This window comes from Triticum urartu, chromosome 2A (genome assembly GCF_056163025.1).
Source record: "Triticum urartu cultivar PI428250 chromosome 2A, HENAU_Tu73, whole genome shotgun sequence".
Lineage (NCBI taxonomy): Eukaryota > Viridiplantae > Streptophyta > Magnoliopsida > Poales > Poaceae > Triticum > Triticum urartu.
Window position 1 is genome coordinate 268495534 of NC_141874.1, and position 144179 is coordinate 268639712.

The window sequence follows — 144179 nt, forward strand, 5'->3', positions numbered from 1 at the left end:
TGTTCGGAGTCCCGGATGAGATCCCGGACGTCACGAGGAGTTCCGGAATGGTCCGGAGGTAAAGAATTATATATAGGAAGTGCTATTTCGGGCATCGGGACAAGTTTCGGGGTCACCGGTATTGTACCGGGACCACCGGAAGGGTCCCGGGGGTCTACCGGGTGGGGCCACCTGCCCCGGGGGGCCACATGGGCTGTAGGGGGTGCGCCTTGGCCTATATGGGCCAAGGGCACCAGCCCCAAGAGGCCCATGCACCTAGGGTTCAAGGAAGGGAAGAGTCCCAAAGGGGGAAGGCACCTCCTAGGTGCCTTGGGGAGGAGGGATTCCTCCCTTGGCCGCACCCCCCTAGGAGATTGGATCTCCTAGGGCCAGCGCCCCCCCTTGGACTCCCTATATATAGTGGGGAAGGAGGGCCTCTCATAACACATCTTTGGTGCCTCCCTCTCCCTCTCCAACACATCCTCCTCCTCCATAGTGCTTAGCGAAGCCCTGTCGGAGTACTGCAGCTCCATCATCACCACGCCGTCGTGCTGCTGCTGGAGCCATCTTCCTCAACCTTGCCTCCCCCCTTGCTGGATCAAGAAGGAGGATACGTTACGCTGACCGTACGTGTGTTGAACGCGGAGGTGCCGTCCGTTCGGCGCTAGGATCTTCGGTGATTTGGATCACGTCGAGTACGCCTTCCTCATCCCCGTTCTTTGAACGCTTCCGCGCGTGATCTACAAAGGTATGCAGATGCAATCCGATCACTCGTTGCTAGATGAACTCCTAGATGGATCTTGGTGAAACCGTAGGAAATTTTTTGTTTTCTGCAACGTTCCCCAACATCCGTTACCAACTCCGAAGTGGAGGGTGTGATGAGCCATCGGCGCCAGAGGGCGGCTATGCACGACCCAACTTTCACCGAAGAGGCATTCACTGTGTTCAGCTCAACGGATGCATATATCCGAGCTGCTCGGGATGGGCTCGCTGGAGCCACTCACAAGCTTTCAAAGGATATGCGGGTAAGATCATGTGTAAGTAGCCCCCAAGACTTAAAGCAGTTGAAGCAACTGATTTAAGGATCGTTGCATAATCAGGTACTCACGAAGAAGAACAACATGCTGTCTCAGGAGATGGAAAAATGTCAAACCCAGCTAACTGCTGACTGGCGAAGTCCAAGGAGGCACCAACTGGTAATGTCCGCTACTGTCCGGAAAATATAATCATGTGCATCCATGTTTTTCGAAATAAACACTAATGTATTAACGATGGCAGGATCTCCGGATCAGCTGGAAGAGAGACTGTGTGACGCCCCAAGACCGACGCCCCAGATGCCTTCCATGGATTCCAAGATTCGTCGTGTGATTTGTTTGGTTCGTTGCATTCATCTTTGCGTCATGTATCCTTGCCATGCATCATACTTGGTTGAGCATCATGTCATGTTTATGTGCTTCTGTGTTTACCATGTTGTTTGCTTCTTTCCAGTTATGCTCCTTCTCGATAGTTCCTGTTTCGTTGCGATTGTGAGGATTTGTTCAACCACGTGGCTTCATCTTCCTCATGGACACGTTCTTCTTCCTAGCGGGATTTCAGGAAAGATGACTGTCACCTTGGATCTCACTACTATCTTTGCTATGCTAATTGGCTCTATGCTATCGCTATGTCGCGCTACCTACCACTTGTTTATCAAGCCTGCCAAATTACCATGATAGCCTCTAACCTTTTCACCCCTCCTAGCAAACCGTTATTTGGCTATGTTACCACTTTGCTCGGCCCCTCTTATAGCGTTGCTAGTTGCAGGTTGCTCCATGTTGGGACATGGATAGCATGGATTTCATGGGATATCACAATATCTCTTATTTAATTAATACATCTATATATCTGGTAAACGGTGGAAGGCTTAGCCTTTTGCCTGGTGTTTTGTTCCACTCTTGCCGCCCTAGTTTCCGTCATACCGGTGTTATGTTCCTTAATTTTGCGTCCATATCACGGTGAGGGTTTATGGGCCCCTCTTGACAGTTCGCTTTTAATAAAACGCTTCCAACAAGGCCCAACATTGGTTTTAACATTTGCCATAATAAAACTTGAACCTAATAATTAATTGGCATAGGGCATCATGAACCGAGGATTTTCTACATAGCAGGGGGGCTAGTGTTGATGGTGTTGGTCCAAAACTAGAGCACCGTGCGGGACCGCCTCTTGGCAACTTGGGGTATCTAGATCATGTACGCTTCGCTTATACATCGTGGCCTGAGACTAGATATGCGCGGATACTATCAGGGTGTCGGCACACCGGGATGTCTTGCTGGACTTGTTTTACCATAGTCGAAATGTTTAGTGCACCGGGATTCCGTGTCTGATTGGAGGGTCCCGCGATGGAGTATTGTCTCCGCAGAATGTGAGCTTGTCATGCACTAAGTTGGGACACCCCTATAGGGTTTAAACTTTCAAGAGCCGTGCCCGCGGTTATGTGGCAGATGGGAATTGGTTAATATCTGGATGTAGTGAACTTGAAGTAAACTCAATTAAGATACACCAACTGCATGCGTAACCGTGACTGTCTCTTTTCAAGTGAGTCGAGAAGAGAACACGATTCGGTTATGTTTGAACGTAAGTAGTTCTGGATCACTTCTTGATCATAACTATTTTGCGACCGTTGCATAGCTTCTCATCTTATTCTTGTACTCGTAAGTTAGCCACCATACATTGCTTAGCCGCTTGCTGCAACCTCAGCACACTTATCCATTCCACACCCATTAAGCTTTGCTAGTCTTGATACCCATGGTAATGGGATTGCCGAGTCCTCATGGCTCACAGTTTACTACAACAACAGTTGCAGGTACAAGTAATGCGATTATCTGACACGAGTGCGATGCTTACTTCTTTTGGAGTTGCTCTACTGCTTCTTCTTCGATCAAGGGATTTAGGTTCCGGGTCGGGGAGCCTGGGTTTAGCAGGGTGGATGTCGTTCTTCTTTTTCGTTTGATTTCATCTGTAGTCGGATCCTGCTCTTCTGTATGATGATTGCTATGTATTGATGCATGATACGTCCATTTTGCATCATGCTTTTACATCGATATTTATTGCATTATGGGTTGTTATTACACATTATGTCACAATATTTATGCCTATTCTCTCTTATTTTACAAGGTTTACATGAAGAGGGAGAATGCCGACAGCTGGGATTCTGGGCTGGAAAAGGAGCAAATATTAGAGACCTATTCTGCATAGCTCCAAAAGTCCTGAAACTTCACGGAAGTTATTTCTAGAATATATAAAAAATATTGGGCGAAAGAAGTTCCAGAGGGGCCCAAACCCTAGCCACGAGGGTGGGGGGCGCCCCCTGCCTCGTGGGCTCCTTGGTGGCCCTCCGATGCCCATCTTCTGCTATATGAGGTGTTTCATCCGACAAAAAATAATAATCAAGCTTTGGGGAAGAAACTCTGCTGCCACGAGGCGGAACCTTGGCGGAACCAATCTAGGGCTCCGACAGAGCTATTCTGCCGGGGAAACTTCCCTCCGGGAGGGGGAAATCATCACCATCGTCATCACGAACGATCCTCTCATCGGGAGGGGGTCAATCTCAATCAACATCTTCATCAGCACCATCTCATCTCAAACCCTAGTTCATCTCTTGTATCCAATCTTTGTATCCAAACCTCAGATTGGTACCTGTGGGTTGCTAGTAGTGTTGATTACTCCTTGTAGTTGATGCTAGTTGGTTTACTTGGTGGAAGATCATATGTTCTCATCCATTATGCATATTAATAACCCTCTGATTATGAACATGAATATGCTTTTTGAGTAGTTAAGTTTGTTCCTGAGAACATGGGAGAAGTCTTGCTATAAGTAGTCATGTGAATTTGGTATTCGTTTGATATTTTGATGAGATGTATGTTGTCATCCCTCTAGTGGTGTCATGTGAACGTCGACTACATGACACTTCACCGTTGTTTGGGCCTAGAGGGAGGCATTGGGAAGTAATAAGTAGATGATGGGTTGCTAGAGTGACAGAAGCTTAAACCCTAGTTTATGCGTTGCTTCGTACGGGGCTGATTTGGGTCCATATGATTCATGCTATGGTTAGGTTTACCTTAATAATTCTGTTGTAGTTGCGGATGCTTGCAATAGGGGTTAATCATAAGTGGGGTGCTTTTCCAAGTAAGGACAGCGCCCAAGCACCGGTCCACCCACATATCAGATTACCAAAGTACTGAACGCGAATCATATGAACGTGATGAAAACTAGCTTGACAATAATTCCCATGTGTCCTCGGGAGCACTTTACTTCATATAAGAGTTTGTCCGGGCTTGTCCTTTGCTACAAAAAGTATTGGGCCATCTTGCTGCACCTTATTTACTTTTATTACTTGCTACTCGTTACAAATTACCTTATCACAAAACTATCTGTTACCGATAATTTCAGTGTTTGCAGAGAATACCTTACTGAAAACTCCTTATCATTTCCTTCCGCTCCTCGTTGGGTTTGACACTCTAACTCATCGAAAAGCTACGATAGATCACCTACACTTGTGGGTCATCAAGACTCTTTTTTGGCGCCGTTGCTGGGGAGTGAAGCGCCTTTGGTAGGTGGAATTTGGTAAGGAAAAATTTATATAGCATGCTGAAATTTACTGTCACTTCTTACTCTGGAACATAATCCATTGAGGGGCTTGTTCGGGGTATCTTCACCCCGACCAATAGAGCAAGGAGTTGCTCCTCAATCTACTGAACCTACTGGAAATGTTTACTTTGAAATTCCTTCGGGTATGATAGAGAAACTGCTTGTAACGCCCCGGATATAACTTTCCCAATTTGTACTCCAACTCTTGCCGTTTCCGGCGTTAAGTTATATTTATTTCTCGGGTTCGGGTCTTTGTCTCCGTGTGTTATTTTCGTTGTCATGCATCTCATATCATGTCATCATGCGCATTGCATTTGCATACGTGTTCATCTCATGCATCCGAGCATTTTTCCCCGTTGTCCGTTTTACATTCTGGCGCTTCGTTCTCCTCCGGTGGTCATTTCTAGCTTTCTTTCGTGTGTGGGGATTAAACATTTCCGGATTGGACCGAGACTTGCCAAGCGTCCTTCGTTTACTACCGGTAGACCGCCTGTCAAGTTTCGTATCATTTGGACTTCGTTTGATACTCCAACGGTTAACGGAGGGACCGAAAAGGCCTCGTGTGTGTTGCAGCCCAACACCCCTTCAATTTGTCCCAAAACCCACCAAACTCTGCTCCATCATCTAGACCGTTCGATCACGATCGCGTGGCCTAAAAGCGCACCTCATTTGGACTCTCCTAGCTCCCCCTATGCCTATATATACACCCCTCCATTTTCGGATCTTCTTCCTCCCCGAAACCCTAAAAACTGCAGCTCCGCGCGCCGGACATTGTCCGTCCGGGCCGGACACACCGCCGCCGCCACTCCCACGCCGCCACGTGGCACAGCCGCCGCGGCCCGCCCAGGCCCGAGGCGGGCCCTCTCCCGCGGCTCACCGGGCCGCCCCGCGCGCCGCCGCCTTCGCCTCGCCCGCCGCGCGCGCCGGCCGCTACCGCCCCGCCCGCCGTCCACCGCCGCGTCGCTCGCTGTCCGCCGCCGCCGCCTCGGCCGCGGATCCCCGCCACCGCCGCCGCCGGGCAGCGCGCCGCCCCGAGCCGGCGAGCTCCTCCGCCTCCTCCCGACCTCGCCCTCGCCGGATCCGGCGCCCCCAACCCCGGCCGCCGCCGTCCTCGGCTACTCCGGCGACTCCTCTGGCCGGCGAACCTTGGGCTCAGTGCGCCCAGATCTTGATCGGGGTTGCTACAGTAAACCCTAATTCGGGGTAGTTTTTTTTTTTGCCAAGTCCCAGAATTTTTAGTTCATATGCCTATGTTCGCGGCTCCGTAACTTTGCATCCGTAGCTCCGATTGCATCATTTTCATTCCATTCCATTGCATCATTTTCATTTTAGCTCATATTGATGCCCGAAATTCTGTTAGAAGAGGGCTTCATGAGTTAATTGTCAGATCTGCTAGTTCATCTTAGACTTTTGTCATTTTTTCCATGATTGTTGTGTGCATGATATGCCTATGAGTCCTTCATATGTTTTGGTAAGGATTTTGTCTTCTTTGCAGAGGTGCAACCCATGCATTCTTGTGATGTGTGTGGTGACTTGTGCAAGCTTGCAAAGTGAGGCACCCGGTAAATCTGTTTTCAGGGACTTAGTAGTTTTCACTAAGTCTGGGATTATTTAGTTCATGATGCCATATGTTCATGCTCTTTCCTAGTGATCCGTGCCTATTTTGAGGATTATCGGTAAAGGAGTTTTGTTAATCTTGTTATGCTCTATCCATACATGTCTTTGTTTGCAATTATGGAGCAACCTAGCTTGAGTCAATCGAGCTCTACTTTTGCTTCGTTGTGAATCTGGGCAGATCGTCAACCTGTTTGCGATTTTGCCGATGTTATTGTAGTTGATCCGTGCATGCTATGCCATTTTTCTTGCCATGTCTAGCTTTTATTTTGTGCCTTCTTAAGGGATGTATGCTTGTCTTGCCATGAGTTGCAACGTGGTGAGTGCATCGAGCTCGTAAACATGCCTTCGTGAGTTATTTTTTCAGCATGTCCCAGTTTTCACTAAGTCTGAAAACTGATTATGTTTTTGCTATGTTCGTGTGCTTGTTAGTATATTTTGTGATCCCTTTTGGCTCAAGGTCACTAAGGGACTTTTGTTAAGATTGTTGAGTAGCTCCATGCCATGTCTTTATTTGTCATGTTCAGGTCCTATAGCATGTTGTTTTGTTGCTCCGAAGAGGGCTCTATGATCTGAAATTCCAGACAAGTGTTAATTTCACTGTCTGAGATCTGTTTTACCATTTGCGTTTTTGCCATGCTTGTTTGAACCTCCTAATGAATGATTTGGCTGTAGCTCAGTGCTAGACTTTTGTTAAGAATCTTGTGTGCATCCCTGCCATGTATTTTGTTGTCGTGTTTGGGTCCTGTAGCATGTTCATCTCGTTGCATTTAGATGCCTACTTGCTGTAAATCGCAGACCGGTGTCATTTTTGAATCGCTTGCCATTTCCAAACCGTAACTCCGATTCTGGCGTTCTTTATATCGTTTTCAAGCGATTTCATCTAATCTTTCCAGTGGCACCCTTGGAATTCTAAGTTGAGGCCAGCTTCATGCATTTCCTGTCATATCTTGCATTTTGCATCCCGCATCGCATCCCGCATAGCATATCACTGTTGCATCGTCTTGTTTGATCCTTGCACGTGGTTGATTGTATACTTGTTGCTTGTTTGTCTTGTTTGGGTAGAGCCGGAAGACGAGTTCGCTAACGAGGAGCCCGTTGAGTTTGCTTTTGAGGATCCAGTCAACTCTGACAACTGTGCAGGCAAGATGATCATACCCTCGAAATCACTACTATCTTTGCTATGCTAGTTTGCTCGCTCTTTTGCTATGCCATTGCTACGATGCCTACCACTTGCTTGCAAGCCTCCCAATTTGCCATGTCAAACCTCTAACCCACCATTGTCCTAGCAAACCGTTGATTGGCTATGTTACCGCTTTGCTCAGCCCCTCTTATAGCGTTGCTAGTTGCAGGTGAAGTTTGGAGGCTGTTCCTTGCTGGAACATTTATTTACTTATTGGGATATCATTATATCGCTATGTTATCTTAATGCATCTATATACTTGGTAAAGGGTGGAAGGCTCGGCCTCTCGCCTAGTGTTTTGTTCCACTCTTGCCGCCCTAGTTTCCGTCATATCGGTGTTATGTTGCCGGATTGTTGCGTTCCTTACGCGGTTGGGTTATAATGGGAACCCCTTGATATTTCGCCTTGATTAAAGCTTTTCCAGCAATGCCCAACATTGGTCTTACCATTCACCACCTAGCCTTTTCTTTCCCTTGGGTTCTGCAGACTCAAGGGTCATCTTATTTTACCCCCCCCCCCCGGGCCAGTGCTCCTCTGAGTGTTGGTCCAACCGAGCGATGTCCGGGGCTACCAGGGGCAACTCTGGGCTGGCCTACCCGACGTCTTGCTCATCTGAGTGTGCCCTGAGAAAGAGATATGTGCAGCTCCTATCGGGATTTGTCGGCACATTCGGGCGGTGTTGCTTGTCTTGTTTTAACCTGTCGAAGTGTCTTGAGTTACCGAGATACCGAGTCTGATCGGAACGTCTTGGGAGGAGGTCTATTGCTTCGTTGACCATGAGAGCTTGTCATGGGCTAAGTTGGGACTCCCCTGCAGGGATTTGAACTTTCGAAAGCCGTGCCCGTGGTTATGGGCAGATGGGAATTTGTTAATGTCCGGTTGTAGATAACTTGAACCTTAATAAATTAAAATGAATCAACTGAGTGTGTTACCGTGATGGCCTCTTCTCGGCGGAGTCCGGGAAGTGGACACGATGTTGGAGTAATGTTTGTGCAGGTTGCTCTCTAGTTTCTCGCTCGTGCTTTGCCTCCTCTTCCTGCTCTCCTTTGCGAATAAGTTACCACCATACTTGCTAGTCACTTGCTGCAGCTCCACTCACATTTTACCTTGCCTTACCTATAAGCTTGAATAGTCTTGATCGCGAGGGTGCGAGATTGCTGAGTCCCCGTGGCTCACAGATTACTATTACACCAGATGCAGGGCCCGATGATTCCGCTCCAGGAGACGCGTATGAGCTCAAGTGGGAGTTCGACGAAGACTCTCAATGATACTATGTTTCCTTTCCCGATGATCACTAGTGGTGCCCAGTTGGGGGTGATTGGGACCGTTGTCGCATGTTGGGTTCTCTTTATTTTGGCGCCGTAGTCGGGCCATGAGTGTTTTGGATGATGTAATGTTAATTTATGCACTTGATTGACGTGGCGAGTGTAAGCCAACTATGTTATCTCCCTTTTTATTATCTTATTACATGGGATGTTGTGAAGATTGCCTAACTTGCGACATATGCCTTCAATGCGATTATGTCTCTAAGTCGTGCCTCGACACGTGGGAGCTATAGTCGCATCGAGGGTGTTACACTACTAGCTAGTCCTTTTGCAGGAGATGGAACATTGCATCCCGACTTACACTTAATCTATGTGGATGAAGTTTGTGGATTATTTAAGCTTGCAGGTATGCCCGATGATGTTATCAAGAAGAAGGTATTCCCTTTATATTTGAAGGGAGATGCATTGACATGGTATAGGCTATGTGATGATATGGGATCATGGGACTACAAGCGATTGAAATTGGAATTTCATCAGAAGTTTTATCCTATGCATCTCATTCATCGTGATCGTAATTATATATACAATTTTTGGCCTCACAATGGGGAAATCATTGATCAAGCTTGGTGGAGGCTTAAGTCAATGTTATATTCATGCCCAATCATGAGCTCTCAAGAGAAATGATTATTCAAAAAATTTATGCTCTGCTTTCTCTCAGTAATCTCTCTATGCTTGATACTTCTTGTACTGGATCTTTTCTGATGAAGACTATTGAATTTAAATGGGATTTATTGGAAAGAATGAAAATGCAACTCTGAAGAATGGGACCTCGACGAAGGTAAGGAGTCTGGTATAACACCTAAGTTTGATTGTGTTAGATCTTTTATAGATACTGATGCTTTCCGTGAATTTAGCACTAATTATGGACTTGACTCTGAGATAGTAGCTTCTTTCTGTGAATCCTTTGCTACTCATGTTGATCTCCCTAAGGAGAAGTGGTTTAAATATAATCCTCCCATTGAAGTAAAAGTAGTTGCACCTATTAAAGTTGAAGAAAGACTATCACTTATGATGATCCTGTTGTTCCTGCTGCTTATATTGAGAAACCACCTTTCCATGTTAGAATAAAGAATCATGCTAAAGCTTCAACTATGGTTAACAAAAGTAATATTAAGACACCTAAACCCCCTGAGCAAATTAAAGTTGAACCTAAGATTGCTATGGTTAAAGATCTCTTGGCTGATAATATTGATGGGCATGTTATTTACTTCTGTAATGAAGCTGCTAGAATTGCTAGACCTGATGCTAAAAATAAACATAGACCTATTGTAGGCATGCCTGTTATTTCTGTTAAAATAGGAGATCATTGTTATCATGGCTTATGTGATAAGGGTGCTAGTGCAAGTGCAATACCTCATTCCTTATACGAAGAAATTAGGCATGATATTGCACATGCTGAGATAGAAGATATCGATGTTACCATTAAACTTGCCAATAGAGATACTGTTTCACCGATTAGGATTGTTAGAGATGTTGAAGTCTTGTCTGGGAAAGTTAAATACACTGCTGATTTTCTTGTTCTCGGTTCCCCACAAGATGACTTTTGTCCCATTATATTTGGTAGACCCTTCTTGAATACTATTAATCCTAAGATAGACTGCAATAAGGATACTGTTTCTATTAGTTTAGGGGATATGTCTCATGAGTTTAATTTTGCTAAATTTCATAGACAACCTCATGATAAAGAATTTCCTAGTAAATATGAAATTATTGGTCTTGCTTCTATTGTCGTGCCTCCTACTGATCCTTTAGAACAATATTTGCTAGACCATGAAAATGATATGTTTATGCATGAAAGAAGGAAAATAGATGAAGTATTGTTTAAACAGGGACCTATTCTGAAACACAACTTGCCTGTTGAAATCCTAGGGGATCCTCCTCCACCCAAGGGTGATCCCGTGTTTGAGCTTAAACCTTTACCTGATACTCTTAAATATGCTTATCCTGATGAAAAGAAGATATACCATGTTATTATTAGTGCTAACCTTTCAGAGCATTAAGATGAGAGATTATTGAAAACTCTGAAGCAACACCGTGCTGCTATTGGATATACTCTTGATGATCTTAAGGGCATTGGTCCCACTCTATGTCAACACAAAATAAATTTGGAGAAAGACGCCAAACCAGTTATTGATCACCAACCACAGTTAAATCCTAAGATGAAAAAAGTGGTAAGAAAGGAAATATTAAAGCTCCTTAAAGCAGGTATAATTTATCCGGTTGCTGATAGTCAGTGGGTAAGTCCTGTCCATTGTGTCCCTAAGAAAGGAGGTATTACTATCGTTCCTAATGATAAAAATGAATTGATTCCGCAAAGAATTATTACAAGTCATAGGATGGTAATTGATTTCTGCAAATTAAATAAAGCTACTAAAAAGGATCATTACCCTTTGCCTTTCATTGATCAAATGCTAGAAAGATTATCCAAACATACACATTTTTGCTTTCTAGATGGTTACTTTGCCTTCTCTCAAATACCCGTGTCAGCTGACGATTAAGAAAAGACTACTTTTACTTGCCCTTTCGGCACATTTGCTTATAGACGTATGCCTTTTGGTTTATGTAATGCACCTGCTACCTTTCAAAGATGCATGATGGCTATATTCTCTGAATTTTGTGAAAAGATCTTTGAAGTTTTCATGGATGATTTCTCTATTTATGGATTCTCTATTGATGATTGCTTGAGCAACCTTGATCGAGTTTTGCAGAGATGTGAAGAAACTAACCTTGTCTTGAATTGGGAGAAGTGCCACTTTATGGTTAATGAAGGTATTGTCTTGGGGCATAAAATTTCTGAAAGAGGTATTGAAGTTGACAAAGCTAAGGTTGATGCTATTGAAAAGATGTCGTGTCCCAAGGACATCAAAGGTATAAGAAGTTTCCTTGGTCATACTGGTTTTTATAGGAGATTCATTAAGGACTTCTCAAAAATTTCTCGGCCTCTGACTAACCTATTACAAAAAGATATTCCCTTTATATTTCATGATGATTGTGTAGAAGCATTTGAAATACTTAAGAAAGCCTTGATTTCTGCACCTATTGTCCAGCCACGTGATTGGAATTTACCAGTTGAAATTATTTGTGATGCTAGTGATTATGCTGTAGGGGTTGTTCTTGGACAAAGAGTTGATAAGAAATTAAATGTTATTCAATATGCTAGTAAAACTCTGGACAATGCCTAGAGAAATTATGCTACTACTGAAAAAGAATTCTTAGCAGTTGTATTTGCTTGTGATAAGTTCAGACCTTATATTGTTGATTCTAAAGTAACTATTCACACGGATCATGCTGCTATTAAATATCTTATTGAAAAGAAAGATGCTAAACCTAGACTTATTAGATGGGTTCTCCTGCTACAAGAATTTGATTTGCATATTATTGATAGAAACGGAGCTGAGAACCCCATTGCAGACAACTTGTCTAGGTTAGAGAATGTTCTTGATGACCCACTACCCATTGATGATAGCTTTCCTGATGAACAATTACCTGTCATAAATGCTTCTCGTACTGCTCCATGGTATGCTGATTATGCTAATTATATTGTTGCTAAGTTTATATCACCTACTTTCACATACCAGCAAAAGAAAAGGTTCTTCTATGATTTAAGACATTACTTCTGGGATGACCCACATCTTTATAAAGAAGGAGTAGATGGTGTTATTAGATGTTGTGTACCTGAGCAGGAACATGAATAGATCCTACATAGGTGTCACTCCGAAGCTTATGGAGGACACCATGCTAGAGATAGAACTGCACATAAGGTATTGCAATCTGGTTTTTATTGCCCTACTCTCTTCAAGGATGCCCGTAAGTTTGTCTTATCTTGTGATGATTGTCAAAGAATTGGTAATATTAGTAGACGTCAAGAAATGCCTATGAATTATTCACTTGTTATTGAACCATTTAATGTTTGGGGCTTTGATTATATGGGACCTTTTCCTTCCTCTAATGGATATACACATATTTTAGTTGTTGTTGACTACGTTACTAAGTGGGTAGAAGTTGTTCCAACTAGTAGTGTTGATCATAACACCTCTATTAATATTCTTAAGGAAGTTATTTTTCCGAGGTTTGGATTCCCTAGATACTTAATGATTGATGGTTGTTCACGTTTTATTTATGGTGCCTTTTGTAAAATGCTTGCTAAGTATGATGTTAATCATAGAATTGCATCTCCATAACACCCGCAGTCTAGTGGTCAAGTAGAACTTAGCAATAGAGAGCTTAAATTAATTTTTCAAAAGACTGTTAATAGATCTAGAAAGAATTGGTCCAAGAAACTTGATGATGCATTATGGGCTTATAGAGCTGCATATAAAAATCCTATGGGTATGTTTCCATATAAAATGGTTTATGGTAAAGCATGTCACTTACCTCTTGAATTAGAACATAAGGCATATTGGGCTATTAAAGAGCTCAACTATGACTTCAAACTTGCCGGTGAGAAGAGGCTTTTTGACATTAGCTTACTTGATGAATGGAGAACCCAGGCTTATGAAAATGCCAAGCTGTTTAAAGAAAAAAGTTAAAAGATGGCATGATAAAAGGATACAAAAACATGAGTTTAATGTAGGTGATTATGTATTGCTTTACAACTCTCGTTTCAGATTTTTTGCAGGCAAACTTCTCTTTAAATGGGATGGTCCTTATGTTGTCGAGGAGGTCTATCGTTCAGGTGCCATAAAAATCAACAACTTCGAAGGCACAAATCTGAAGGTGGTGAACGGTCAAAGAATCAAACATTATATCTGAGGTAATCCTATAAATGTTGAAACTAATGTTATTGAAACTGTAAACCCGGAGGAATACATAAGGGACACTTTCCGAAACATTTCAGACTCCGAAATGGAATAGGTACATGGCACGGTAAGTAAACCGACTCAAAACAGTTGTAATGGCAATATTTGTCCGTTTTGGAATATATAAAAAATAGGAAAATAAGAAGCAGACCGGAAAGGACACGAGGCTTCCACGAGGGTAGAGGGCGCGCCCCCCTGCCTCGTGGGCACTCCGTGTGCCCTCCGAACTCTGTTTTCTTGCACGATACTTCTTTCGGTCGGTAAAAATTCATTATATAATCTGCCGAAGGTTTTGACCACCGTATCACGCAAATATAGCTTGTCTTTGTTTCGAGCTGTTTTTTTTTGACAGATCTAGGTCGCCATGTCGTCTTCAAGTGCCCCCAAGGACATGTTCTTCGAGAAGGTCATCAACCCCTACCTCGCGGAGGTGCTACAACACCCTCAAACCATTGAGATGCGTGAGGGGTTGTTGCACATCCGCGATGTGGAGGGGCCAAGGTGGACCGGAAGCGTGGAGACAAGGCTTGATACAATGGAGCAACAAGTTTTCAAGTGTCAGCAGATGGTGGAGCGTGGACTCGACTCCAATCACATAATGATCACGGAGTTCACCAACAACCACAAGCTGGACGTCAAGGACATTGGGGAGACCATCTTCAAGCTTCATGAGAAAATCGAGCACCTCCAAGCCCAGATCTATGACCTGCAAAATCAAAACTATGAGTAAGAATATAAATTTAAGAGGATGAGTTTGGCTGCAGATTTGAGGATTCCGGAGACTCGATCATCCATCTATGATGGTGAGCCTATGCCTTGGAAGAGGGACGACAAGCCTACATCATCAACAACTCCATCTCCTTCACCGGCAAAACAAATATAATCACACCGGGTATGGGCACTCCCCTTGGCAACTGCCAAGCTTGGGCGAGTTCCCCGGTATCGTACCATCATCACTTTTATCTTTACCATTTTTCTTAGTTTGATCCCTTTGATAATATCTTGATATAGTAGAATACAGTTTTAGTATGATCTAGTTGTGAGTTTTGCTTTATGATCTTCCTATGTAATCGAGTACGTGAGCTATATATAATAAAGATTAGTGTTGAGTCAAGGGCTTGATTATTTTGCTATGATCTTGAGGGAATAAAATAAAAGAGAAGAAATAAAAAGAAATAAAGAGATCATATGGATCTTATTGAGAGTAATGAGCTCACATATAAAGAGTATGATGAATAAAAGTTGTTGAGAGTTGACAAACATAGTTTTGGTCATTTTTGCAATTAATAGGAAGTAATGAAGAAAGAGAGGTTTTCACATATAAATATACTATCTTCGACATCTTTTATAATTGTAAACACTCATTAAAATATGACATGCTAAAGAGTTGACGTTGGACAAGGAAGACAACGTAATGGATTATGTTTTCCTACATCTAAGATAATTATATTGTCATCGATCATCCAACATGTTCAGCTTTCCTTTCTCTCTCTTGGTAGCCAATTTCTTTGCACCAAGTAGAGATACTACTTGTGCTTCGAAATATCCCTAAACCCGTTTTTGCCATGAGAGTCCACCATATCTACCTATGGATTGAGTGAGATCCATCAAGTAAGTTGTCATCGGTGCAAGCAATAAAAATTCCTCTCTAAATATGTATGACTTATTAATGTGGAGAAAATAAGCTTTATACGATCTTGTGATATGGAAGAAATAAAAGCGACGGACTACATAATAAAGGTCCATATCGCAAGTGGCAATATAAAGTGACATTCTTTTGCATTAAGATTTCGTGCATCCAACTATAAAAGTGCATCACAACCTTTGCTTCCCTCTGTGAAGGGCCTATCTTTTATTCTTGTCTTACACTTCATGCAAAGAGTCATGGTGATATTCACCTTTCCTTTTCACATTTTATCCTTTGGCAAGCACAATGTGTTGGAAAGATCCAGATATATATAGCTAATTGGATGTGAGTTTTCATGAACTATTATTGTTGACATTACCCTTTAGGTAAAACGTTGGGAGGCAAAACTATAAGCCCCTATCTTTCTCTCTATCCGATTAAAACGTCATACCCATAAATATTGCGTGAGTGTTAGCAATTGTGAAAGACTAAATGATAGTTGAGTATGTGGACTTGCTGAAAAGCTCTTATATTGACTCTTTCCTATGTTATGATAAATTGCAACTGCCTCAATGACTGAGATTAGAGTTTGTTCGTTCTCAATGAAGTTTAAGATTCATACTTGAAATTGTGATTGGATTGTTACTTTAGCATAAGGGATCATATGACAATATATATATGTTGTTGTTCTAAGAATGATCATGATGCCCTCATGTCCGTATTTTATTTTTTATCGACACCTCTATCTCCAAACATGTGTACATATTTTTTGATTTCGGCTTTCGCTTGAGGACAAGTGAGGTCTAAGCTTGGGGGAGTTGATACGTCAATTTGGCATCATGCTTTTATATCGATATTTATTGCATTATGGGCTATTATTACACATTATGTCACAATACTTATGCCTATTCTCTCTTATTTTACAAGGTTTACATGAAGAGGGAGAATGCCGGCAGCTGGGATTCTCGACTGGAAAAGGAGAAAATATTAGAGACCTATTCTGCACAGCTCCAAAAGTCCTGAAAAATCATCGAAGTTATTTCCAGAATATATAAAAAATATTGGACGAAAGAAGTTCCAGAGGGGGCCCACACCGTGGCCACGAGGGTGGGGGCACGCCCTACCCCCCTGGGCGCGCCCCTGCCTCGTGGGCTCCCTGGTGGCCTTCCGATGCCCATCTTCTGCTATATGAGGTCTTTCGTCCGAGAAAAAAATAAAAAGCAAGCTTTGGGGAAGAAACTCCGCCACCACGAGGCGGAACCTTGGCAGAACCAATCTAGGGCTCCGGCAGAGCTATTCTGCCGGGGAAACTTCCCTCCGGGAGGGGGAAATCACCACCATCGTCATCACCAACGATCCTCTCATCGGGAGGGGTTAAATCTCCATCAAAATCTTCATCAGCACCATCTCATCTCAAACCCTAGTTCATCTCTTGCATCCAATCTTTGTATCCAAACCTCAGATTGGTACATGTGGGTTGCTAGTAGTTTTGATTACTCCATGTAGTTGATGCTAGTTGGTTTACTTGGTGGAAGATCATATGCTCAGATCCATTATGCATATTAATACCCCTCTGATTATGAACATGAATATGTTGTGTGAGTATTTATGTTTGTTCCTGAGGAGACTGGAGAAGTTTTGCTATAAGTACTCATGTGAATTTGGTATTCGTTCAATATTTTGATGAGATGTATGTTGTCATCCCTCTAGTGGTGTCATGTGAACGTCGACTATATGACACTTCACCACTTTTTGGGCCTAGAGGGAGGCATTGGGAAGTAATAAGTAGATGATGGGTTGCTAGAGTGACAGAAACTTATACCCTAGTTTATGCGTTTCTTCGTAAGGGGCTGATTTGGATCCATATGTTTTGTGCTATGGTTAGGTTTACCTTAATACTTCTGTTGTAGTTGCGGATGGCTGTAATAGGGGTTAATCATAAGTGGGATGCTTGTCCAAGTAAGGATAGAACCCAAGCACCGGTCCACCCACATATCAGATTATCAAAGTACCGAACGCGAATCATATGAACATGATGAAAACTAGCTTGACGATAATTCCCATGTGTCCTCGGGAGCGCTTTACTTCATATAAGAGTTTGTCCAGGCTTGTCCTTTGCTACAAAAAGGATTGGGCCATCTTGCTGCACTATATTTACTTTTATTACTCTCTACTTGTTACAAATTACCTTATCACAAAACTACCTGTTACCGATAATTTCAGTGCTTACAGAGAATACCTTACTGGAAACTGCTTATCATTTCCTTCCGCTCCTCGTTGGGTTCGCCACTCTTACTTATCAAAAAGCTATGATAGATCCCCTACACTTGTGGGTCATCAATGCATTCATGTATTCATGTTGTAGCTTGTGGTGAGTGTAACCCTTTATCTTATATTCTCATCCATTCAGTACATGGTATATTGTAATGATATCCACCTTGCTAGGCGCTCTAAATGCGGTTGTGCCCCAATCATGAATTCATCATGTGATTGGGATAGAATCGCATCTTGGGCGCTACAAGTTGTGCCCCATGTCTTTTGTATAATTATTAAAGTTGCTATGCTTGTTGTTATGTGCCTCCAAAGTCAGCATCATAATGTCATTGTTTTACATTCCCAGATTTCCTCTAAATCTTGTCCGTTCTCCCAAAGGTTCATCGTACTAGCTTCACGCTATCCTCTCAAATTATTCCTTTTGTCAGCAATTCTTTTTCTTACCCATCTAGAGTATTTCAGGAGTGGGTTTTCCGTTTCGATTATTCGAAGGTCTCCATTTCAGAAGATTTCTTCGTTCCAAGTTTTCAGCTTTGTTCATTCTGAGAGTCGTACTGGTGCTTCGTTCAAACCTTCTTTAATCAGCTTGTGATCTCTTCGTTCTTTTGTCCCTAAATTCCCTCAACTACCTTCGTGCTTTCCTAATTATTCCCGGCAAGGAATTCTCTTTTTTTATTCATTTTCAAATTCTCACGGTGGTTCGTCCAAGATTTTGTCAGCGTTCTGGGAACGTGGGTACCCAGACTTGCCTGCCCACGGCTCGCGGCGTGGCTAAGCCAGCACGCCGTACGGCCCATCTTCATCAACAAGACATCCAAGACCCTCGCGAGGGGCCAAGCCCCGCGAGGCGGACGACACAAGACCTCCTCTAGAGTGGCCTAGTCGGACAGGCTCACGAGGGGCGGAGATAACAAGGTGAGGCAAACCTCACGAGGCTCTCATGACGTGAGCCATGACGATCGACACTAGGCGGGCGCCAGTGCACGGAGCGTGCTTGTATCCTCTTTGGTGCTAAGGAGGTCAGCGCAGGCGAGGAGTACTGAGGCATCAGGCAAAGGTTTCCATATCGGTGCAATAAGACCAAGACCAGATGGACGGCAAGACAGAGGTCATTGTGGAGCCCAAGACGGCGTCACCACCAGAGCCTTTCGCAGGCGGAGACACCTTTGTCAGGATAGCTTGTACTAGCTGCCCCCCTTCAAAATTGCCCGTCGTTGTTGGCTCCCTTCCCGCTCAATATTTGGGAAGAGGACCAGGGCATCTTTAAATAGGACTAGCCACCACCATAGGCAAAAAGAGCCTGAAGATCATCCCCACACACATAAGTTAGCCAAGCACGAGAACACCTCACCCTCACGGGGCTGTTCTTCCCCTTGTATTGTTCATCATCAGCCCAGGAGGCAATCCACCACCACCACACTAGAGTAGAGTATTACACCGCAACGGTGGCCCGAACCAGTATAAATCTTGTGACTTTCTGTGCTCCGAGTTCGTCGAGTTCGTCCGCGGGATCTTAGCGAGCAAGGGCGTAGATCGGTGGGAGGAAAAGACTTTGCGCGCACCCCGTTGTTCGAACCTCAAGGGTTTGCCGGAACCCCACATCTGACATTTGGCACGCCAGGTAGGGGTTCACCGTAGCTTCCCTTCCATCAGTTCGTCGCTCCATCGTCTCCATGGAGGACGCTCACCGTGCTCGAGCTGAGCGTCGGGCTGCCCTGACCGCCCGCGTTGCTCAGACGGCCCCCATCGGCGGGCCACCTCGTCGTTCTCCATCTCCTTCTTCTAACACTACCACCGGCCCGGTGGGGAACGAGCAGCAAGCGTCTTTGCTGCATCCTTCGGTACAGCAGGACGGTCGCATCGCCACTCCATCGCTGACCCTAGCCAGTTCTTCGTCCCATGCACACCACGCTCCCATGGAGGCGCGGGCCGCACTCCTCGCCGCAAACGAACTCCTGCGCTACCGCCTAGTCGACGACCTCTATGAGGAGTGGCTCAACCGTGTCGCCGACCTCATCCGAGCCGCAGGGGGCTCCTCAGTGCTATTCGTCTCTCTACCTCACTGTCGGTGTCAAAACCGGCGGATCTCGTGTAGGGGGTCCCGAACTGTGCATCTAGGCCAGATGGTAACAGGAGACAGGGGACACTTTGTTTTACCCAGGTTCGGGCCCTCTCGATGGAGGTAATACCCTACTCCTACTTGATTAATATTGATGATATGGGTAGTACAAGAGTAGATCTACCACGAGATCAAGGAGGCTAAACCCTAGAAGCTAGCCTATGGTATGATTGTTGTGTATGGAGTTGATTGCCTATGGACTACAACCCTCCGGTTTATATAGACACCGGATAGGGTTAGGGTTACACAGAGTCGGTTACAATGGTAGGAGATCTTGAATATCCGCATCGCCAAGCTTGCCTTCCACGCCAAGGAAAGTCCCATCCGGACACGGGACGAAGTCTTCAATCTTGTATCTTCATAGTCCAAGAGTCCGGCTGAAGGTATAGTCCGGCTACCCGAACACCCCCTAATCCAGGACTCCCTCAGTAGCCCCTGAACCAGGCTTCAATGACGACGAGTCCGGCGCACAAATTGTCTTCGGCATTGCAAGGCGGGTTCCTCCTCCAAGTCCTTCATAGAAGATTTGTAAACACCAAGAGTAGTGTCCGGTTCTGCAAAATAAGTTTCCACATATTGCCATAGAGAGAATAATAATATTAACACAAATCAAATCTGCTGATGTATTCCGCAGTGCACTATCACACTACGGCCAAGTCCTTTACTTGAATCATTTTTACTTTTCCACCTCAGCATGTTTTGCGAGGCGGTTTCCTTGTCACGTCTTGTCAAAGCAGAGATCGCGTGCCCTTTTTACGGGATTCTCATCAATACGGACGTGGGTAACCCAATCGTGCCCGTTAGCATGTTTTCTCGATTAAAGGCGAGTCCCAAACGGTTACGGGGAGGGCTCTTGGTATTCAACCTCTTATAAAGAGACCAAGGCCTTACTCCTTTTTCCAATCTCAAACGAGTTCGCCCGTCGCCTCGAGTTCCAACACCCTAGGCTTCAGATTCCAGGCGCTTCAGACCTTCGACAATGTCCGGTTCCGACCTTCAAGGCCAATGGATGCCCTCCTCCATCACGGAGGAGGACATGCTAAAGTTGAGAGAGGCCAAGTTCTTGACCGCCGAAATTCCGCATAGGTTGCCTGCTCAAGTGCAGGCTATTCCCAATCCCCAGCCTGGTGAGAGCGTAGTGTTCATGTCTCACTTCCTTCGGGGGTTAGGCTTCCCGATGGATCCCTTCGTGAGGGGGCTGCTGTTTTATTACGGGCTGGAATTTCATGACTTAGCCCCGGAGTCCATCCTCCACATTTCCTCATTCATCATTGTGTGCGAAGCGTTCCTCCGCGTTACTCCTCACTTCGGATTATGGCTCAAGACTTTTGGAGTGGAGCCGAAGATGATCGAGGGATGACACGCAGAGTGCGGAGGTGCCGTCATAAGTAAGAACGCTGATGCTCCATGGCCCGATGGCTTCTTTCAAGAGGAGCTCGGCTTGTGGCAATGAGAATGGTTCTATATCACCGCTCCCAGCAGCGCCAAGTGGGTGGCGCCTCCTGCCTTTCGCTCGGGTCCCCCATCACGGCTAGCGTCATGGGTCAACAAAGGATTGGATTGGGGTTTGCCCAAAGACGTGCCCCTATTACAGGGCCGAATTAAGGATCTCTTGGAAGGAGACCTCAGTTTGGTCAAGGTGACGTAGGTCATGCTGATTCACCGAATATTGCCAGGCAAACGTCGCCCCCTTCGCTTGTGGGAGTTTAATCCAGAGGGACCGCGAGCTCTCCAGAATTTTATGGGCGCAACGCCCGCAGAGATGTATAGAGTGTTCTTCGGATCACAAGGGATGTGTCCGGATTTGACCGAGGACGCATGCCTAAGCTGCTATCGCTTGGATACTCAAGTAAGCAACCCTATGCCCGGACCTTCTATCCGTATAATTGTCATAAACTTGCCCCTAAAAGAGCCGTCCTTTTAAACAGGAGTGGATAGCGAAGGCGAAGCTGATCAGGTGTCCGGCTCCCCTTCCTGAAACCAGGCCGGATCCTGTTCTAGTCAGGATGCTGCAGATAATGCCTTTGGAGGGGGAGGACAAGGAAGCTATGGCCTCCTCGAAGCAGGCTGCTCCGAAGGGAGGAACCGACAATTCCTCTCCTAAGGGGAAGAAAAGAGCCGCCTCTGACGACCCAGAAACCATGGCCTCGAAACGGGGGAGAAAATCCTCGTCAGAGGGTCCGGCGCTGGGGAGTTCCTCAGCCGGACTATGCCCTCAAGGGGATCAGCCCTCTAGCGAGCCGTAAGCAGAGAAAAGATTTTCCTTTTGAGGGATGAGAGAAATCCTTGATTTATATCTGAGAAGATTAACCGAAATTTTACCTTGTAGCTCGGACCTCAGCCCTTCTCAGCAGAGCTCGTCTTCGGGGGATCTTCTTCCGAAGATGATGGAGAGCGGGACGCCTCCCCCTGCCGTACCACCTAGCGAGGCGGGCGACTGTGAGGTGTTGTCACGGAGGGTTTCTCCGAATCTGGCAGGGGCAGAAGATAGCTATGTGGCCCCCAAGGTTCTCCATGTCCGGCCTTCGAAAGAGGCCGTAGGACAAGTCCGGCACCGTCTGGTGCTCGGCCGGAGGAGCTGAAGGTTCTGCTGGGGCGTGCTTCTATCTCAGAGGAGCACCGTGCATTGATGGGCATGGTGATTGAAAGGATTTCATCCGTAGAAAGCGGATTGCATGAGGCCGTAAAAAGTTTACTGACGGGTTTTGAGGTACGTTAGATGATGTACCCTTTTGTCAGTTGCGCATAAGTAAGATGCACCCTGTGTAGATAGTAGCCCCTGAGACTCTGCGCGTTGTCAAGAAATGACGGCACGCAGAGGATCATAATCCCAGGTCTAAGATGTCGCCTTTGAATGTAGGTGGCGAGGTGTCCGGAATCAAGCCGAACTGATGATGTGGCCGAACTAAAGTGGCAACTAGACGTGGCAGATGCCGACATCGCGCTTGTCAATAAGCGGCTTGATGAGGCTCAAGGTATGTAATTCTTCGGGCGGCATCAGGTAAGAGGAGCTTCATGCCAGTGTCTTACAATGTGTGTGCTTTACGTAGATAGTACGGCCGCCATGGAGAATCTTAGGGCAGAACTTGCCCGAGCTAAGGAGCAAGCCAGAAAAAGCGATGTGGATGCCAAGAAGGCCCTTGAAGAGCTGAGAGCCGAATAGGCTGCTCACTGCTGAAGCAAAGAAGAGATGGCCGAGAAGTTAAAGAGCGCTGTAGACCGTTGCAAACTTCTTGAGAAAGAAGACCAGGCGAGACAGACGGACTTAGAGAAGGCCGTTGCCGATGCCAAGGACGCTCGCTCTGCGATGAGAGCTGCGAAAGAGGAGCTGCGTTAGGCCGAACAGATTGCGGCTGGAAAAGCCCTTTATGTTGCGGAGGAAGTTTCGTGATCCGAAGTTTGCTCCGTTGGACCAGATGTGGAGTGTGGAAGACATCTATCTGGACTTGGCAACGAGTGCCGCTGATGCGACTGAACACTTTCGAGTTCAGAAAGATTGCAAAGTGGAAAAGCTTTTCTGGTCGTAGTTTCATAATCCAGAGCGTCCACTGTCAGTGGATGATTGTTTGGCTCAATGGGCCAAACTAAATAGGTTGTCCGGACTCGCCATGAAGTACATCATGGATCATCTGTGGCCGGGGAGATCGGAGCCGAAGAGTTATTTCAGCTTGGTGCAACAATTCCTTGACGCGGTGCCGCGTATTAATGCAATGAAGAGGTCAGCATGCATAGAGGGCGCAAGGATGGCTCTTGCCCGTGTCAAGACATACTGGGCAAAGATGGAGACCACCGTTGTTGCGTCCCGAGATCCGGACAAAAGCCGAGTGTCTTCCGAGCACTATTTTCAGGAAGTCCTTGAAGGCGCTCGTGTAATAGAGACGCAGTGCTCGAAAGATGCTATGTTATGATAGCATGTGTAATTGAAAAGTAGTATTTTGATAAATTGTAGTGGCCTTTTTTATACTTGTGCCTCCAAGTATTGTTAACACCTTCTATGTGGCCGTTTTAAGATATATATATATATAGAATCTGAAAGATGGCAGTCGTTGGCTTCAGCCCCCACGCACATAGTGCGGGGGTGCTCGCAGAAGACGCATTTTCACACTTAACCCAACGTCTTGGTCTTACAAAGGAGGTGATAGCGCAGCGGGCCAGGCAACCGGACTATAATGCTTTAACACTTTCACTTAGCCATAGGAGTTTGAAAATGAGACTCTTTATGTAGCTCTTTGGTGGCAACTGCGCTCGTCCGAATTCGGGGCGCGTATGTACCTGACCGGGAAGCGGCCCTTCATTAAAGCGGAGGAATCCGATAGATTCCGATCGGTCATCGAGTGGCTGACCAGTCTCACGCTACATCATGACAGTCATTTTTCGGCTTTCTCTACTGAGGTGCTCGCCCTGGCCGAACCGGGGGCACAATCGCAGTAGTTCTCCTGGTGCTACCTTAGCCGATATAGCAGAACGTAAGGTAGCCGAACTCAGGAGCTGGGCAACCCAACATTTGACCAAAGACATGATTCGGAGCTGATGCATATAATGCCAAAACTCGCGACGCCGAACACTCCCTAAGGTGTTCGGTATTTATGAGTGCGGGCCAAACAACACTCTTTATTAAAAAAGCCCCTAGTGTCCAGGTACGTGCAAAAATTCTGACGTGGCCATATGCCAAGACGCCAGCCTCCTCCTTGGTTATGTTAGAAAGGAAAAACCAGGGGATGTGTAGCAACAAGAGACAGTAAAAAAGGTTTACGCAGGGTCTTAATCTAAAAAGAATCCTTTAGGACGGGTCCCTACTGCACGTCTGCGCCTGTGTCTCCATTGTGCCATATCCTAGACGGGCGCCGCACGACGTTCATCTGTAAAAGAGAGGAACTAAGTTGAAAACGGGTCGTGCCGAAAAAGTTTAAAATAAGCAAAGTATAAAGTAAGATATATGAGTTTGAGCTTTATTGTCTCTTATTGTATATGCATGAAGCCCCTAGTGCGGGGTTATATGGCTTCTAGGCCTGCATCAATGATGATTTTGCACCGAACTTGTCTATCCGCGTTCTTGGTCTTAAATGACCTATTTTGAAGTTTTTTGGCCGGTGAGGCCATTTTGCTGTGGGGCTGTCAAAGCGGCCGCACAGTCCTCCGCTTGGGGAGGCGCACTTTAGTGCTTCCCCTTGAAAGAGATGATGCCTCGTGGACCGGGCATCTTAAGCGTAAGAGATGCATAATGCGGTATTGTGTTAAAGCGAGCGAAAGCTTCGCGTCCCAGTAGTGCTTGATAGCGACTTGAGAATGGGACGATGTGGAAGGTCAGCTTTTCGCGGCGGAGGTTATCGGCGGAGCCGAACGTGACTGTGAGCCGGAGAAAACCCATACAATGGGTGTCCGGACCAGGTATTACCCCTTGAAAGGAGGTTTTGCTGCGGCGAATTCTTGCTGGGTTTATCCCCATGTGCTGGATTGTATCCTGATATATCAGGTTTAGTCCACTACCGCCGTCCATAAGGACATTTGAAAACATGAGTTCGCCAATTATTGGATCGAGTATCAAGGTAGTCCAGCCTACATTCTTGATATTCCTAGAATAATCTAGCTGATCGAAGATGATCGGTTTTGACAACCAGTGGCAGGAGCCTTTAGGCCGTGTGGTGCGTACCTTTACGGGCGCCGCACGTTTTGTTATGTGAAGTGAGTTCACTGTTTTTACTTTTTGTGGGAAGTTCTTTTGTTTCCTGGTACTCTGCTTTTGGGGTTCGTCCTTGTCTTCGCTTGGTGTGTCGAGCCCCTTGTGTTCGGCATTGAGTCTGCCGGATTGTTTGAAAACCCAACAGTCTCTGTGGGTATGGTTAGCAGGCTTCCCGGGAGTACTGTGTATCTGACATATCCTATCCAAGATTTTATTTAGGTTGGATGGATCGTCCCTGTTATCCTGGGGGGGCGATTTTTCCTTATTTTGCCGTGAGCCTTTGAATTCGGCATTGACTGCCGTGCTCTTCGGACTATTGTTTTTAGTCCAGCGATGGTCCTTGTTGCGTCGCGGTTTTCCGTTTCCATCCCTAGTTTCGGATGTACTTGGGTCGCTGGGGCCGCACCTTGCCAACTAGCTGTCCTCCCCTGCACAAAAGCGGGTCATGAGGCTTGTTAGTGCGGCCATTGTTCTTGGCTTTTCTTGGACGAGGTGTCTGGCGAGCCATTCGTCTCGGACATTATGCCTGAAAGCTGCTAAGGCTTTGGCATCCGGACAGTCGACTATCTGATTCTTTTTAGTGAGGAATCTATTCTAGAACTGCCGAGCTAATTCTCCGGGTTGTTGAGTTATGTGACTAAGATCGTCTGAATCCGGAGGGCGGACATAGGTCCCTTGAAAGTTTGCTCGGAAAGCATCCTCGTGCTCTTCCCAGCTTCCAATTGTGTTTTTGGGAAGGCTTTTAAGCCAATGCCGGGCTGGCCCTTTAAGCTTGAGGGGTAGATATTTTATGGCGTGGAGATCATCTCCTGTAGCCATGTGTATGTGGAGGATATAGTCCTCGATCCAGACTCCAGGGTCTGTTGTTCCATCATATGCCTCTATGTTTACGGGTTTGAATCCCTCTGGGAATTCATGGTCCAGGAGCTCATCGGTAAAACATAGGGGGTGTGCGGCGCCCCTGTATTTGGGTATGCCGGATTCTGATGATGGCTTCATAGCGCTGCTTACGAGAGCTTGCTTTCTTGGCCCATAAGTGGACCTGACTGGGCCATGATGCGAATCCTTAAATGGGTCGCGTGCCGATCTAGGTGCGGCGCCGCTTGCCGCTTTATGGGGTCGTCTATCCGACCGTGTGCCTTTTTCATTTTTGGAATGCGAGGGCTCTAGGGCCTCTTCATCGAATTCAGGCAGTAGCTTTCTTTTCGGATAGCTTTTAGTGCGGCGACTGTCGCCGTACTTATCTATGGTATTGATTACTTTGTTCCATCTAATCTGGAGTGCGTCTTCCGCTGTTTTAGCTTCCGCTTCTGCTCCTTTAGGCTGCGTGCAGTTGCAACGAGCCTCTCGTGGAGATTCTTCTGCTCCATAGGTTTATTCGGCGTGAGGTCGTCCGGGGTGCCATTTTCGCCAAGGGAGGGATGTTCAGTTTCTCTATCCATGTTGCCCTGTTCAGATGGTTGCTCTAAGGCCTGCTCGTCCTGCTCTATGGCTGGGTTTTTGTCGAGACGGGGCTTGGGTCGGTGTTTACGCCGACGCTTTGATTGCTTTTCGGGGGGTCGAACTCCTGTCCCATCCCCTTTTTCCTCGTTATTGCTTCCTTTAGGGGTATCCACCATGTACACATCATGAGATGAGGTGGCTGTCCAATGCCCTATGGGCGTTGGTTCGTCTGTATCTCCTGCATTGTCATCCATGCTGTCGATGTCTCCGGAGTCGAAGTTGAGCACGCCGTTTAAATTGTCGACAGTGGCTACCAAGTGGGTGGTGGGTGGGCTTTGAATTTCTTTATCGTTCATGTCCCATCCTTGCTGACCGTAGTCCGGCCAGGGCTCTCCTGATAAAGAGAGAGACTTTAGAGATTTCAGGATGTCGCCGAAGGGCGAGTGCCGAGAGATGTCCGCGGTAGTGAACTCCATGATCGGCGCCCGATCGGATTCGATCGGCAGGGGCGCGGGGGGCTCGGAGCTCAGAGAAGAATCTGGCTCCTCGGAGTCACGGGCCATGCGGAGTGCGGGGCTGGAGTTCGGCTCAATCGCCTCTGAGATCACAGCCCCTGAGGCAGCGTCCAACCGCCAATCCTCGATCAGTGTAGTGGGCTCCGAATCAATGGTCAGAACCGATGCGTGCGCGGCCTCCGAGGCGCTGTTCGGTGGCAGAGCTATATCATGCCCATCGAGACAGTGCGGCACGCTTGGCTGTGGCTCGAATCCATCGAAGATCAAGTCCCCGCGGATGTCAGCCGTGTAGTTTAGGCTTCCGAGCCTGACCTGATGGCCAGGGGCATAGCTTTCGATCTGCTCAATGTGGCCAAGCGAATTGGCCCGCAGTGCGAAGCCGCTGAAGACGAAGATCTGTCCGGGGAGAAAAGTCTCACCCTGGACTGCATCGTTGTTGATGATCGAAGGAACCATCGGGCCTAAAAGCGACGACACAGAGGAACTCTCAATGAAAGCACCAATGTCGGTGTCAAAACCAGCGGATCTCGGGTAGGGGGTCCCGAACTGTGCGTCTAGGCCGGATGGTAATAGGAGATAGGGGACACTTTGTTTTACCCAGGTTCGGGCCCTCTCGATGGAGGTAATACCCTACTCCTGCTTGATTAATATTGATGATATGGGTGGTACAAGAGTAGATCTACCATGAGATCAAGGAGGCTAAACCCTAGAAGCTAGCCTATGGTATGATAGTTGTGTATGGAGTTGATTGCCTACGGACTACAACCCTCCGGTTTATATAGACACCGGATAGGGTTAGGGTTACACAGAGTCGGTTACAATGGTAGGAGATCTTGAATATCCGCATCGCCAATCTTGCCTTCCACGCCAAGGAAAGTCCCATCCGGACACGGGACGAAGTCTTCAATCTTGTATCTTCATAGTCCAGGAGTCTGACTGAAGGTATAGTCCGGCTACCCGAATACCCCCTAATCCAGGACTCCCTCACTCACCCTCAGCCGGCCACGGGCGACGAGGCCCGGAGCGCGCCTCCACCACCCCAGCCCAAAGACAGTGCCTTGGCACCAAGGCGCGCGGCCCGCAGTGTGATCCGCCACGTCCGGTGCCCGCGCGCAAAGAGAGAAGCTGCTAAGAAATCCCTCGGCCACGAGGAGCTGCACCCGCGCTTCCCGCGCCGCCTCGTCAAGACCGTGTGCCGCCCGCGGCGGCGCCGCGCGGACCTCGTCAAGACCAACCTCCAGCTCCGAAGCGGGCCCCAATAACTACGGCCAGCTGCCGCGCCTTCACACCCGAGCTGCGCAGCGTCGCCTGGCCAGGCAAGTTCAAGCCAGATCTGCCTCCTCGCTACGACGGCACCGCCGGCCCCGTGGAGTTCTTGTAGCTCTACGAGCTGAGCATCGAAGCAGCCAACGGCGACGAGAAAGTCATGGCAAACTAGTTTCCCATGGCTCTCAAGGACGGGATCCGCTCCTGGCTCCTGAACCTGCAGCACGACTCGATCTCCTCCTGGGACGAGATGCGCGACCACTTCGTTGCCAACTTCCAGGGCACTCGCGACTGCCCGCCGGCCATAGGCGACCTGTGCTGCATCAAGCAACAGCCAGGGGAGACCCTCCAGAAGTACATTCAGCGCTTCAACAAAACCCGCCTCAAGATCCCCAAGGTCACGGATGAGTCCACCATCTCTGTGTTCTCCGACGGCATCCGTGACGTCAAGATGAAGGAAGAGCTTGCTATCCACGAGGAACTCTGCACATCTCAGGAGCTGTTCAACCTGGCGACCAAGTGCGCAAGAGCTGAGGAGGGGCCCCTCTCTCCTCTTGAGCTGCCAGCCGCGGGCACAGAAGAGAAGAAAGCCAAGGCCAAGGACTTGAAGCGCAAGGAAGCAGTGGTGCTAGCAGCGGAGCCCGACACCAAACGGGGCAGAGATCAGCCCGAGTCATCCAAGAACAGCCAACCGTTCTGCGCCTTCCACAACCTGAAAACCCACAACACCCAGTAACTGCCTAGAGCTCAGAGCCATACGAGAAGGACCCTATGGTCGACGTCCCGAGCGCAGAGATTGGTGCTACGACTTTGGAGGAGGACGTGGAGGCGGATGCTGGGACGACCGTGGCCCGCGCCAGGAATGGCGCGACATGCCTCGTGAGGACCGCTGGAAAGACCATCCCCGCGAGGGGGGCTAGAGGGGCCAGCCTCGTGAGGATCGCCCCCAAAGCAACACCGGTCTTCCCCTGCTACCGCCACCAAGAAGGAAGGAAGATCATCATCGGGACGAGGGGGCTATGGGCTTCCAGTAGCCGCGTGCAATCGCTTGCATCTTGGGTAGCGCCCAGGCCCCAGCCTCTCAGCGCATCTTCAAACGGTTCACTCACGAGGTGAACGCGGTGCTCCCCAAGCTTGAGGCCGCGCGCCCGCTCAAGTGGTCCCAGCGCGCCATCACTTTCGACTCGGCAGATCAGCTCAAGTGCGCGGCCACCGCCGGTCTCCTCCTGATGTTGTGTTCCCCAGTCATCAGCAATGTGCAGGTTACCAAGACCCTCATCGACGATGGTGCAAGTCTCAACGTCATGTCCGTCGACACATTCGACAACCTCCAAGTGCCATATGAGTAGCTCCAGCCAACCAAACCTTTCTCAGGAGTGACGACGGCTCCACCACACCGCTCGGGCAGGTCCGCCTGCCTGTCACCTTCGGCATGCACGACAACTATCGCACCGATCTCATCGACTTCGACGTTGCCCACATCCGCCTGCCGTACAACGCCATCCTTGGGTCTCCGGCCCTGGCCAAGTTCATGGCGGTCACCCACCATGGCTATAACGTCCTCAAGATGCCTGGAAGCGGCGGGGTCATCACGGTCCCATGTGAGGAAAGGGATGCGGTGTGCTCCCTTGAGCGCGCCTTCCAAGCTGCAGCAATCGACGACCTCGATAGCAAAAGTGAGGGCCCTCCAGAGGCCATCCCTAAGAAGAAGCAGCTGCGCCACGCAGGACCTCAGGAGGATGGCGTCGTGGCAGATGCCTCATCAGGATCATCGTGTAGGAAGGCACGCCCAGTGCCCTCCTCCGGCAGGGCTCAGGGGCTCTCTTCTAGAGGGCATCAGGCCTTGCCAACCTCACGAGGGAGATGCTCGGCCACCACTTGGAGGCGTGCTGCATGGCACGTTTTCCTTAGGAGAACACAGGGCAAGGGGTGCCCACCACTCAGGAGTTCATCGCCAAGACCACAGAGGAACTGCAAGACGCAAGAGCCATGTTCGGTGACAGCCGCTCACAGGGCGCATCTCACCACCCAGGCGAGGGTGCTGAGCTGCGCGTCTGCATCGATGTCCCAGGGCTCAACAGGGCCGCGTCTCAGGAGTGCTTCTGGCCTTCGCATGTGGGCTGTTGCGAGGGCCTACCACACAGCTACGTTCGCATGCCCCTCAGCTTGCCGAGCGTGGCGTCGGCCTATCAGCGCAAAATGCGGCGTGACCTGGCGGCTCGAGAGGCTAGGTGCCGCGCCGTCCTGGAGGAAACGGAGACGGTCTTCAGGGAGCCTCCTGAGCCCCCAGAGCTTCCCGGGGCTCAGGCCTCCGGTGACTCATGAGGAGTCATTTCTTCGACGCACGCCTTCAGCTGCGCCAACTCTGGTTCATCTACAGAAGCAGGTGACATATTCCAAGCTCGTTCAAGCTGGGAGAGCCCCTTGGGCTGCATTATTCCCAGGCCACGTGGGTCCGTCCCTGCGGCATGTATCCCTTTTGGCTCATGTCTTTTAGCTTGCCTTGCTGGGGGCGCCCCTCGGGATGCATCATCCCCAAGCACCTCGGGCCGGACCCAGTGGCATGTATCTTCCTGCATTTACCCAAGCTGATTTGCCTTCCCTGCTTAACCTGCCTACGGTTATCACATGCTCGATCATCGCCTCCCACGAGGCCTCCTCACAGGCACGGCGCTGGTGCATGGGTCTGTCCCTGCCACATTGACAAATCTGAGCAGTCGAGCTCTGGCTCGCGGCACGCCCCGCGCATGTCACCTCACCAGGCCCTTAGTGCCTTCACTTCATCCAGACCAACCAGCAGTAGGCAGGTGGCAGTAACGGCAAACCATGTCTTCTTGTGCATGTTCACAGGGATCCCGCGGGGAGGATAGCAGGCGGCGCCGCATGTCTCCTTTTCTCTCGTGCACTTCGCTTGCGCGTTAAAAGGGGGGCTCCTGAGCATCGCGACTCAGGAGCTCTTACTGGCTCTCCAGCCGTCACCCCCTGGCCTTGACCACGGCATCACGACCTGACATACCAGTGGTGGCTGAGCTCGCTCGAGGGCTGGGACCTAAGGACGCAGAGCACTAAGGAGAGCATGGAAAGAGGGAAACCTGTGTGGGCCAGCCTAGCTATGCTGCCCAAGTTGGCGCGCGGCCCTAGCGCAACGTCAGTAATCGCCACGAAGTTCACAAGATAAGTCTTGCCCTCGGATCGGCTAAATGTATGTGCCTTATGGTCACCCATGCCTTGCCGCAACCCCGTTGCGGCCACATCAACTCCCTTGCTTCCCTTGCCGTGGCTGCTTGAGCGCTAAGGGGGACCTCCTGAGCATCGTGCCTCAAGGGCTCTTACCGGACGTCGGGCTGCACACCTCTTGGCCTTGACCACGGCACGCGACCTGGTATACCAGTGACGGCTGTAGCTTGCCTACGGACCGGGACATTTCGGCGTAGAGCAACAAGCCATCGCGAGGAAAGAAAGGGGAGACCGAGCCTTAATGGGACGCGCATTGACCAAATCTTCATAACAGGGAAAATGAGCACAAAAGACATTACAGACCCTTATATGCCCCCACGGGGCGCTTCATGATTCTTCGCAGGGAATGAAAGCTAAGACTAAGAAGGACCCTGTCTACACCCGCCTGTGGCAGACGTCATCATCAACAGTGGGCCACGGGAGGCCGGCGCCAACCCCATCCAGATCAGCAGCGGTGACGGCCGGACGCGGCGGCACTGCTCCGAGAGCGACGAGAGCTCGAGGGCATGTAACTATCGTCGCTCGTCTCCGGAGTCTCGTAGAGCTCAGGAGAGCTGCTGGACTCCTAAGGGCTGCTGCTGCTGGAGTGGCCGCGAGCGGAACGCTTGTCAGCCCCGTGCTCCTCTCCGGAGCAGCATTACAGGAGGCGGCCTTCAGCGTCGAAGACCTTGAAGAAGAGTGTGGAGACGCCATCGTACTCAAGGTGGATCGCAAGGGTGCCCCTCGCATGGCAGACCCGCGCGATCTCGCCCTAGCCACGAGTCATGAAGATCCTGCTAGAGGGGACCGCTTCGATCTCTGCTCCAGTCGGCATGCTGCAACCAGAGCTCGAGAGGCCCCCACGGCGGCATCACATCGGAGAAGAACCGTGGGAAGCGTATCCAAGAGCTTTGGGGCATCGGCGCCCACAGCACCAGCTCGCGCGAGGAGTCCGCGACATGGATTCCGGTGGCGACGGCGTGCGTCGCCGTGGCACGGCGACCCCTAGAGCGGCGCGGGCGGTGCTGCTCGTCGCTCCGCCTTCCTGAGCCCTCGGCTTGGACATACAGGGGTAGCGGATACCCTGGGGGAGGCCGCTCGCACCAAGGCCTCGTCACCCCTTGCATCGCCGCTTCGACACAGCGGTGGATCGCCCTTTTCTTCGGCGGAAGTGGCTCCGGGTTATCTCGGGGGGCCTTCCCCTTTTCTTCGGAGGAGAACCTTCTGATAGGCACCATTGATGTTAGCAGTGGAGCAAGGAGGAAGAAGCAAGAAAGAGAGGAAGAGATGGGCAACGAGGGCTCAGCCCCCCTCCCCATTTATAGCAAGAGAAGGCCAACCAGCACCTCTCACGATCGTAGGTAATGATGGTTTTCCATGCATGTCGCAGGGACTTGTCAAGTCATGCAGTTCCCGAGGCAGCGTGGGGAAGAGGAGACGCCCACGTCAAATCAACCGCCACGCGTCAACCAAGGCCGCGGGATTTTGGGGGCCTGCGGTGCTCCGTACTTGACCCTTGGATTCGCCGTGAAGCCAAGCCCGAGCGCACCTTGGGCTTGGGGGCTACTGTCGGCGTTCTGGGAATGGGGGTCCCCAGTCTTGCCTGCCTGCGGCCCACGGCGTGACTAAGCCAGCCGGTCGTACGGCCCATCTTCATCAACAAGGCATCCAAGACCCTCGCGAGGGGCCAAGCCTCGCGAGGACGACGACACAAGACCTCCTCTGGAGTGGCCTAGTCGGGCAGGCTCATGAGGGATGGAGATAACAAGGCGAGGAAAACCTCATGAGGCTCTCATGACGTGAGCCATGACGATCGACACCAGGTGGGCACCAGGCGGGCGCCAGCGCATGCAGCGTCCTTGTGTTCCTCTTTCGTGCTAAGGAGGCCAGCGCAGGCGAGGAGTACCGAGGCATCAAGCAAAGGTTTCCATATCGGTGCAACAAGACCAAGACTAGAAGGACGGCAAGAGGGAGGTCATTGTGGAGCCCAAGACAGCGTCACCACCAGAGCCTTTCGCAGGCGGAGACCACCATTGTCAGGATAGCTTGTACTAGCTGTCCCCCTTCAAAATTGCCCGCGGTTGTTGGCTCCCTTCCCGCTCAATATTTGGGAAGAGGACCAAGGCCTCTATAAATAGGACTAGCCACCACCATAGGCAAAAAGAGCTTGAAGATCATCCCGACACACACAAGTTAGCCAAACACGAGAACACCTCACCCTCAGGGGGCTGTTCTTCCCCTTGTATTGTTGATCATCAGCCCAAGAGGCAATCCACCACCACCACACTGGAGTAGGGTATTACACCGCAATGGTGGCCCAAACCAGTATAAATCTTGTGTCTTTCTGTGTTGCGAGTTCGTCGAGTTCGTCCGCAAGATCTTAGCGAGATAGGGCGTAGATCGGTGGGAGGAAAAGACTTCGCACGCACCCGGTGTTCCAACCTCAAGGGTTTGCCGAAACCCCACATCTGACAAATTCCTGTTTCTATGTTCTCGTATCAATTAGTTCGTTCTTTCCAAATCATACCGGTGGTTCGTTGAAGACCTTCAAGTTGATCTATATCCCTCCTTAATCCTTTTTCAATGAGAATAAGTACTATGCCAAACCCATTGGTTGTCATTAATTTAATTTGATGAAGGACATGCATAACATAATTTTTATTCTTGTACCATCCAACTGTCTGATCCCTTCCTTCGGAGTTTGTTTGTGAGGAATAACTTCTTGGTTTCAAGTTGTTCATCCTTCTTTTCCGGAGTTCCAAGTTATCTCAGTTAACCCACGTGAAGCTCCATCTAAATCATTCCAAGGATTCACCTTGTGTTTTCAACTTCTCTTTCTTTCTATCACCATTTTACTTCCGGAGTTCTTTCAGCTTTCCTTTCGTTTGATCATTCTTTTATTACCAGAGTTCTCACGAAGGCTCAACATGGTGGTTCGTCAAGGATTCCTTTCATTATTCAATTATTCTTCAAGATTTCTCTCGAAGCTAAGATCCGCCAAGCTTTATTGTAAAATAAACATGGTTCCCAACACATGTTTTGTTTGAGGAGTTCAAGCATTCTTCATCCTGCCTTCCGAAGTGCAATTCACTCTACCGTATCATTTGAGGTGCTGTTATGGCATTCTTGTCAATTGCCCTTCGTGTTTCAAGGTTCACATGTTGTCAAGTATGAGGTATTTTAAATCCATCAATCTCTTCGTTGGAGTTATCTTGGTAAAGATTTGACCTAAAGCCTTCCCTAAGGAATGTTGCTATTGTGGTACTTATCAATGATCCAATTTTCTCATTCTCATCTCGGTGAAGAAGTTTTCACCTCTTCGTTGCTCTCAAGAAATCAATAGTTTTTCGTTAGTGGCAGAATTTCACCTCAAGTTTTGAGATGTTTACCATAAGCCCACAACAAGCTTATTCTTTTGTTATCGATTTTTCAACATCTCCGTTCAAGCCTTTCTCCTAAGGATGCTCTTTCTAATTCATTTGAGGTAGAATATGTTGTTTTCTTCTCGGTTTTTTCTTCCAACCATCTAGCTTCTATTCTTTCTTCTGGAGGCATTTTGTTGTTGCTCTCGTCAAGTATCATTCCATCTTGTCAAGTTCATGCTCTATTTCTTGCCTCTCTTTTTGATCGGAGTGTTGTCCAAATTTGTTCTTCCTTATTCCTTGTTTGTCTCGTTTCAACCAGAGTGGTTTCAATTTCTTCTTGACCATTGTGCTCGTCATTCATAGCTTTGCAACCTCCAAGGTTCACATGGTGTTCCTTGTTTCTCTTGTCTACCGGAGTGCTCTCAATTCTGTTCAACTCTGTTGTGTTCTTTCTTTCAACTTTTCAACCTCTCAAGGTTCATTGGTTTCACTCGTTTGTCAAAGAAGCAACTTTGTTTTACCTTTTCCTCTTTCGTTTCTCCCCGGTGCCATCCTTAGATCTCGGGTCGAGATCTCTTGTAAGTGGAGGAGAGTTGTGACGCCCCAAGACCGGCGCTCCAGATGCCTTCCATGGATTCCGCGATTCGTCGTGTGATTTGTTTCGTTCGTTGCATTCATCTTTGCATCACGTAGCATTGTCATGCATCATACTTGGTTGAGGATCATGTTAGGTTTATGTGCTTGTGTGTTTACCATGTTTTTTGCTTCTTTTCAGTTGTGCTCCATATCGATAGTTCCTGTTTCGTTTCGATTGTGAGGATTCATTCGACTACGTGGATTCATCTTCTTCGTGGACTCATTCTTCTTCCTAGCGGGATTTCAAGCAAGATGACCATCACCTTGTATCTCACTACTATCTTTGATATGCTAGTTGTCTCGATGCTATCGCTATGTCGCACTACCTACCACTTGTTTGTCAAGCCTCCCAAATTGCCATGATAGCCTCTAACCTTTTCACCCCTCCTAGCAGACCGTTGTTTGGCTATGTTGCTGCTTTGCTCAGCCCCTTTTATAGCGTTGCTAGTTGCAGGTTGTTCCATGTTGGGACATGGATTTCATGGGATATCACAATATCTCTTATTTAATTAATGCATCTATATATCTGGTAAAGGGTGGAATGCTCGGCCTTTTTCCTGGTATTTTCTTCCACTCTTTCCACCCTAGTTTCCGTCATACCGGTGTTATGTTCCTTGATTTTGCGTCCGTAACACGGTGAGGGTTTATGGACCCTCTTGACAATTCGTTTTGAATAAAACTCTTCCAGCAAGGCCCAACATTGGTTTTAACATTTGCCATAATAATACTTGAACCTAATAATTAATTTGCATAGGGCGTCATGAACCCGATGATTTTCTACATAGCAGGGGGCCAGTACTGATGGTGTTGGTCCCAAACTAGAGCACCGTGCGGGACCGCCTCTGGGCAACTTGTGGTATCTGGATCCTGTATGCTTCCCTCATTCATCGTGGCCTGAGACTAGATATGAGCGGCTACAATCAGGGTGTCTATCGGATTGTGTGTTCCGGCAAACCCTTGAGGTTCGAACACTGGGGTGCACACGAATATCTCTTTCTCCCTAGCTCACTCTCGCAACGATCTCTAGGCCTAGCTCGCCGAACCCAAGGAACAAGTGACACGCGAGTTTATACTGGTTCGGGCCATTGTTGTGGTGTAATACCCTACTCCAGTGTGGTGTGGTGGATTGCCTCGCGGGCTGAGGATGAACTAGTACGGTGCACGAACAGCCTCCTGAGAAGAGGTGTTCTTGAGCTCGATGAGCTGGTGTGCTTCAGGATGATCTGAATGATCTGTCCCAACCTAAGCCAATCCCTGACTACAGTGGTGGCTAGCCCTATTTATAGAGGCCCTGGTCCTCTTCCCAAATGTTTAGGAAGGAAGGGATCCCACAACGGCAAATTTTAAGGGAGAAAACTAGTACAAGTTATCCTGGCAAAAGGTGGTCTTCGCCTGCCAAAGCCTCTAGTGGTGATGCCGCCGTGGGCTCCGTGGTGACCTCTGTCCTGCCGTCCTGCTGGTCTTGGTCTTGTTGCACTGATATGGTAACCTTTGCCTGAATGCTCAGGACTCCTCGCCTGCGCCTGCGCCTGATTCCTTAGCACCAAAGAGGAAACTGGCACCCTGCGCCCGCTAGCGCCCGCCTGGCCTTGGTCGCCATGGCTCACATCACGCAGACCTCACGAGGTGCCCCTTGCATAGATATCTCCGCTCCTCAGTAGCCAGCCTAGCGAGGCTGTCCCGGAGGAGGTCTTGGTGTCGTCCGCCTTGCGAGGCTCAGCTCCTCGCGAGGGTCTTCAGTGGTTGCTGGTGAAGATGGGCCGTACCAGGCCGTTGGTGGTGCCACGCCCTGTGCCGCAGGCAGGAAAGTGTGGGTACCCTCGTTCCCAAGACGCTGATAGTAGCCCAAGGCGCTCTCGGACTTGGCTTCGAGGTGAAGCCAAAGGGCAAGTGCGGAGCGCCGCGGGCCCCAATCACCAGTGGCCTTGATTGATGCGTGGCGATTGATAGGTCGTGGACGTCTCCACTTCCCCACGCTGCCTTCATATACGCCTGGCTAGGCGGCCACCACTGCCTACACAACCCCACCTTCATTGCTGGCGGTGCACTCCCCAACTCCTCTGTCTTCTCGAAAGCAGCGGTTTCCTCCTCCAACCAGGTAGGATCCAACCTTCTCCATCGCCATGGCACCGAGCCAGAAGAAGAAGGGAAAGAAGAAGCCCCAGGATTCAGTCAAAGCACCGCTGGCCTCCGAGCCCTCTGTTGAGTGGTCGGTGGTGCTCAACCAGGAGGCGATGGAAAAGGTCCGCCCAGCAATCGCTACCAATTTCAATGAATGGGGGAAGACGATGGCTTGGCCCGCATCCCGTGCCGCGGTCGATAAGACAGCCACCGAGTCCCCCGTTCACCTTCACGCCCTCTGGGCTAGCCTGATTCCCCCTTTATCCGCCTTCTTCAACGCCGTGCCCTCCCACTACCAAATCAATATGCTGCATCTGGATCCTAAAAGTGCTAGTTATCGACTAGAGGGGGTGAATAGGCGATTTTTATGGAAGTATTCAAGACACGGGGGCTTTGAAGACAAACAGTAGAAATGAACCTATTAATATGGAGCGGAAGGTAGACTACACTAGACAAGCCATAGTCAAGTAAGCAATGGAGTGAAAGCACGATAGTATGAAGGATAGTATGAAGGATAGTATGAAGCCAATCAACAACAGTCTTCACACAGTGAAGTGAATCAGATCATGCAAGCAGGCAATGACTTCATGAAGACAAACTGTAAGTAAAGAGAGAGGTAGGGGTAGAACCATTTGCTTGGTGAGGATAGGTATTTGTTGGACCAGTTCGAGTTGCTGTGACAACTGTACGTCTGGTTAGGGAGGCTGAGATGCAACTTAGAATACCGCGTCTTCATCTTATTGCCCGTGAGCTAAGGACACACAGTCCTCGCCCAATCACTCTGGTAAGTCTTCAAGGTAGACTTCCAAACCTTCACAGACTTCGTTCATCGGCGATCCACAATGACTCTTGGATGCTGAGAACATGACGCCTAACTGGCTAGAGGATTCACAGTCCTCAAGTGTAACAAGTCTTAAGGTCACGCAGACAGAAAGACTTCAGTGATGCCTAACAGTCTTTGGCTCTGGGTGTTTAGGGCTTTGTCCTCGCAAGGATTTCTCTCTCAAAGGCTTCGGAGGTGGGTTGCTCTCAAATGACAAAAGCTGTGCACTAACTCTGAGCAGCCACCGATTTATGGTGTAGTGGGTAGGCTACTTATAGCCAGGAGGCAACCCGGCCTGAGTTGTCTGAAGTGACCCCGGCTCACTAAGGAACTGACATGTGTCCAACGGTCAGATTTCAAACACACGCGACAGCTTGACTTGGGCTACAAGTAAAGCTGACTTATCCAGCTCCGGATAAGATTTGCTCTCATTGTCTTCGCTCGAAGACATGGGATTTGGTTGAGCATCACTTCAGTCACTCTAACTTTGTTCACTTGGACCCCACTTAACAGTACGGTGGTTCCTATGACTCAACAAAGAAGAAAAGGAAACTATGAAACAACTATGTCTTCGAAATCCATAGTCTTCATACGATGTATTTTCATGCCATAGTCTTCAATGTGAAACTCTTCATGGACCACCATTGTCTTCAATGTCTTCACACATTTTTATGGGTCATCTCTGGTAGGTAAACCGAACCAATGAGGGACTACTACCTGTGTTATCCTGCAATTCTCACAAACACATTAGTCCCTCAACCAAGTTTGTTGTCAATACACCATAACCAACTAGGGGTGGCACTAGATGCACTTACAATCTCCCCCTTTTTCGTGATTGATGACAAACTGGTTGAAGTTTTCAACGGGGATAAAAGAATGTGAAATTGTAAGGATAAGGTATTGTCTTCATAAGTAGCAAAAGGCTCCCCCTGAAGATATGCATATAAATAGTTTGCGTTTGAATGCAAATGCACATGGCAGGTTTTACTTGTGGAGATCCTCTTAAACTTATGAAGACAATTTATCATGCATGAAAGAATACAATGAAGATAATGACATGCATAATGAAAAATGGATGTCTGCGGAATGACTTCGTGTGGAATTTATCATCGCACATGCGGAATTTATCGTCGCATCACATAGTTAACAGAAAAGGTAGCAGACGACCATGAAGTTTAAGTGTTACAACTGAAAGAACCGAAAGTATCAAAAGCGAGAGTTGTAAACACTTGGCAAAAAGTATAGCAACCACCCATAAGGACCCGCTTGAAGACTATCAACTCATATGTTTGTCCCCCTTTTGTCAGTAAGGACCAAAAAGGTTTGAAGACATAGAGCTCTACTCGTTCCCATGAGTAGGTGAAGGTGCAGGGTCGACATTGGAGTCCGGTGGTGCAGAAGAGCTTGGTGCAGTGTCGATTCATGGCGAAGTTGTAGTTGGTGAAGTAGAATCATCTTCGTCATCGACGACTCTGGCATCGGCAGTTGCCACCGAGGAGGAGTACTCAGAGTCTTCGAGTGAGGGAGTCCGACGCAAGAGAGCGTTCTTGGGAGGAGTGGAATCAAATTTGAATCGCTCTGTGAAGCCATCCTGTTGAAGATCATCTTCAGAGCTTAGCAATGTCAGACTCTTCCACGACCGCCGACAGGTTTCATGGGTGACAAAGGCATTCTTGGAGGCAAGATTTCGAATGCGATTAACGTCCACCAAGAGGCTCTGCATCTCACGCTTGAGCCAGTCATGATGCTTATCATGTTTTTGATGTAATGCCACGAGAAGCTCTCGGTCATTGAGAGCGTGAGATCGCTTCTGAGGCCTTTGAGCCATGGTGCTTTCAGTAGCTTCAGTGGTTGCACGACGAGGTGCATGAGTGTTACCAGCCAAAGGATAAACATGAGTTGCAGCAAGAACTCCTTCAATGGGTTGAGTGAAGCTTTGGTGATCTGCATTGTGAATATATATTGGCTCATAGGAAGGTTCAGGGTAGATGGCTTCGACAGACATATCAACCTCTGGCAAGAACATTAGATGATTGTGCACAGAGGGCTGATAGTTGACAGAAGAGTGAAGCTTCATGAGGCGCATTACCCATGGAGCATAAAATTTCAGACCGAATAGATCAGAGCTAGACGCAGCAAGTTGCCTGATGAAGAAATCTTGAGCATTGAAGCTGATGCCATTGAGGATATAGAAAACCAATGTCTTCATTGCTCCTTCAAGCTTTGCTGCAGGAGAATGTCCTTTGACAGGCCATAGAGTTCTCCTGATGATATAATAAATGGTGCGGGCAGATACTCTAGGTCATTAACAAAGAATTTCGTTGGATATTCAACATCGCTTGGTAGTGGCTTCATCACGCTGAGCATTTGACTCATGTTCGGCTCATGCTTCTGAAATATGCTCTCCAAAACATTACGGTGAAGCTAACAACCAGGTTCATAGTGTTCACCTGGAGTGGGCAGGGCAGTAAGCTCACTTATATCTTGGGCTTTGGCTTCATTGTGTACATCGCCTGTCATCCACTCAAGGACCCAAGTCTTCGGATCCCTGTTGTAGCCGCGAATGTGAAGAGTTGCATAGAATTATAGTAGAAGCTTCTCATTCCAATTTTTTTGTCAGTCACAAACTGCAAAAGGCCAACATCTTTGAAGCAGTCTAGGGAATCTTCCAAGCAGGGAAGGCCAGAAATGGCTTCGCAATCTAGACACACATGGGGAAAAATGCACCCTTGATTGTATAAGACACAAGAATAGTAACTGCGTTGCTGATAGCTCCAGAACCGATCTGATGAAATTCTTGGCTGCGAGTATGGGTTCTTGGCACTATCAAAGCAGGTGTTGTGTGCTTTGAACCCATTCACATTGAACGATCCTAGTGAAGTCGCAGTGCCTGGAAATCTTGGTAGCCTAGGCTTTGGCTTCTGGACCTAAGGCCTGTGCTCCACATGATAGTCAAACTGCGGTCCGGGAGCAGGCGGAGGAACCAGAATGGGCCATCAAACGGTGACAAGTTGTCCATGATCGTATGCTTGCTCAATGGTGTGAGGTCTTGGAGGTGGTACAGGAGCAGAGGCATTGACTTGGTCTTCAAGCTGCACATTGGCTTCAGGTGCAACATTGACTTCTGGCACCATATTCATTGCAGGCACCACATTAGCTTCAGCCATGACAATGTCATTGGCTTCAGTAGTATTGTTGGTGGCCGCCTCAGTGTTTTCAACCTCCACTTGAGTAGCTGGAGGGACGTGCATTGACTTGTTCTCCTCGAGAACATCTTCTTGGTTGGTAGGGGGTGTGGCAACTCGCTCTTCTTCTTGACAGGGTTCTTGTTGGTCATCGGATGATGTAGCCGGAATGTCTTCATCAGCTTTTGCTTGGGACTCAGAGACGTTCGCAGTTGGAGTGGTGTCAGGAAACACTTCTCGTGCCACTGAGTTGTTTCCACTTCTCCTTTTGGAACGCTCGGCATGGTGACCTATGACCTAGGGCCTTTGCGAAGCCTGCAGATGCGGGCGACGCCTTTGGAGATAGGGTGGTCTTTACCATGGAATTGTCGTCATCAAGTACTAGAGTGGTAACTTGAGGAGGGGGAGTACTGGGTGTGTCTTGGGGGTGATCAACCCACGATGCATCCTGAGCAATTGGCATCAAGGGACGACCAATGCTGATGAGTTCGCTGTTCGTGAGAACAGGTGATGATACCGGTTGGTTCTCGATCTGAGGAAGGACTTCATCATCATTTACATTGTTGTGATGACCAATGTCTTCAGCTATGAAGGGGTCAGCAGCTGGAATGTCTTCAGCTTCAGGAGCCTCTTTGGAAGCAGGCTCATGAAGTACTAGCTGACGTTCTTGGTTGGTGGATGCGGGGCGAGCAACTGAGATGGGCTCGACAACGAGGGGCTCTGAGGGAGCAGCCCGATCTTTCTTCGAAGACTTTGTCTTCTTCTTCTTGGTCTGTGGGGCATCATCAGTGGCATTCTTGTTCTTGCACTTTCTAGCTTCGGCCTCAGCTGCCCTTGTCTTCTTCAGTTCTGAAGCAGCTGTGGGGACCTTAGGCTTCGAGCCTGTCATGCTGGCAGGGAAGACAATGCTAGGTGCTTCCTGCCCTACTTCTTCAGTGCGTCCCGCATCAGACTTCTTCTTTTTGGCAACCATTCCGGGGTCGATACCACCGCACCCAAGTGCCTTGCGCTTCTCAGCCTAATTGTGCGCTTGCACACTTTTCTCAGCGAAGTATTTCATTCTCTCTCTTGAACCTTTAGCTTCCTCACGTTTCTGGTGAAACTACTACTTGAGCTCATGCAGCATCTACTTGAAGCTTTGAACATCAGCCACACTAAGATTGGCCATGTTCCTCTTGAACTGAGCTTTCTCATGATCAATCTTGTTCTTTAGTTCAACGATCTTCTGAGCCAGAGCTAGCTCAGTAGCAATGGCATTGTGGAAAGAGACACTGGTGCCAATTGGAAGCTCAAGGTCATTGATGTTGATGCTGGGGTTTTCAAACCATTCATCAATGAAGTTGTTCAAAATATCCACATCCAAGAAGGGAAGATCGTTGAAGATCTCCGCCTCCTCCTTGCTCTTTATGAGCATCTCAAGAGCATCATCACCAAAATCATCATCGCTGGACAGATCAATGGAGGCTTCTTCATTCCGCAAAATATTAGCTGGGGTCAGTTCTTGCCCATTGCGCTGGATGGGCTTCTGACGCTTTGAAGACTTCTCGGTCTTCTTGGAGTTGCGAGAAAGATCTTCAGACCGCAGACTAGCTTCTAGAGGTGCTATAGAGGGCTTTGAAGCCTTTGATTTCTTCTGCTTATGCTTCGGTGGGGCTGGCGCTTCTTCAAAATCAGCATCGCCAGCTGAGTGATCCATCGCAGCCCCTTGGACAGCAACGTGAGTGATGAGACCTTCAAGGTTGTAGAAGGGACCTATCTCATTGGGTTGAAGTCGAGGCCAAACTGGTTCTTGTTCTTCTTGGCAGACTCCTTCGCAAACTGAAAGTTGCGCTTAAACAGATTGTCGTCGCAACACCATAGCAAACTGGATGGGTCGACATCCTCAAGATGAGGTCCTCGGACCATGCAAGGGTAGAAGCCTTGAGCAATAGCTTCGGGCTTGGACTTGGGTTGCAGACCTTTGTATATTATATCTCCCCATGGTCTCTTGATGGCATTCTTCTCCGCATACTCTGCAGTCACGAATCTGTACTGAAACCATTGTTTAGCCTAGTATCTGCGAATCCATTGGATTGGAGTCTTGCGTTGGCCATAGGTTTCTTCAGGATCTGAATTGTATAGTTCAAAGATATTTGGTGGCACGTCCTTGGCCGTATCCCCGCGGTGCTGTCTACCGCCCTTTCTTGCTGACTTTTCTGTCGCCATGAAGTTCAAACTGAATTGTAACACCCACGATGCGGCTATATCTCCCACGTGTCGGAGCACGACTTAGAGGCATAACCGCATAGTAGGCATGTCGCAAGAGGGGTAATCTTTACACATCCCATGTAATAAATAAGAATGAGATAAAGAGTTGGCTTACAATCGGCACTTCACATAATACATAAACATAGCATTACATCATCCAGATACAATCAAAGTCCGACTACGGAACCAAATAAAGAAAAACAACCCCTAAAGCTAGATCCCCGATCGCCCCAACTGGGCTCCACTACTGATGAACTAGAAACGAAACAATACAACGAACACGATCTTCATCGAGATCCCAGTTGAGCTCAGTTACATCATCTGCACTGGTATCATCGGCACTTGCAAACTGTTTGAAGTAATCTGTGAGTCACGGGGACTCAGCAATCTCACACCCGCGAGATCAAGACTATTTAAGCTTATGGGTAGGAAAAGATAGTGAGGTGGAGCTGCAGCAAGCACTAGAATATATGGTGGCTAACTTGTGCAAAAGAGAGCGAGAAGAGAAGCAATGCACTGTCGTGAACTAGAAGTGATCAAGAAGTGATCCTGAAACTACTTACGTTCAAGCATAACATAAGAACCGTGTTCCCTTCCCGGACTCCGCCGGAAAGAGACCATCACGGCTACACACACGGTTGATGCATTTTAATTAAGTTAAGTGTCAAGTTCTCTACAACCGGACATTAACAAATTCCCATCTGCCCGTAATCGCGGGCACAGCTTTCGATAGTTCAAAACCCTGCAGGGGTGTACCAACTTAGCCCATCACAAGTTCTCACGGTCACAGAAGGATATTCCTTGTCCCAGGAAGACCCGATCAGACTCGGAATCCCGGTTACAAGACATTTCGACAATGGTAAAACAAGACCAGCAAAGCCGCCCGAATGTGCCGACAAATCCCGACCCTTGAGTCTGCAGAACCCAAGGGAAAAAGGCTTAGGTGGCAAATGGTAAAACCAAGGTTGGGCATTGCTGGAGGAGTTTTATTCAAAGCACACTATCAAGGGGTTCCCATTATAACCCAACCGTGTAAGGAACGCAAAATCAAGGAACATAACACCGGTATGACGGAAACTAGGGCGGCAAGAGTGGAACAAAACACCAGGCATAAGGTCGAGCCATCCACCCTTTACCAAGTATATAGATGCATTAATAAAATAAGAGATATTGTGATATCCCAACAATAATCCATGTTCCAACATAGAACAAACTCCATCTTCACCTGCAACTAGCAACGCTATAAGAGGGGCTGAGCAAAGCGGTAACATAGCCAAACAACGGTTTGCTAGGAAAGGTGGGTTAGAGGCTTGTCATGACAATAGGGGAGGCATGTTATAGCAAGTGGTAGGTATCGCGATAGAGCAATAGAGTGAGCAACTAGCAAGCAAAGATAGAAGTCATTTCGAGGGTATGGTCATCTTGCCTGAGATCCCACAAGGAAGAAGAACAAGCCCATGAAGAAGACAAACGGACATAGTCGAACGGATCCTCACAACTCCGGAAAGAAACCGAAGCTAACGTGAGAAGCAACCCGGAAAGAAGCAAACAACATAATAAACAACCAACATATAATCATGGCATGATGCACAACCAAGTATGATGCATGTCTGGTGTAATGAAGCATGGCATGGCAAAGTGCACAAGCAATTCTACAAATTAAGTGGAGCTCAATATGCAACGAGTTGCATATTGATGAAACACCACAACACGTTATTTAGTTCGATCTCGTTTATGTACTCAACAATATTAAATGTTGTTTAGCATGGCAAGAGGTGAAACATGAGTAAAATACATAGTTAGGCATTTTAAATGAGGCCAGAAGCATCAAACAACAATTCCGGTAAATCCTCATGTTCATTAGTAATTTAATGCAACAACAAATTTTAAACATTCTTGATGTTGTTGTCATGATGCGGATGACATATGCAAGTTTATGCAATTTTTATGAAAATGTTGACATGAGCATATTATGAAGCATTTGTCATCATGGCGGAAATAAAAAGGGGTGCCATGACGATGAATCCGAAAATGATGCCACGACACCATAGCGGTTCCGGTAGCTCACGGAGATACTGGTGCAAAGGAAGCACGGGTGCGGATGTTCAGAACAAGCTAGAGATGGTGGGGTGATCCCGGATTCCGGGTGTCCCACGAGTTGGCGACAAGGAAACGAGTGACAATTTGGACACGGTGCAAACACGAGCATCTCAAACATTGCAAGCATTCGTTCACAGACGTCGTCTCGAAGTTATTCCTTCGAAGCGTGCAAACGAGACGGTTCGGGTTCGATGGGACATAGTGGTACTTTCGGTCCTCGGCGATGGAAGAGGTACTGACGTTGTCAAGGCACTTGTCGGTCCGGACTTGGTGTAGTTGTACATGGCAAACGTAGTGGTACTCGCGGACATCGGCGGCAGTAGTCGTTCGGGGTCTTGGCGGTTCGTCGTGTAGCCGTACATGTTCGACGTGGTACACGATTCGAAGTCGTGCATGTCCCGTAGATGTTCAGGGTCACCATGAGGAACTTGTCGAATCCAGGGTCTCAGTCGTTGGTAGTGGTACACGTTTCGAAGGTAAACTTGACGAACTCGAATCCCTTCGGGGTTGTCGTGGTACTTGGGGTCTTCGGACCCGCCGGTCTCGTTCTTGCAACAATAGTTGAACTTGAAGTTATTGGTTCATGGGTCTCGGCGATGGTAGTCGTTCGAGGCATCGGGCACCGAGGTACTTGGCATCAACCAGGGTTTTTGACGATCTGGCGAGACGACATGGTCCGGGGCAGTCTTAATATTGACGGTCTCGATCTCCAAAGTGGCATAAGGAGAGATGCACGGTCGTGGTCATCTTCGGCCCTAGGGCTCCTTGATGGCGCCATGGTGGTCTTGTAGCAGCAGCCAGGGCGTCAGGGAGGAGATGGTCATGGTGAGGCGATCAGGGGCGTGAGGACGTGGTCCTGGTCGCGACAAAAGAGGCAGCGGGCACGAGGCCCTTGTCGGACGGAGCTGGAGCAAGAGAAGAGGTCAACGCCCGGCGACGAGGTGCTCCTTCTCGACACAAAGGAGAGCAGCGGTGATGGCTGTCAGCGCCGGGGCAACAATAGGCGCCAGAAGCTGACAAGCGGGGCCAAGCGAAGATCTGGCAGGGTGTGAGGGCGCGGAGGACCGATGACTTGGCGTCCATGGGGCCCTGCTGTCCAATAGAGAGAGCAAGAACTCAGGGAAGGGGACGGGATGGAGAAGAAAGGAAAGGGGCAGAGGAAGCGGCCTGGTGCACAGGGGCCCGTCTTACTGGTGGTACTCCAGCGAAGACGGCCTGAGCTGCAGTGGACGACGGGCGCGACGCGGCTGGAGGGCGCCACGGCGCGCGTGGGAACGGGGTAGCCGAGGACGGGGTTCGGTGTTGACCGGAGCAGGGGAAGAAAAGGGAGGTGCGGTGTTGCTCTCTCTTCCTCTCTAGCGGCACATCGAGGGAGGAGGGAATCGAGCACGGGGCATGCACTGGAGGGAGATCGAGAGGGAGGTCGGGGAGAGGGCTGCGCCTGCGTGCGTGTGTCATGTGTGTGGCGGTGCGCAGGGAAACGAGGAAGAGGGTGCACGTGGGGATCGGGCTAGGGTTAGGATTAGGTGGGCTTTGGTGTCAATGGGCCTGCGGGGCTGGATGGCCTTAGGGGGTCGGCTGGGCCTAAAGGGCCTGGCTGCGGATGGTCTATAGGCCGGCTGTCCGCTGGCTTAAGAGGCCGGCTGGGCTGGCTCCTCTCTCCTCTCTATCTACTCTCTCTTATTCTCCTTAGAAGAAAAAGAGAAGGAAAAAATAGAGAGAAGAAATAGAAAGAGAGGGTTAGGGAAAGAATTTGCGCACGAGGGTAATTTCCCCGGACTCACAAAAATGTGCTCAATCCGCGAAAATATATAAGGCCAAGATTGAAAGATTAAATTCAAACTCATTTGATTTAAATTCAAATGATTTGAATAGGAAGTGAGGTTTGGGAAGGTCCAAAAATGTTCGGTTTTTAGAGGAGCCTCGATAAAAGAGATAAAGAATTGTGGACAAGATTTGAAGGTCAAACTCAAAGAGGAATTGGCATGGGAATTATTTTGCACGTGTGTTATGGTTATTTCCAAAAGAATGGAATATTTAGTTTACCCCCCTATACATATTGGGAGATATGTTATATAGAGAAATCACCATGTGAGTTCCCTCAATTTAAATAGATCAAAGATCTATGCATTTTTTTGGTAGATTTAAAAAAAAAAGAAATGGCATGATGGCATGATGACATGATGACATGATGCAATGCAAAAATAAAAGGAGCAAGCAAAAGAAACACACGGCGGCAATGAAATTACTGGAAGGCATCTGGAGCGCCGGTCTCGGGGCGTCACAACACTCCACCACTACAAGAGGATCTCGTCCCGAGATTTAGGATGGCACCGGAGGGAAAAAGGAAGATGAAGATAAGAGGTAAAACTAAGTTGCTTCTTTGACCAATGAGTGAAACCAGAGAACCTTGAGAGGTTGAACAAATGGAAAGAAAGAATACAATGGAGCTGAATAAAGTTGAAAGCACTCCGTTAGAAAAGAGGAACAAGGAACATTACTAGAACCTTGTAGGTTGAAGACATAAGAAAAAGGGTTGCAATGGACAAGAAGTACATGCAAGCACTCCGGTAGAAATGAGATGTACAAGGAACGATAAGGATCAATTACGACAACACTTCGGTCGGAAATGGAAGGCAAAGAATATGAACTTGAAAAGATTAGAGGATACTTGATGAGATCAACAACACACTGCCTCCAGAACTATTGAAAGAATGGCACAAGGGGTAAGAACGATTTCAGACAGCACTCCAGTTGAGAAGGGAGGGAAAACTTCACAGAATGGGAAGAACTTGAGAAGAGGGCACGACACTCTGGTAAAATGGATAAGCAATGGAAAGAACATGGTCCTGACAAAAACAAGATGATTTGAGAAGATAGCAACAACACAATGCCTCCGGAACAAAAGAATAGAAACTAGATTGTTTGGATAAAAGAATGGAGTTGCAAATGCCAACTTCTGCCACAAAAGAGCTTGGAAGGCACCCTTACAAGAAGGTTATAAAGGAGTTGTTGGAAAACCAACAATGAAAAGAGTAAGCTTGTTGTGGGCTTATGGGAAAACATCTCAAAATCTTGAGGTGAAATTCTGCCACATACGAAAAACGATAGGTTGGATTGATATGAACAAGGAGACGAGATACTTATTTCGCCGGGAGGATAAATGAAGAACTTGGTTCATTTATGAGCACCATAAATATCAACAATCCTTAGGGAAAGCTTTAGGTGAAATATAACCCAAGATAACTCCAATGAAGAGATTTATGGGTTGCAAGGGATCTCATGAACGAATTGAAAAAAGATGGGTTTAAAATATGTCATTTCAGCCAACTTGTGAATCATGAAACATGAAGGAAGCTGTCAAAATGACATAACACTACCTGAAAAAGACAAGATAGAAAGAATTGCACTTTGGAATGCAAGATGAAGAATACTTGAAGTATAGCTTGGCGGATCATGGCTTCGAGAGATATCTTGACGAACAATTGAAGAATGAAAGGAATCCTTGATGAACCACCATGTAGAGCCTCCATGAAGAACTCCGGTAACAAAATGATGATAAAAAACTTAAAGAGAAGTTGAAAACACAAGGTGATGCCTTGTAATGATTTAGATGGATCTTACACTCCGGAAGAATGAATCCATCACTTGGATGAAGTAAGAATAAGAATTATGTTATGCGTATCCTTCACCAATTTAAATTGATGACAAGCAGCGGATTTGGCATACTACTTAATCTCATGGAAATGATTAAGATAGATATAATACAAACTTGAGAAAATACTTCAACGAACCACCGTTAGGATTTAACCAACGAGTAAATTGATATGATAACAAGGTAAGAGAAATCTTGAACGAACCACCATAAGAATTAAAAATGAAAGTGGAAAAGGCACAAATCACCAGAAAGAATTGGAAAACGAATGATGATACTTGAGGGGATTTAGATTCAAGTAAACGAAGAGGTCCCGAGCTGATTAGAGGATACTTGAATGATGCACCGGTATGATTTGGAGAAAGTGAGCTGAAAGCTGGAAATGAATAATTCTGAGATGATGGGCTCCGGAGAATCAAAATGAAAAGACTCCTGAATTGCTCCGGATGGTTGAAAAGAATTCTCACAATCGAAAACAATTATGAGAGGATGGCATAAAGCTAGAACCCTGAATCTTCAAGAAAAACAGATATGATTGAAGAGAAACTCTTCTTCGGTCTTCAAAATTCGAGAATGACGACGAGAGACACCACCATGAATTTTTTAGGTACTCCGGGATGACGAATTTGAAGGTTGAGCCAACGGTGATAAGAATATGAAAGATCTTGGAGAAAGACATATGACTGATGATAATTCATTCTTACGTCAAACTTCAAAAAGAAATTTGAGAATAACTCCAGAAAAATTAGAAGAGTCAGGTAAGATCCTGGGAAAAGACCTGTGGGTTAGGGCCCACTCAAACGAAACATCGTTGAAAATAATTGCTTAGGAAGATATAATGCACCGGTTGAATTAAATGACTTGAACAAGATAACAACCTCGAGATATCATGAATGAATTAGCAATGGAAAACGCGAATCTTCTGAGATGTCTTCAGCACTCTGGAAGAATTGAATAGCAAGCGGGGAATGATTATGAGATGCATCGGCATGAGAAAGCATTGGACAAATGAAAGGACTATGCTCAATACCAAAGATTGAATTGAATCCACTGGAAAATAAAATAAAGAAGAATGATGGACTAGTAGAGCATCTTCATGAGAAACATCAGGTAAGAACATTGAAAGAAAATAATGGAAAGACTCCCCATCAACAAGATGTATACTTGATTAAGAAATCCGAATCCTTGAAGCAAAAGGGTGGGAGGGCGGGAAAACAAAGACAATTTTGGACGGATGAAACAAACACCGTTGAGAAAACTTAGATTTGATCTTGTGGATGTTGAAAATGATCGGATCCACTTGAAGAGAAGCACGTCGGTTGAAAAGGATTGACATGACAATCTCGATTATCATGAAGGATTAGTACTCCCATGGAAATATGAGAGCACCACTTAGGAAAGGTATGGAATCAACACTTGACATTGAAGCAACTCGAATAAGCACAACAAAAAAACAAAAACAAAGGATTGGCTTGCAAAATAATCCGGAACAAACATATGATAGAGATTTCGTCCGAAGTTTTCATGGTCGGGCCCACACGGGCTCGATCGTACAGCACCATCATGTACAAGGCAGTGCACATGACATACGAAGCGTCCCCGAGTCAGCATAGCCAAGGACTCTTTAAGACACAATGAGACCACTGTAAAACCAACCGTGGATACCACTAGACGTCGAACCCCAATCTCATATCATGCATCTGTCATAAAGATATCCTAAGAGCTACTTGAATTCCCACTTATAAACTCCCGAAACTTTCTGGTTATGCAATCAGGTGTTGGGGATACAGGGGAAGCATAATATCTCACCCAAAACTAGCAAATCCTACATCCAACTGTATCCATCCTTCAACACATAACCAAGAAACCTTCAGAAATCATTTACCTCAACCTTCGAAAAGCGTTCGTTACGAGTTATGGCAATACTCACGAAATCCCGCCCCAGTACTGGGTGGCGTTGAGGTTATCTCACCAACAACTGCATAAAAGAGATTTTCGATGTCGGTGAACTCAGGTATTCCAGAACTACAACGATAAAATTGTGATGACAACACCTCGAAGCTCAACTCCCCGGGACACTGCCACAACCCCTAAATGTCAGGAGGCACCAAGAACAATGTTCTCGTCACAAAACAATCGGAACGATTCCAAGATACCCGCGTGATCCTAAATTTCTTTTGTGAAATTTGAGGAGAGAAGAGTCAAAACTCTACGTTAGGAGGCCTCACCAGAGCGACGAAGGGACTTAGGAGTAAAAAGAATCCTACTCTGCGATATATATATATATATAATCCTATAAGACTCAAAACATTTTTCTAGACTCAACAACGCCAGCGATTCGATCAAGCAGGGGGCTCCTAAGTCGGGGAAGGCTCTGATTACCAACTTGCAACACCCACGATGCGGCTATATCTCCCACGTGTCGGAGCACGACTTAGAGGCATAACCGCATAGTAGGCATGTCGCAAGAGGGGTAATCTTTACACATCCCATGTACTGAATAAGAATGGGATAAAGAGTTGGCTTACACTCGCCACTTCACACAATACATAAACATAGCATTACATCATCCAGATACAATCAAAGTCCGACTACGGAACCAAATAAAGAAAGACAACCCCTAAAGCTAGATCCTTGATCGCCCCGACTGAGCTCCACTACTGATCAACTAGAAACGAAACAATACAACGAACACGATCTTCATCGAGATCCCACTTGAGCTCAGTTACATCATCTGCACTGGTATCATCGGCACCTGCAAACTGTTTGAAGTAATCTGTGAGTCACGGGGACTTAGCAATCTCACACCCGCGAGATCAAGACTATTTAAGCTTATGGGTAGGAAACGATAGTGAGGTGGAGCTGCAGCAAGCACTAGCATATATGGTGGCTAACTTACGCAAAAGAGAGCGAGAAGAGAAGCAATGCGTGGTCGTGAACTAGAAGTGATCAAGAAGTGATCCTGAAACTACTTACGTTCAAGCATAACAAAAGAACCGTGTTCACTTCCCGGACTCCGCTGGAAAGAGACCATCACGGCTACACACACGGTTGATGCATTTTAATTAAGTGTCAAGTTCTCTACATCCAGACATTAACAAATTCCCATCTACCCATAACCGCGGGCACGGCTTTCGAAAGTTCAAAACCCTGCAGGGGTGTCCCAACTTAGCCCATCACAAGCTCTCATGGTCAACGAAGGATATTCCTTCTCCCAGGAAGACCCAATCAGACTTGGAATCCCGGTTAAAGGACATTTTCACAATGGTAAAACAAGACCAGCAAAGCCACCCGAATGTGCCGACAAATCCCGATAGGAGCTGCACATATCTCGTTCTCAGGGCACACCTGATTGTCCAAGATTCCGGTAGGCCAACCCAGAGTTGCCCCTGGTGGCCACCGGCTGCTAACAGGTTGGACCAACACTCAGAGGAGCACTGGCCCGGGGGGTTTAAAATAAAGATAACCCTTGAGTCTGCAGAACCCAAGGGAAAAAGGCTTAGGTGGAAAATGGTAAAACCAAGGTTGGGCCTTGCTGGAGGAGTTTTATTCAAAGCGAACTGCCAAGGGGTTCCCATTATAACCCAACCGTGTAAGGAACGCAAAATCAAGGAACATAACACCGGTATGACGGAAACTAGGGCGGCAAGAGTGGAACAAAACACCAGGCATAAGGCCAAGCCTTCCACCCTTTACCAAGTATATAGATGCATTAATAAAATAAGAGATATTGTGATATCCCAACAATAATCCATGTTCGAACATGGAACAAACTCCATCTTCACCTGCAACTAGCAACGCTATAAGAGGGCCTGAGAAAAGCGGTAACATAGCCAAACAACGGTTTGCTAGGAAAGGTGGGTTAGAGGCTTGTCATGACAATATGGGAGGCATGTTATAGCAAGTGGTAGGTATCGCGATAGAGCAATAGAGCGAGCAACTAGCAAGCAAAGATAGAAGTGATTTCGAGGGTATGGTCATCTTGCTTGAGATCCCGCAAGGAAGAAGAACAAGCCCATGAAGAAGACAAACGGACATAGTCGAACGGATCCTCACAACTCCGGAACGAAACCGAAGCTAACGTGAGAAGCAACCCGGAAAGAAGCAAACAACAAAATAAACAACCAGCACATAATCATGGCATGATGCACAACCTAGTATGATGCATGTCCGGTTTAATGAGGCATGGCATGGCAAAGTGCACAAGCAATTCTACAAATTAAGTGGAGCTCAATATGCAAAGAGTTGCATATTGATGAAACACCACAACAAGTTATTTAGTTCGATCTCGTTTATGTACTCAACAATATTAAATGTTGTTTAGCATGACAAGAGGTGAAACATGAGTAAAATACACAGTTTGGCATTTTAAATGAGGTCGGAAGCATCAAACAACAATTCTGGTAAACCCTCATATTCATTAGTAATTTAATGCAACAACAAATTTTAAACATTCTTGATGTTGTTATCATGATGTGGATGACATATGCAAGTTTATGCAATTTTTATGAAAATGTTGACATGAGCATATTATGAAGCATTTTTCATCGTGGCGGAAACAAAAAGGGGTGCCATGGCGATGAATCCGAAAATGATGCCACGGACCATATCGGTTCCGGTAGCTCACGAAGATACCGGTGCAAAGGAAGCAAGGGTGCGGATGTTCGGAACAAGCTAGAGATGGTGGGGTGATCTCGGATTCCGGGTGTCCCACGAGTTGGCGACAAGGAAACGAGTGACAATTTCGACACGGTGCAAACACGAGCATCTCAAACATCGCAAGCATTCGTTCACGGACGTCGTCTCGGAGTTATACCTTCGAAGTGTGCAAACGAGACGGTTCGGGTTCGACGGGACGTAGTGGTACTTTTGGTCCTCGGCGACGGAAGAGGTACAGACGTTCTTAAGGCACTTGTCGGTCCGGACTTGGTGTAGTTGTACATGGCAAATGTAGTGGTACTCGCGGACTTCGGCGGCGGTAGTCGTTCGTGGTCTTAGCGGTTCGTCGTGTAGCTGTACATGTTCGACGTGGTACACGGTTCGAAGTCGTGCATGTCCCGTAGATGTTCAGGGTCACAGTGAGGAACTTGTCGAATCCTGGGTCTCAGTCGTCGGTAGTGTACACGTTTCGAAGGTGAACTTGACGAACTTGAATCCCTTCGGGGTTGTCGTGGTACTTGGGGTCTTCGGACCCGCTAGTCTCGTTCTTGCGACAATAGTTGAATTTGAAGTTATTGGTTCATGGGTCTATGACGACGGTAGTCGTTCCAGGCATTGGGCGTCGAGGTACTTGGCAACAACCGGGGTTTTTGATGATCCGGCGAGATGACATGGTCTGGGGCAGTCTTGATCTTGATGGTCTCGATCTGCAAAGTGGCACAAGGAGAGATGCACGGTCGGCTCCATGATGACACCGTGATGGTGTTGTAGCAGCAGCCAGGGCGTCAGGGAGGAGATGGTCGTGGTGAGGCGATCAGGGGCGTGAGAAAGTGGTCCTGGTCGCGACAAGAGAGGCAGCGGGCGCGAGGCCCTTTTCGGACGGAGCTGGAGCAAGAGAAGAGGTCAACGCCCGGCGACAAGGTGCTCCTTCTCGTCCCGAAGCAGAGCAGCGGTGATGGATGTCAGCGCCGGGGCAACAACAGGCGCTGGTAGCGGACAAGCGGGGCCAGGCGAAGGTCCAGCAGGGTGTGAGGGCGTGGAGGACCGGCGGCTTGGCGTCCATGGGGCCCTGCTGTCCAAGAGAGAGAGAGCAAGAACTCAGGGAAGGGGACGGGATGGAGAAGAAAGGAACGGGGCCGAGGAAGCGGCCTGGTGCACAGGGGCCCATCTTCTTGGTGGTACTCCGGCGAAGACGGCCGAGCGGCGGTGGACGACGGGCACGACGTGGCTGGAGGGCGCCACTGCGCGCGCGGGAACGGGGTAGCCGAGGACAGGGTTCGGTGTTGACTGGAGCAGGGGAAGAAAAGGGAGGTGCAGCGCTGCTCTCTCTTCCTCTCTAGCGGCGCATCGAGGGAGGATGGAATCAAGCACAGGGCATGCGCTGGAGGAAGATCGAGTGGGAGGTCGGGGAGAGGGCTGTGCCTGCGTGCGTGTGTCATGTGTGTGGCGGCGCGCGCAGGGAAACAAGGGAGAGGGTGCACGTGGGGATCGGGCTAAGGTTAGGATTAGGTGGGCTTTGGTGTCAATGGGCCTGCGGGGCTGGATGGCCTTAGGGGGGTCGGCTGGGCTTAAAGGGCCAGGCTGCGGATGGCCTATAGGCCAGCTGTCTGCTGGCTTAAGAGGCCGGCTGGGTTGGCTCCTCTCTCCTCTCTATCTACTCTCTCTTATTCTCCTTAGAAGAAAAAGAGAGAGAAAAAAATAGAGAGAAGAAATAGAAAGAGAGGGTTAGGGAAAGAATTTGCGCGCGAGGGTAATTTCCCCGGACTCACAAAAATATGCTCAATCCGCGAAAATAGAAAATGCCAAGATTGAAAGATTAAATTCAAACTCATTTGATTTAAATTCAAATGATTTGAATAGGAAGTGAGGTTTGGAAAGGTCCAAAAATGTTCGGTTTTTAGAGGAGCCTCGATAAAAGAGATAAAGAATTGTGGACAAGATTTGAAGGTCAAACTCAAAGAGGAATAGGCATGGGAATTATTTTGCACGTGTGTTATGGTTAATTCCAAAAGAATGGAATATTTATTTTACCTCCCTATACATATTGGGAGATATGTTATATAGGGAAATCACCATGTGAGTTCCCTCAATTTAAATAGATCAAAGATCTATGCATTTTATTTAGTAGATTTAAAAAATGGCATGATGGCATGATGACATGATGCAATGCAAAAATAAAAGGAGCAAGCAAAAGAAACACACGGCGGCAACGAAATTACTGGAAGGCATCTGGAGCGCCGGTCTCGGGGCGTAACATGAATGGCTTCAGAACTTGGAAAGGCTTCCGTCTGCTGGTCAGACATGAACTGGCTTCAAGAGAATTAATGTGACGCTGTAAGAACTCTGCAAATGAATGCAGACTATGAGAACCAAGGAATTCTCCCACGGACATGTACCTGTGACAACATTAGAGATGCGAGGGAAGGGGAAGAGGTCGTATGCATTCTCAGAAGATTTTGAAGATAAATCAGTTTGAAGACATTGACCTCATGACGCGAAGACATTCACTTATTTGTTAAGAGTTGTTTCCAGATTTGTACGAATCCAAGAATTGGTACAAGTGAGGAATCTAACTAGTAGTGAAGCATAAGTGAATATAGTAGGCAAGATATGAGATGCAGAACAGGATAGATCCAATTTTGTAGGTGCAGAAACCACTTTTGGTGGAGAGGGATCGATCTATCGGATCAAAAAGGCAGTAAAAAGGTAAGGTTTAATTACAACACGAAGAACTGCTAGATGGAGTGGAGTTGGAGGCCGAGCAGTTCAATCTGCCGTGCCCTAACATGGCGACGGAAGACACCTACGGCTGCGGCGGAGGAGACAAGGTCCGCGGCTGCCGTGAGGATGGCGTCGGTGAGGTCGCGGTAGCTAAGCACTTTGTCACCGGCGTCGTCGAGAGCTAGCGGTGGCGCTAGGGTTTGCGCGAGGTGGAGAGGTGGGAGAAGGATTTTTGACTGCGATGTGATGTCTATTTATAATGAAAGGGACAACACAGTGCAATTATGCAGGTGCCCCTGGCGGTTCACATCTGAGGGACACGTGGCAAGCATGCAACACATTGGAAGTCGTTCCATGTTCCCATGCACGCCTGGATTGTTGGGTGGTCGTTTCGGCTTCTCCGGGGTTCAGGCAATAAGGATATATTATTTAAAACATATTCAATGTTTGTCTCTGTATCTTCTGCTGACAAGGACACAGAGAAAACATTTGACTGTTTCAATAGAATGCATATGATTAGGATACATAGAATTTGGGGTAGAAGCATAGAAGAGGTTAGGGTCCAATCACATTCACTTAGGTCAAAAGATTCAAACATGAAGACATGGCTATAAGTGAATGTTGTAGAGGACATAACACCAATATATGTATATATCAATATGATACCAAATCAACATTGTGAAGATAAACATGAAGTTGAATCAATGTTGAAGACAAAACCAAATGTGAAGATTATGCAAGTGTAACGCCAATTGAAAACACTTCAAACAAGTGTTTGGTGGTGGAATTACCCACCGTATAGGAAGTATTAGACCTAGACACGGCGCACAATTATTGTGGCACTCTGAAGTAAATTTCCGCATTAATGTATTCACACTTAGAATGTATGTCTTCATTATTTGAAGATATACGTTACTTCTGGTGTTGCACATCTAAGTCATCTCATGCATAAGCGTTAGGATGTGTGTCCAACAATAGGACGTTCGAGGATTCTAAGTTATTTAGCTCACACCACAACTTGCAAAACCTTTTCTCATCCAAGGGCTTTGTGAAGATATCTGCCAATTGCTCTTCAGTGTTGACGTGAATGATATCAATATCTTCCTTCATGACATGATCTCTGAGAAAGTGATGAAAGATCTGAATGTGCTTTGTCTTCGAATGCTGGACTGGGTTGTTGGCAATCTTGATAGCGCTTTCATTATCACAGTAGAGTGGTACATGCTTTAGATGGACGCCATAGTCCTTGAGAGTTTGCTTCATCCACAGAAGTTGAGTGCAGCAAGATCCAGCAGCAATGTATTCAGATTCAGCAGTGGAGAGAGACACAGAGTTCTGCTTCTTTGAAGACCAACAAACAAGATATCATCCAAGAAAGTGACATGTGCCTGATGTAGACTTGCGATCAACCTTGTCACCAGCATAATTAGCATCTGAGAATCCAACTGGATCAAACTCTGAGCCCTTTGGATACCATAAACCTAGTGTTGGGGTGTAAGCCAGATATCGAAGAATTTGCTTCATAGCTAAGTGATGCGACTCCTTTGGTGCCGCTTGGAATCGGGCACACATGCAAAGGCTAAGCATGATATCTGGCCTAGATGCACAAAAATAAAGTAAAGGACCAATCATGGAGCGGTATACCTTTTGATCGAACTCTTTACCATTGTTGTAGGGGCCCAGAGGATTTTTGGTTGGCATTGGCGTCTTGTATCCCTTGCAGTCTTGCATTCCAAACTTCTTCAGGCAATCTTTGAGGTATTTCTCTTGAGATATGAAGATGCTATTGCTTTGCTGATGGATTTGAAGACCAAGGAAGAACTTCAGCTCACCCATCATGGACATCTGATATTTCTCTTTGCATCATGTGTCCAAAGTCATCACTGTATCTTTTGTCAGTGCAGCCGAAGATAATGTCATCCACATAGATTTGGCACACAAACAGTTCACCATCATATTCATTCATGAAGAGTGTAGGATGTAGGGAACCAGGTTTGAAGCCTTTGCTCTTCAGGAAGTCTTTGAGTGTGTCATACCAATCACGAGGGGCTTGTTTGAGGCCATACAGTGCCTTGTTGAGCTTGTAAACCATATTTGGATGTTTTGGATCTTCAAAGCCAGGTGGTTGTGCAACATACACTTCTTCTTCAATCTTGCCATTGAGAAAGGCACTCTTAAAATCCATTTGATATAGGGAGGATGTTGTGATGGTTGGCATAGTCTAGCAGAATGTGAATGGCTTCAAGCCTAGCCACCGGAGTGAATGTTTCATCGAAGTCAATTCCTTCAACTTGAGTTTATCCTTGAGCAACGAGATGAGCCTTGTTTTTGACAACTTGACCATGCTCATCTTGTTTGTTGCAATAGATCCATTTTGTGCCTATGATATTGTGCTTGCGAGGTTCAGGGCGCTTGACCAGTTCCCATACATTGTTCATCTCGAACTGTTGAAGCTCTTCTTGCATAGCTTCAATCCATTCAGGTTCCATGAAGGCTTCAGCAACTTTCTTGGGTTCCGATATGGACACAAATGCGAAGTTCCCACAGAAATTTGCTAGCTGAGTTTCTCTTGAATGAGTAAGGGGACCAGGTGCATTGATGCTATCAATTATCTTCTCAATCTGTACTTCATTTGCAACATGAGGATGAACTGGATGAAGATTTTGCTCTTGCTGATTATTCTCTTCATCTTCAGTATTGGCTTCAGGCTGAGCAGAGTCTTCACGTTGATTTGGTGCAGAAATGATAAGTTCCTCTTCAGCCTGTGCCTCTGAAGGTATGATTTCTCCAGTACCCATAAGCTTGATTGATTCACTAGGAGGGAATTCATCTAGCACATTTGGCAGGTGCTCTCTTTGCGAGCCATTAGTTTCATTGAACCACACATCCACAGTTTCAACCACTTTATAGTGAAAGAGGTTGAAGACTCTGTAGGAGTGTGAATCCTTTCCATAACCAAGCATAAAACTTTCATGTGTTTTCGGTGCAAATTTTGAAGTGTGATGTGGATCCTTGATCCAGCACCTGGCACCAAATACTCTGAAGTAGCTTACATTTGGCTTCTTACCAATCAGTAGTTCATATGATGTCTTCTTTAGAAGCTTGTGAAGATAAACACGGTTGATGACATGGCATGCAGTATTAATGGCTTGAGGCCAGAACTTCCTTGGAGTCTTGTACTCATCAAGCATCGTCCGAGCCATATCAATGAGTGTTCTGTTCTTGCGCTCCATGATGCCATTCTGCTGAGGTGTGTATGGGGCTGAGAATTCATGAGTGATGCCCAATATATCAAGATAAGTGTCGAGGCCGGTGTTTTGAACTCTATGCTGTTGTTGCCTCTTATGTGCCTGATCTTGATGCCATAGTTTGTCATGGCACGGTTTGCAAATCGTCTGAAGACATCCTGCACTTCAGTCTTGTAGAGAATTATATGCACCCAGGTATATCTAAAGTAATCATAAACAATAACGAAGCCATAGAGACAAGAAGTGGTAGTAAGAGTAGAGTAATGAGTAGGGCCGAATAGGTCCATGTGAAGCAGCTCGAAGGGACGTGAGGTCGTCACGGTTGTCTTCGAAGGATGCTTGGCCCTAGTCATCTTCCCGACTTTGCAGGCACCACATAGATGATCCTTCTTGAATTTGAAGCCCTCGATGCCTACGACGTGGTTCTTCTTAGCGAGGGTGTACAAGTTCCTCATGCCAGCATGCCCTAGCCTCCGATGCCAGAGCCAGCACTCTGATGCTTTTGCTAGAAGACATACGGCCAATTGTGGTCCTGCTGAGAAATCTACCATGTACAGATCACCTTTTCGGTACCCTTCAAAGACTAGAGACTTGTCAGATTCCATTAAAACAAGGCAACGATATTTCCCAAATATCACAATCATGTTCAAGTCACAAAGCATTGAGACAGATATTAAGTTGAAACCAAGGGATTCAACAAGCATCACTTTATCCATGTGCTGATCCTTTGAGATTGCAACACTACCTAGACCCAATACCTTGCTTTTACCAGGGTCAGCAAATGTGACATGACTCTTGTCAAATGGACGTAAGGTTGAGTCCATGAGAAGACATCGATCTCCAGTCATGTGGTTAGTGCATCCACTATCAATAATCCATTCTGAACCACTTGATGTCATACCCTAAAGTGCAGTTAGGGGGATAGGCTTCACGTAGAGTATTGTGAAGCATAAACATTTGATGAGCAAGTGGATTGTGAAAGCTCATATCCAGGTTAGGACTGATAGGATGATTGGCAAGCGATTCAGGAATGAAATACATAATAAGACCATTTGGGCATTTTATCTTGCGCCCCACAAGATGTTTTAGGTCCCCAGCAATAGCATCTGACGCCCTTGCAAGACATTTCCCTACAAAAGAGAGTTAAGGTTTCTTAACCACCCAGATCTTGAGGGGTGGCTTCAAAGCAATGAGTCTAAGTGGAGCATCTGAGAACTTTGGCTTTGGAGCCCTAGCAAATAGTCTTGCATGAGGTGAATAGTACTCATAAGAATAAGCAGAATAGATCTTGGTGTTATGGACATGGCAGTTTGATGAAACACAGACATACTCATAGGCCTGAGTATGTTTTCCCTGCAAAACATTTGTGTTAGGGTGACTCTGGTGAGTCCTTTGTCTGTATGAAGCCTTTGGACCATGTGAAGCCTTTGGTCTGGGGTTTGCCTTCATCCTAAGTGGTGTCATGAGGACACTCACCTAAAGATTTTCAAGACAACTTTTGAGCACCCATATCTTCTTCAAAGGTGGTCCATTCCTGCAGTTTGTACCAATATACTTGGCAAACACTTCACCATTCTGATTCTTAAACAGTTTATAATTTGCATCAAAGGATTCATCAATGATAATCGGGTTAGCACAAGTGAAGCCATATAAGTTAGATGGATCCACTGAAGATCCCTTTGCAGCAACCCATGTGGTTTTGGGGTACTACTCAGGCTTCCAGTAAGAACCATCAACATTCGTTTTCCTCTCGAATCCAACACCCTCTTTCCTAGGGTTTCGGTTCAGAATCTGTTTCTTTAGGACATCACATAGTGTCTGATGCTCTTTGAGACTTTTGTACATTCCTATCTCAAGAAATGTCTTCAACCTGGCAATCTCTTCAGCAATAGTAGTGGTATCCTCAGCAGAGGGGTTAGTTACCACATCAGCAGTTGAATATATTGCAATAGTAGTAGTTGTAGAACATCCAGCAACAGAAGTAGCGTTATCACGCTCAAGGCATTTTAGACATGGTGGTTCAAATCCTTCCTGAGCAGAACTGATCTGTTGAGTGCGAAGTGACTCATTCTCTTTTTGAAGATCTTCATGAGCCGCTCTCAAGTTCTCAAGTTGTTGCTTCCTTTGAAGATAATCGTAGGAAAGATTTTCATGAGTAGTTGAGAGCGTTTCATGACGACTTTCAAGTTCTTCATACTTAACATGAAGATTTTTAATGTCTTCAATTAAGGACTGAGTTCGAGTCATTTCCGCATCCAACTGGTCATCGCTTTTGTCTAACAATTTTTGAATATGTTCCATAGCAATCTGTTGCTGTGTTGCAATTTTAGCAAGTGTTTTGCAGCTAGGTTTAGATTTACATTCAGAGTCATCTTCACTAGATGTTTGATAGTGAGAATCGCATGAGTTTAGCTTGGCACCACGTGCCATGAAGCAGTAGGTGGGAGCAGAGTCATCTTCGTTAGCATCAGCGTTGGTGAAGAGGCCATCGTCATCAGTATCGAAGATGGACTTGGCGACATATGCTGAAGCTAAAGCCAGGCTTGCCACGCCTGAATCAGATTCCTCTTCAGACTCCATCTCCACCTCCTCAGATGCAGACTCCTCCTTTGAATCCATTTCCTTGCCAACAAACGCACGACCCTTGCTAGATGCGCTCTTCTTGTGTGATGAAGACTTCGACGAAGACTTGGAAGAAGACTTTGAGAAATTCTTCTTCTTGTCATCAGAATCATATTCCTTGATCTTCTTCTTCTTGTTGTTCTCATTGTCCCATTGAGGACATTCAGAGATGTAGTGACCAGGTTTCTTGCACTTGTGGCACATTCTCTTCTTGTAGTCATGGGAGGAAACTTCATCATTTCTTGAGCTGGATCTTGAAGACTGTCTGGAGCCTTTCTTCGTAGTTAACCTTTGGAACTTCTTCACGAGCATGGTAAGTTCCTTTACAATGTCTTCGGGATCCTCAGAACTGTAGTCAGATTCTTCTTCAGATGAGGAAACAGCCTTTGCCTACAAAGCGCGAGCTCGGCCATAGTTGGGACCATAGATATCTCTTTTCTCAGATAGCTGGAACTCATGTGTGTTGAGCCTTTCAAGTATGTCAGACGGATCGAGAGTCTTGAAGTCAGGGCGTTCTTGAATCATCAGGGCCAGGGTGTCAAATGAGCTGTCGAGTGATCTCAAGAGTGTCTTGATGATTTCATGCTTGGTAATCTCAGTGGCGCCAAGTGCATGAAGCTCATTTGTGATGTTAGTGAGGCGATCAAACATCAGCTAAACATTCTCATTGTCATTTCTCATGAAGCGGTTGAAGATATTGCGAAGAACATTGATCCTTGAGTCTCTCTGGGTTGAGACGCCTTCATTGACCTTGGAGAACCAGTCCCAAACTAGCTTTGCAGTTTCCAGAGCACTCACACGGCCATACTATCCTTTGGTTAGATGACCACAGATGATGTCCTTGGTAGTAGAATCCAGTTGAATGAACTTCTTGACATCAGCTAGGCTGACACCTTCACCGGCCTTGGGAACGCCGTTCTTGACGACATACCAGAGGTCAACATCAATGGCTTCCAGTAGGGGTAATAAGTGTCATCGAAGATAGGGCACATAGCGGAGACTTTGATTATCCCTGCAGTCGATATAGCTAAAACTCGAGGTGGTTAAACCGAATCACACAGAACAAGGGAGCACCTTGCTCTAATACCAATTGAAAGTGCTAGTTATCGACTAGAGGGGGTGAATAGGTGATTTTTATGAAAGTCTTCAACACATGGGGGCTTTGAAGACAAACAGTAGAAATGAACCTATTAATATGCAGCGGAAGGTAGACTACACTAGACAAGCCATAGTCACGTAACCAATGGAGTGAAAGCACGAAGACTATCAGCAGCTAGGTACTATGGATCAAGATGGAAGATAATATGAAGCCAATGAACAACAGTCTTCACACAGTGAAGTCAATCAGATCATGCAAGCAGGCAATGACTTCACAAAGACAAACTGTAAGTAAAGAGAGAGGTAGGGATAGAACCAGTTTCTTGGTGAGGACACATATTTGTTGGACCAGTTCCAGTTGATGTGACAACTGTACGTCTGGTTAGGGAGGCTTAGATTCAACACAGAAGACCGCGTCTTCACCTTATCCCCCTTGAGCTAATAAGGACACACAGTCCTCACCCAATCACTCTAGTAAGTCTTCAAGGTAGACTTCCAAACCTTCACAGACTTCGTTCACCGGTGATCCACAATGACTCTTGGATGCTCAGAACACGACACCTAACTGGCTGGAGGATTCACAGTCCTCAAGTGTAATAAGTCTTCAGGTCACGCAGATATGAAGACTTCAGTGATGCCTAACACTCTTTGGCTCTGGGTGTTTACGGCTTTGTCCTCGCAAGGATTTCTCTCTCAAAGGCTTCGGAGGTGGGTTGCTCTCAAACGACAAAAGCCGTGCACTAACTCTGAGCAGCCACCGACTTATGGTGTAGGGGGTAGGCTATTTATAGCCAGGAGGCAACCCGACCTGATTTGTCTGAAATGACCTTGGGTCACTAAGGAATTGACACGTGTCCAACGGTCCGATTTCAAACACACACGACAGCTTGACTTGGGCTACAAGTAAAGCTGACTTATCCAGCTCTGGATAAGATTTGCTCTCATTGTCTTTGTTCGAAGACATAGGATTTGGTTGAGCATCACTTCAGTCACTCTGACTTTGTTCACTTGGACCCCACTTAATAGAACAATGGTTCCTACGACTCAACAAAGAAGAAAAGGAAACTATGAAACAACTATGTCTTTGCAATCCATAGTCTTCATACGATGTCTTCTCATGTCAAAGTCTTCAATGTGAAACTATTCACAGACCACCATTGTCTTCAATGTCTTCAGACATTTTTAGGGGTCATCTCTGGTAGGTAAACCGAATTAATGAGGGACTACTACCCGTGTTATCCTACAATTCTCAAAAAAACATTAGTCCCTCAACCAAGTTTGTCATCAATACTCCAAAACCAACTAGGGGTGGCACTAGATGCACTTACAGATCCCCAGTCCATCATCCTTCTCCCCGCCTTCGCCTTGGTCTGCGAGGCCATTGTGGGCTTCGTGGCCTTACTTTGCCACTTCTTCTTGTTGTTTCTGACCGACCCTCGGCAGTGCTCCGTATGCTTGAGCTTCCATGCCGTGGCTGCAATGGACGGTGAAGGGATTGACTTTGATCTTTCGCCGTTTGTGAGCGGGTTCTGGAGGCGGTGGATGTTCATGGACGTTGGCGTGCGCAGCCCCCTACTCCTGCTCCCGACCACACCAGCTGCTCCCAGATCCGGCTAGGGGCACGAGAAGCTCACTGACCCATGTCTTGCCCATGTCTAGCGCCGGCTGACGAGGCTCAAGGACCTCGACATAACAGCGCCCATGGTGGTGAAGGAGTTCATCCGGCACCACATTTCTCCGCTCCAACGCCATTCTCGTTCAATGTGGACCTTCTCCGGCAGCAAGAACCGCATGAGGCTTCACGAACCCAGGCTTCCTCTTGAGGCACAACATACTGGCTTGAGCTCCTGACGGGCGACCCATCACCGGTCGATATGCCAGAGGAGGGCTGCCTCTTGCACTGCTGCTCAAACAGGGTGGCGTTCACTAGGCAGATGCCCCCTTTCGACGAATGGGGGCTTAGCCTGGCCGGCCTCGAAGGGCCTCACGAGAGCCCCTTCTTCGTGGCCCCCTTGGTCGACACCTGCGCGGTGCCCGCCCCAGAAGGGGGAACAGGGGGCGGTCACCATCGAACACTGGGAGCGCGGCCGCTAAGGAACCGGTGCTACTCGGGGCTCCTAGATTGTGGTCAGCTGGGGCTCGAGAGGGCCGTCTTGAGGAAGCGGCAGCGGGGGCGACGCAGTCCGACACTCCTGAGGCTGGAGCCCCCGAAGCCCTGGCGAGTCGCCATGAGGCGGGGACTGGGGACTCTGAGCGGCCTAGGGCTCCTGACGTCGCCTCCTTAGAAGCCACACCGGGCACGCACAGCATATGAGACCGCATCTAGGGTTTCGACCAGCTCCGTCCGAACTTCGAAGCACTCAGCTACAGTCATGACGCCTTCCGGCCATTGAAGCGGAGCAAGTACATTGCCATAGACGAGTGAGTACCTTATCTTTGTAATTTCCTGAGCGCGGCTTCTCCTCCCCACCGCGGTTCCTCAGGGCCCCTTCTGCCAAGGCGATGGAGTCTCTCGAGAAGCGACCTCTGCCTGCTTCAGGACCTCCGCTGACTTTGAGCACCCCGTGTCGGCCTACCGCACGTGGCGCGGGGCCTGCTGAGGAAGCGGACACGCCGGCCTGGCGTCTCGACCTTGTGCTCCTGTCGTTCCTCCTCCGAGGTCCGCCTGGGGCGCGGAGAGCGTGCCGAGGGTCCCGCCATTAGTCACTGCCTGTGGCTAGACAACCTCGGCGCTGGCCACATCTTCGAGCGATGAGGCCCCGCCCCGCCGGTCCTCCATCGAGGTCCGGAGGGCGGCCGGAAAGGCGCCGGCCTCCAGCCCCCTGCTGGGAGCAAGCGAGCCGCTTCGAACTTCTTCGACGACCCCTGGCGTGGAGGACGGTCCTGTGCGCATGTTTGAACTTGTGCGCCAGCACGGTGCCGTCTGTCATGAGCTCTTCCGGGAGGCGATGGACGCGCTGAGCCGTCTTGGGGAAGAGCTTGTGGATGTTGACGTCTGTCTTGAGACCGAAGGCCTTCGGCTAGCGGACGAGTTGGACCAGCTGAGGGTGGCCATCGACCTCGAGCGTCTCCAGCGCGACCGCGCCGTTGTGCTGGCTGAGGCATCCCTCGCTACCTCGCGCGAAGCCAGCGCCCGAGCCTTGGAGGAGGCGAGGGAGGCTGACCGCCGCCGCGAGGCTGTAGAGAAGCGCGAAGGGGATCTCCGAATTCTGAACGCTACCATGGAGCACCAGGTCGTGGCGCAGGGCTGCCTTGGCGTTGATGTCAGGGTCGCCTTCCGAAGAGGAAGAGATCTTGAAGTGCGAGGAGGCGCTGATGCTGGAGGCCATGGAGCGCAGTCTTGAGCTTGAGCGATTGGAGACGAGGGAGCGCCAGGTCACCCAGGCAGAGGACGCCACCAGCGCGCGCGAGGCCAGGATCCAGGAGGAAGTCGACTGTAGGGTGGCAGAGGCTCGTGTGGACCTCGCCAACAGATACGACCTGAAGCTGAATCTCATGGGAGCCGAAGCCAAGGGCAGAAGCACCGCCCTCAGGTCAAGGCTGGAGGAAGCGGAGCAGCGCGAGAAGGCCGTTGCGGCGGCCCTGATCTTCGTCCAGGCTGAATTGGCCTCCGTCTATGCCGAACTGCTCCCGCTTTAGTAGCGGGTTACCGATGTTGTGTCCCTCGTGCAGGAGAGCAGGTAGGAAGCGCTCCGCCGGCAGATGTTGTAGCGCAAGCATGCTCCGATGCTCTGGGCCCTCAGAGCGAGGGCCAACCAGGCGCTGGGTGCCATCTGTGATGAACACGCCCCTCATCCCCACGTAGAAGACTACGCCAGCCACCTCCGCTTCTTCACTGACATCATGACACGCCTGGGGGACCGACCGAGAGTGCTCGCGAGCTTGTCGAAGAGAGGAGAAGAGGGCTCCTTGGCGCGCATTCTCCCGCGTTTTCAGCCATCTCTAGAACATCGATCCCAATTTTTATTTCAATGCCGCCATTGCCCCAATGCCCGGGGGTATCCGGGACAACCTGGCACGCTTGGTGTAGGATAATGTGGACGCTCTGGTCAGGGCCTTCACTTCCGAGGATGAAGGGGTGGTGGTCGTGGCGGACGAAGGCGACCTGGTCGATGATGGTGAAGACGATGCGAGCGACAGCGCCAAGGGACATGTCCGATTAAGCCCGCGCTCCTTTGCTTTGAACCTGCACGCAAAAGCTCGGAAACAGCCCCTCAAGGTGTAAGAGCATTTTGGGGTGGGGGAAGCCCCTCATGTAATCAGTCTATTGTCCTATTCCTTAAGCCAGACTTGAAATGTGCTTTTGCAAGCCCCTGAGCTCCTCCGCGGCATACCGTAGTAACTTACCTCAATCCAGGCCGACCTCGAGCTGGTTTTGCAAGTGCCGATGTGCATTCCTCCCGAGGGGAGTTCTTCATGGGCTCGCGAGGTTTCAGGCTTCTAAAGAGCCTACCGGCCCGCCCGAGAGGGCCTCGTGAGAAACGAGCGGCAGACCACGGCGGGTCGTGCACATAGCGCGCGCGTACTACGCCCAACCCCCACTTGCGAGGTGCTTGCAGTAAAAGGGGTAGCAGGCGCGAGCCTCGAAACAAGGCACTGAACTAGAAATATCTGAAAATCAACATGAACAAGAGAAGACGCCCCCCACGCTTGCGAATGAAAATGCGACTTCGAGTTCAAATCCAAAAGGCGGTAAGTCAAGCTAAAAAAGGGGTTGAAAGCAAATGGTCGCGTCCAGCACCTAGCTAGTCTTCTTGTCTTCCCACTAGCGCAGAGCTAAGTGCTTTCACTGGTTGTGAGCATAGTCATTGCGAGACAGTGTCGACGGCCAGCGCGGAGCATGGCGCTTCCAGTAGGACATGGGTGGGAGCTCCCGAGGCCCGAGGGCGGCACTCCGGAGACTCCGGGGCATGTACAGCCTCACTCATTATTACGTGAGAGTGTCACGAGCCGAGACCTTCACAGGCGCGAGCCTTGCTTCATATCGCTAGGCGAGGGCCCTGCCCTGCGCCACACTCGACCACCATTGGGGCGTCCGGAAACCAGGACAAGACCAAGGTGCAAAGTGGATGCTGGCGGCGCCCCCTACGACCACGGGTCCTCTGCCGAGGGGGGAGAAGGCTCGCCGGTGCTTCGCCCGGCATAGGGCCTACCTCCGTGTAACATCTTGCTCCGTGTGACGCGGGGGAGGGCCTGGTTCCGAGCCTCTCCCGCACGGCCCCTAGAGTGTCGCTTCTGCCGCTGATTGGGCGACTATCCTGAGGCCTCTAACTGGAGCTGCAGCCTGGTTCTCCTGCAGTTCGGGGTTAGCGTAAGCTTGCTCTGGACATATTAACCGTACCCCACTGTCTCATCGCTGAAGGGGTCGGTGAAGCCTCTGGGCGGCTCGGGGAAGCCCTATAGTTCTGGCCCTCTAGCCGCCCATCCCAGTCCGGGGAACGGATTGGGGCCTTCCCCCGGCAAGTATTTCGGGTTCATCATATGGGGCGCGTAGGCGACCGTCGCCGCCTCACCAAAGCCGCCGCCCAGGTACCTTGCGCCTCGTGCTGCCAGTCGAGGCGCTTGGCCCTAGTGGCTATCGTGTGGCATCCTGGCGCGTCCTCACGGCAGGCCGTCGGTGCTTGTTCCTCATAGCGATGGTGCGGCCGCGGTTGGAAGGTTCGCGTCAGGTCCTACGCCGGTGCCGTCGGGTCCCCCTAACGCCCCAGGGGACGCGTGGGCTCGCCCGGGCCTCACACGGGCTTCCGCCATGACCTGGGATGTGGTCAAGGAGCAAAAAGGCGGCGTACCCCTGCAGGCAGCGTACAGTAGCTCGGAGACTCGCTCTAGTGGTGCATCGCGGCCGCTATCCGCCAGCCTGGACCACAGCAGCTCCCGTGCCACGATGAGCGCGGCTTGCATGTTTGCATGCTCCTACCGAGTGTGTGCTGCTGTCGCCGAAGCGTAACCTGAGGATCGCGCGGCTGCGCGCGCGTCGTGGCGCGAGGGCGGCGGGCGTCGGCCTGTGCTGCCCGCGCCCACGAGTGTTAGGCGGCGCGCGGGCCGCCTGGAGCATGGAGTTGAGGTCTTCTGGAGCAGATGGCGGCGCCCGGGCAGGTCAGGCTACCCAGTGGTCTGCTTGGGTCCTCAGGCCATTAGACAATGGATTCGTGGGGCAACGACGAAGAAAGCTTCGGCGCACCCCTACGTGGTGCGCCAAATGTTGGATTGTGGGTTCCGGCAAATCCTTGAGGTTCGAACACTGGGGTGCGCACGAAGATCTCTTTCTCCCTAGCTAACTCTCGCAATTATCTCTAGGCCTAGCTCGCTGAACCCACGGAACAAGTGACACGAGCGTTTATACTAGTTTGGGCCACCGTTGTTGTGTAAAACCCTACTCTAGTGTGGTGTGGTGGATTGCCTCATTGGCAGAGGATGAACTAGTACAGTGGATGAACAACCTCCTGAGGAGAGGTGTTCTTGTGCTTGATGAGCTGGTGTGCTTCCGGATGGTCCGAATGATCTATCCCAACCTGAGCCAATCCCTTACTACGGTGGTGGCTAGCCCTATTTATAGAGGCCCTGGCCCTCTTCCCAAATGTTTTGGCGGGAAGGGATCCCACAACGGCCAATTTTGAAGGGAGACAACTAGTACATGTTATCCTGACAAAAGGTGGTCTTCGCCTGCCAAAGGCTCTGGTGGTGACGCTGTCGTGGGCTCCGCGGTGACCTCCGTCCTGCTGGTGTTGGTCTTGTTGCACCGATATGGTAGCCTTTGCCTGATGACTTGGCACTCCTCGCCTGTGCCTGCTTCCTTAGCACCAAAGAGGAAACTGGCACCCTGCGCTGGCTGGTGCCCGCCTGGCCTTGGTCATCATGGCTCACATCACGCGGACCTCGTGAGGTACGCCTTGCATAGATATCTCTGCTCCTCAGGAGCCAGCCTAGCGAGGCCGTGCCGGAGGAGGTCTTGGTCTCATCCGGCTTGCGAGGCTCGGCCTCTGGCGAGGGTCTTGAGTGGTTGCTGGTGAAGATGGGCCATACCGGGCCATTGCTGGAGCCACCCCTGTGCCGCAGGAAGGCAAGTCTGGGTACCCCCATTCCCAGGACACCGACAGTGTCGGTACGCCAGGAGATCTTGCTGGACTTGTTTTACCATTGTCAAAATGTCTTGTGCACCGGGATTCCGAGTCTGATCGAAGGGTCCCGCGAATGAGGATTGTTGCCGCAGATCGTGATCTTGTCATGGGCTAAGTTGGGACACCCTTGTAGGGTTTAAACTTTCGAGAGCCGTGCCCGCGGTTATGTGGCAGATGGGAATTGGTTAATATCTGGTTGTAGTGAACTTGAAGTAAAATCAATTAAAATACACCAACTGTGTGCGTAACCGTGACTGTCTCTTTTCGAGTGAGTCGAGAAGAGAACACGGTTGGGTTATGTTTGAATGTAAGTAGTTCAGGATCACTTCTTGATCATTACTAGTTTGCCACCGTTGCGTAGCTTCTCATCTTATTATTGTACGCGTAAGTTAGCCACCATACATTGCTTAGCCGCTTGCTATGACCTCACCACTTATCCATTCCATACCCATTAAGCTTTGCTAGTCTTGATATCCATGGTAATGGGATTGCTGAGTCCTCGTGGCTCACAGTTTACTACAACAACTGTTGCAGGTACAGGTAATGCGATGATCTGAGGCGAGTGCGATACTTGCTTGTTTGGAGTTCCTCTACTGCTTCTCCTTTGATCAAGGGATTTTGGTTTTGGTTCGGGGAGCCTGGGATTAGCAGGGTGGATGTCGTTCTTCTTTTTCGTTTGATTTCATCTGTATTCGTATCCTACTCTTCTGTATGATGATTGCTATTTATTGATGCATTCATGTATTCATGTTGTAGCTTGTGGCGAGTGTAAGCCTTTATCTTGTATTCTCATCCATTCAGTAAATGGTATGTTGTAATGATATCCACCTTGCTAGGCGCTCGAATTGCGGTTGTGCCCCAGTCATGAATTAATCACGTGATTGGGATAGAATCACATCTTGGGCGCTATAGACCGAAGGCCGCGCAGGCGGATAAACAACATGCCGAAAGGCAAGAGGCCGCTGGTCAGCGTATACTAACGTGGACGTGGGATGAGAAGAACAAGCTGCAAGATGCCAACATCAAGCAAGCCGAGGAGCTGAAGGACATACGAGCCCAACTGGCGAATGCCTTGAAAGAGAACAGAAGCTAAAAGGGGGCATATTCAGTATGCTTTTTAACCTTACTTCCATATAGTCGCCTAATGGGAAGTTTAACAAGTTTATTTCTGTAGGTGTGCTGACTGGGCAGCCCGAAGGAGAGGTGTCCAGATTTCAAGGTGATCTGCTACAAGAGCTGTCCAAAGTGCATGAGTGAGCCCGGAAGGCAATGAGGAACATTGCTAAAGCTTTATGGCCGGCCGATTCTCCTCCAGGAAGTATGGAGGAACTCGTGCATTTGTTAAAGGGAGCTCGTTACCGCTTTGGACTATGGAAGATATCAGCATGCCGAGAAGGCGTACGAGAGGCCTCGGCCATGGTGAAAACATGGTACACTGCACTTGATCCGAATCATAAGGCCCGGGTCGGGCCTCGGGGACCAGATGGACAAGAAATTCCTGGTACCTTAGTATATGACCAAGTAAGGATAGTCGCCATGTTTTGGCAACAGGATTCTAAGCTCGACAACTTATTAGATGGTCTAGAGGAAGAGGAAGTTTTTGAGTCCAAGTAGTAATGTACTTTTCTCGAAAAACGTATCTCCGACCGAATTATAAAACGATTGTCATGGCAAACCCTCCGCTTTAACCTCCGAAATCCAAAGTTTGGAGTGTTTCCGAATATAGTACCGGTGGTTAACACCGAAGTATGTCCAGAAACCAGGCAGTCCGGTCATAGTTTCTTGAACAGACAACTTGTATTCGGGGAATTATGTTATATTACATTTGATCATAAGAAACATCTTCCAGAGAAAATAGTTCCATTAAGGGTTCTTCTCCCTGGGCTAGCATGCGTTGTTGTGCATGGCTGAGCTGCGATGCTAAAAATCATAGTACATGTTGTATTTTGGGGGCTTGTATCGCAACGACGGCAGTTCATATTTTGTCCACCGACCTATTATTCCCTTAAGAACGCTAGCTTTCGGCTTCACCCGTCTGAGGAACACGTCCGGATAACCCGGCTGTAACAATCACAGAGGTGCTCCCTTTATGCCCTAGCTGAACAAGCGGGAATGTAGGGCATAATCACAGGAGCCAGGCAACCCATCTTGGCAAAAACTTAAGTCATAAAGGTGCATATAATGGTGGAGAAAAGACATATATGAGAGGACGACACATATATACGGTGAGCTTGGTGCTCGATAAATAATAAGCTTCTGTGACTAGAAGCCCCTAGGTATTGGGGGGATGTACATTTAAGGATGTATACCCCTTAAGTGTGAGGTTTATCCGAAAACAGACTAGAAGTCGTATAAAAATGAAAAGAAGAGAGAGAGAGAAAGGTAACGGACAATGAGTCCAGGCTTAGGCATAGAATCTTCGGAGTCTGGCAACATTCCATGGGTTCGGCTGTAGGTGATTATCCGATGCCTTAGGAAGGCGGTAGGCTCCTCCAGTGAGAACTTCATCTCTAATGAAGGGACCCTCCCATTTGGGCTTGAGCTTGTCCTTTTTCATCTCTCGTAGGCATAGAACGAGTTCACCGACATTATAAGTCTTGGAACGCACTTCTCTGCTTTGGTATCTTTGAGCTTGTTGTTGGTAGAATGCTGAACGAGCTTTTGCGACATCACGCTCCTCCTCTAGGCCATCTAAGTCATCTTGCCGATCGAGCTCGACCTCTCTCTCTCTCTCTCTCTCTCTTTGTACATGCATACTCGAGGTGAGTCATGAATAATATCGCAGGGCAAGACGGCCTCTGCGCCGTACACCATAAAGAATGGTGTGTATCCGGTCATGTGATTGGGCGTGGTCTGGAGCCCCTAGAGTACGGAGTCGAGCTCCTCAACCTAGTGTTTATCTGACTCCTTTAAGGATCGCACTAGTCTGGGTTTAATGCCTCTCATTATTAGGCCATTAGCCCATTTGACTTGACCATTTGTTTGAGGGTGGTAAACATAGGCATAATCAAACTTGATGCCCAGGTTAGCACACCAAGTTTTTACCTCGTCGCTTGTGAAGTTAGAGACATTATCGGTAATTATGCTGTGTGGGACACCATAACAGTGTACGACACCGGATGTGAAATCTATCACTGGTCCGACTTCAGCCATTTTAACTAGTTTGCCCTCTATCCACTTAGTAAATTTGTCCACCATGACCAGCAGGTAATTTTCTAATGGCTTCCCCCTTTAAGGGGTTCGACCTTGTAGGGCGGTAGGCGGCATATGGCTTTGATTGGTGAAATGCTGGCAGCCTATATAACGTTGGACGAGGTCTTGTGCATCTGCTCGGGCCGTAGGCCAGAAAAAACTAGTACAGAAGACCTTACTTACAAGGGGCCAAGCTGCAGCGTGATGACCACCAAGACCAGCATGGATTCCGGCCAAAAGCTGCAGCCCATCTTCTTTGGATATACATCTTTGAAGGACTCCAGTGGTACTTTTCTTGTAGAGCTCACCTTCATGAACCTTGTAGGCTTTCGAGCATTGAACAATACAGCTGGCCTCATTCTGGTCCTCAGGGAGCTCTCTCGTATTAAGGTAGGCTAGGAAGGGTTCAGTCCATGGGGCGATCACTGCCATGATTACATGGGCCGATGGTGTTACTTCGGTGACTGAGCCCCCGGTGATATTAGAATTGTGTTTGGAATCTCCGCGTATGATTGGCTCCGGACTGGTCTTGCTGCTCTCATCCTGCCATAACACGGATGGCTTGAAGAGCCTCTCCACAAAGGTATTGGGTGGGACGATATCGCGCTTAGTGCCCATGCGAGCAAGCATGTCCGCTGCTTGATTACTCTCTCGGGCCACGTGATGAAACTCGAGCCCCTCAAACCGAGTTGATATTCTTAAGTACGGCGTTGCGGCAAGCCGCCATGTTCGTATCTTCGGCATCAAATTCTTCATTTATTTAGGATATTGCAAGGTTTGAATCCCCACGCACCTCAAGGCATTGTATGCCCATAGAGACGGCCATACGAAGATCATGCAATAGGGCCTCATATTTGGCTACGTTATTAGAGTCTGTATACAGTATTTGGAGCACATAACGGACTATGTCTCCTGTGGGGGATGTCAGGACGACACCAGCGCCAAGTCCGTCTAGAATTTTAGAGCCGTCGAAGTGCATCATCCAGTTGGAATATGTGTCGTACTCTTTAGGGAGTTCGGCCTCTGTCCATTCAGCGACGAAGTCAGCCAACACCTGTTTAATGGCTCGACATGGCTTATATGTTATTTCAAACGGTAAGAGCTCAATGGCCCATTTGGCAATCCGGCCGGTGGCGTCCCGGTTGTTTATGATATCATTAAGTGGTACTTTGGAAGCCACCGTGACCGAACTGTCTTGAAAGTAGTGCCGCAGCTGTCGGAAGTGGGGTTCCGGCAAACCCTTAAGGTTCGAACACTGGGGTGCGTGCGAAGTCTTTCCTTTCCACCAATCCACGCCCTAGCTCTCCAAGATCTCGCGGACGAACTCGACGAACTCGCAACACAGAAATACACGAGGTTTATACTGGTTCGTGCCACCGTTGTGGTGTAATACCCTACTCCAGTGTGGTGGTGGTGGATTGCCTCTAGGGCTGATGATGAATAGTACAAGGGAAGAACAACCTCCTAAGGTTGAGGTGTTCTTGTTAGTAGGCTCTCGTCCGGGTTGGATCAAGCTAAGATGAGATGCCTCTAGTATGGTGGCTAGCTCTGCTTATATAGGCCCTGGTCCTCTTCCCAAATATTGAGCGGGAAGGGAGCCAACAACGGCGGGCCAATTTGAAGGGGGGCCGCTAGTACAAGCTATCCTGAAAAAAGTGGTCTTCGCCTGCGAAAGGCTCTGGAGGTGACGTCGTCTTGGGCTCCACGATGACCTCCATCTTGCCGTCCTCCTGGTCTTGGTCTGGTTGCACCGATATAGAAACCTTTGCCTGATGCATCGGTACTCTTCGCATGCGCTGGCCTCCTTAGTACCAAAGAGGAAACAAGGACGCTGCGCGCGTAGGCGCCTGCCTGGCGCCCGCCTGGTGTCGTGCGTCATGGCTCACATCACGAGGGCCTCGTGAGGTTTGCCCCGCCTTGATATATCTGCTCCTCGTGAGCCTGCCTGGCTAGGATACTCCAGAGGAGGTCTTGCATCGTCCGCCTCGCGAGGCTTGGACCCTCGCGAGGGTCTTGGATGCTTTGTTGGTGAAGATGGGCCGTACGGCTTGCTGGCTTGGCCACACCTTAGGCCGTAGGCAGGCAAGTCTGGGGACCCTCGTTCCCAGAACACCGACAGTAGCCCCCGGGCCCAAGGTGTGCTCGGGCTTGGCTTCGCGGCGAAGCCAAGGGCCAAGCACGGAGCGCCGCGGGCCCCAAAAGCCTGCAGCCTTGATTGACGCGTCGTGGTTGATTGGACGTGGGCGTCTCCGCTTCCCCACGCTGCCCTTGAATCCGCCTGGCTATGCGGCCCCGCCTCTTACACAGTTTTTCTTCCTTCACCACGCCCGGCTCTTCCAATCTCCCTGCTGCCTCGACACCCTGCTCCGCCTTCTCAATCCAACCTGTGCTCCGCCCGCTTCACTGCCATGGCGCTGAAACAAGCTGAAAAGGGGAAGAAACCTCTGTCCTCGCCAACTGCGCCTCCATCCTTCGAGCCCGCGCTCGGCCGACCTTGGGTGCTCAACGACAAGGCCATGGACAAGGTGCGCCCCATGCTTGCCTCTACTTTCAACAAGTGGGGAGAGACGCCAGCTTGGCCCGCATCTCGCACCAGCATGGCTCGGGCGGTTACCGAGGTTCCGATCTTCATTGATGCCCTCTAGGCTAGCCTGATTCCTCCCTTCTCTACCTTCTTCAACGTGGTGCTCGAGCACCATCAGATCCACATGCTCCATCTCGATCCTCAAGCTGTGTCCCTTCTCGCCGTCTTCTCCTTCGTGTGCGAGGCCATGGTGGGCATCGCTCCCTCCGTGGCACTCCTCCACCACTTCTTCTCGTTACATCTCACCGGTCCCCGGCAGAGCTTAGGGTGCGTGGGTTTCCAGGCCATGGCTGCGACGGCAGGTGCGGGGATCGACTTCGAGCTCCCTTCATCCACGAGAAAGTTCCGTACGCGATGGGTGTTTGCTGACGCAGGCGTGCTCAACCCTCTGCTCCAAGCTCCGGTGGGGCCTGCTATTCCAAACTCCGGCTGGGGTCATCAGAAGCTCACGAGCCCCTGCCTTGCGCCCGTCTGGGCCAGGCTGAGGTGGTTGAAGGACCTTGGCGTGACTGCGCCCATGGTGGTGAGGGAGTTTGTCAGGCGTCGAGTTGCTCCACTCCAGCGTCTCTCTCGCCCGATGTGGGACTTGCTCAGCAGACAGGACAACATGAGGTTTCAGAAGGAGGGGCTTCCTCTTGCTGCGCGGCAGACAGTGCTCACGGTCCTATCAGGTGTCCCTCTGCCAGACGAGATGCCCAGGAACAGCTGCATGTTGTACCGCTGCATGAACAAAGTCACATTTGCCGCGAACATGCCTTCCTTTGATGAGTGGGGGCTGCGCCCAGTCGGCTTGGTGGGGCCCCGTGAGAACCCCGTCATAACGGTCCCCTTCTCCGCCGCCGGCGCCGGGCACGCCCCAAGTGATGGTGCGGGGGAGCGAGATGCGCCGGTGGCTGGCGGGTCGGGTGCTGAGGAGCACATGTGGGGTGGTGATCCGGGGGCGTCGTCCTTGGGGGCCTGCGACCCCCCTCCTGAGGCGTCGGTTGCCGAGGAGATGCGGCATGCGGCTCCCGCGGCTGAGGCTCCAGGAGCCTCAGGAGGTCACAGTGGGTAGGAGCCGGGCTGTTCGCCTCAGACGGGCTCCCCTGAGGCCATCCCTCTTGAGTCTTCTTCGGTCCGCCGCGCACCGGCCATCACGTCCAGCGCTTTGGTCGCCTTTGTGTGGACTTCGAGGAGCTCCACAAGAGGAAGGGATCCCCCAGCGGCAGCAAGACCTTCGGGCCGTTAAAGCGATGGAACTACATCGCTATTGACGCGTAAGTATCTTGTCGCCATGGCTTTTTGTGCGTGGTCTTCTTATCCTGACGCCTGTCCTCCAGGGCTCCTCCTGCTGAAGCTGTTGCGTCTTCCGAGAGGCAGCATCCTCCTTCATCAACTCCCCCGTTGGCATTGGTCGTTCCTGTTCTACTTGCTGCCCCTGGGGCAGGGTCGGTCGGAGGAGCATCCCCGCCTTTGGGATGTGCTGAGTCCATGGTTTGCCCGCCCCTCACCCACAGTCTGGTGTGGAGCTTGGCGAGCGTGCCCAAGACTCCTCCTCTACGCATGAACAGTCACTGGCTGACCTCGGTCTTCTGTTCCTCTTCAAGCAGCGAGCCTCGATCATCTTGGGCTCCCCGCGAGGATAGGTTGACGTCAGGCACGGCGCCAGCCCCCAGCCCCCAACCGGGAGGTGGCGCGCCACTTGATGCTCCACCCGCCACCCCCAAGGTGGAGGATGAGGCGGGTCGAGCGTTCGAGCTCGAGCGCGGGCGCAGCGTAGTCCGTCACGAGCGCTTCCAGGAAGCAATGGGCGTGATGAGCCGCCTCGGTGAAGAGCTTGCTGGTGTCGACTCGCGTCTTGAGGCTGAAGGTCTTCGGTTGGTGGAGGAGCGGCACAAGCTGCTAGTGGCCATCAACCTTGGTTGCTATCAGCACGACCACGAGAACGTGAAGGCCGAGGCGTCCCTCAAGATTGCCAATGAGACCCACTCGCAAGCTTTGCAAGAAGATCGCGAGGGCGATCACCACCGCGAGGTTGCGGAGGAGCGCGCGTGGGGGCTTCAGGCCTGGAGCGCGTCCCTTAAGAAGTAGGTGGATGCGAGCAAGGCCGCTCTTGCGTCGTTGAGGGGGACGCCTGCGGAGGAAGAGGAGGTTCGCAGTGCGAGGAGACGCTGGCCCTGGAAGCCATGGAGCGTAGCCTCGAGCTTGAGCGACTAGAGACGAGGGAGCGTGAAGTCGCTCAAGCAGAAGATGCCGTCGGGGCCCGCGAGGCTGGAGTCGAGTAGGAGATCAATCGTCGGGTGGCCGAGGTTCGCGCAGATATGGAGAGCAGGTATGACTTGAAGCTGAAGCTCGCCGGTCTGGAGGGTGCGGGCAGGGCCGCCGCCCTCATGCCCAGGTTGGATGAGGCCGAGAGGCGTGCGGAGGGCACAGCCGCCGCCCTGGTTACAGCGCAGGAGGACTTGGCATCCGCCCGCGCCGAGCTGCTTTCCCTCTAGAAACGAGTTGATGACGCCGAGGCCGTCGCACGACAAAACAGGGAGGAAGTGCTCCAACGCTGAACGCTGGAGCGCGAGCATGCTCCTATGCTTCAAGACCTTCGGAACAGGGCTAACACTGCCCTGGGTTACATCTGCGATGAGAACGTCCCGGCCCCTCACTCGAATGACTACGCCAGCCACCTGACCTTCTTCACTGAGGTGGTGACGTGCCTGGAGGCTCAATCCGCCCAAGCTCGATAGCTTGTGGAGGAGAGGGGTCGTAGCCTGCTTCAGCGCGCCTTCTCCCGTGTCTTCAGCCACCTTCTGAATGCCGACCCCAACTTTGACTTCGACGCCGCCATTGCCCCCATACCCACGGCCGTCCGAGGCGACCTGGCGTGTTGGGTAGAGGACCATGTCGACGCGTTGGTCAGGGCCTTCACCTCGGATGATGACGCGGTGGTGGTCGTCGCAGGTGAAGGTGACGTGGTCGATGACGGTGACGGGGGCATCGCCGACGGCGGTGGTGACACCGACGAAGATGACGACAACGCGAGTGACGCGTCCGTGGGTGATGTAGCGAGTGATATCTCTGGCTGATCCCATGTTTGCTTGTTGTTTCATCCTGCACACAAAACTCTGGCACTTTGAGAGGGGGAGCCCCTCATGTAAGCAAATTGCAGTTTTTACTTTCCTATGCGATGCGGGTATGTGTCCTCGTGAGCTCATGAAGATGGGGGTGAGCTCCCCGACGTGGTTTACCTTAGTCAGCGCCAGCTTAGGGCTAGGTCGTGAGACGACGAGTTCCTGAGAATCATGCGGAGCTTATCGCCTCTTTTGAGGGTGCCCCGTAAGAGGTGAGCACGAGGCGAAGTGTTAGCGCATGCTTGAGGAGCGTGCGCTTTGCGTAGTCCGGCTCGTGAGGAGCTTTGCGCGGGAAAGGTGATGTACATGAGTCCCAAACCAAACGAGATCCAGAAGGCAGGAAACGGCTCGAACGAGAAAAGGCACCCCCCGCGTGCATCGATAAAAATTCAGCTTCAACTTAAGTCCAGATCCAGAAAGCAAAGCCACAGAAAGAGAGATCCAAAGCAAAAGGCCATGTCCGGCACCTAGTTTAGTCTTCAGGTCTTCAAGTCTTCTCACCAGCATGGAGCTAAGTGCTGCCACTAGGCATGGGAGGGAGCCGCAGGGCCTGAGGCCGGCGCTCCTGAGACTCCGGGGCGTGTACAACCACAACTCATTATTACGTGACAGTGTCACGGGCGGCGAGCTTCACAGGCACTGGGCCTTCTTCACAGGTACCGGCCTTGCTTCATATCGCCAGACGAGGGCCCCTCCTTGCGCCACCCTCGACCTCCTTTGTGCCGACCAGTCACCAGGACGACACAAAAGACAGAAAGGGGACGCCAGCGGTTCCCTCGGCGACCATAGGTCCTCTGCCGGGGGAAGGGTTGTTGAAGCCAACCCGGCAGAGGGCCTACCTCCGGGTGTCCCCCAGTTTCACGTGCCTTCGGGAGGGGCTTTGCTCCTGGCTCCCTCTCGGCGGCGCCCAGTGTGTCTTCCTTCCCGGAACGGGTGCCGCCGTGCCAGGGTCGTCGATCAACATTGCAACCTGATTCATCTGTAGCCCATGGTTAGCATAAGCCTGTTCCTGAGAGATTAGCGGTACCCTGTAGTTGTCGTTGTCGGCGCGATCGTTGTGGTTCTCCGTTGGTTGTTGGAACGCTTCGACTCCTAGCACCCTCTCTCCCCAATCTTCTCCAATGAACGAGCCAGGGTCGTCCTCTGGTGCGTACCCTTGGTCCATCATGCGGGGCACATAGGCTTCCGGGGCCGTCACCCCAAACACCTCGCCGTGGTGCCCCACACTCCATGTTGTTCGGCCCATGGTGGCGCCCTGGGGATGATAGCACGGCATCCGGCTGGGACCATGGGGGGCGAAGCTTGCACCCGCGCCCGCCGCAGGCGGCATGGGGGAGTCGGAGCCCCCTACGCCACTGGTCGTGCTAATGTTGATGAAGCCCCCGGGCGTAGTTGATGGCGCGCGGATGTGGTGAGGTTCGCCGCGCAGCCCTGCAGTGGCCTGGGCAGGAAGTCAATAGCAGAAGGGTGGCGCTCCTGACGCCGCTGCATCCAGCAGCTCAGCAACATGCTCCAGCAGTGTGTCCCGAACGCTTTCCATCAGCCTACACTGCAGCAGCTCCCTTTCCACGAGTGAGCGATGCCCGCATGTTTGCTTGCTCCCACCGTGAGTGCGGCGCTGTTGCTGCGGCATGGCTCGCCGCTCTTGCGGTGGCCCGTACCTGTCGTGGGGTGAGCGTGGACGACGCCTGGCCGTGCTGCCCACGCCCGGCGGAGTTTGGCGGCGCCCGTGCTGCCTGGACTGCGGGGTCGAGACCTTCATGGGCAGGTGGCGCTGCACGGGCTGGCCAGGCTGCCCAGCGGTCGGAGCTAGCCCTTGAGACGCCGGACATCGTGGCTGAGGAGCGTCGACGAGCTGGCCGGTGGAGAAGGAGCACCGGCACACCCCTACCTGGGGCGCCAAATGTCGGATGTGGGATTCCGGCAAACCCTTAAGGTTCGAACACTGGGGTGCGCGCGAAGTCTTTCCTTCCCACCAATCTACGCCCTAGGTCGCTATGATCTCGCGGACGAACTCGACGAACTCTCAACACAGAAATACACGAGGTTTATACTGGTTCGGGCCACCATTGTGGTGGAATACCCTCCTCCAGTGTGGTGCTGGTGGATTGCCTCTAGGGCTGATGATGAACAGTACAAGGGAAGAACAGCCTCCTGAGGTTGAGGTGTTCTTGTGAGTAGGCTCTCGTCCGGGTTGGATCAAGCTAAGATGAGATGCCTCTAGTATGGTGGCTAGCTCTACTTATATAGGCCCTGGTCCTCTTCCCAAATATCGAGCGGGAAGGGAGCCAACAACGGCGGGCCAATTTGAAGGGGGACAACTAGTACAAGCTATCCTGACAAAAGTGGTCTTCGCCTGCGAAAGGCTCTGGTGGTGACACCGTCTTGGGTTCCACGACGACCTCCGTCTTGCCATCCTCCTGGTCTTGGTCTCGTTGCAATGATATAGCAACCTTTGCCTGATGCCTCGGTACTCTTCACCTGCGCTGGCCTCCTTAGTATCAAAGAGGAAACAAGGACGCTGCGCGTGCTGGCGCCTGCCTGGTGTCGTGCGTCATGGCTCACGTCATAAGGGCCTCGTGAAGTTTGCCCCGCCTTGATATCTCCGCTCCTCGTGAGCCTGCCTGGCTAGGCTACTCTAGAGGAGGTCTTGCGTCGTCCGCCTCGCGAGGCATGGACCCTCGCGAGGGTCTTGGATGCTTTGTTGGTGAAGATGGGCCGTACGACCTGCTAGCTTGGCCACGCCGTAGGCCGTAGGTAGGCAAGTCTGGGGACCCTTGTTCCCAGAACGCCGACAGCAGCTTCCGGGATGCCATGAAGACCGCATACGCTATCTTTTGATAATGTGGGTATCGGGATTTGCATGGTGTGAGGACCATAGATACATAGCCCTCTTCTTCTCGTTCAACGACGAGCACCGTACTCACCACCTGGTGTGTTGCAGATATGTATAGTACCATGGGTTCTCTGACATTTGGCATGGCCAGGATTGGGTTGCTTCCTAACAAAGCTTTTATTTCTTCCGGTCCGGCTTTTCTAGCATCCGTCCATGCAAAGTGGTCAGGGAGTCGGAGCAGGCGATACAGTGGCAGTGCCTTTTCTCCTAATCTGGATATAAAGCGGCTCAAAGCTACAACGACACCCGGCTAGTTTTTGGATCTGCTTCAGGTCTGTTGGTGTAGCCAACTATGACAGGGCTCGGATTTTGGCTGGGTTTACCTCGATTCAAGCTATTTTCCGACGGGAACACCGAAAACGCACTTTTCCGGATTGAGCTATATGTCATATCTTCGGAGGTTGTCGAATGTAAGGCGTAAGTCGTCCACCAATGACTCGACATGCTTAGTTTTGATGACTACATCGTCTACATATGCTTCAACTATCTTGCCAATTTTCTTTTCCGGGCACGTTTGAATCATGCGTTGGTATGCGGCGCCGGCGTTTTTGAGCCCGAAGGGCATGGTGTTGAAGCAGAAGGGGCTGTATGGGTTTATGAATGCCGTTGCGGCTTGGTCGGATTCCTTCATTTTGATTTGATGGTATCCGGAGTATGCGTCGAGGAAACATAGTGAGTCGTGTCCTGCGGTTGCATCAATAATCTGGTCGATGAGAGGTAGTGGTAAGGGATCCTTAGGGCAAGCTTTATTAAGGTCCTTGAAGTCAACACACAAGCGCCAGGATTTATCCTTCTTCGGCACCATGACCAGGTTTTCTTGCCAGTTCGGATGTTTGATCTCTCTTATGAACCCGGCTTCGAGTAGCTTGGCTAGATCCTTTCCCATAGCCTATAGTTTGGGTTCAGAAAATCGCCGCAGCGTTTGCTTGACTGGTTTTTATCCCTTCAGTATATTGAGACTATGTTCGGCCAGCGCGCGTGGGATTCCTGGCATATCCAAGGGGTTCCAGGCGAAGATGTCCCAATTCTCGCGTAAGAATGCGCGCAATGCGGCGGCGACCGTCGGATCTAGCTATGCCCATCTTCTTGGGGTCTGTCGGGTGAACTTGAAATTTGACTATCTCGTCTGCGGGCTTGAAAGAAGTGGATTTAGGCGTTTTATCCAGAATTATGTCGTCTCTATCCACTGTGGAACGTAGAGCAGTGAGCTCCTCGACCGCCAGGGCCTCGGATAGTGCCTCAAGGGCCAAGGATGCGGTTTTGTTTTTGGCGCAGAGTGCTATGTCCGGATCACTGGCGATGGTGATAACACTGTTGGGCCGGGCATTTTGAGCTTCATGTACCCGTAATGAGGTATGGCTTGAAAGCGTGTGAATGCGTCTCTCCCTAACAAGGCATGATATCTGCCGTTGAAATGGGCCACTTGGAAGATTATCTCTTCGGACCTATAGTTCTCTGGCGTGCCGAATACAACGTCGAGTTTAATTTTCCCCGAGTATCTTGCTTCCCGACTGGGGATAATTCCTCGAAAGGTTGTATTACTCTGCTCGATGCGACTCATGTCCATTTGCATTTTATTGAGCGTGTCTTCGTAGATGAGGTTCAGTCCGCTGCCGCCATCCATGAGCACATTTGTGAGGCGAAAGCCATCTACAATTGGGTTTAGAACGAAAGCGGCTAGTGCTCAAACTGATCAGGCCCTTGGCTCATCACTAGCGTTAAAGGTTATCGCCATATCGTTCCAAGGATTTATTGCGGCTACGTGATTGACTTCGGCAAGGTCGCGGAGTGCCCTTTTACGCTGGTAGTTTGAAGAAAAGATCTCGAAGACCATAAACACATTGAGGTCATTATCCTCGGAGGCATTCCTTGCCGGAGTAGTGTTGGTGAGAATAGCCTCCCCGCTTTTAGCCACCCGCCGGAGTATCCAACATGCCCGAAGGCTATGAGTTGGTTGAGAATTCGGCATCGTGTGTATCTGACAGGGCTTGGTGAGCCATTCGTCAAGGACAGTTCTGTGTCCCGGTAAGGTCTTAATTTTTATTTCCATAGGGGTGCATCTGTTTTGTCTGGCCGGTGGGTGGCTTAAAGGCCGGTGGTTCCCACCAAGCTGTCTGGGCTTTCTAGGCGCTTTCCATTGCACAATACTTCTGTACTATGTGTGCCCAATCTGCAAAGTGTAGTATGTGGGGCCGATTGAGGGCATTGAGGATGCCCTCGTCCGTACAGTTGCGGCAAATGACTGATACCACGTTGTCATCGCAGTAATCTTTAATCTTGTTTTTAATAAGTAGGAATCTAGCCCAAAAGTGATGGACTGTTTCCTAAGGTTGCTGTCGTATATACATTAAATCGCATATGTCCGGGGGACCGAAATTGCTTGGGGAGTATTGATTGTGGTGGGTGGGTTTAAATCCGAACCCTGACCCATTGTGGAATCTGGATTTTGAAAACTTTTCGAGGTCATTGGTCTAGGATCCGGAGTGTCCTTGGGGTTTTTGGACTCAAAACCATATTCTATGTATGGATGTTGGATGATCCTTTCTCGAAGATGAGTGTCCGACTTGTAAGGCTCGGAGATCCGAACATAGTTTGTTTTCAGCATAGGAGGAGCGGTATCCTCAAATTGTTCTTCCATGAAGGTCACCAGGTGGGTGACAAGTGGAGACCTGATTTCCCTCTGATCGGGTTTAAGCCAATCAGATTGTAATCTGGTGCAACCCCCAAGGCAACGATGCGATCTAGCAGTTCGTTTAAAGATGAGACATCTGCCGGATCCATCTTATCAACGCTTTCGGGGTTGATGCGGAGATGGCAATCCAGGGGACCGCCTTGGGCTTAATGGCCGGGCGGGCGCCTATGGTGAAATTCACGATCTGGAAGATCTGCCCAAGAACTAGGGCTTTTCTAGAGGTGATTTTGTCGTTGTTCATGAGGCGAGCCATCGATCCTTCTATCGACAACACGGAGGAACTCTCAATGAAAGCACCAATGTCGGTGTCAAAACCGACAGATCTCGGGTAGGGGGTCCCGAACTGTGCGTCTAAGGATCAAAGGTAACAGGAGGTAAGGGACACGATGTTTACCCAGGTTCGGGCCCTCTTAAGGGAGGTAATACCCTACTTCCTGCTTGATTGACTTTGATGAGTATAGGGGTTACAAGAGTTGATCTACCGCGAGATCGTAACGGCTAAACCCTAGATGTCTAGCATGTATGATTATGATTGCCTCTACGGACTAAAACCTCCGGTTTATATAGACACCGGAGGGGGCTAGGGGTGTAAAGAGTCGGTTTACAGAGAAAGGAATCTTCATATCTGAATGCCAAGCTTTCCTTCCACACCAAGGAAGCCTTCTATCTTGTATCTTCACGGCCCACCAGTCCGGCCCATGTTACATAGCCCGAACGCTCAGGGACCCCCTAATCCAGGACTCCCTCAGCGAGCGCTGCCTCCAGGTGGACATTCTTCCTGGCGTCGGCGAGCAGTCGCAGGGCCACTAGTGCTTGAAAGAGGTTCCGGCCATGGAGGCTGATTAGGTTGGCAGGCAATGAGGATCCTGGGCGCGGGGGCTGGAGGAGTACGACGATATCGTCCATGACCTTCTTGAGGACGGTGAACTAGTTGGTGGTCGCAAAGATCATCTGGTCGAACTGAGAGTCGTAGTTGGCATCGACGGGGGCCATCCACCAGCCAGTTGCGAACACCCTCTGGAGACTATCCTCGACGCCATGCCGCAGGCTGGAGTTGTGGACCATCTGGCACAGCCGCCGACCGCTTGCGTGCATCGCCACCATGGGTCTCGAGTGAGCACTTTTGCGCTTAGTGTAGGTACTTAGGAAAATGCTTAGGTGCGTATGATGTGGTAGATGCATTGGAAGGGTGGGCGCCTTTATATGAGTGCAAACTGTGTTGCATTCACATCGTGCAACCTCTTTTCCCGGTCCTCCTCCCATTACTTCCCTCATGCATTCACGATGCTAATTGAAGGAGGATGCATCATTGGCCTTGTCGGGAACTGCACCGCCCACTGCCAAACCAAATAGTACTGCGCCGCCCGCTGCATGCTCGACTGAACACGCCTCCTCGCCTCCATTAAACCCCTCCATTAAACCATACGGTGATCTTTCCGGCGATCACTACCATGACCAACACTTGGTCTCAAACTGTGATCTTTCCAGCAATCACAACCATGACCAACACTTGGTCTCAAACTGTGATCTTTCCGGCGATCACAACCACGACCAAAACTTGGTCTCCACCATCATCATCGACATCCTGCCAATCTGTACTGCTCAACATATCAACATATGAATCACCTATAAGTCATTCCGTCATGTGAGTGTTGATCAAACGATGGGACCTAGCATGGACGCGAATATCGATAGATTAAATACACTCTGTAGAGGTAGCACACTATACCCAAACCACGGAACCCATGGTGTCGGTGTCAAAACCGGCGGATCTCGGGTAGGGGGTCTTGAACTATGCGTCTAGGCCGGATGGTAACAGGAGGCAGGGAACACAATGTTTTACCCACGTTCGGGCCCTCTTGATGGAGGTAAAACCCTACGTCCTGCTTGATTAATATTGATGATATGGGTAGTATAAGATTAGATCTACCACGAGATCAGAGAGGCTAAACCCTAGAAACTAGCCTATGGTTTGATTGTATGCTATGATTGTTGTCCTACGGACTAAAACCCTTCGGTTTATATAGACACTGAAGAGGGTTAGGGTTACACAAGGTCAGTTACAAAGGAGGAGATATCCATATCCATATTGCCTAGCTTGCCTTCCACGCCAAGTAGAGTCCCACCCGGACACGAGACGAAGTCTTCAATCTTGTATCTTCATTGTCTAACAGTCCGGCCAATGGACATAGTCCGGCTGTCCGGAGACCCCATAATCAGGACTCCCTCACATGGCCTCGCACTCCCATTCGGGTGGACCAACGGCATTCCGACAAAACCCTTCTGTCGGTGTCAAAACCGGCGGATCTCGGGTAGGGGGTCCTGAACTGTGCGTCTAAGGAGGATGGTAACAGGAGGCAGGGGACACGATATTTTACCCAGGTTCGGGCCCTCTTGATGGAGGTAAAACCCTACGTCCTGCTTGATTTATTCTTGATAATATGAGTAGTACAAGAGTTGATCTACCACGAGATCAGAGAGGCTAAACCCTAGAAGCTAGCCTATGGTATGATTGTATGTTGTCCTACGGACTAAAACCCTCCGGTTTATATAGACACCGGAGGGGGTAGGGTTACACAAGGTCGGTTACAAAGAAGGAGATATACATATCCGTATTGCCTAGATTGCCTTCCACGCCAAGTAGAGTCCCATCCGGACACGGGACGAAGTCTTCAATCTTGTATCTTCATAGTCCAACAGTCCGGCCAAAGGATATAATCCGGCTGTCCGAATACCCCCTAATCCAGGACTCCTTCAGTAGCCCCTGAACCAAGCTTCAATGACGATGAGTCCGGCGTGCAGTGTTGTCTTCGGCATTGCAAGGCGGGTTCCTCCTCCGAACACACCACAGAAGAATTTGAATACAAGGATAGTGTCCGACCCTGCAAAATAAGTTCCACATACCACCATAGAGAGAATAATATCACCAAAAATATTATCTGCTGACACGTTTTGGCAACATGACATCATGCCACGGCCCGGTAATTATTTGAACCGTTTTTCTTTAACCAGCCCCGCACATAACGCGAGGCGGTCTCTTGACACGTCTTGTCAAAGCAGAGATCGTGTTCCCTTATTATGGGATTCTCATCAATACGGACGTGGGTAACCCAACCACGCCATCAATTACGGCGCTTGGGGGATAAGCGAGTTTTACCAGGCTAGTGGGGGCGCATAGCTTAGTATGCCCTTATAAAGGGATAAGATCTCACCTTTTCTCTACCCACGCCTTCTTCCTCCTTGCTCATCCATTCTCGTGCACTCGAGCTCCAGCGCCCAAGTCCGCATCCTTCTCCTCAACTCTCTCCAAAAATTTACGGAGTGGGAGGCAAGTGGATGGCCTCCTCCGCCATGGAGGGACACATCAAAAAGCTACATGGAGCCGGATACTTAGCCGCGGATATCGCGCACCGGCTACCAGCCGCGGGGCAGATCGTCCCTACCCCGGAACCTCACGAAAGGGTGGTTTTCCTACCCCATTTCGTCCGCGGATTGGGGTTTCCCCTCCATCCATTCGTCTGTGGCCTAATGTTCTACTATGGGCTGGACTTTCATGATCTGGCCCCAAATTTCATCCTCAACATCTCGGCGTTCATCGTCGTGTGTGAGGCTTTCCTCCACATCTGGCCCCACTTCGGCCTATGGCTGAAGACCTTCAATATCAAGACGAAGGTAGTAGGCGGCCAACAAGCGGAATGCGGTGGAGCCATGGTGGGCAAAATGCCCAATGTTACATGGCTCGAGGGCTCCTTCGTGGACACCTACTTTGGCCTGGTGAGGTGGCTTGTGGATGCCTGCCCACGGCTGGAAATCATCAAGCGGTCCGTCTGTATCGAAGGTGCCCGCCGGGCTTTTGCTCGTGCAAAGGTGCACTGGGCCAAGATGGACGCTGAGAAGCTGGTGAACGAGGGGCCGCCGCAGGGCAAGGAGCATCGCCACCCCGAAATGTATTATGAGGGTGTCCTGAAGGGTGCCCGTCTTGTGGAGGACGAGTGTGCGAAGGATGTAATTTTTGATACTTGCTCGTGTGATCCTGTATTATGAAAACTTGTTCATATGCGATATGCAATGCTTGTTTGAATTTAAAATATTACCTTCTGTGCGGCTATTTATCAAATCTGAGAGATGGCTAGTCGTCGGCTTCTGCCCCCATGCCACGAGTGCTGGGGTGTTCGGGATAAACCTGAGCACACTTTTCCCCATTTTTGGGTCCTTCGAGGGAGGTGCTCAGCACAACGAACAAGGCAACCGGACTATAATGCTTTATCACTCTCACTTATCCATAGAATTCTACAATTTTAAATTTTGGCGAAGCCCCTAGTATTTGGAAGGCCGAATTCGGGGTGCTATGCACGCCTTAAGCCGGACAAAGCCGACTCCTCGCTCTAAGTGGCATAAGTCTTTAGGGACTCGAGACCTCTCGAACAGCGACCAGCTCTCGCCTTATCATGACAGTCAGTTTTAGCTTTCTCTACTGAGGTGCTTAGCCCAGATGAGCCGGGGCACAATCGCAGTAGTTCTCCCTGTGCTACCTTAGCGGATATAGCGGAACGTAAGGTACCAAAACATGGGAGCCGAGCAAACCCAACTATTGACCCAAGACATGATTTGGAGCTGATGCATATAATGCTATAAGTTCGGGGTGCCGCACTGTCGATAGTGTTCGGACTTGTCACGCTGTATTATGGGGTATGCTTAAACCCCTGGCATATTGGCCGTACCAGAGTGTACGGGTGCTGAATGTCATGAATGAACATATATATATATAAAGAAGAATAGAGAATGCGATAATAGGCTAGTGCTATGCATTGTTTATTCAATAAGGTGCATCAAAGCAGAATGATACAAGTAGAGCGATAAGGAAAAAGTAGGACTATTTGGCATGTCCCCTCCAAGGGCAAGATGAGGAATGGTATTTAAAGCAGGTATATCACTCGTTATCAGAAGCCACCTGGGAGTTCCATGGTGCGACGTAGCTTTCTGCCTCCTTGGTTGTTGCATCGTGTGTCAGGCAATCATACTGCCGGACAGGGTTTCCAGAGATTAAAGTCCTGAAAGAGAGAAAAATAACAAAGCGGGAAGCCCCTAGTGCGGTTGAGCCGCGTCTTGGGGCGTGCCATAGTCGTGCCCCCCTCCCCACCTGTGCCCATGGTATTTTCAATGCGTAATTATGTACGCGTGGCACGGATTACGCCGTTTGGCTAGGACTGGGGCGGGGGCCACATTGCTATGCGAGCTCGGAACGTGCCAGACAGTCTTGTTGCCGATTACTCCGGGCGCGCTTGAAGGTGTCCGGGTCTTTAATCGCCGAACTGGTGGATTGCCTTAAAAGGCTGCTTTGCGCTTCTCCTGCGAGGGCTGCAGTGTGCTCCTCCATGCGGAGAGAGCGCTCTGTGTTTCCATTGACTGTGATGACCCCCCGAGGTCCTAGCATCTTGAGCTTGAGGTATGCATAATGCGGTACTGCATTGAATCTCGCAAATGTGGTTCGCCCGAGCAGTGCATGATAGCCACTGCGGAACGGGACTATATCGAAGATTAACTCCTCGCTTCGGAAGTTATCCGGGGATCCGAAGACCACTTCCAGTGTGACTGAGCCTGTGCAATGGGCCTCTACACCTGGTATGACGCCTTTGAAGGTCGTTTTTGTGGGTTTGATCCTTGAGGGGTCTATACCCATTTTGCGCACTGTGTCCTGATAAAGAAGGTCCAGGCTGCTGCCGCCATCCATAAGGACTCGAGTGAGGTGAAATCCGTCAATGATTGGGTCTAGGACCAGTGCGGCGAATCCGCCATGACGGATACTAGTGGGGTGGTCCCTGCAATCGAAGGTGATCGGACAAGAGGACCATGGGTTGAACTTTGGGGCGACTGGCTCCAACGCATATACGTCCCTTAGCGCACGCCTCCGCTCCCTCTTAGGGATGTGGGTTGTGTATATCATGTTCACCGTCTGCACTTGTGGGGGGAACCTCTTCTGTTCTCCGGTGTTCGGCTGCCGGGGCTCCTCCTCGTCATCGCTATGTGACCCCTTATCTTTGTTTTCGGCATTTAACTTCCTAGCCTTCTTGAACACCCAACAATCCATGTTGGCGTGGTTGGCTGGCTTGTCGGGGGTGTCGTGTATTTGACACGAGCGATCGAGTATACGGTCCAAACTGGACGGGCCCGGAGTGCTTCTTTTGAATGGATTTTTCCGCTGACCGGGTTTAGAGCCTTTGAATCCGGCATTGAGTGCCATATCCTCGGTATTGTCGCTGTTCATGCGGCGCTTGTGTTTGTTGCGACGTGGCCTGCCATTGGCATCCTTGGTATCCGAAGTACCATGGTTCTTTGATATGTTATTGCTACGAGCCAGCCAGCTGTCTTCTCCCGCGCGAAAGCGGGTCATGAGTGTCGTGAGGGCTGCCATAGATTTCGGCTTTTCCTGGCCGAGGTGCCGGGCGAGCCACTCATCGCAGATGTTGTGCTTAAAAGCTTCTAGAGCCTCTGCATCCGGACAGTCGACGATTTGATTTTTCTTTGTCAGGAACCGTGTCTAGAATTGCCTGGCCGATTCCTCTGGCTGCTGAATTATGTGGCTCAAGTCATCGGCATCTGGTGGTCGCACATAAGTGCCCTGGAAGTTGTCGAGGAATGCGGCTTCCAGATCTTCCCAACAGCTAATGGATTCTGCTGGCAGGCTGTTGAGCCAATGCCGAGCTGGTCCTTTGAGCTTGAGTGGGAGGTATTTGATGGCGTGTAGATCATCACCGCGGGCCATGTGGATGTGCAAGAAGAAGTCCTCGATCCATACCGCAGGATCTGTTGTGCCGTCGTATGATTCTATATTTACGGGTTTGAAACCCTCTGGGATTTGGTGATCCATTACTTCGTCTGTGAAGCATAGGGGGTGTGCGGCGCCTCTGTACTGGGCTATGTCGCAACGCAACTCAAATGAGTCTTGTCCGCTGTGTTCGGCCTGGTCGGATTTACTTTTACTGTATCCGGCATGACGGTTATCGTCTCGCGTGGTGGCGCGCCCTCGTGATCCGTAGATCGATCTTGTGTGTTTTGCTTTGTCCTCCAATATGTCTCGCAAGTCTAGCGTGTTTCCCCGTGCCTTGACATTTTTATTTGAGTGGCGTCGGGATGCGGGCTGAGCTTTTGGCTGAAATGCCTCTCTGTCACGGCCACGAGGTGGCTGATCAGCCGCGTCATACACTAGAGATGTGGGTTTTAATGCTTCCTCCTCCAGTTGGGGTAGCAACCTGTGCTTTGGGTAACTCTTGGAGGGGCGCTCGAGTTCATATTCTTCGACCGCAAGGACATCAGTCCATCTGTCAGCTAGCAAATCTTGATCGGCTTGAAGCTGATGTTGCTTTTTCTTGAGGCTATTTGCCATGGCTATAAGCCGGCGCTTGAAGCGCTCTTGCTCGACGGGATCCTCATGCACGACAAATTCGTCATCGTCGAGGCTTGCCTCGTCTTCGGAAGGAGGCATGTAATTATCATCCTCCTCCTCTCCATCTGCCGCTCTCTCGGGAGGGCTGCCTTCTCCATCCTCCTGCTCTAAATCTTGCTGGATGGGATTGTTGTCGTCTTCGGCACTGTCCGAAGTGCTATTATCTCCTGTGCCAGTGTCACCGCTTTTGCTTTGGCGAGACTTAGAGCGGCGCCGCTGACGTCGGCGCTTGGGTTGTTTCTTGGAGGGGTCATCCTCCGCTGTCTCATCGCCATTTACTTCTTTGGGTGTGTCAACCATGTATATATCATATGATGAGGTGGTTGTCCAGTGCCCTGTGGGCTGTGGTTCCTCTTCGTCTCCCGCATCGTCGTCCATACCGTCAATGTCTTCGGAGTCGAAGTCGAGCATGTCGGTCAAATTGTCGAAAGTGGCTACTAAGTGGGTGGTGGGTGGGCGGCGAATTTCTTCATCATCCGCATCCCAATCCTGCCGAACATAGTTCGGCTAGGACTCTCCTAATAGGGAGAGAGACCTTAATGAGTTCAGTATGTCGCCGAAGGGCGAGTGCTGAAAGATATCCGCGGAGGTGAACTCCATGATCGGCACCTAGTCAGATTCGATAGGCACGGGCGTAGGCGGTTCGTAGTCCGTGGCCGGGGAAGAATCCGGCAGTTCGGCGTCACGGCTCCTGTGAAGGGTAAGGTCGATATTCGGCTCGATCGCCGCTGAGAATACGGCTTCCATGGCGGGGTCTATCCACCCGTCCATGGATGGCGCAATTGGCTTTGAATTGAGGGTCGGAGCGGTCGCCGGTGCGGTCTCCTGAACACTGTCCGATGGTAGAGCTAAATCATGGTCATCGTGACCGTGCGGCGCACACGGCAGGGGCTCGAATCCGTCGAAGATCAAGTCTCCGCGGATGTCGGCCGTGTAGTTTAAGCTTCCAAACCTGACCTGGTGGCCAGGGGCGTAACTCTCGATCTGCTCCAGATGGCCAAGCGAGTTGGCCCGCAGTGCGAAGCTGCCAAATACAAAGATCTGTCTGGGGAGAAAAGTCTCACCCTGGACTGCATCGCTATTGATGATATAAGGAGCCATCAAGCCTAACGGTGACGACACAGAGGAACTCTCAATGAAAGCACCAATGTCGATGTCAAAACCGGCGGATCTCGGGTAGGGGGTCCGGAACTGTGCGTCTAAGGCGGATGGTAATAGGAGGCAGGGGACACGATATTTTACCCAGGTTCGGGCCCTCTTGATGGAGGTAAAACCCTACGTCCTGCTTGATTTATTCTTGATAATATGAGTAGTACAAGAGTTGATCTACCACAAGATCAGAGAGGCTAAACCCTAGAAGCTAGCCTATGGTACGATTGTATGTTGTCCTACGGACTAAAACCCTCCGGTTTATATAGACACCGGAGGGGGCTAGGGTTACACAAGGTCGGTTACAAAGAAGGAGATATACATATCTGTCTTGCCTAGCTTGCCTTCCATGCCAAGTAGAGTCCCATCCAGACACGGGACGAAGTCTTCAATCTTGTATCTTCATAGTCCAACAGTCCGGCCAAAGGATATAATCCAGCTGTCCGGATACCCCCTAATCCAGGACTCCCTCACCTTCCATTGTCATAGCACTCTCCCGGCCACTCCGACCCAAATCCCCAACGGGCTGGTCCTGGGTGGCCCCGTGTCTACCGAAGACACCCTGACCACCGTCATGGTCAAAACACTCCCACTCGGGGACTCGGATCCATAAAAACAACAACGGGGACACAAGGTTATGTCTGCTTACCAGGCGAGGGTATGCACGCCCATAACCTTCCCTAGTTGGAGGCACCGGCGAGAGGCACGACAATAGAACGCATTAGGGCCTTCCCATAAAAGGCAAATGTTGTTGCTCTGGAAAAAGCCGGGTTCGGTGGCACCTGACCAACTTACTGACGGAATTTAACCCCAAAATATAATAGTAATGACGGATACTCCGATATCATCTATCAACCTATAACCTAAGTCATAACAATATCCAACAAATAATCCAAACATAATCTCATCATCTCAAAATAGTCCAAGGGTAGCACAACATTACTGTCATGATGATTCCGAAAACAATACTCCTACTACTCCAATAACAAGAATAAAGCTATTCGGCTAAGATCCACATGTAAACCCCATACCCGAAAATAATACTCCAAGCAACAGAACATCAACTAGCATCATGGAAATAATCATACTAACCACTAATAATCCAAAGGCACCATGATATCCAAGGTAATACTCCCAAAGATAATAACAGGTATCATCATGAAAATAATCATACTAACCACTAATAATCCAGAGGCAGCATGATATCCAAAGTTATACTCCAAAATATAATAAGAGGTATCATCATGAAAATAATCATACTAACCACTAATAATCCAGAGGCAGCATGATATCCAAAGTAATACTCCAAAATATAATAACAGGTATCATCATGAAAATAATCATACTAACCACTAATAATCCAAAGGCAACATGACATCCAAAGTAATACTCCAAAATATCATATCCAACACCACCATGAAAATAATCATAACATAAGCCACTAATAATCCAATGGCAACATGTCAACCACATAAGCTGCAAAATAAGTCCTAGAACTACAAGCAATATCATGGCAATACCAACATCAAATAATACTCCGAGAAATGCCATGAACAAAGTTGCCTTTGGATTCACCTCATTTGGATTTGTGGTTAAAAAGATATAAGGGTTTTTCAGCCAAGAACCCATGTGTAAGAAAAATCTTTACAAACTGGGCCTGGACAGAAAAATAGAAAGCACACTTTCAAGAGTACGCCTCTCTGCAGCGAAAACGTATTCCACTCTAGAACAGAGCCAGAATACACTTTCTCTTCAGGAAGACGTATTTAGTGGAATGTGTTTCCACTTAACCACGTCAGCAAGGGGCGGGGTCGGGCCTTGAGTCAATGCCAGGTGGGGCTGGGGAGTCCACCGGCCAGCTGGAGGGGAGGGGTCGGCGTCTCCTTCTTCTTCCCAACGCCGCCCACAGATCAGACGAGGGATGCCGGCGCCAGTACATGCTCCGGCCACTTGGGGCCACGGCAGGCTAGGGCGCCACCGGGCATGGATGCGCCATTCCATCCTGCGCTCGTGGGTGGCCGCGCTGGCCTCAGGAGCTGCCGGAGTTGGGCACGCCCCTGGCTCGGGCGGGAGGCGGCCACGGTGAGCTTGAGGCCACGGGAAGAGGGCACTCGAGGAGAAGGGAAACCGTGGGGAGGCTCTCGAGGACTTGGGGAGGGCTGTGGTAAGGTTAGGAGGGAGAATGAGCGCTCGGTTCACCAAAATTGGAGATGACCGAGGCGGAGGCCATGGTGGCAAAGGAGGGACAGGAGGGTGGCTCGAGCTCCAGGGAGCGGTCGGGTATGCTTCCGGGAGTGAGGGAGGTCGAGTGGTGAGCTCGGACGAGGCTGGGGTGGGCTTATATAGCCGCGGGGCGAGGAGGTCGAGCTGTCGTCGCCGTGGACGCATGTGCACACGCATGAGCTCGCTGGTAGACGACGGGGGAGGAGCAGTAGAGGTTCTCACGGTGTAGAGGAGGCCAATGGAGCAAAGGGAGGAAGACGACAGCGAAGAACCGAGCCAAAATGCCACTGTGCGCTCGTGGGCACGCGGTGCCTTGCGTCGGTGAGGAAGCTGCCAGAGGGGGAGCAGGGTCCAGGTGATCGGCGACGATGAGAGGAAGACAATGGACATGCTGACGCACAGTAAGACGACAAGGGGGAGAGGGGCCTAAGCAAGAATCCATCCTGGGCGCGGCCAACGGCAGCAGAGCGCGCGCACAGGCTTGCCATTAACGCGGTCACCGCGTGCATTGGCATGTAGAGGGCGAGAGGGGCTGGAACTTGTTGTCTAGTGGGTAGTTCATCCAGGGTAGGTCTCAACTACGATGGTAGTTCGGTTAAAACTGATCAGGTTAAACGGTGAGAGCCCTTTGAAGTTTACTGCAGTAAACTTGGGTGAGCACTAGTGATCAACAGGAAGGGTTTTGGGTCCAGTGGAGTTGTCTGCGAGGTTGAGGTAAAGAAGGACTTTCATCTTGGTAACTTGGAGAAGAATTGGATCAAGATAAATCATAGTTGCTTTGCAACTAACCAAAATGGTCTAGAAATGAGATTTGGATGATGCACTCAAATGGTGTGGCCACTTGAGATCAAGTTTGGCAAGGCTTCAGGATTTGATCATACAAAGATCATGTATAAGTTTCATACCAATTGGATTCTCCAAAATGGTACTTGCTTCACAAACATCCTTCCTGACCAGAAACTTGCAAAATTTCTAGAGGACAAATGGCTTGATGAAACATGCCCAAAATGGGTTGAGGTAGGTTATATGGATAATAGAAGGCCTAGAAAAATTGACAGCCATAATGGAGCAAGATAAAATATACTTGCTTCACAAACTGAAATTTTGGGCAGAATCAAAGAATTGAAAGTGAGCTCACATGGAGGCATGACATGAGCTCTACTATGATGGAGGGCTATGACATGATGATATGAGGGACCATGCAAAATGACAACTCATTTGGATATGCCTAGCTTGTACTTCCTTCACAACCACTTCCCTCAGACAGGAACTTTGGAAAATCATAATTAAATAATTACTAGGCAAATGCGGTTGCATTATGGCATGTGGCAATGATATGGACAGAAAAAGGTGTCCAAGGAGTTTGAGGTCAATTGTGAAAAGATAAATGGCACTTGCTGCACATTGTGCCATTTAGGGCAGAATAGGAAATGAATTAATTGAGCATGATGATAAACATGACAAATGAAATATTTTGCCATATTTGAGAAAGATATAACCCAAAAAAATTATGAGAATTATTTGGGAATTTTAGGAATGATGGAAATAAAGGTTGCTTCACAACCTACGGCAGACAGGGTTATTCCTTTAATAGAAAAAGGAATATTCCTGAGAAAAAGAATTTAGGGTTTGGTCAAGCAGTGAAGTGACAAGATCTTGGCAGGGTTTTGAGAATGATGAGCCACTTGGGAAGGAAAAAGAGGATGATTTCCAGGTGAGAAGGCCACAGAACCACTGCAAAAAGAAAAAAAGCATAAATCAATAAATCAAAAAGAAAAAGGGCCAAAATCCAGGCCGTTACAACTCTTACCCCCTTAAAGAAATCTCGTCCTCGAGATTTAGTTGCTCTAGGAACAAGTATGACTTGAGGATACCGTTTCCAACTCGGGAATCCTTTTTCCTTTATTTATTGTTCCCCCAAGAATTTCAGATGATCAACTTACCTTGCTCTGGGGTGGCTTTTCCCAAATTTTGATGGGTCTTTGCTCATATACCAAATCCTTTTGCTGACGTTGATTTTCTCATATCTGCGGTGATGTCTGATGGATCTGATCATAAATTTCTTTTTGGTCATGAAAACCTTTTTACTTCTGTCATGGGGTTGCTGCAAGCCTTCTGGGTTCAATAAATGCTTAGAATTAATCATGGCCATCTGCTGACGGGATCTGACTGCTCATAGGTGCACTAATTTATCTTGATTTATTTCCTTTGGCTCGAGCATGTGGCATACACCAGAGATTTGACTGCCTTCTGTCGTGAGCAATATAATGGTGCATGGGGTTACAGCTATGTCATTCCTCAAATATTTATATCTTGAGACCTTGCCTGACAGGGGCTGACAGACAAATGCTTTTCCTAACAGACTAACTGGGAACTTGATTCCGTCGGTGAGTATACTGGGTCTGAACTAATTATTAGGCTTTTGACTTTCTCATTTTGTCGGTATACCCATTTTTGGTAATACGCTGTGATATGTTTTAAGTCTGCCGTTGAGGTCAAACCGTTGATGTTGCAAAGGAATCTTGGATCTGACAGAACAGACTTGGATATTACACACTAACCATGTCAAGCGGGTCAGCGGGATATGCAAATCCTTGTAAATAAAGTAGGCCGCTGAAGGTGTATGTCTTTATGGATCCATATGGAATTATGGCCTCCAACTGGTCTGGGTATCCGGACCCTGATGGTCGTGCAAAATACATCATACCTTTGTTGTCAGTCTCACCCTTTAACGGTCATGATTCTCTTTGTCAGGATACCTTGCTGAAATAACTTGGCCACACATGTCCTTGATTCTTCGTATGACCATGGATGTGATTAATGTTTTTGACATTATTCCTTGCGCTTGTTTTTCTGACCTGTGTCCGCACATATATGGCATGTACTCGAGGTTTGTAGCTGTTGTCGACGTTCTAGGAATGGGGGTCCCCAGACTTTCCTACCTGCGCCCTGCGGCGTGGCTCAAGTGGGGGCCCAGCGCGGCCCATCTTCATCAGCTCAAGCTCAAGATCCTTGTGAGGGGCCAAGCCTCGCGTGGCAGACGACAGAAAGCTTCCTCAGAGGCAGATCAGGCAGGCTCGTGAGGAGGCGGAGAGATCAAGGCAGGGGTACCTGGTGAGGAGCCAAGGACGCAAGCCATGACGATCGAGACCAGGCGGGCGCCTGCCTGCGCAGTGTCCTTGTTTCCCCTTTGTTGCAAAGGGGGCAAGCACAGGCCAAGGCATCGGGCAAAGGTTACCATTCCGGTGCAATGAGACCAAGACCAACAGAGCGGCGGGATGGAGGTCACCGTGGAGCCCAAGACGGCGTCATCACCAGTGCTTTTGGCAGCCAAAGACCACCTTTGGTCAAGATAACTTGTACTAGATGTTCCCCTTCAAAACGGCCAATTTTTGGCGCCCTTCCCGCTCATTATTTGGGGAGAGGCCCAGGGCCTCTATAAATAGAGCTAGCCACCACAGAGTAGAAGGACATCTAGAGATCTGATAGAGCCCTAGTAGAGAGAGGGAGAGGCGACTGAACTCACGCAAGCAGTTCATCGCACCAGCTCAAGAACACTTCTCGCGAGGCTGATCTTCCCTTGTACTGTTCATCATCAGCCCCTGAGGCAATCCACCACACCACACACTGGAGTAGGGTATTAAACCACAACGGTGGCCCGAACCAGTATAAACCTCGTGTCCCTTGTGTTGTTCGTTGTTTCCAGCTTAGATCACGCGAGGAGATTGGACGTAGATCAGTAGGGGAGAGATCTCCGCGCGCACCCCAGTTTTCGAACCTCAAGGGTCTGCCGGAACCCGAAATCCGACATTTGGCGCGCCAGGTAGGGGGTGCGCCGGAGTTCTCCCTCCTGATGACCCGCTCTCCCCCAACATCGCATCCAGCCCTCATGGCGGACAACGCGCCGCCCGCTCCAGCAACGGATGCCGACACTGGGGCCAGGGGGCTCCGGGCCTTGGCCCCCACCTTGCGACAGGAGCAGTGGCCGCACAAGTTCAAGCCCGAGATGCCGCTCAGCTACAATGGCGCGACATACGCGATGATTTTCCTGCTGGCGTACGAGGAGGCCGTCCTCAGAGCCGGGGGCGATGACCGGGTGATGGCCAACTGCTTACCCCTGGCCCTCACCGGCGTCCCGCGCGCGTGGCTCCTCCACCTGCCGATGGCTTCTGTCACCTCCTGGGAGGAGCTGCGCTACCTCTTCCTTGCCCGTTTTGTCGCACCAGCGCCGCCCGTCATTGCAACTCTCCTGGGTGGCTCCCAGGCACCACCCTCGAGCCATCACGTCAAGCCGTTCAGCCGCCGGATCAGCACTGCCGCCAAGCGCCGAGAAGCCCCCCCAGGCTGGGTGGCTCCCGAGGCCGATCTAACCTTCGACTCGGAGGATCATCCCTTCCACCCCATCGGTTCGGGCGCGCTCCCGATGCTCTGCACCCTCACCATCTGCCAAGTGGCCGTCACCAGGACCCTCATCGACAGTGGTGCCGGCCTCAACATGCTCTCGGTGGAGGCCTTCAGCCTCCTCCACGTGCCGCTGGAGCGGCTCCAACCCAGCAGGCCTTTCTCGCACGTCGGAGCCGGTTCCACCGCCTCCTTGGGATAGATCCGCCACCCAGTGACCTTCGGCACCTATGACAACTTCCGCACGGAGCTGATCGACTTCGACATCGCCCCCATTGGCCTCCCCTACAACGCCATCCTCGGCTATCCGGCCTTGGCTCAGTTCATGGCAGCAACTCACTCGGCGTACAACCTCATGAAGATGCCTGGGAGCAGCGGCGTCCTCACCGTGTCAGGAGACACAAGGGATGCGCTACAGGTGCTCCAGCTTGTTTTCAAGGCGGCCGCGGTGGCACAACCCACTAGCACCGACGCCCTTGCGCCCAAGAGGGCTGCACCGGCTAAAAAGAAGCAGCTATTCACCCAAGACAAGGCGGAAACCAAGCAGGTACCAGTCGATGAGGATGGGTCCACCGGCGCCACCTTCACCATAGGGGCCAACCACGAGCCCGAGCAGGAGGAGGCCCTGGTGAGGTTCCTGCATGCGAACAAGAAGGTGTTCGCGTGGGAACCTGATCAGTTAGCAGGGGTCCCAAGGAAAGTGATTGAGCATTACATCAACGTGTGCCCCAACGTGTGCCCCGTGAAGCAGAAGGCGAGGCGGCAGTCCACTGAGAAATAGGCTTTCATCGTTCAAGAGACCCGGAAGCTAGAGGCGTCAGGAGTTATCCGCGAGGTCCGCTACCCTGATTGGCTGGCTAATCCGGTCGTTGTGCCAAAAAATGGAGGAAAGGAGCACATGTGTGTCGACTTCACCAACCTCAACAAGGCTTGCCCGCAGGATCCTTTTCCGCTCCCCCGCATTGGCCAGATAGTCGACTCCACCGCAGAGTGTGACCTATTGTGCTTCCTAGATGCCTTCTCGGGCTATCACCAGATCAAGATGGCGGTAGAAGACGTGGAGAAGACGGCTTTCCTGACCTCGTGTGGAGTGTACTGCTATACGTGCATGCCATTTGGATTGCGCAACACAGGCGCGACCTTTCAGCAGCTGATGCACATCGCCTTAGGCCGACAGCTCGAGAGAAACGCTGAAGATTACGTCAATGACATTGTGGTGAAGTCTCGTGAGGCAAGAACCCTGATACAGGACCTGGAAGAAAGCTTTGTGAGCCTGAACGAAGTGGACCTATGGCTCAACCCGGAGAACTGCGTGTTTGGAGTCCCCTCGGGCAAGCTCCTGGGTTTCCTCGTGTCCCACAGGGGCATCGAGGCCAACCCGGAGAAGGTCAAGGCAGTCGAAGACATGAGCCCGCCAAGGACCCTCAGAGAAATCCAGAAGCTCACCGAGCGTGTAACTGCGCTGGGGTGCTTCATCTCCAAACTGGGGGAATGAGCGTTGCCCTTCTTCAAGCTAATGAAGAAAAAGGGCCCCTTCGAATGGACTGAAGAGGCCGACAAGGCATTCCAAGACCTCAAGAGGTACCTTACCAGCCCATCAGTGATGGTAGCTCCGCGTCCTCCGGAGCCCCTAGTGCTCTACCTTGCGGCCACCCCCCTAGTCCACTAGCGCAGCCCTGGTGGCGGTCAGGGAGGAGCGATGTGTCAAGGCCGCATCAACCATCCGAACTGAAGCAAAGCAGAGCCGGGAGGGCCTCGCGAAGGCCGCAACCGCAGCCGGAAAGGAACATCCACAGCAGGAGAACGCACCCGGAGCAGGAGAGGTCTCTTCAGGAAACCAAGCACTGGGGGGCTCCGTCGTCTCAAGAGACGCCTCGACCTCTGGAGGACGCAAGCTGCGCCAGCACCCTGAACCTCGTCGAGCATCCCGTGTACTTCATCAGCACGGTGCTACGGGACGCAAGGGCATGGTACCCCATGCCTCAAAAACTCCTCCTCGCGCTACTAGTGGCCTCACGCAAGCTGCGCCACTACTTCCAAGGCCATCCCATCAAAGTCGTCTTAGCATACCCCTTGGAAAGAGTACTCAGGAGCCCCAACTCAGCTAGGAGGGTCGCTGAATGGAACATTGAACTACATGCATTTCAGCTAGAATTTAGTACAACCAGAGTCATCGAGGGAGCCACACTTGCGGATTTCGTGGCAGAATGGGCAGAAGCGCCGAGTCTCGAGCCAGGCGAAGACCGATCACTTTCCCCGGGAAGTGAAGCACCGGACGGCTGGGTCATGTACTTTGATGGGGCGTTCTCCCGACACGGTGCGGGAGCTGGCGCAGTGCTCGTATCCCCTACCCAGGACAAACTCTACTACGTCGTACAGCTCTGCTTCCAGCATGGAGAAAAGGTCTCCAACAACATAGCGGAGTACGAAGGCCTAATAGCAGGCTTGAAGGCCGCAATTGCCTTAGGGGTAAAGCGCCTCATCATCAAGGGCGATTCGCAGCTCCTCGTCAACTTCTCCAACAAGATATACGAGCCAAAGGACGAGCACATGGAAGCCTACCTCGCTGAGGTTCGCAAGATGGAGAAACAGTTCTGGGGGCTGGAGTAGCAACACGTGCCCCAGGGCACCAATCAGGAAGCTGATGACATTGCCAAGAGGGCATCTCGGCGGCTGCCTCAGGAGCCTGGCGTCTTCGAGGAGCGGCTCTTCAAACCCTCGGCGGTGCCGTCACTGTCGAGCACGGCGCAACCAAGGGAGGAGCTCCCTCAGTCGCCTGCCTCAGGAGCCCCGGTCTGTGGCCCGGCCTCAGGGGCATGCCTGCTCCTGGCGTTAGAGCCTCAGGAAGGGTGTTGGATCCCCAAGCTCAAGAACTACCTGATGCAAGGGACTCTACCGGAGAACGAGGAGGAAGCGGAGCGTGTGGCGCGGCAGGCCATAGCTTATTGCATCAAGGATGGAGAGCTCTACAGGAAGCGACCAAATGACGTGTCCCTACGTTGCATCTCCCGAGAGCAAGGGAAGGAGCTACTGGCGGACATACACGGCGGAGACTACGGGCACCACTTGTCATCACGAACCATCGTCGGCAAGGCGTTCCTAGTGGATTCTACTGGCCCACGATGCTCATTGACGCCGTTGAGCTGGTGAAGGCTTGCGAGGCCTGCCAGTTTCACGCTAAGAAGATCCATCATCCCGCGGGGGGTCTACAGACTATACCCCTCTCATGGTCGTTCGCAGTTTGGGGGCTGGACATTCTGGGTCCGTTTCATTGGGCGCCAGGGGGCTATCGCTACCTCTACGTCGCTGTGGACAAGTTCACCAAGTGGGCTGAGGTGGAAGTCGTCCGCACAATCCCGGCAGGCTCCGCGGTCAAGTTCATCAAGGGCCTCGTGAGTCGATTTGTGGTGCCCAACCGCATCATCACCGACAACGGTTCGCAATTCACCAGTAATCTCTTCAAAACGTAATGTGCTAACCTTGGAACGCAGATATGCTACGCTTCGGTAGCACACCCCCGGAGCAACGGCTAGGCCGAGCGAGCCAACGCGGAGGTCCTGAGGGGCCTCAAAGCCAGGACCTTTAAGAAGAAGCTGGAGGCCTGTGGCAGGGGCTGGTACGACGAGCTCCAGTCTGTGATGTGGTTAATCCGCACAACTGCGACCAAGCCGACTGGCGAGACCCCGTTCTTCCTCGTCTATGGAGCAGAGGCTGTTCTCCCTCACAAGGTCAGGCGTCACTCCGCATGGGTCCTGGCATTCGACAAGACGCATCAGGACGCCATGCGGGGGATGGATCTCGTACTGGGGAGGAACGCCGCCGAGAAGCCGCGCTGCGAGCGGCAAGGTATCAACAGGCGCTGCGACGATACCACTGCCGCAACATCCGCCCCAGAACTCTTGAGGTAGGGGATCTCGTACTCGGACGGGTTCTCTCCAGAGAGGGGCTGCACAAGCTCTCTCCCATGTGGGAGGGCCCATTCAAGGTTGTTCATGTCTCCAGGCCTGGCTCCGCGCGCTTGGAGACCACGGAGGGGGTACCGATCCAGAACGCGTGGAACATTCAACATCTCCGGAGGTTCTATCCCTGAGCGAGGCCTAGCACCTAGGAAAGGCCCGGTGCCTGTGAAGCTACCATGTTTTGGGAAAGGCCCGGTGCCTGTGAAGAAGGCCAATGCCTGTGAAGCTGCCGCATTTCGGGAAAGGCCCGGTGCCTATGAAGAAGGCCAATGCCTGTGAAGCTCGCCGCCCGTGACACTCTCACGTAATAATGAGTGGGGCTGTACACGCCTCGGAGTCTCCGGAGTGCCGCCCTCGGGCGTCGGGGGCTCCCGCCCATGCCCAGTGGTAGCACTTAGCTCCGCGCTGGTGAGAAGACGTCGAAGACTAGAATAGGTGCCGGACGCAGCTTTTCCATTTGCTTTCTGCAGTTGGCTTGTTTATTCCCGTTTGAAGTTTTATTGAAGCTGTTGACGTTCCTGGCTTGTGACTCTTTATCTTTTTCACTCGCTTGCCTCGTTTTCTCTCGCACAAGTCTCGTGAGGGAGGTTAGCGGGCGCCCTCATGAGTGTTTTCTGCCCCGATCGTTTGGAGCTTTCCTCTTCGAGTCCTCTGCGGGAGCACCCCTCCCAGTCCGTGTCCCACGGGCATCGCGACACGAGCGCAGGACCTGGGCCGATCGCCCCCACAACCGAGACCGAAAGTTACCCCTCCTACTAAACCTTGCAGGGCACAAAGCGCACGGCGGGACCACGGCCTCGGGAGGCGAGGACCGCATCAAGCCCCACCGAGCTAAAATAATTCTCGCACACGGGTGCACGGCGTGGAAACACAGCACAGAAATAGCGGAAGTAGCGCGATGGTTAACAGCAGCAGTTCTAACATGCCCCTGCGGGGCCCTATACTACCTTCTATTTCTGCGTAGGAAAAGAAGGAAAACAAAATGGGTGCGATTCGTCCTGCACCAACCCACAGCGAGGGTTCGAGCTGCTCCCGGGGCTCTGGCAGATCCCTCCTCTCGCTTCACCGGGACGCGATGGTGGGCTGACCCGCTACCTTCACCCAGGCGGGCGCGATGGCGCAGAGGCTGGTCGCGACCACCGCTGGAGGAGCTGCTGCCTGAGAGGGAGTCGCCGAACCTCAGTGATCCCGAGCACCGCCGCCTGTACGCCTGTCGCCGTCTACATCCTGGTCAGTGTCGGGGCTGGGCAAGCGGCCGCGGTCATCGTCTTCGGGGCAGCACCCAGCACGGCGACCGTCTTTCCCGATCATCCTCACGTAGAGGGTGGCGTCACCATCAAACTTGAAGTACAGGGTGCACCGCCGGCCCAGGCCGCGCGCGCGGGAAAATGTTTGACAGCTACGGGTCAGGGCCCCATTCCCAGAAATGGAGACATCCAGCGAAGCCCAGGAGGCCCTGCTGCAGCAGCCGTCTGCCTAGAGCCAGAGGCCACACCGAGCGCTGGCCGGCAGTTCACCTATGAAGAAACGAGGTAGCAGGAGCCGGGTGCTGGTTGGGTCCACCGACCACATGAAGAACTCCGGCAGCACCTCCGCAGAGCGAAAGCGTGGCCTAGGGGGCACACAACCACGACGTGCCCCCCATCGGCAATCGGGGGCTCACCACCGCGCAGGGAACCGCCTCCATGGCCGCGGGAAGCCACTACGGGGACCATGGAATACTTGCGAGGGCGGCCTCTGCCGCGCTTGGTCGGGGGGGAGTCAGGCCCTGCCTGGCGGGCCTTTCCTTTCTCCGCGGTCGAGGATCTCTTTGGATCCATGGGAACGGCGAGTAGCCAAGAAGAAGAAAAGGAGCAGCAAGAAGGGATGGGCTGAAGGGGCTCACGCAGCGCCGTACTTATAGCCGGAGGAGGCCAACCGCCGAGAACCATGATCGCAGGTAATCATGACCGGTCCCTCTGCATGCAGGGACTTGTCAAGTCATGCAGCCGCCAAGGCATCATGGGGAAGCGCAGATGCCCACGTCCAATCAATCGCCACGCGGCGCCCAAGGCCGCAGGCTGTTGGGGCCCGCGGTGCTTCGCGCTTGCCCCTTTGCTTCCTTGCCAGGCAAAGCCCGGGCGCGCCTTAGGCCCGAGGGCTACTATCGGCGTTCTGGGAACGGGGGTCCCCAGACTTGCCTGCCTGCGGCCTGCGGCATGGCTCAAGTGGGGGCCCAGTGCGGCTCATCTTCATCAGCTCAAGCTCAAGATCCCCGCGAGGGGCCAAGCCTCGCGGGGCGGACGACAGAAAGCTTCCTCAGAGACAGCCTCATCAGGCAGGCTCGCAAGGAGGCGGAGAGATCAAGGCAGGGGTACCTCGCGAGGAGCCCGTGACGCGAGCCATGACGATCGAGACCAGGCGGGCGCATGCCTGTGCAGTGTCCTTGTTTCCCCTTTGGTGCAAAGGGGGCAAGCACAGGCCAAGGCATCGGGCAAAGGTTACCATTCCGGTGCAACGAGACCAAGACCAACAGAGCGGCAGGACGGAGGTCACTGTGGAGCCCAAGACGGCGTCATCCCCAGTGCTTTTTGCAGGCGAAGACCACCTTTGGTCAGGATAACTTGTACTAGATGTTCCCCTTCAAAACGGCCAATTGTTGGCGCCCTTCCCGCTCATTATTTGGGGAGAGGCCCAGGGCCTCTATAAATAGAGCTAGCAACCACAGAGTAGAAGGACATCTAGAGATCTGATAGAGCCCTAGTAGAGAGAGGGAGAGGCGACTGAACTCACCCCAGCAGTTCATCGCACCAGCTCAAGAACACTTCTCGCGAGGTTGTTCGTCCCTTGTACTGTTCATCATCAGCCCCTGAGGCAATCCACCACACCACACACTGGAGTAGGGTATTACACCACAACGGTGGCCCGAACTAGTATAAACCTCGTGTCCCTTGTGTTGTTCGTTGTTTCCAGCATAGATCACGCGAGGAGATTAGATGTAGATCGGTAGGGGAGAGATCTCCGTGCGCACCCTAGTGTTCGAACCTTAAGGGTCTGCCGGAACCCGAAATCCGACAGCTGTACGGAGCTCATTGGTAAGGCCAATCATACAAAAAGGTGACAAGAGTTTATAAATCACCTTGTCTGGTGCGGGAATAATGACCTTGATGACTGTTGATTTTGTGATGTCATCTCCCGATCTTGTCAATCCTTGTATTTCATAAGGTGTATCTCTGCTTATCTTCATTTGCATGGCACGTGAGGTTGTTAGATCCGTACCTTTCTTAGGTATATCTCTGACAAACTTATTGCAAATCTGATCCTTGATCTGCGGAGAAAAGCCATTCGTGTAGCTTGCCGAGGAAGGCTCATTAGCTTTTGCTCGAAGCTTTTGCCTGTGTAGCGTGCAGAAGAAGCCTTGATAGCTTACACATGAAGCTTGACCTGGGTAGTGTGCAGGAGAAGTCGGGTTTCCGTACTTGAGAAGCTTCTCCTCGGGTTTTCTTGTTGAGAATATTTCATTTCTCGTCTATCGGAAGCTTTTATCGAGGTATCGTGGGCCGGAAATAGTTCACATATCATGCTGAGGAAAACTTGAGGAGCCTTGCCTCATAAATTTCTTCCGATAGCATGTGGAATAATGTTGGGTTTCTTGTATCCAAAACTTCATACTGATATCCATGCACACATCCATAATATTTTGTGACTGATTATTTGCATGAGAAAATTTGTTTGACTGTCTTCCTTGAGCATATCACATGCTGACTTTCTCTTGGAGTATAACATATTTCAAGTATCATTTATTGCCAAGCCAAGACTTTGCCTATGCTCCATACCGTTGACTGAAAAATATACCGTTGGTCTTGCATCTGACTTGTCTTTCTGCTGGTTGGATCATTACTGCTGTAGAATTGATGCGGATAATCAATCCAAGACACAATTGGCATTCTGAGCAGATATTCCTTATATCATGCGGTTGACTGAGAAGGTCATAATGTTTAGCTGAGCTCCTTCCAAATATTTGAAATACTTATTACTTCTTCAAGTTCGTTGTCAGTTGATGAGAAACTCTTTATAGGGGGGAAATAATGTAACACCGGGGCCCAAAAAGAAAGAAGCAAAAGAAAACTCAACTAAACAAAAGCACACAACAACAATCAATTCACACACAATCAATACCACATATTACTGCTAGTCACACAATATGCATGCCTACTTAAGCACACAAATCTCGCGGGATCTCCGGATCTACGATCTAGCATGTTGTGACAATGTGCACGAGGATGAATAAATGTGTGGAAAAATTGGTGTAGACAACACTACACCAAGTGCTAGCTTAGCCAGGTAGCAACCTGGACTAGCTCAAAGGCGAGGATGCATTCGGTAATCATGTAGTGGGACACGAAGGTCGCAACCACATTATTATCAAGCGGATGGGAAAAGATCCATACTCGTCCAAGAAATAGGATAGCGAGGGAAAAACTGAGGCTGCTGACATTGCCCTTTCTTGTTAACTACGATCATTAAGGGTTGCCAAAATGACAAGAAGAAGGACGATCCGTGATGGAAGCATGTCTACCACCGAAACAAAAGGTGGGGCTGAAGGAAATAATTCAGCGCGATACTTGAGCACCATTTTTGCAAATAGTGTCGCGATAACTTGGCATCACTCTGCTGGGACAGAAATGACACCAAACACCGAAGAATGAGCAAGAAAAGAAAACTGGAGAAATGCAAAGGCTGAGCTATAGTGGATCCGAACCGATGCCACCTACACTCACCAGATTAAATAGTTTGTAACAAAATAATAAGGCTACATGCATGCTATGCAACAAACAAATGCAGCAACCAAATGCGACAAACAAGACCACCTCTAAACTATCGATTTCTACCGGTTTCTACCGCTCGCGCTGAATAGGGCGTCCTACAGCCAGACCTACTCTGATACCAAGCCTGTGGCACCCCGGCTCAGAGAACCGGAATGCCCCGTATTCCAGCCAGAGATCGAAGAGAATTCTCTGGAATATGGCACTGCTTGACATAGAACAAATCAGCTCTTATTACAAGAATAATAATTACACGGGTCTGATGTTACAATGATCACATCAGCATGGCGACACTACGCCTGCGATACTACACTTGCTCTATGCTAGCAGCGGAACAACGATGACGGTGGTGAACTCCATTCCACAGGGACTCTGGCTGGGACACGATCTAGCTCGCACGAACGGAAACCACGACAAGCAATCAAGCAATCACGGCATCACCTGCAATCTGGCATGGCACGCCAGGTCAGTACATTGAATGTACTTGCAAGCTCACAACAACCATAAACATCAAGGCAAGACAATAACATACCATTAACAAGTTAATTAATTAACAACTACCATGATGAAGCAACTACTAAGCATGAGACGAACTAATACAATGCTGATAAATCACCATCTCAGATCTCCATAACCATATCTCTCTTGGCTAACCGGCCAAGCAATATACCATCTCGATCAACTCATGATCAAAACCATACGGTGATCTTTCCGGAGATCACTACCATGACCAACACTTGGTCTCAAACTGTGATCTTTCCGGCGATCACAACCATGACCAACACTTGGTCTCAAACTGTGATCTTTCCGGCGATCACAACCACGACCAAAACTTGGTCTCCAACATAATCATCAACATCCTGCCAATCTGTACTGCTCAACATATCAACATATGAATCACCTATAAGTCATTACGTCATGTGAGTGTTGATCGAACGGTGGGACCTAGTACGGACGCGACTATCGATAGATTAAATACACTCTGCAGAGGTAGCACACTGTACCCACACCATGGAACCCATGGCCTCGCACTCCCATTCGGGTGGACCAACGGCATTCCGACAAAACCATTCCATTGTCGTATCACTCTCCCAGCCACTCCGACCCAAATCCCCAACGGTCTGGTCCTGGGTGGCCCCGTGTCTACCAAAGACACCCCGACCACCGTCGTGGTCAAAACACTCCCACCCGAGGACACTCCCACTCGGGGACTCGGATCCATAAAAACAACAACGGGCACACAAGGTTATGTCTACTTACCGGGCCAAGGTACGCATGCCCATAACCTTCCCTAGTTGGAGGCACCGGCGAGAGGCACAACAATAGAACCATTAGGGCCTTCCCATAAAAGGCAAATGTGGTTGCATTGGAAAAATCCCGGTTCGGTGGCACCTGCCAACTTACTGACGGAATTTAACCCCAAAATATATTAGTAATGACTGATACTCCGATATCATCTATCAACCTATAACCCAAGTCATAACAATATCCAAAAAATAATCCAAACATAATCTCATCATCTCAAAATACTCCAAGGGTAGCACAACACTACTGTCATGATGATTCCGAAAACAATACTCCTCCTACTCCAATAACAAGAATAAAGCTGTTCGGCTAAGGTCCACATGTAAACCCCATACCCGAAAATAATACTCCAAGCAATAGAACATCAACTAGCATCATGAAAATAATCATACTAACCACTAATAATCCAAAGGCAACATGATATCCAAGGTAATACTCCCAAAGATAATAACAGGTATCATCATGAAAATAATCATACTAACCACTAATAATCCAGAGGTAGCATGATATCCAAAGTAATACTCCAAAATATAATAACAGGTATCATCATGAAAATAATCATACTAACCACTAATAATCCAGAGGCAGCATGATATCCAAAGTAATACTCCAAAATATAATAACAGGTATCATCATGAAAATAATCATACTAACCACTAATAATCCAAAGGCAGCTTGACATCCAAAGTAATATTCCAAAATATCATATCCAACACCACCGTGAAAATAATCATAACATAAGCCACTAATAATCCAATGGCAACATGTCAACCACATAAGCTGCAAAATATAAGTCCTAGAACTCCAAGCAATATCATGGCAATACCAAGATCAAACAATACTCCGAGAAATGCCATGAACAAAGTCATGTAGCTAAAGCAGTATTTTAAACAAGTTCAAATGGATTAAACCATGTCACTGCATTACAGTGATGCAAATGGAGGGTGTGGCTTGCCTGGGGTGGAAGAAATCACCGGGAGAAAGTGCGAGAAACTCGCGGAAAGGATCGCCGGAAAAGATACTCTCTCGGAGGGGGATGAATAAGGGCAAGGGAAAAATGGTCATTTTCAAAATGTTAAAACATGGTGAAAATGATACCAACAGAACGGGCTCGATGAAACTAAGAAGTGGGCTTTGGATTCACCTCATTTGGATTTGTGGTTAAAAAGATATGAGGGTTTTTCTGCCAGGGACCCATCTATAAGAAAAATCTTTACAAACTGGGCCTAGACAGAAAAACAGAAAGCGCACTTCCAAGAGTACACCTCTATGCAGCGAAAACGTATTCCACTCTAGAACAGAGCCAGAATACGCTTTCTCTTCAGGAAGACGTATTCAGTGGAATGTGTTTCCACTTAACCACGTCAGCAAGGGGCGGGGCCGGGCCGTGAGTCAATGCCAGGTGGGGCCGGGGGTCCATCGGCCAGCTGGAGGGGAGGGGTTGGTGTCTCCTTCTTCTTCCCGACGCTGCCCGCGGATCACACGAGGGACGTCGGCGCCAGCGCTTGCTCCGGCGGGCCACGGCAGGCTTGGGCACCGTTGGGCATGGATGCACCATTCCATCCTGCACCCGTGGGTGGACGTGCTGGCCTCGAGAGCTGCCAGAGTTGGGTGCGCCCCTGGCTCGGGCGGGAGGCAGCCACGGCGAGTTGAGGCCGCGGCAAGAGGGCACTCGAGGAGAAGGGAAACGGCGGGGAGGCTCCAGAGGACTTGGGGAGGGCTGTGGTGAGGTTAGGAGGGAGAATGAGCGCTCGGTTCGCCAGAATCAGAGATGACTGAGGCGGAGGCCATGGTGGCAAAGGAGGGATAGGAGGGTGGCTCAAGCTCCGGGGAGCGGTCGGGGAGGCTTCTGGGAGTGAGGGAGGTCGAGTGGTGAGCTCGGACGAGGCTGGGTTGGGCTTATATAGCCACGGGGCGAGGAGGCTGAGCTGTCGTCATCGCGGACGCGTGTGCACGCACATGAGCTCACTGGTAGACGACAGGGGAGGAGCAGTGGAGGTTCTCACGGGGTAGAGGAGGCCAACGGAGCATAGGGAGGAAGACGACGGCGAAGAACCGAGCCAAAACGCCACTGTGCGCTCGTGGGAACGCAGCGGCTTGCATCGGTGAGGAAGCTGCCGGAGGGGGAGCGTGGTCCAGGTGATCGGCGACGACGAGAGGAAGACAATGGACATGCTCATGCACGCTAAGACAACAAGGGGGAGAGGGGCCCAAGCAAGAATCCCTCCTGGGCGTGACAAACGGCAGCAGAGCGCGCGCACAGGCTTGCCATTAACGCGATCACCGCGTGCACTGACATGTAGCGAGGGAGAGGGGCTGGAACTTGTTGTCTAGTGGGTAGTTCATCCAGGGTAGGTCTCAACTACGGTGGTAGTTCGGTTAAAACTGATCCAGTTAAACGGTGAGAACCCTCTGAAGTTTACTGCAGTAAACTTGGGTGAGCACTAGTGATCAACAGGAAGGGTTTTGGATCCAATGGAGTTGTCTGCGAGGTTGAGGTAAATAAGGACTTTCATCCTGGTAACTTTGAGAAGAATTGGATCAAGATAAATCATAGTTGCTTCGAACTGTCCAAAATGGTCCAGAAATGAGATTTGGATGATGCACTCAAATGGTGTGGCCACTTGAGCTCAAGTTTGGCAAGGCTTCATGATTTGATCATACAAAGATCATGTATAAGTTCCATACCAATTGGATTCACCAAAATGGTACTTGCTTCACAAACATCCTTGCTGACCAGAATCTTGCAAAATTTCTAGAGGAAAAATGGCTTGATGAAACATGCCCAAAATGGGTTGAGGTAGGTTATATTGATAATAGAAGGCCTAGAAAAATTGGCAGCCATAATGGAGCAAGATAAAATATACTTGCTTCACAAACTGAAATTTCGGGCAGAATTAAAGAATTAAAAGTGAGCTCACGTGGAGGCATGACATGAGCTCTACTTTGGTGGAGGGCTATGACATGATGATATGAGGGACCATGCAAAATGACTACTCATTTGGATATGCCTAGCTTGTACTTCCTTCACAACCACTTCCCTCAGATAGGAACTTTGGAAAATCATAATTAAATAATTACTAGGCAAATGAGGTTGCATTTTGGCATGTGGCAATGATATGGACAGAAAAAGGTGTCCAAGGAGTTTGAGGTCAATTGGGAAAAGATAAATGGCACTTGCTTCACATTGTGCCATTTAGGGCAGAATAGGAAATGAATTAATTGAGCAAGATGATAAACATGACAAATGAAATATTTTGCCATATTTGTGAAAGATATAACCCAAACAATTTATGAGAATTATTTGGGAATTTTAGGAGTGATGTAAATAAAGGTTGCTTCACAACCTTGGGCAGACAGGGTTATTCCTTTAATAGAAAAAAGGAATATTCCTGAAAAAAAGAATTAAGGGTTTGGTGAAGCAGTGAAGTGACAAGATCTTGGCAGGGTTTTGAGAATGATGAGCCACTTGGGAAGGAAAAAGAGGATGATTTCCCAGGTGACAAGGCCACAGAACCACTCCAAAAAGAAAAAAACAGAGCAAAAACCAATAAATCAAAAAGAAAAAGAAAAGGGCCAAATACAGGCTGTTACACCCCCACCACACGGCACCCCCATTTCCTCTCCCCTCCCGCAAAAATTACTAAGTTCAAAGCACCAGAGCATCTTACATCACGTCGTCCGTACTTCATCGGCCTTTCTACCCCTCCCATCTCGAAACCCTAGACTGCGCATCCACCGGCGTACCAGAGCCCACTGACTGCCAGCAGTGTCCACCTCGCCGGATCTGCATCTGCGGCTGCATCTACCCCTCCCACCTCCACCAGAAACAAGTAGACTGGTCATCCACCACTATACCATAGCCCATTCAGTGCCGGCCTTCTCCATGACGCCGAATCTGCTTCGCTGGTACTCTCGTCAACCGCAGCGCATCTGCAGCGGCTCATTCGTACTTCCCACTGGAGACTCTTTGTCCACCCCCCCCCCCCGCCTCGGAGCCGCCCCAACGACGGCCACTGATCCTCTTCGCCAACACCTTCCTCAACCCTACCAGAGCCGCTTCGCCGACACCATTGTCAACCCTACAGGAGTAGCTTCGCCTATACCATTCTCAACCCTACCGGGGCCGCTTTGCCAACTCACAAGTCTACGGCCTTAGATCCGCTTCGTCGCACCCTCATCCAACCTACCGGAGCAACTTCTGACGCCCCGTCCACGGTCGCAGATCCACATCATCGACACCATGCTTAACCCAACCACCGGAGCAGCTTCACCAACGCCCTCGTCCACGGCCATAGATCTGCTTCGCCCACACCGTAGTCCACCCTGCCGGAGCCGCTCCACAAACACCCTGCTCAATGGTTCTAGATCTCCTTACGGACCCTGACAGCCAGCGCAGCGTCATCACCCTTGACGTTTCTAACCTAATTCCCACTATCTGATAAGATGCCAAGCACCCGCCACGGCCTAGGTACTTGTCACCTTTAAACCCGTCCAACATCACATGCTCAATGTACTTCAAATATACTAACAGGTCGCTGTTACTTGTTATGTAGCTGGCAAAAACTACAAGGACGTTGTTTCTTCTAGATCTAACAGCTTGGCCATCCAAGATCCTGGACTGAGGCATTGCTATGGTCTTGTTAGTGCGTCTGTCTCTCTCTTGTATTGTTGTGTGCATGCGAGCGTGCTTTGCTAGGATTTTCAGCCATTAATCCCTTTGTGCAGACAATGATTTCTACTACTAGCTGCTAAATTAGATATGTAGATGTCATACATGATACTACCTCGTACCTCCGTTCCTAAATATAAGTCTTTCTAGAGATTCCACTATAGGCTACATACGGAGCAAAGTGAGTGAATCCACACTCGGAAATGCATCTATATACATCTGTATGTGGTCCATACTGGAATCTCTACAAAGGCATATATTTAGGAACAGAGGTAGTACATTACACAAAGTCATAGGTGGCATGTAGGAATTCCAGTGCACTGTATTAGGTTCGCTTAGAGTGCCTGCTAGTCTAGCACACAGAATCATGGCTAGTTTATGCTACACACACAATCGTTAATTGGTGGGTTAAATATGCGCAAGGGATATGCAATGTATTATCGTGTAGAGATGTCTAAAATTAGCCATGTCAACTTGCAGATATCGTTACACAATGAAAAATTACAACATGTATGCGGCAATTTCATGGAACATCACAAAAAAGGGAAAGGCAACAGTGAGCCTATACAGTGTGCTATGGTAGGTCACTCCTCCATTGCAATCATGATGACATGTTATTTGTAAGTCAGTTCTATTGGCCAAGTTTCTTTCTGACAGTTATTATGAGTTATCCTAAAAAAATAAGCACCTATGAATATAAGCACCATGTAATAAGCCAACCAGTTCTTTTCATTGCCTTCCTTTTCAGCTTATATTTGGTATGATCAGTGAAAAGTTTAGATTGCATTATATTTTGTCATTTGTCTGCCCATATGAAAATTAATTTTACTTACAAATATCACAAATTGAACCCAGTGCAGCATTTTATATGATAGGAAAACAGACCATCGCTATTTGTTCAAAATGCAAATACAAAGATACCATCTACTTGGCACAATCTACTTTGGTCAATGTCTTCCATAGAGACCCCATTTCCTAATTTAAACGAAGAGCGCATGACCCACATTTAAATGAAGAACAATTATTTTTTGAAATTTGATGGTCCAAGTGGCTGGTTATTATCATATAGCAGCACCACCTGAAAGCATTGTATAGCAGCAATAGCAGTAGCTCATAGCAACTCATCATACAGCAGCAGGAGTGTGCAATTCATCATATACCACCAGCAGCTCATAGCAATTCAATATATATCAGCAGAAGGAGCAGCTCATAGCAATTCATCATATAGAAGCAGCAGGAGCAACTCATAGCAATTCATCATACAGCAGCAGCAGGAGCAGCTTATAGCAACTCATCATATAGCAGCAGCAGCTCATAGCAATTCATCATATAGCAGCAACAGCTCATTGCAATTCATCATATAGAAGCAACAGGAGCAGCTCATAGCAATCCATCATATGGCAGCAACAGAAGTAGCTCATAGCAATTCATCGTATAGTGGATCAGAATGAAAAATTGGCAAAAAAATAAGAGGATATCCTCACCTTGTTGGATGAGCTCATCCTTCAACAGCACCTCAAGGCCACGGCGTAGGAGGAGGGGAGGGGGAATAAGGTGCCTTCTGTCGAAGTGTGGCATCAGCCGTAGTTGTGTGGCGCCCGCCGGAGTAGTGCGTTGGACGGACAGCAGTGGAGCACCTGCTAGAGACCATGAGAATGAGGGGCGGCACCAGAGGGAGGAGCAGCCAGGGAGATTTGGCCCTACCTGCCGGCCATGTAGCCTAGCTGGATAGAGAATCATCGAGGACAAGGCCAGATGGGACCAGTCAAGAAGCGGGGAGAAGTTTCAAACATTTCCGTCGCGAGGTGCGGCCACTGGCGTAGGCCTAGTTGGTATTTTAATTATAGGAAATTCAGATGGAGTTCAGACATCATCAAAATCGATGTGTGCCCATTGTGTGCTCTCACGACCCCATGGAAAAAAATTGGTAAAGTTTGGCACAAGTTTTGAAGACCGATCCTTCCAAACCGGAGCATCTCACATGAAAGCTCATGGTTTTCCAAAAGGAGACGTGTCAATTCAAACTCCTGTGGCCGGTGACTTCATCGTTTGGCCTCATAAAAATTTCCACGGTATGCAAACACCATTATACCACGGGTTTGATTTTCTAGCGCATTCGAGGTATCGTTAGCTATATTTAAGACATTTTTTGAGATTAACGTGCATTTTGTGCATAAAATAAAACTACAACCAAAACTGCATGTTCTGTCGAAAGGGATGAGGATTGCCGTTCGATCTGGGAGCATCCAATGGTGCAGACGTACGATCCGTGGGGTTTGGGTTCCAGCCAATCAGAAAGCACGACTCAGATCGTGGGCAGGGTGGCAGGGTTTGGTTGGCACATGGCTTTCATCAATGAACCATGTGCTATTCACAAACTAGATTGCATATTGTTGTTCACACATACTGTAGTGAGATTAATTGAGTGTGCTACCTCTATGATATGACAATAATAATAATAATAACAAAAAATAGTTCATATTCATTGCCTGAGCTGACAACATATCAAGGTCAACATATTAATAGTTCTTACATCAACAGAAAACCGAGCATAACTCACAAATTCAGTACACGCGACAGTTCTAAATTGAACGAATAAGTTGCAGGGTAGGCATAAAGACTAGTCTTACGGCTTAATTCCCATGTACATGGGGGAACTGGGATCATTAAGTTGACCCCGAATGAACTTGGGGTTTTTGCTGATTTTACACTGCTCTGTTACACTGGTGTGTGATCCTTTGGCAGGCAGCTTATCAAATTCATTGTACTCGTCCTCATTGGCAACATCATCGACACCCAGTACCCTTATCTTCGCATGCATCGCTAAATGGAAGTTCTTATGCAAGGGGTCTTCCACAAAGAAAATCTGGGTAGCATTGCTGGCTAGAATGAATGGGTTCGCGTGATATGCCATCGTTGTCCTCTTAACACAGGTCTTGATGTACTCATCAATCCTTACCTAACCAAGAGGGATCCATGCGCACCAAAATAATGCACCTTCACTTTCACATAGTCAAGCTCCAAAATCTCTTTGATGGTTCCATCGTATACCCTTTTATCAGCTTCATTTATAGTCATGCATTATATTCGAACAGAGCTGTTCTGATACGAGGTCTTCTGATCACGCTCCTTAGTGTAGAACGTGTATCCATTTATGATATATGGTTGGTATATCAACACTGTAGGTGATGGCTTTTGTGCCAACCACGTAGCAATGTCATCGATGGATCCTTGTGCCAAATGATTCTTCAGCCATTTGGCGTAGTTCTTAGTGTGCTCCTTCATCTCAACATCTGATGAAGGCACCATTTGTAAGAAGCTTTGGCGTATCTCCACCAAGTATTATTCGGCATAAGCGATGAGAACCGGGCTTTAAAGCAGTACCATCAAATGGGCTTTCTTTGCCAATTCTCCGGGTGCAGCCATTTGCGTGCTAGCAAGGACCGGATGACCTTTGAGCCTTCCCTTGTGGCGAGAGAGGGGAAAACCTATAGGTCTTTGCTTCATGTTTTCAGTGCAAAACTCAACCACCTCCTCTATGGTATAACCTTGTAGGATGCTTGCCTCTGGATGGTTTCGGTTCCAACAAAAGAGCTTCAGTATTCCCATGAACCGTTCAGAGGGATACATGTTGCGAAGAAACACAGGACCATAATACTTTATCACATCGACAAGGTGCACGGTGAGATGGACCATGACATCAAAGAATGACAGTGGGAAAAACATCTCTAGGTTGGACAATATTCTTGCAATATCATCTTGCATATGATCCAACTCTGCAGGATTTACAACTTTCTGCCATTGTTGGTTGAAGAAATCACAGAGGTTAATGAGTTTCTTTCTTATATCTTTGTCCATCAGATTCCTGATGGCCACTGAGAGGATTTGTGTCAACATTACGTGGCAATCATGTGACTTCATGTGTCCCAACTTCATTTTACCTGAGCTCACATCCATGAGACTTCGGATGTTTGCATAGTAGGAAGAGGGTGTCTTAACTGACAACAAATAGGTGAAGAACTGTGTTGCTTCTTTTGTACTGAAATTGTAACTCTAGCGAGCTTTGATGAATTTGTCATCATCTTTTTCTTCACTCTTGCGTTTTGATTGATCAGCAAGCATATCGAGCCATGAACCATCACCATCCTTTATTCTACCTTTAATCTTCAGCAGAGTACCAAGGATGCTTTCACATACGTTCTTCTCTACATGCATGACATCGATGCAGTGACGTACACGTAGAATCTCACAGTAAGGTAATTTCCAGAACACCAATTTCTTCTTAAACACTTGACCCTTGGGTGTTTGTTTCACCGTCAAAGGTTGGTTCTTTCTACACACAACATTCATTTTTTAGCCATGTTGTGGACCACCTCCCTGTCATAGGGTCTTGGGCCCGCGCCTGCCTCTGCCGTACCATCAAATTCATCTTTCATCTTTCGGTATGTGTGAGTTTTCCATAGGAACCTACGATGACGCGAATACACTATTTTGTGCGAGTTGGGAAGTCTTCTGCTAGATGTCCTATCCATGCATGTGACACACCCTAGATCTCCCTTTTTTTCTGCCATGATGTGTTGCCTAATGCCAGCATATCTTGAATGGTGTGTACCAGCATTGCGTGTAGATTGAAAATCTCCTTTCTGTAAGCATCATAACATTTTACACCAGGTGCATCTATCCACACTGTTAGCAGTTCTTCTATCAGTAGCTGAAAGTAAATGTGGATGTCATTTCTAGGTTGCTTTGGGCCTTGGATAATCATTGATATCATAATGTATTTTTCTTCATACACAAGCAAGGAGCTAGGTTATATATGCATAGAAGCACCGGCCATGTGCTGTGACTGGTGCTCATATTGCCAAAAGGATTCATCCTATCAGTACACTCCCTGAGCCTTATACTTCTAGGATCCTTGGAAAAAATTTCAAAACTTTTCATCAATTAATTCCCACTGAGTCCCATCTTTCGGGTGCCTCATAAACCTATCCGCAATTCGCTCATCATGATGCCACTGCAACCTCTTTGCCTCTCTAGGGTTTGGAAACAAATGCCTCAACCTTGGAATTAAAGACAAGTACCAAACAACCCTGAACGGGATTCATGTCTTCATCTCGTCGTCCAATTTGTACTTTTCCTTTGCTCTCCTACGCTTGTATTGTGCATTCTTGCATGTGGGACATGCACGCAAATCTTTGTACTCACCACGGTACAATATACAATCATTCACACAAGCGTGTATCTTCTGTACTTCAAGTTCCAATGGGCAAACAATTTTCTTCACTTCATTCATGCTTCTGGGGAGCACATTATCTTCCGGAAGAATTTCTTTGAAAAGATCTAACATCTCTGTGAAGCCCTTGTTTGATAGACCATTTGCTGCTTTAAATCTGAGAAGCGCCAGGGTGGCACTCAACCGGGAATATTTCTTTTTGCAACATGGATACAATTCTTTCTTGGATTCGGCATCAATGGTTGGCAAATCCTTCTACCCAATCATATCCATTTTTGGGCCCTCGAAATCTGCAATCTTAGTAGCAAAATCTGGCATATCAAGTTTGTCGTCATCTGCGTTAACGTCTTGGTTTTCTAGTGGGCGTTTCGGCTTTCCGGTGTTCCATTGGTAGCTTGACGCATCTGCCCCGATGTTAGATTCAACATCCATGTGACACTGATTTGGGTTTGGCATCTTGCTACCCTAGGTATCTTCATTCATGACCTCCTCTTCACCGTGTCTGGTCCAGCGTGTATATCCATCCATGAATCCCCTAGAGAGTAAGTGCATCTGGACATCTGCAAGTTCATGTGACTCTGTATCGGCACAATCAGTACATGGACACAGGATGTAAACCGCATCACCAATTCTCCTCTTTGTACTTTCAGCCAAATTCATGAACTCTGTCACGCCACTGATGAAATCTGCGGTTTTTAAATTCTTCTTCCATCGAGATCATTCCATCTGCAGCACACGAATGGTAATTAAAAACAAAACAAAAACATTAATACATGGATTAACTCGTGCCCTAAGATGCGTGCATAAATCACAAGGTTTTATTTTCATAATTACTGAGGGCCCTCCATGTTGTTATCCAGACGTGCAATGACAAAAATTAATGGCCAGTCAATTTACACGCAGAGTACTAGTTCAACACTACCCTTAGGAATTGAATACCTTAATTAAGCCACTCACGAAATGAATACCTTAATTGATCATCCGCGTGGTGACCTTCACCCAGCAGACAGACAAGCACAATGCGGTGGCACGCCGAGACAGCAGGTTCGAGGAGCAAAGCTTAGTGCGGCTGACGCCTGAAGTTCGACCTACACTATCCCGCCATCGACCGCGATGGATGTGCTCGAATCACGCCACATCCGACCTCGATGGTTGAGCTCCACATGTATCCCACCACAGACCAAGGATTGACCTCCTATGACGCCGCCACCGCCCACCGACCGAGGATTGACCTCTTCTCCGGTAACTGCTGCCTAGGCCGCCGCCGAGCGGCTGTTTTTTTACGGAAATCCGCAGAGCAGTTGTTTACACGGTATCTCATTGTAACTCAATTATATGGACAGGGTAGTACATCACATACTGTTATGTAACTGCAACCGTGTCTAACCTACGTTATCTTCTCACATGGTTTGGTGCGGAAATCGTGTGTCAGATTGTAATACCTAACACAAACGACATGCATCAACAGTGTGCCGTATACAACATATAGTGCCATAAGTACTTCCCGACCGTTAGCTTATCTCCATAGTTTCCCCATTTCCCCGAAATCCCTACATAGCCTCCAAATTCCCTCGCGTGGCGCTGACATTGGGGGAATGTGGACGAGTGGTGCTGATGGTTTCGATGCGGCTGCTCCTACTTGTATCGCCGCCCTGACAGTGGTCGTCGCCGAGCACTTGCCTAAGGTCATCAGAAGGTAGGTGTACTACGGATCTGAATCGTCCTGTCAGGTTCCAATATATCCCGATCTTTTTTAGCATGTCCAAAGGATAGCTCCTTGCTGAATTCGTCCTGAATGACCCCCCCCCCTAGGAAAGAGATGTGCCGCCGGATCCAGAGCATGACTCCAGACTCCCACAACACGAGTTCGACTCCGAGTTTTGAGCCACCGAGAAGTACCAAAAGCTGATTTGTGTGCACGGGCACACTCCCGCTCGACGTGTATGCACGGAGGGATTCGATATTGGCAGGAGGTTTCTCAGTTGCCCCTTAGAGGTTAGTGCTAATTAAGTTCATCATTTTACTTCAGTTAATTCCACCTCTCATCCTAAATACTATTTAGCATTGGCAGGGATATGAGGCTTGTGCCTTTGTTAACTGGCTGGACGAAGAATGTCATGGCAGGGCTCGGAGTGTTATCACCAAGCTCGTAGAAGATAACATAAAGCTAAAGAAGAAACTGGCTGATCTAGAATGTACAATCACTACGATGAAGCAAGAAAGAATCAATCATAGGCAACAGATGAAAGCAAGAGACAAGAAGGAACTAGCATGTGTAGTTGTGGTTGTGGCATTAGCCATGTTCTATGCGCTGTAAGCAATGATGATTAGGGGTTTTGTTTGACAGTATTGCTAAAGCACAGCTAGATGTGCTCTAAGTAATGCACATCTAGGTCCTATGCCATTGATGTTTCGCGAAGATTGGTGTAGATATTTTTCTTTGTCTTTTTTCTTTTCCTTTATAGTTTGATTATTACTGGCTTTATCAATATGAAGAGCTCAATGTATTGCTTACCAACAGTCCTACTCCGTTCGTACCAGTACCGGTGCATAATCCCAAAACTCATTCCTTGTTTTTGTCCTGAAAAGGGAAACCAGCCAAATAGCCAATAAGACTCCTGTGCAACCCCGGGAATTTGGATCAACTGGGTACAAATAATGGCGGTTGATTATATCAGCGGTTAGATAATACGTCAACCCCTGCTTCAACCCCCGCTTCAATTGGTAGTTCCTCTTCTCTGCATACCCCACTTAAGTGTCCACCATCTTCGTCGTCCCCGGCAGGCCGCGCTACACACTGGCACACACTTTGCAGCCATGTCGAGCGATAGTGAGGATGATAGTTCGGCCAGCAGTCTGGCGTCCGATGATAGGTCAACATTGGAATATCCCGCTCGTCTTCCATGAGTCCAGCGACGAGCCCAGCACTACTACAGGATGCTGCTAACGTGATACTACGATCAGAGACCCTTCGAGAAACTGTGTGCGATGCAATAATCGCAAACAATGGTGTATGAAAACTGTCAAAAAAGGTGCAAAACATTTGCGCTGGAAGATGCATCAAATACGGTTCAGATTTTAGTTGCGTGTGTGATGCAAGGCATACAGTTTAGTTCAATTAACTGTTTGCGATGAGGAGGAACAAAAGAAATGGGCAGCCAGATGAAGGCGCGTGCGATACACATCATACGGTTCACTCGGATGAACTATTTGTGATTAGGCAAAACAAAAGAAACGGGAAGCCAGATGAAGGTGTGTGTGATATATAGCATACGGTTCACTCAGATGAACTGTTTGTGATTAGGCAACAGAAAAGAAACGGTTAGCCAGATCAAGGTGTGTGTGATTGGATTGCATACAGGACAACAACATATATATATACACACACTTATAAGGACATGCTTGCATAACCAAATTAAACATCCACTTACATAGGTGGCTACTACAACCATGGCATTTGCACACACCAAAGTAAACTATTACATGCATAATTACATAGGTGGCTACTACACACATGACATTTCCACACACCAACAATAAAGTAAACTATATATTACATGCATGATTAACTAGCATAAACGATCATCTGATCATCATCTACTTCTTGTGATGCTTGCTCTGCTTGTGGCTCGATCCAGGCTCATCGATTTTGGTAACAAGGCACTTCCTCATGTCAACGATCCTCCTATGCATCTTGTAGCAGGTGTACACGCTCTTGGCGGCAAACTTGAGGTGAGGTTCATCCAGTTGCCGCATCCAGGACCCGTGCCAAGATACGAGACTTGTTCTTTGGGCATCCCGCTTCATCTTTTCATAGTAGGGGTCAATGATGGCCGAGACGAGTTCGACCAGGGAGTCCTCCTTCGTGCTGCCCCAGACCCTGTAGTGGTCACTAATTTTGACAAGGTTCTTGTAGGCCAAGCCCGTAACACTAAGCGCTTTTACATCGTCAGTGGTTTCCATCGTGGCGAACTTGTAGTCAGTGATGTTGACAAACCTGTTGAAACAGTCGCAAGGCTCCGTGGCCAGGAAGTAGTGGTAGATGAGGACATGATGGCGCATGCACAACTGGGCGACAACAACCTTCTGATCTATGCTGGGACAACCGGCGGTGTACTGGAGGTCGCTGTCGACCACCTTGTACTTGTCTCCAATAAGCAACTTCTCAACGCTGTTGATGTAGTCATCCACCACGGCCGGGTCGATGGTGTACACCACCGAGAGATCCGTCTCCCTCACGTGGGTCTTCACTCTATGCTCGCTGAACTCCATTGGAGTGTCGCCGGACATCCCCTCTCTATGAGTCGCCGTGGGTGTGCTTGTTGTGCTGTGGGGCGCGATCGAAAGGTTGAAGAGACTTAGGTTATAATGGCCGCGGGAATTAAAGGCGAAGCCGGACGGCCAGGAATATTGGCAGGCCCTGATGGCAGTTCTAATTTGCAGCGCATAACCTCATCGTGCCGCACGTAACTGCATCGCGTGGCAACGCGCGCGGCGCAACTGCATGCGTATGGGGCCACCGACGTGATCATGCGCACGCCCAACCGCTGGCAGAGCGCGCGCGGAGGGACACGAGAAGAGCACTCCGTGGTCGCCTCAACGGCGATCAACCATCTCTATCTCTACTCTTACAAAAGACCAAGTTGGTGATGATGGTGTGCCTGCCATCCTGTAATATAGACCATCTGATCTATATCTGACGGTTAGAAAGCAAACTATGACAATTTTGCAAAAAGATACCCTCACCTCTCTCTACGCTTGCAGATAAGGACTTCTCATGTTCATTATTTTCTATCAAAAGATAAACTACTCATATAAATGTATCTTGATGTTCTGTGCAACGCATGGGCATCTTCCTAGCATATATATGCATATAACAATTGAACGCGCAAGGAAAAGCTGTCCACAAGCCGAGCGCGCCGACGGACGCAAGCAGAGCGCGCCAATGGACATGAGCAGAGCGTGCCACGGCGCCTAATGGCGAGCAGAGCTTGCCGAGGGACGCGAGTAGAGGACGGCACAGTGATACATGGCAAATAAGACAAACTGTGCGAGCGGTGTCGGAGACATCGAGCACGAATTAGATTATAGTTGCGTGTGCGATACGTGGCATACAGTTGATCCATCCGAGCTGTTTGTGATGGAATAAGCCGTGTGTGTTGAGGGCAAACGCTTGCTGGTATATAACCTTAAATTTAACCAAAACAGTGTTAATGCATGTTACAAAAATTGTATAGCTGGAAACTATGTTCAAATACGACTCCAACGATATAATCCTTGACGACATGCATTCGTATTTTATTAGGTAAATCCTACTTGTAAACTAGGAGGGGGTATAGTAGGTATTTAAATCACAAACGTTTTTTATTAAACGTCTCCTCTCGCACGTCTTGTCAATCCGCTGTCGCAGACGGCTTACAGCGCAAGCTTGCGCAGCGCGCGGGGGTGTTCTTTTGGCCAAACGGTGGCGCCAATGAATCGTCGGTGATCCCGTTCCCGCACAACCTCGCAGGTTCCCGCGCAAGCTTCCCTCCCAACTTTGTGAAATCCCCCAAAATCACAATGCTTACCGGCCTGCTATAAAAACCCTCACGGCTGGCGAGTCCTGCATCGCATTTTCCCCTCCCTCCCTGTAGCTTCTCTCGTTTGCTTCTCCCACAATCGCCAATGGCACATGTCCGTCGTCATCGCTCAGCCACTCCGCCGTCATCAGAGGATGGCTCCAGTTGGGAGGCTACGCCGTGGCGGCGGCGCAGTCCCCGATGTAGTGTAGTGCGCGTGGCGTCCCTGTTGGGTGTGCGTGGAACACCCACCACACGCTCCGCTGCTGCTGCCCGTCGGCAGCTATTGCCGGCCGCCGTTGCCTCCACACCACCGTCGAAAGCCAAGGCCATATCCCGCTCCGCCGCCGCGGCCCAAAGGCGAGAGGTGGCCGTCGTGGCAGCCATCCCACTGCCGGCCACCGTGGCCATCACCCGCTCCGCCACCGCGCCCTGAAGGCGGGAGGTGGTGGTTGTGGCCGCCACCCCATCGTCGGCCGCCGTGGCCGCCAGCCCACCGACACCCGCCGAGATTATCACCCGCTCCGCCACCGCGACCCGAAGGCGGGAGGCGGAGGTGGAGGCCCGCACATGCGTTAGCGACCTTGCGTGCTACATCAAGTTCCTGCGGGAGGACGAGGAGCATCTTGTCGAGCATGCAAAGAGTCTTACCGTAGCCGTGGCCGCTGCACACACCGACGCAGAGGCGAGGAATCACGAGATCTACGAGCAGTCCGGCCACTTCGAGAGGGATTGTCTGGAGCGGCAGTGGGTATTCGAGGTGGCGAGCGGCAGTGGGTGTTCGAGCCGGCAAGCGTCGCTAAACGTGAAGCATCGGCAGGCACCGTATTGCATTTGTCCATCTCGTCGGTAGGCTCCTACTCCACCTATGCCTCTTGCTGAGGGGCTAAGCGCTCTTGGCAGAGGAGAGGCTACCGGAATTAGCACAAAGCCCCTCTGTGGTGGTAGTAGTATTTAGGGGTAATTTTGTTCAGTTCATCTGACTATAAATGTGTGGTTGAACTATACAATGTGCTTAAAATTAGCTAGTATATATATTTGAACTAGCTATTTCAATACGTGGTTGGTAACAATAGGGGAGAAGTTTGGTCGGTTCAGCTGTCGAGTTGAACTGTTTGTATAAATTAAGAACGACGGCTTAATCTATGAATGAAATCTATGCTTAATTACAGAATTTTAGTTCCAAAAATTAGATAGTACTAATGATTTCTAGCTGCATATTTTGACAAATCGCAGTGTTACAAGGGTTGACAAATGGCAACATTACTAGATCTACAAATGTAAATCTTTCCAGTTTGACAAATGGCAACATTCCCAATAAAATTTTTTACGTGGTTGCACATGGGTCATCCAAAACAACCGTTTGCGTTGAATAGATGCACAAATCATGCGCTACTTTCACTTTGCATACGGGTGTTCTATCTAAATCGTTTGCGATCAAGAGCTGCACAAATCCTGCTCGACACATTTTCCCTTGGCTTCCTGGGGAAGCTGTCCATTTGCATACAGGTGTTCTAACTAAAACGTTTGCGATGAGTATTTTATAATTAAAAACCGAATTAAACTGGGGAAACCAAATTAAACCTAGGGAAGATGACAAATTTGTACCACGACATGTTGATGCCGATCCATGATAGCATGCCAAGTTTCATGAATTTCAGACGAGTTTTGGATTTACTAGAATTTAAAAACCATGTATCTAAGTGTTTATGGCCGGGTGACGGTGGCAGGGTGTTTGAAATTCATTCCCATTTCTTACATGGGATCTAAGCATGCACCCAAGGACACATATTTTATTTTTCAACCAGTTTATAAGCACTAGAGAATGTGCATGTAGTTCAAATTTGAATTATGCACATAAAAACCTGGAAAAACTAGTTAATGTATAACAATGTCCAAACGAACCTCGAAAAATTCCAAAATTGGACACAACACTCTTGTTGTTCTATGTTGACACTCAAATTTTTTTGAAAGCAATAAGAGGCAATAGATATCGTTTTGTCCCCAAAGGTGGCACGCTCCCTATTGAAACCATCACGCTTGTTGTGAGAAGCTCTGGTTTGTGAGAAGCTTATACCCAAACCTGCCCCAAATGGGACAAATTTTTTACCACGCATGTTGATGCCGCTCCATGATAGGATGCCAAGTTTCATGAATATCAGACAAGTTTTGGATTTACTAAAATTTAAAAATCAGGTATCTCAATGTTTGCGGCCGAGTGACGGTGGCAAGATGTTTGAAATTAATTCCCATTTCTTGCATGGGACCCAAGCATGCACCCAAGGACACATATTTGATTTTTCAACTAGTTTATATGCATTGGAGAATGTGCATGTCGTTCAAATTTGAATTATGCACAAAAAATGCCTAGAAAACCCAGTTAATGTATAAAAATGTCCAAACGAACCCCAAAAAATTCCAAAATTTAACACAACACTCTTGTTGTTGTATGTTGACACTCGAAAAAATTTGAAAGCAATAAGAGGCAACAGATATCGTTTCGTGTTCGGTGTCGGGCAGTGCGGTTGGGTCCGGGCTGTTATTGCTGGGTTCCCCTTCCCATACTACGGATGGCTTGAACAGCCGTTCCAAGAAGATGTTGGGGGGGGGGACTACATCGCGTTTTGCGCTGATGTGTGCCAGGATATCTGCCGCCTGATTATTTTCCCGGGCTATATGGTGAAATTTGAGCCCTTCAAATCGAGCTGACATTTTTAGGACGGCGTTGCGATAAGCTGCCATTTTTGGATCCTTGGCATCAAAGTCTCCATTTGTTTGGGATATTGCGAGGTTCGAGTCCCCCCGCACCTCTAGGCGTTGAATGCCCATGGATACTGTCATCCGGAGACCATGTAAAAGGGCCTCATATTCGGCTGCATTGTTGGAGTCTGTGTACATTATCTGGAGTACGTATTGAACTGTGTCTCCTGTGGGGGACGTCAAAACGACGCCAGCCCCTAGACCGGCCAACATTTTGGAGCCGTCGAAGTGCATGACCCAAGTTTGGATATGTGTCGTACTCTTTAGGGAGTTCGGCCTCCGTCCATTCTGCGACGAAGTCGGCCAAAACTTGTGACTTGATAGCTTGCCGTGGCTTGTAAGTTATGTCGAACGGGAGGAGCTCAATGGCCCATTTTGCAATCCGGCCCGTCACGTCGCGATTGTTTATAATATCGTTAAATGGCACTTCCGAGGCTACTGTTATTGACCACTCTTGAAAGTAGTGTCACAGCTTCCGAGATGCCATAAATATCGCGTACGCAATCTTTTCGGGTACCGTGACTTGCACGGAGTAAGGATAGTGGACACATAGTAGACCGGCTTTTGAAGGGGGAATTTGTGTCCGTCCGTTTCTCGTTCGACGACGAGCACTGCGCTTACGACCTGATGGGTTGCTGCAATGTATAATAGCATTGGTTCGCCAATGTTTTGCGTGGCCAGGACTGGGTTTGTTGCCAAGATGGCTTTTATTTCGTCGAGTCCAGCCATGGCTGCATCCGTCCACTTGAAGTGTTCGGACCGAAGGAGGCGGTAAAGGGGTAGGGCCTTTTCTCCCAAGCGGGAGATAAAGCGGCTTAGAGCCGCCACGCATCCGGATAATTTTTTTATTTGTTTGAGGTCCTTCGGGATATCCAATTGTGACAGAGCTCGGATCTTGGTTGGATTTGCTTCAATTCCTCTACCGGATACAATGAAGCCCAAGAGCTTTCCGGCTGGAACACCGAAAATGCATTTTTCTGGGTTGAGCTTGATGTCGTATGTTCGGATGTTATCGAATGTTAGCCTCAAGTCGTCTACTAGAGATTCGACATGTCTTGTTTTAACGACCACATCATCTACGTATGCCTCCACTGTTTTGCCGATCTGGTTTGCCAGACATGTCTGAATCATGCGCTGATATGTTGCGCCGGCGTTTTTGAGCCCGAAGGGCATTGTGTTGAAGCAGAATGGGCCATATGGTGTGATGAATGCCGTTGCGGCTTGGTCTGACTCTGCCATCTTTATTTGATGGTAGCTGGAGTATGCATCGAGGAAACACAACGAATCGTGTCCTGCGGTAGCGTCAATAATTTGATCGATGGAGGGGAGAGGGAAGGGATCCTTTGGGCAAGCCTTGTCAAGGTCTTTAAAATCAACGCACAGGCGCCAGGATTTGTCCTTCTTTGGTACCATCACCAGGTTTGCTAGCCAGTCCGGGTGTTTTATATCTTTGATAAATCCGTCCTCCAATAGCTTGGCTAGTTCCTCTCCCATGGCCTGTCTCTTAGGTTCAGAAAAACGCCGAAGAGCCTGTTTGACTGGCTTGAATCCTTTTAGGATATTTAAGCTGTGTTCGGCCAGGCTGTGTGGGATTCCTGGCATGTCTGAAGGGTGCTAGGCAAAAATGTCCCAGTTCTCTCATACGAACTCTCGCATTGCGGCGCCTACATCAGGGTTTAACTGTGCCCCGATGGAAGCTGTTTTATTGGGGTCCGTTGGATGGACCTGGAATTTGACTATTTCGTCCGCCGGTTTAAAGGAGGTGGACTTGGATCTTTTGTCGAGTATCACATCGTCCCTATTCACTATGGAGCGCAGCGCAGTCAGTTCCTCAGTCGCTAGGGCTTCGGATAGCGCCTCGAGGGCCAGTGCGGCTATCTTGTTTTCGGCGTGGAGCGCTATGTCCGGATCACTAGCGAGAGTGATGATTCTGTTAGGCCCGGGCATCTTGAGCTTCATGTACCCGTAATGGGGTATTGCTTGGAAGATTGTAAGCACTTCCCGCCCTAGCAGAGCGTGATATCCGCTACTGAACGGGGCCACTTGGAACGTGACCTCTTCGGACCTGCAATTATCTGGCGTGCCGAACACCACATCTGGTGTGATTTTTCCTGTACAGCGCGCTTCCCGACTGGGGATTATTCCTCTAAAGGTTGTGCTGCTTCGCTCAATGCGGTTCTACTCTATTTCCATTTTTGAAGGGTTTCCTCATAAATGAGGTTCAATCCGCTGCCGCCATCCATGAGTACCTTGGTAAGACGAAAGCCGTCCACTATTGGACTGAGGACCAATGCGGCTCATGCTCGGGCTTTTCGGAATTTAGGTTCATCACTGGCGTTAAAAGTAATAGCCGTGTCACTCCATGGGTTTATTGTTGCTACTTGGTAGACTTCGGCAAGGCTGCGGAGTGTTCTTTTTCGCATATTATTTGATGTGGAAGTCTCGAAGACTGTTAATACCGTACTGGTGTCTCTGGGGTGGCTTTCTGTGGCTTCTGGAATTACAAGATCTTCGCCAATTTTTGCCACCTGCCGGAGTATCCAACATGCTCTAAGGCTTTGAGTTGGTGTGGCGCCCTCTGCACTGTGAATTTTACAGGGTCCATTAAGCCATTCTTCCAGTACGGTTCCGTGCCCTGTAGAGGGCTTTTGCTTTTTGGTATTGAACCCGGGTGTCTGGCGATGATGCACCCTTTTATTTTGGACTGGTTTTGTATTCAGGGCTGGATTGTCCCAAAATTTTATTTCGGTTTTCCAGGCGCTTTCTATCGCACAGTACTTTCATACTATGGACACCAAGTCAGTGAAGCATGTAATATCACTGCGACTTATGGCGTTGAGGATTCCCTTGTCCGTGCAATTATTGCGGAAGAATGAAATTGCGTCTTCCTCGCGGCAGTCCTTTATCCTGTTCATAACCAGGAGGAATCTGGCCCAGTAATGATGTACTGTTTCTTCGGGATCTTGCTAATTTGGGATAGATCGCTTATGTACGGGTGGGTGGGTGGAATCAAATCTGAAACCTCACCCAATCTGAGACCCAGGGGCCAAGGAGTTTCCGAACTCGGAAGTTTGGATTCTTGGATGTTGTCCAATGAATCTAGCCCGTCGCCCGACTTTAAGTTCAGGTCTTGAGTGATGTCCTCCCCTCCGCGGGTATCCAACTTGGAGGGATCGGGAATCCGGACATAGCTAGTCCTTAAGATACATGAAGGGTCGCCACACTGTCCCTCTACCACGGCAATGTGATGGGTGACGTGGGGAGAGTTAATGTCTCTCAGATCGGGTTTAGGCCCAATCTGGTCGTAATCCGTAGCGACTCCCAGGGCGGCGATGCGATCCAAGAGCTCGTTTAGGGAAGAGAGCTCCATTGGATCTAGCTGCTCGGCGAATTCCGAGCTGACGTGAATATTGCTTTCGATGACCCGAGAGGTCATCATCGGCATAGCAGCCGAACAGGCGGTCATAAGGAAACCACCCAGCCGGAGAGTTTGGCCGACAGCCAAAGCTCCCTTAGCAACGGTGCCGTCTTTAAAGACGGGAAGAGGCATCCTTCCTGATGGTGATGGCATAGAGGAACTCTCAATGAAAGCACCAATGTCGGTGTCAAAACCGGCGGATCTCGGGTAGGGGGTCCCGAACTGTGCATCTAGGCGGATGGTAACAGGAGACAAGGGACACGAGGTTTTTACCCAGGTTCGGGCCCTCTCGATGGAGGTAAAACCCTACTCCTGCTTGATTAATATTGATGATATGGGTAGTACAAGAGTAGATCTACCACGAGATCAAGGAGGCTAAACCCTAGAAGCTAGCCTATGGTATGATTGTTGTTCCTACGGACTAAAACCCTCTGGTTTATATAGACACCGGAGAGGGCTAGGGTTACACAGAGTCGGTTACAATGGTAGGAGATCTACATATACGTACCGCCAAGCTTGCCTTCCACACCAAGGAAAGTCCCTTTCGGACACGGGACGAAGTCTTCAATCTTGTATCTTCATAGTCCAGGAGTCCGGCCGAAGGTATAGTCCGGCTATCCGGACACCCCCTAATCCAGGACTCCCTCACTAACCCTCCACGGTGTCTATATAAACTGAAGGGTTTTAGTCCGTAGGACAACAATCACAACATACAATCATACCATAGGCTAGCTTCTAGGGTTTAGCCTCTCTGATCTCGTGGTAGATCTACTCTTGTAACACCCATATCATCAATATTAATCAAGTAGGACGTAGGGTTTTACCTCCATCAAGAGGGCCCGTACCTGGGTAAAACTTTGTGTCCCTTGCCTCCTATTACCATCCGGCCTAGACGCACAGTTCGGGACCACCTACCCGAGATCCACCAGTTTTGACACCGACATTGGTACTTTCATTCAGAGTTCCTCTGTGTCGTCATCGTTAGGCTTGATGACTCCTACTATCATCGATAGCGATGTGGTCCAGGGTGAGCCTTTTCTCCCCGGACAGATCTTCGTATTCGGCGGCTTTGCACTGCGGGCTAATTCGCTTGGCCATCTGGAGCAGATTGAAAGCTACGCCCCTGGCCATCAGGTCAGATTTGGAAGTTTGAATTACACGGCCAACATCCGTGGGGACTTGATCTTCGACGGATTCGAGCCACAGCCGGGCGCGTCGCACTATCGCGATGGGTATGACCTAGCTCTGCCACTGGACGGTACTCCAGAGGCCGCGCCCGCATCAGCTCCGACCCTTAGCTCGGAGCCAACTGCGCCAATCGAGGACGGGTGGCTAGACACCGCCTCAGGGGCTGCAGTCTTGACGGCGATCGAGCCAAGCACCAGCATAATCCTCTGGACAGCCCGTGACTCCAAGGTGTCGGACTCTCTTCCGGACCCCGAATCATCCGCGCCCCTACCAATCGAATCCGATTGGGCACTGATCATGGAATTCACCGCCACGGATATCTTTCAGTACTCGCCCTTCGGTGACATTCTGAATTCACTAAGGTCTCTCTCTTTGTCAGGAGAGCCCTGCCGGATTATGGCCAACAGGATTGGGATGCGGACGACAAAGAAATTCGATGCCCACCCACCACCCACTTTGTAGCCACTGTCGATGATTTAACCGACATGCTCGACTTTGACTCCGAAGACATCGACGGTATGGACGACGATGTAGGAGACGAACATGAACCAGCACCTATAGGGCACGGGACAACCACCTCGTCGTATGACATATACATGGTGGATACACCCAATGAAGGCAATGGCGACGAGTTAGCGGAGGATGACCCCTCCAAGAAGAAACCCAAGTGCCGACGTCAGCGGTGCCGCTCTAAGTCCCGCCAAAGCAAAAGTGGTGATACCGACACAGGAGATAATAACACTCCGGATAGCGCCGAAGACAACAACAATCCCCTCAAGCAAGATTTAGAGCAGGAGGATGAAGGAGCCACCTCTCCTGAGAGAGCGGCTGGCGAAGAGGAGGAGGATGACAATTACATGCCCCCTCCGAAGACGAGGCAAGCCTCGGCGACGATGAATTCATCGTACCAGAGGATCCTGTCGAACAAGAGCGCTTCAAGCGCAGGCTTATGGCCACAACAAATAGCCTGAAGAAAAAGCAGCAGCAGCTTCAAGCTGATCAAGATCTGCTAGCTGACAAATGGACTGAAGTCCTCGCGGCCGAGGAATATAAACTCGAGCGTCCCTCCAAGAGTTATCCAAGGCGTAGGTTACTACCCCGACTGGAGGAAGAAGCGTATGATACGACTGATCGGCCACCTCGTGGCCGCGATAGAGAGGCATTCCAGCCAAAAGCTCAGCCTCCACCCCAACGCCATCCAAATAAAAAGGCATGGGGAGATACGCCAGACCTACGAGACATATTGGAGGACAAAGCAAAGCATTCAAGATTGATCTACGGATCACGAGGGCGCACCACTCTACGAGACAGTAAACGTCACGCCGGATACAGTAAAAGCAAATCCGGCCGGGCCGAACACAGTGGGCAGGACCCATTCGAGCTGCGTCGCGATATAGCCCAATACAGAGGTGCCGCACACCCCTTATGCTTCACAGATGAAGTAATGGAACATCAATTCCCGGAAGGTTTCAAACCTGTAAACATTGAATCATACGACGGCACAACAGATCCCGCGGTATGGATTGAGGACTTCCTCCTCCACATCCACATGGCCCGCGGTGATGACTTACATGCCATCAAGTACCTCCCACTAAAACTCAAAGGACCAGCGCGGCATTGGCTTAATAGCTTGCCAGCGGACTCCATTAGTTGTTGGGAAGATCTGGAAGCCGCATTCCTCGACAACTTTCAGGGCACTTATGTGCGACCACCAGACGTCGATGACTTGAGCCACATAATTCAGGAGCCAGAAGAGTCGGCCAGGCAATTCTGGACTCGGTTCCTTACAAATAAAAATCAAATCGTTGACTGCCCGGATGCGGAGGCCTTAGCGGCTTTCAAGCACAACATCCGAGACGAGTGGCTAGCCCGGCACCTTGGTCAGGAAAAGCCGAAATCTATGGCAGTGCTCACGACGCTCATGACCCGATTTTGTGCGGGAGAAGACAGCTGGTTGGCTCATAGTAATAACATATCAAAGAACCATGGTACCTCAGATACCAAGGACAGCAATAGCAGGTCATGTCGCAACAAGCATAAGCGTCGCATTAGCAGCGAAAGTACTAAGGATACGGTAGTCAATGCCGGATTCAAAGGCTCTAAACCCGGTCAGCAGAAAAAGCCATTCAAACAAAGTACGCTGGGTCCGTCCAGCTTGGACCGTATACTCGATTGCTCGTGTCAAATACATGGCACCCCAGACAAGCCAGCCAATCACACCAGCAGGGATTGTTGGGTGTTCAAGCAGGCCGGCAAGTTAATTGCCGAAAACAAGGACAAGGGGCCGCATAGCGATGACGAGGAAGAACCCCGGCAGCTACACACTGGAGGACAGAAGAGGTTTCCCCCGCAAGTGCGGATGGTGAACATGATATACGCAACCCATATCCCCAAGAGGGAGCGGAAGCGTGCGCTTAGGGACGTATATGCGTTGGAGCCAATCGCCCCAAAGTTCAACCCTTGGTCCTCCTGTCCGATCACCTTCGATCGCAGGGACCACCCCACTAGTATCCGTCATGGCGGATTCGCCGCACTGGTCCTAGACCCAATCATTGACGGATTTCACCTCACTCGAGTCCTTATGGACAGCGGCAGCAGCCTGAACCCGCTTTATCAGGACACAGTGCGCAAAATGGGTATAGACCCCTCAAGGATCAAACCCACAAAAACGACCTTTAAGGGCGTCATTCCAGGCGTAGAGGCCCACTACACAGGCTCAATTACACTGGAAGTGGTCTTCGGATCCCCGGATAACTTTTGAAGCGAAGAGTTAATCTTTGATATAGTCCCGTTCCGTAGTGGTTATCACGCGCTGCTCAGACGAACCGCATTTGCTAGATTCAATGCGGTACCACATTATGCATACCTCAAGCTCAAGATGCCAGGACCTCGTGGAGTTATTACAGTCAATGGATACACAGAGCGCTCTCTCCGAACAGAGGAGCACACCACGGCCCTTGCAGCAGAAGCGCAAAGCAGCCTCTCAAGGCAATCTACCAGTTCGGCGTTTCAAAGCCCGGACACCTTGAAGCGCGCTCGGGGCAATCGGCAAACAGACCGCCTGGCGCGATCTCAGCTCGCGTAGCAATACGGCGGCCACCCCAATCCCAGCCCAATGGCGTTATTCGTGCCGCGCGTACATAATTACGCATTAAAAATACCATGGGCACAGGTGGGGAGGGGGGCACAACTGCGGCAAGCCCCAAAACGCGGCCTAAACTGCACTAGGGGCTTCCCGTTTGGTTATTTTTCTTTTTCTTTCAGGACTTTAATATCTAGAAACACTGTCCGGCAGCTCTATTGCCGAACACATGATACATCAACCAAGGAGGCAGACTACTACGGAATTCCCAGGTTGATTACAGATTTCATATCATTCCTCAGCTCGCCCTTGGAAGGGACATAGTCCTACTCTTTTGCTTATTGCACTATCTGTATCACTCTGTTTTAATGCAATTTTTTAATATATAATGCATGACATTACGACTATTATTGCATTTTTGTTATATATATATGTGTGTGTGTGTGTGTGTGTGCTCATTAATGACGCCTTGCAACCGTACACTCTGGTACGGCCAATGCACCAGGGGCTTACGTACCCACAATATGGTGTGAGAAGTCCGAACACTTTCGCAAGTGCGGCACCCCAAACTTATAGCATTATATGCATCAGCTCCGAATCATGTCTTTGGTCAAATGTTGGGTTTGCCCGGCTCCTATGTTTTGGTACCTTACGTTCCGCTCTATCGGCTAAGGTAGCGCTAGGAGAACTACTGTGATTGTGCCCCGGTTCTGCCGGGCCGAGCACCTCAGTAGAGAAAGCTAAAACTGACTGTCATGATAAGGCGAGAGACTGGTTGCTGTTCGGCGAGGTTTTTCGAGTCCCTAAAGACTTATGCCACTTAGGGCGAGGGGCCAGCTCCGTCCGGCTTACAGGCGTGTATCGCGCCCCAAATTCAGCCTTCCGAATACCAAGGGCTTCGCCGAAATTTAAAATTATAGAATTCTATGGCTAAGTGAGAGTGATAAAGCATTATTAGTCCGGTTGCCTTGTTCGTTGTGCTGAGCACCTCCCTCGAAGGACCCAAACATGGGAACAAGAGTGCTCAGGTTTATCCTAAACACCCCAACACTCGTGGCATGGGGGCAGAAGCCGAGGACTAGCCATCTTTCAGATTGGATAAACAGCCAAACAGAAGGTAATATTTTAAATTCACACAAGCGTTGCATAGCGAATACGATACAAGTTTTCATACATACAGGACAAAACGAGCAAGTCTCATTCAAATATTACATTTTGTGAACACTCATCCGCGATAAGAGAGGCGCCCGGCAGAACACCCTCGTAGTACATCTCGGGTTGGCGGTGCTCCTTGCCCTCTGGCGGCCCCTCCTTGATTAGCTTCACGATGTCTAGCTTGACCCACTTTATTTTTACACGGGTGAAGGCCCGGCGTGCACCTTCAATGCAGACGGATCGCTTGACGACCTCCAGCCGTGGGCAGGCATCCACAAGCTGCCTCACCAGGCCGAAGAAGCTGTTCGGAAGGGCATCGCCAGGCCACAACCGGACTATGAAGCCTTTCATGGCCTGATCGGCCGCCTTATGTAGCTCGACCATCTGCTTCAGCTGGTCGCTCATTGGCACCGGATTTTCGGCCTCAGCATACTGAGACCAGAACAACTTCTCCGTCGAGCTCCCGTCCTCGGCCTGGTAAAATTGTGCGGCATCGGACACACTGCGGGGCAAATCTGTGAATGCTCCTGAAGAGCTCCGGATCCGGGTAAGTAATCGATAATTTACTTTTACATGTTTTCTTTGCATATAGAAAGCCTTACCCGCTGCTATCTTCTTCATCTCGTCGATCTCCTGAAGGGCCTTCTGGGCCTCGGCCTTGGCACTCTTCGCGCTCTCACGGGCCACGGCAAGCTCGGACTCTCGCGTCTTCAGGTCAAGCTCCAACGCCTTGTGCTTCGTCACGAGAGCCTGGAGCTCTTCCTGCACCTCGCCCACCCGAGCCTCGTGCCTCTCTCGCTCGGTGCGCTCCTTGGCTGCTGTCTCTTCGACTTTGGTTAGCGCTTGCTTCAGGGTCGCCACCTCGGCCGTGGCCCCTGGCAAAACATACAATGATCCTGTCATTCTGCAATCGCGTCCTTTCTTATACATACATATATCTATAGACGGGGTATTACTTACCCTCATTCTCCTCGAGCTGCCTCCTGACAAGGCCGAGCTCTTTCTTGGACCCATCGAGGTCCTGCTTCAGTACGGCAACCTCCGCAGTTAGTGCGGCGGATGCCAGCAGAGAAGCCTGCATATGCATATTGACATACTTGTATTAGACTCCTGCGATATTATCCTCTGTTCGTCTTTTCTTTGCGAACACCGAACAAAGCATCACGGGCTACTGTCTATGCGGTAACACTTCTACTACATTTTAAACACTTACCTCGAAGCCTGTTAGAAGGCTAGTACAGGCTTCAGTCAATCCGCTCTTGGCGGACTGAACCTTCTAGATCACCGCACTCATGATAGTGCGGTGCTCCTCCTCGATGGAAGCGCTGCGAAGCGCTTCCAACAGATTTTCTGGCGCCTCTGGATGGACAGAGGTCACTGGCACAGGCGTCTCACCCCTCTTAGAAGGAGACAGCCTGCCCGAGCCTGGAAACGCTGGAGGTTCCGGCGCGGTGTTCGGCTGAGGGCCGAACTCGAAGCTCTCAGGGGCCCCGTCCCCTCTGCTCCCGGAGTCCGGAAGGTCGCCTTGAGGCGCCTCCGGGACTGTCTCCCCTCGATCTGGTGCCTCTTGAGACAACACCTCGGCGTCGTTGGCAGGATGAGGGGAGGTGGCAGTCGGGACTGGATCGCTATCCATGTCCGATGAACCCAGGGAGCCGTCCGATGATACCTCCATATTGGCTCGTGGTGGCCTGCGTAATTATGTTCGGTGATTAGGGAAAGCAATGCGACAAAGGAATCCTATGGGTTACTTTTGTATCCGAATACTTACGATCTCCCCTGGGGCTTGGCCCTGGGCAACCACTCGTCTTCACTTTCGTTGGCGGCGGTGGAGCTGTCCGGAAGGAGAGTCCTTCGCTTCTTGGACCCTCCGGCCTCCCCAGTTGGGGCGGCCTTCCTTTTCTTGTCTCCCCCAGTCGGTGGGGGAGCCTCTTCTTCCTCTTCCTCGTCTTCGGGGGAAGAGTGCGCCGTAGAATCATCGGACGGTGAGTCCGACGATGCCTTGCGTCGGGAACTCTTTCGAGCTCCCTTGGCCTTCTTGGTCTTCTCCGACACCTTATAAGGGGCCGGAGTCAACATCTTCGCCAGAAGGGCGTCTGCAGGGCCTTCGGGTAAGGGAGCCGGACAGTCAATTTTTCCGGCCATCTTCTGCCAGTCCTGTTAACGGCACGGGAGTTTAGATCCCGCATAGAGTCAATCTATATAAAAACAAGTATCCTGTGAAAGGTAAAACAACTTACTGCGCTGGCTTGGCGCTTCGCGCTGAATCCGCGATCCTCAGTAATAGGGGGAGGGACCTCGGCGCTCTTGAACAGCACCCTCCAGGCATCTTCATGAGTCGTGTCGAAGAGCCTCTTCAGAGTTCGGTGTTGCGCCGGATTAAACTCCCACAAGGTGAACTCCCGTTGTTGGCACGGGAGTATCCGGCGGATGAGCATAACCTGAACTATGTTGACGAGATTGAGCTTCTTGTCCACCATGTTCTGAATACATGTCTGGAGTCCGGTCAGCTCTTTTGAATTACCACAGGACAGGCCCTTCTCCTTCCAGGAGGTGAGCCGCATGGGGGTGCCAGATCGGAACTCGGGGGCCGCTACCCATGCGTGGTCGCGCGGCTCGGTGATATAGAACCATCCCGATTGCCACCCCTTTATGGTTTCCACAAAGGAGCCCACGAGCCATGTTATGTTGGGCATCTTGCCCACCATGGCACCTCCGCACTCCGCTTGGCGGCCGCCCACCACCTTCGGCTTGACGTTGAAGGTCAGCCATAGGCCGAAGTGGGGCTTGACGCGGAGAAAGGCCTCACACACGACGGTAAACGCCGAGATGTTGAGGATGAAGTTCGGGGCCAGATCGTGGAAATCCAGGCCGTAATAGAACATGAGCCCCCGGACAAAGGGATGGAGAGGGAATCCCAGTCCGCGGAAGAAATGGGTGAGGAATACAACCCTCTCATGGGGCCTGGGGGTGGGGATGAGTTGCCCCTCATCGGGGAGCCGGTGCGCGATGTCGTCGGGCAGGTATCCGGCTCTCCTCAGTTTCTTGACGTCTCCCTCCTTGACGGAGGAGACCATCCACTTGCATCTCGCTCCGTACATAGTTGGAGAAGGTTGAGATGGAAGTGAGGACTTGGGCGCTAGAGCTCGAGTGTGCGGGAGCGGATGAGCAGAGGAGGAAGAAGGCGTGGATAGAAAGGTGAATCCTTATCCCTTTATATGGGCGGACAAAACTAAGCGTCCCCACTTGCCTGGTAAAACTCGCTTATCCCCCAAGCGCCGTAATTGATGGCGCGGTTGGGTTACCCACGCCCGTATTGATGAGAATCCCGTAATAAGGGGACACGATCTCTGCTTTGACAACACGTGTCGAAAAACTGCCTCGCATTATGTGCGGGGCTGGTTAAAAGAAAACGGTTCGAATAATCACCGGGCCATGATGTAACGTCATGTTGCCAAAACAAGCTAGAGAATTAGATCTACGAAAACATTATTCTCTCTATGGTGGAATGTGGAACTTATTTTGCAGGGTCGGACACTATCCTCGTATTCAAATTCTTCTATGATGTGTTCGGAGAAGGAACCCGCCTTGCAATGCCGAAGACAACTGCATGCTGGACTCATCGTCATTGAAGCCTGGTTCAGGGGCTACCGAGGGAGTCCTGGATTAGGGGGTCTCCGGACAGCCGGACTATCTCCATTGGCCGGACTGTTAGACTATGAAGATACAAGATTGAAGACTTCGTCTCGTGTCCGGATGGGACTCTACTTGGCGTGGAAGGCAATCTAGGCAATACGTATATGGATATCTCCTCCTTTGTAACCGACCTTGTGTAACCCTAACCCTCTCCGGTGTCTATATAAACCGAAGGGTTTTAGTCCGTAGGACAACAATCACAACATACAATCATACCATTGGCTAGCTTCTAGGGTTTAGCCTCTCTGATCTCGTGGTAGATCTATTCTTGTAACACCCATATCATCAATATTAATCAAGCAGGACATAGGGTTTTACCTCCATCAAGAGGGCCCGAACCTGGGTAAAACTTCGTGTCCCTTGCCTCCTGTTACCATCCAGCCTAGATGCACAGTTCGGGACCCCCTACCCGAGATCCGCCAGTTTTGACACCGACACCTGCAATCTGGCATGACACGCCAGGTCAGTACATTGAATGTACTTGCAAGCTCACAACAACCATAAACATCAAGGAAAGACAATAACATAGCATTAACATGTTAATTCATTAACAACTACCATGATGAAGCAATTACTAAGCATGAGATGAAACTAATACAATGCTGATAAATCACCTCATGATCAACTCATATCTCGCTTGGCTAACCGGCCAAGCAATATACCATCTCGATCAACTCATGATCAAAACCATACGGTGATCTTTCCGGCGATCACTGACATGACAAAGCACTTGGTCTCCAACTGTGATCTTTCTAGCGATCACAACCACGACCAATACTTGGTCTCCAATATCATCATCAACATCCTGCCAATCTGTACTTCTCAACATATCAACATATGGATCACCTATAAGTCATTCTGTCATGTGAGTGTTGACCGAACAGTGGGACCTAATACGGACGCGACTATCGATAGATTAAATACACTCTGCAGAGGTAGCACATTGTACCCACACCCGGAACCCATGGCCTCGCACTCCCATTCGGGTGGACCAACGACATTCCGACAAGACCTTTCCATTGCCACAGCACTCTCCCGGCCACTCCGACCCAAATCCCCAACAGGCTGGTCCTGGGTGGCCCCGTGTCTACCAAAGACACCCCAACCACCGTCGTGGTCAAAACACTCCCACTCGGGGACTCGGTACCATAATCTCATCAACGAGCACACAAGATTATGCCTGCTTACCGGGCCAGGGCAAGCACGACATAACCTTCCCTAGATGGAGGCACCGTCGGTGTCAAAACCGGCAGATCTCGGGTAGGGGGTCCCGAACTGTGCGTCTAGGCGGATGGTAACAGGAGGCAGGGGACACGAAGTTTAGCCAGGTTTGGGCCATCTTGATGGAGGTAAAACCCTACGTCTTGCTTGATTAATATTTATGATATGGGTAGTACAAGAGTAGATCTACCACGAGATCAGAGAGGCTAAACCCTAGAAGCTAGCCTATGGTATGATTGTCTATTGTCCTACGGACTAAAACCCTCCAGTTTATATAGACACCGGAAAGGGCTAGGGTTACACAAGGTCGGTTACAAAGGAGGAGGTATACATATCCGTATTGCCTAGCTTGCCTTCCACGCCAAGTAGAGTCCCATCCGGACACGAGACGAAGTCTTCAATCTTGTATCTTCATAGTCTAACAGTCCGGCCGAAAGATATAGTCCGACTGTCCGGAGACCCCCTAATCCAGGACTCCCTCAGTAGCCCGTGAACCAGGCTTTCAATGACGATGAGTCCGGCGCGCAGTTATTGTCTTCCGCATTGCAAGGCGGGTTCGTCCTCCGAATACACCACGGAAGAATTTGAATACAAGGATAGTGTCCGACCCTGCAAAATAAGTTCCACATACCTTCTGGGAGCCGGTGCGCGATGTCGTCGGGCAGGTATCCGGCTCCTAGAAGATATTATTCTCTCTACGGTGGTATGTGGAAATTAGTTTCTCTACGGACTGGATATGTGGTATTATTCTCTCTACGGTGGTATGTGGACTGCAAAATGGGTTGTATTCCTCACCCATTTCCTCCGCGGACTAGGATTCCCTCTCCACCCATTCGTCCGGGGGCTCATGTTCTACTACGGCCTGGATTTCCACGATCTGGCCCCGAACTTCATCCTCAACATCTCGGCGTTTATCGTCGTGCGTGAGGCCTTCCTCCGCATCAAGCCCCACTTCGGCTTATGGCTGAAGACCTTCAACATCAAGCCGAAGGTAGTGAGTGGCCGCCAGGCGGAGTGCGGAGGCGCCATGGTGGGCAAGATGCCCAATGTCACATGGCTCGAGGGCTCCTTCGCGGAGACCATAAAGGGGTGGCAATCGGGGTGGTTCTACATCACCGAGCTACGTGATCCTAAATGGGCAGCGGCCCCCCGAGTTCCGATCGGGCTTCCCCACG